This window comes from Dromiciops gliroides, chromosome 1 (genome assembly GCF_019393635.1).
Source record: "Dromiciops gliroides isolate mDroGli1 chromosome 1, mDroGli1.pri, whole genome shotgun sequence".
NCBI lineage: Eukaryota > Metazoa > Chordata > Mammalia > Microbiotheria > Microbiotheriidae > Dromiciops > Dromiciops gliroides.
Genome location: NC_057861.1, coordinates 355,911,148 through 356,055,326, shown reverse-complemented (window position 1 = coordinate 356,055,326; position 144,179 = coordinate 355,911,148).

Genomic DNA, 144,179 nt, shown 5'->3' with positions numbered 1-144,179 from the left:
GTGACGTGGGCTAGTGGGAGGAGGAAGGAAGAGACTGGCACTCTGGCTCACGCTCTTTCCTTTGGACTCTGGTGGAGAGCGGAGCTAGAAATGTGCTCTCCCTTTAATAGATAGGAATCTAGGCCTTTCTCTCTCTTTACCAAATTCTTATTCTCCTTAATAAATGCTTAAAAGTCTAACTCTTGCTAAAGCTTATAATTTATTGGCGACCACTCATTAGATATTTTAGACAGTTTAGCTAGAATTTTAGCCCTTAACAATATATATATATATATATATATATATATATATATATATATATATATATATATATACACACACACACACACACACACACACACACACAGACATACCTCCTCCTCTATGGTGAGTTAGCCTCAGGCCAAAGACCTGCTGGACTCCCCCAGCTTTGCTACAGAGATTTATGCAGGCAAGACTTGAGGGGTCTGGGAATAGACACTGGCAGCTGGGAGATGGCCAAGGACCGCACCCGATGGAGTTCAGTACTCAGGAGCAGCTTGCGGGCAGCTGAGATGGGCCTCCAAGCTCTGGAGGAAGAAAAACGAATGAGACACAGGAACTGACGGGCAATAGAGCGCACAGTTTTCTGATGTCCTCTGCAGCAGGAGCTGTGGCTCCCATATCAGACTGCACAACCACACTGTGGCCTGTGGCTCTTCAAGGCACTGATCCATGGTCGTCTGCGACTGGTGGAAGCCTACCTACAGACACACACATACATGCAAACACACATATGTATGTTCATATGCATATGCTTGCTTATATGAAATACACATATTTCTACTTTAGTCCTTTAGGGTTTTTTTCCTTAATACTGTAAAAAATGGACAAATATTGTGATAAGTCCAGGAAGCATCACAGGATTATAAAGTTTCTGAATGTAAAGGGATGCCACAACCCTATTATTTCAGAAATGTATCTGATCAAGAATTCCAACTTTAAATATCCAACCTTCCTAGGCTGAAATCTCCCCTTTCTTTCCTAATATTGGGAAAAGAGCATGAGATTTGACAATTATAAGATAATTGATAACTGTAGAGAATAGTTTCAGTTGAACAATGCAGTCTGAAGGCACACTGCAGAGAGTTTTAGAAAGTAATTCAATGAGATGACATGGAGGGATTTGTTTAGATTGTTTTCTCAAGTAGTTTAATGATTAAGGGGAAGAAACTCATGATAGTTAACAAGGATACTGGAATAGTAGAAACAAGTGAAATTTTTTCTAAGGAAAGAGGGATACATAGGCATATGAGTAAACAGCAAGAATTAGTAAGATAGAGTTAAAAAAAGATATTGGATTAATTTGCTGTAGAAGTCATCTGCCCTTACATCAAGGGTACATATGGAAATATTTAACTCAGCTAGAAGAACCATTATGTCTGCATGATGTGAAATGAGGAGGAAAGAAGGGAAGCACTTGTGTAATTGCTTCAGCATTTTTGCTTTTGTTTTAATGTAAATGTCAAAATCATTCCCCCTTTTCCTATTGATGATCATGCCTTGCCAAACCACAGCCATAGATTACATGCTTCCTTCACTTCTTTGACTACTATTCATATTTTCCTAAATGGAACTAGAAGAAACCATGATTTTGACAATGGAACATTTGGTGTACTTGATTTGGTTTATTACAGGCTTGAAGCAGGGAATTATGGAGTGTTTAGTCATTACAGGGGTTATGGTCTAGAAAAAATACATATATAAATTTAGAGTATTCTAAAAAGGAAGATATATTGAGAGTTGGAATTAATTAGGATTGGATATTAGCAAAGAAATAATGGTTTTATCTCAAGCAAGTGAGGGAATCTAGGAAGGAGGTGAGTGTGTCATTTACATGCTGTTAAGATTTCATGATATAGATAGTATAATAGATTAAATAAAAATAAATTTGTAAAAGCTTTGAAAGGAACTGAGTTCATTATGAACACAGGGGACAAGTTTAGCAATATTGATGGAGCTGGTAAACAGAAAGGTCTGGAAAGTATGGTCAGAGAAGAGAATTTATTTTGGGATAGGAAAAAAATTGATGTGAAGTCTAAGGTGTGGCCATGGGAAAGGGCAGTTGAAGTTAAATGGGGATTAAAATGCATTGAGCTGAGAGTGGAAGAACTATAAGATCAGATATTGCAGTAAATATTAATATGGATCTTATACTTTCTGAATATGACATTGTATGCATATATATGAGAGTTCATGAAATATATACATATATGTACATATTATGCAATTTTTAATTTTAGAGGTTATTACTATTTTCATTTTTTCAGAATAATTAAGAAATATTCAATTATTTATATTAAAATGTTACGATCATAAAGATTCACAAAACAATGTTTGCTAAAATTGTCATTTGTTTTAATTTACTGTTATAATGAATCTGCACATGTGTTAATGAGCTTAAAGATCAGGTACAGATAGCTTTTTGGGGTTAGTAATTTTCATGCCATTAGCATTTTTATTTCATAATGAAAAATCAGATAAAACAGTCTCAACTCAAAGCAAGTTTGGGCATAAAATATTTCAAAAGTTATTATTCACAGATTTTCTCAATTATTTAAATTGAGGTTTTGATTCATCCCAAAGATAAAGAAGGAACAGACTCCAGGTCAGAAGACAATGGAAAACAACTGTATCACAAAATCTACTCTTTCTTACATAGAGAAATCCATTGTTGCCAAAGTAGATATACCTTAATGGAAGCACAAGGAATGCCAGCAAATAGGTAGCTTGAGATAATATAAAAAAAAGTCAGGGGCAGCTAGGTGGTACAGTGGATGAAGCACCTGCCCTGGATTCAGGAGTACTTGAGTTCAAATCCCGTCTCAGACACTTGACACTTAATAGCTGTGTGACCCTAGGCAAGTCACTTAACTCCCATTGCCTGCAAAAAAAAAAAAAGTAATTCTGACATCATCTATTGTGTTTAGCAACTACATCAATGGAAACTTCAAATGAGTGTGCATTTTTCCTTGTTGCCAAAGGCAGGAACATGAAAGATGAACCTTTCCATTATCTGAGCATTTGGAAGTAAAAAGTATAACTTTAACCACAATATCAAGGTGTACTTTTTTTCACACACATAATCTAAATGTAGCAATGGTATAAACAAAGTATTAAGAAAACTGCAAGAAAATCTCTATTATATTGGTTAAATGCTATCATGGAGAATATGATGAAGGCATGATAAAGAATCAGAAAGCAGATAAATGAACCTTTAGAAGTACCCTACTGATGAGATAGAGCATAGACACATTGGTAAGACAAGAGAAAACAAATTCTGAGATCCAATGAAAGCTGACAATATCTAAAGTTCAAAAACAACCTAAAAGTTTGATCCTGGTTGTTTCCTTGTAGTTAACCATAATTCAAATTCCATTATATATTGAAAAGTTCCATCTACATGTAGGAAATTTCACCACTTTTAACATATGTCAACTTTTAGAAGTCAATTCTACCTGGAAATGATACTTAAAGCCTAAATATAAGACATGAAAACATGGAAAATAGAAAAATAATTATTCTCAATTATTTTTAACAAAAAGCAATTAAAGATTTCTAAACCAATACAACATGTGAGCAGCAAAGGAAATTAATTATGGTAAAATGGTTCAGAAAGCATTAAGAACTAAAAATATGCAAATCATACTAGAAAAAAATCAGTTCCATCCTACATTTAAAATTAAATTATCTGAAAATATGCTAATTGTTTTAATGTACTAGAGTATCAGTTTGGGAGGGGGAATCTATATTTTCAACTAATGTTTTTGGTGGGTGTTCCAAGTTTATGAATTCTATCAAAATGCTTAACAGATTGAAATGTTACTAGCAAAAGAGAATAAAATTGAAGTAAATATAATTTACTTTTATATCAGAGGTTTTGTAGAAGTGGTGCTTTTCAGTCATTTATAATTACTGTATTCAAATGTCAGAGATGTAGGATACAAAGAAAGACAGGTATCAAATGTTACAGTCATAATATAGTGATAAACTTGGGACTAGGGCCAAGTTTTCCTCAAAAGACTTGTCATTAGCACAAACATGAAGAATGTAGATGGGTACAAACTAGAATTTATTTGGAAATTAAGGAGGTGGTTTGGCAGGTGGATCAACACAGAGTGCTTTTAAGGTTTTCTGGACTCCCAGAAAAGGTTATTGTAATAACTGCTATTTCTTTTATGTACAATGGAACACAGAGTTATAACAATTCTATTTCAAAATTAAATGATAAGGTGCAGCTAGGTGGTGCAGTGGATAGAGCACCGGCCCCAAGTCACTTAACCCCAGTTGCCTCACCAAAAAGAAAAAAAAAAAGATAAGCTCCTGGTATAAGCAATATTTATCTCCAAATTGGTTTAGATGGCACACAACCACTTTGTTGCTGAAAAAATCACACAAACTTATTGATACATAAATAATTGACTTTTGTAAGAGCAGCCAGAAGGCTCTGGATATGTGTCCATCATTCTAACATTATACAGATAGATACAGGGTAATTCTTGTCAATGTTTAACAAATAATTGTGGGGAAAATGTATATATGACACGTCTTAAGTTTAATCTGCAGTACTAACATTTTCACCATTGGTTTCTTAATTTGTAGACAAATAACAAAACAGAAAATCAAGCCCTGATTTGTACTGTTCTCCTTTTTTTGGGGGGGGGAGGGAGGGGTAGTTGCTCACATCAAGCATTCAACAATTGGTTCTCTCTAGACTGATAGAGCATGCTACAGCATATTCCTAGATTGATGTTTAATTTTCTTGGCACTGTGTTTAGAACAATAGTTCACTATTTGTATGGGTGTGTGTGATAATTTTATCTCATTCAATCAGCAGTTACAGTTTAAATCAGGGCTGAGGACTTCCAAATATCTGAATAAAGACAAAAGACCTCAAACTCAGTGACTCCCAAACAGAAAACATCACCTTTAATTCAAACTCTTATACATAATTGCCTTTTTCTGTTTATGGAATTCCTGTGACAGCCACACTTCAATATCCAAGATCATTCCACCAGCTCCTTCACACCTGCTACTTTATTCATTCCAGTGCCAAGAACTGTTCTTTCTACACTCATAATATCTCTTTCAGTCCCTCCTTTTAATTTTCCTACCACAACTTTACATTGGGTTTTTATTATATTAAGCCTAAAGTTCTACCTTAAATTTTTAACTGTAATCCTGACTGTAATTTCTGAATCATTTAATACATACAAATTAAACTGAAAAAATAATTTTCCTAAAACATGGGTGTCATTGTGTCACTTGTAGCTAAATAATCTTTTATAATCATCCGCTACCAAGTATATGAAATCCTGACTCCTTATCTTTAAATTTAAAACCTACAATCTTGTGCCAAACTTTTTCTGAAATCTATTCTTATTCTTCTCGTTTTTCATAAGGTTCAGCTGAAGTACTACTCTTACTTTTCCCTAAACATACATCATTTCATGTTTTCTCACTTATGCACTTTTGATCATTCTACTTTTTGTACCAGGAATAGCCTCCTTCTACATTCCATCTATTGAAATTCAAGCCATTCTTCCTAACCTAGTCCAAAAAGAGGGTAAGGGAGAGAATAATTACTTATATAAAGTCTTCCAGTACTATGCTTAGTGCTTTTTACAAATATTATCTCATAATAACCCTGTGAGGTAGGTGCTATTATTCCACCCATTTTATTATTGAGGAAACTGAGGCAAAGAGGTTTGGTGACTTACCCATTGTCACATAACTATTTCTTTTTAAATTATGTGGCAACAAACTGCTTTTTCTGGTAACCAAATTGTATTTTGTAAATTATTGAAGGATTAGGTTGGCTTTTCTAAATTATTGCTACTTATATATTAATTGCTATTTATATAATAATGGCTATTGTACCATGTTTCATAGGAAGCATTTATTATTAGCATTATAATTTTTTTTTTTTATTTTTTGTCTTTTGCGGGGCAATGAGGGTTAGGTGACTTGCCCAGAGTCACACAGCTAGTAAGTGTCAAGTGTCTGAGGCCATATTTGAACTCAGGTCCTCCTGAATCCAGGGTCAGTGCTTTATCCACTGTGCCACCTAGCTGCCCCAATTAACATTATATCTTATTAAATTATTGACCACTTGTATTTTACCACAAGCCGAAAACCCCCCAGCACCATATTTCTAAGAGAGAGAGAACACATTTTCTAACAGCCTACCCTGTCCTAAGAGGTGAGTGCTCACCACTCAACAGCAGGTCCAGACCATGTGAATGTTCAAAGATGGCACTGACCAGGAATCTCATGTTCTTTCCTTTTATCCTCTTTTGATAAAGGCATGTCACTATACACTGATCAAAGCTTATTGGCTAGTATCATTAAATTCCATTGGTTGACATGACTTGATGGTGATCCCTATTAAAATGAGCTGTACAATGATAACATCGGGGCCTAATGGGGAAGATCCCCTGAGAGACAAAGGACCATTCAAATAGGGGTGGTGTACTCCCATCAACTCTCTAAGCTAGTCAAAAGAGTCTATTCTCCACTTATATTGTACTCACCCTTAACAGGATTAAGCCCTGAAAGAGATTAGAATTTTCTCAAAGACAGAGTTTTCTAGAAATGAGGGGTAGAAAGGCTAAAACTGGATCTCTGGGTCCCCCCAGGAAATCCATTTCTGACAATTAGTTTCTCACACTAATAACTGTCTATGAATATAGAGATTTCGACTAAATGACCTTTCACAGACTCATTAGTTATGTTACTATAGGTAAGTCACTAAGCCTCTGTAAGTGATTTGTCCAAATTTACATAGGTACTAAATATCAGAGGTCAGGCTTAAACCTAGCTCCTCTCTCTCCAGAGTCATCACTCTTTAAATTATAGGACTATTTCTTGGTTTATACTGGGCTGAATTCAAATTGCTAAATATTAAAGATATGGTCTTTCATCTAGGATCATTTCTTTAATATCTCTTATATTTTAAAATATTTTGTGATATTTATTTCTCTAGCCTTTAAAAAGAATTTCAGATTTTGTTCTTAAATTAAAAAGAGAAGGTATCTGTGACCAGATTTTAATATATGTCTCCCTGAGTCCAGACCCAGAATTCTGTTCAATGTGCCATCAGATGTCAGAGGTCATCTTTGCCATGAGTCCTTTTAATGAGTTTTTTAATCTCTTTGAACATTCATAGAATGATGTCTATACATTTTTCATGTACTTCCCATAGTCTATGATAGTTTATAGTTATTTATATCTATGTTTTTTCATGTCTTTTCCTCCCAGACCTATAATATACATGATTATAAGCATTCTGAGAGCAGTTTTTGTCACTTATCATCTTTGCCATATCCTACAGGATCTTGTAAATACACCCAACTAATTAAGGAAAGTAACAAAGTCTATAAGCATTTATTAAATGCTTGTTATGGGTCAGGAGTGGTGTTAATCATTGAGGCTATGAATATGATCAAAATAAAGACAGGTCTGCCCCTTAAGAACACATTCTAATGCACTAAGAACATATATAAAAAAGAGTTGAAAAATAGGAGGTTGAAGAGAAAAAACTATAACTAAAGCATGGTGAAAATGTCTAGAAAGGGAAGTATCGTGATCTGATATTTTACTTTAAATGGAGGTAGCATTTAAAAAATGCCTACTGTGTATATTGATATGCATTGTGTTTAGAAAGGAAAAAGAGTCTAGTACTTAAGGAGCTTGTATTCTAAGAATGATAAAGCGATAGAACACATACAGATAAGTACAAGATAGCATGTTAAAAGGGTAGAGTGAAATCAGGTAAATTGCTCTATGAATATTTACAAAGAGCCATTCAGCCTTGAGGTTTCCTAGGGGAGAAAGTACCTGAATTGAGGCTGGAAAGATACTATAAGGCAGAAATTTTAAAAAAGAGATATGTTTCCAGCATGGTGACTGATCCATGTGAATGCATGGGAGTGAGAAAATGAATCTTGAGTTCTGAAAAGAGTTGAACAGTAGCTAATTTCATCTATAATGAAGGGGCAAATAGTAGAGTTGTGCGAAATAAGACTTGGAAGGTATATTGGAACTAGCTGATCCTTGAGATAGATTTTATCCTATTGGTAGTAGGATATTACTTTGTTGTAGAGTAGTGGTTTAATAAAATCTAAGTACCAGGCAGACTATTTTGGAAGCTGTATGAAGGATGAATTGGGGTATGGAGTGAATAAAGGTAGAGGGGCCAGGGGGCAGCTAGGTGGCACAGTGGATAAAGCACAGACCCTGGATTCAGGAGGAACTGAGTTCAAATCCAGCCTCAGACACTTGACACTTACTAGCTGTGTGACCCTGGGTAAGTCACTTAACCCCCATTGCCCCACAAAAACCAAAATCAACAACAACAAAAAAAAAGGTAAAGGGGCCAGTTAGAAGGACAAAACATTTTATGAGTTAGAGCTTGTGGCATTTGTATGCAAATGTGGAAGTTTAGAAAGCAAACAAAAGGAACTAGATGTCCCAAAGAAAGGAGGCAAATCTGACAGCTAAAGAATATATCACTGAGATTTTATAGGATGAAACTTGTAAAAGGACTATGTCTTTGAATACCTTAACCTGATTCTCAAGAAATAGCATAAATAAAAAATGCTAGGAATTTCATTGTGCATTCATAAGTTAAAATCATTTGAGGAAATCTAGGACCAAGAGGACACAGTCATGGTAAAGAATATTTAAGGGAAAGTCATCAATGGAAGAATATGCTACAGGCATGTTGGGATAAAAGATAAAATATTTGAGGAGTTTTGCAAATGGATCATGATCAGATAGTTGCCTGGATACAAAGTAATAGTTAATTGCTCAACATCAATATTGTAAGAGGTCTCTAGTAGAGTACCAATGGAATCTGTGATTGAACATGTCTTCTTTAATTTTTTTTTTAATAAATGACTTGAATGAAAGAATAGATAGGACTTTCATACTTCAATATTTTATTTTTCCCAATTACATGTATTTTTTTTGTAGGGCAATGAAAGTCAAGTGACTTGCCCAGGGTCACACTAAGTGTCAAGTGTCTGAAGCCAGCTTTGAACTCACATGCTCCTGAATCCAGGACTGGTTGCCTTATCCACTGCACCACCTAGCTGCCCTCTAAAAATATTTTTAACATTTGGTTTTGTTTGTTTGCTTGTTTTTTAATTTTGAATTCCAAATTCATTCCCTTCCATTTTCCTTCCCTCCCTCCTCCTTGAGAACACAAGCAATTATGTGCAGTCTTATAAAACATATGTCTATCTTAGTCATATTGTGAAAGAAAACACGGACCTAAATACACACACAAGAATAATAAAATTTAAAAAGTATGCTTAGATCTGCATTCAGACTCCATCAGTTCTTAATATAAAAATGGTCATCACACCTTATAGAAATTATTGATCTCATTTCTTGATGCAAAAAAGTACATCAATAAGTGGGAAAGGATATATAGGATTTTAATCAAGACAATGAAATGCCATTCACGTCATATGAGAGTCAGTGAAAGAATTGAGAATGTTTAGCCAAGATAAAAGACATGTGTTGAAAAAGCACCGGCCCTGGATTCAGGAAGACCTGTGTTCAAATCCAGCTTCAGACACTTGACACATACTAGCTTGGGCAAGTCACTTAACCCTCATTGCCCCGTACAAAAACCAAACAAATAAATAAATAAAAAGAGGAAGACATGTCATAGGGTGCGGGGGTGGGGGGCACTGGATATGGTATTTTCTTCAAGAATCTGCAGAGATTAAAAATAGAATAACTTTGTTCTTAGACTCAAAGAGAAGATCAAGAGGAAATGGTGATGCGTACATAGAAGTAAATTTATGTTTAGTATGAGAGAAAGATTCCTAACACCTAGATCCTGAAGTATAATAGGTTAATTTGGGGATAATAAGTTCTTCATTGGAGGGCTTCAAGCAAAGTAAAATCCTGATCACCAGTCATCAGATATGTGGCAGATGGAATTTTTTCCTTCATATGACTATACTGCATGAATTCTATAAAGTTCCTTTCAGATCTTATATTGTTGTATATTATGTGTGACTGGGATTCTGTGAAACCAAGCTTTGAACACTCAGAGTTTCTGAGTATCGATTACCAGGGAACATTTTTGTTTGTGTATTCCCATTGTTTCTAACGTGTTACCTTATTTTTTGCACAATAGCAAAAGAACCCAATTAGAACTACCCTCATATTTATATTGAGGTATAAAATGGGACATTTTTTTCAAGACCACATAGAGATAGATTTATATGATTGATTACTTTTTCTGTCAGCTAGGCCATATGAATGAGGGAGGCAAATATATATATATATATGTGCATATATGTATATATATCTTATCTCTGTATAAATTAGGTATAAGATGTGGATAATATTATCTTTGTCATAATGCTCGAAGGATAATCATGAAATGAAGAAATATTTATATATATATATATGTATATATATATATATATTCACATGCAAACATGTATATATCTGTGTACATGTGTGCACATTCATACACAAAATATATACACACATATATACATATCTTAAGAAAATTTTTTCACAATATTTCTAGGTTGAAGGAAACCAGAAAATATTTATCTAACTTGACTAGAAATTTATTCTCTAATATTCTTAATAAATTCCAGTAATAGGAATCTGACAATGTCCAAAGGCAGAACATTACATCCCTGATTAAGGCTAATTGTTAAGGTTTTTTTTCCCCTTATATCAAATATAAATCTGCCTCATTGCAGCTTTTCCAAGTTACTTTTAATTTAACCCCCCTTACCCACCTAAAGTAATGCTGAAAAAGTCTAATCCTTCTTCATGACAGCTCTTCAAAATACTTACTCAGCTATTATAAAGCAGTTGCATCTTATCTATTCGAAGCAAAACCTCCAGTCTTTTCATCTAATACTTCTAGGACTTGATTTATTGTCTTTTACCATGCTAGTCACCCAACAATATACCCTAAGTATTCAATGACTTTGATAAAATATGATTTGCTGAAATAAATAAAATTGGCAGATATTGGAATGGTTTGAAATTTCCTTCTCAAGTTAGATTTACTGATCAGGAAACTTAGGTAAACAGAGTTCAGTGTCTTGTCCGGGGTCCCACAGCTAGTAGGTGTCTGAGTCGAGATTTGAACTCAGCTCCTCCTGAATCTAGGGATAATTCTCTATCCACTATGCCACATAGATGCCTTGACATTAACATATTAATAGATACTAATAAATTGAATGAATAAATACATTGAGTACAAATGAAAATATGTGAGAACACTTACTCTTTACCCTGTTATAAATTTTTTGTATTTTCTTTAGGCCACATCTTGTGTATTACATTCAGCTCATTAAAGCTCATTTCAAGTAGGGATTATTTCACTCTTTTAATATTTCCAGACTTAACATAGTGCTTGACACATAGTAGGAATTTATTAATACTTTATTGATATACATTAAGGTTGCAGTTTTCTCTGTAATTTATGGATTTAGAGAGTTGAGTAGAACATTGAATGATTAAATGACTTGCCCAAAACAATATAGTCAGTGTGTCAGATTCAGAACTCGAAGCTATGACAGCTCTCTATCAATCCATCACATTCCTCCACACATGGATATATGGACCATAGATATCACAAAAAGAGTAAGTTATTAGCTACAAGTTAGGCAAGAAGAGAATTAATTACCTTTTTTGGAATCAGGAAGAGATTCCCATAAAAGCTGATGATTAAGTTAATTTGCTTAAAAAGTAAGATGAGTGGTGAGTTTATGAAAATAAATATGTATTTTCAAGATGTATACATTTAAAAATCAGATAATCTCTGACACTAGCCACTAACATTAAATACTAAGAAAATATTTCTTTTAGAATGGAGTATTTGTATTGAGACTTGACAGAAGCCAGGAGACAAGGTTGGAGGGAATCCCAGGCACATGGAAGCACCAGGGGGAAAGCACCAAGGGGAGAAATGTATTTTAGAGTTTGTGAAGGGGTGAAAAAATATTCTGAGAATACTTCGACAATAGAGAGAATTATATATTTTATCCTGGGCATAAAAGGGAGCAACTGGAGTTTAATAAACAGGGACATGTCATGTCACATTTATGCATTCTACCTCTCCTTTTCTCCTTTGCCCATGCATTATTCTTCTCCTCCCCACCCTTCATTTTATTTTTTTTAGATAATTATTCCATAATATTCAACTCACACCCATGCTTTCTGCATGTGTGTAAATACAGAAATACAAACAAATGCATACATATATACACATGTGTGTATATGCATGTGTGTATGTATTCATATTCTTTCTCACTGCCTTAGTAATTAAAAAAATTAGGAGATAGAAGTATCATTTTCCCAAATAGGAACATACACAGTTTATCTTTATTTTATTCCTTATGATTTCTCTTTTTTGTCTACCACTCTGTGTGCATTGTGAGTCTTTTATTTGTAAGTCAAATTTTCTATTCAGCTCTGATATCTTCTTTAGGAATGCTACAAAATTCTCGATTTCTTTGAATCTCTATATTTTCCTCCTGAAGGATTATGCTCAGTTCTGGTAGGTAGGTGATCCTTGGTTGTAATCCTAGTAATTCCCCCCTCTGGAATATCATATTCTAAGCTGACTAATGCTTTAATGTGGAAACTGATTAATCTTAGCTTATTCTGACTGTGGCTTCATAATATTTGAATTATTTATTTTTGACTTCTAGCAATATTTTTCTCCTAGACTTAGGAGCTCTGGAATTTACTATGTTATTTCTGGGAATTTTCATTTTGAAATCTCAAGATAACTGATGGATTCTTTCATTTTCTATTTCACCTTATAGTTCTAGAATATCAGGGCAGTTTTCTTTGATCATGTCTTGATAGATAATGTCTAGGCTCTTCCTTTGATCCTGGCTTTCAGTTAGTCCAAGAATTTTAAAATGATCTCTCCTGGATCTATTTTTTAGGTCTATTTCATTTGTTTCTTTGCTTTTAATGAGATAGTACATATTTTCTTCTACTTTTTCATTCATTTGATTTTTTTTAAATTTATTTTTGATGTCTCATAGAGTCATTAGCTTCCACTTGCTGGATTCTAATTTTAAGGAATTATTTTCTTCAGTCAACTCTTCTACCTTTTTTTCCCATTTGGCCAATTTTGCTTTCCAAGCTATTCTTCTCTTCATTGGAATTTTGTGCCTCTTTTACCATTTGGCTTATTCTGTTTTTTAAGGTCTTATTTTCTTTAGTATTTTTTGTGCCTCTTTTCCCAAGCTGTTTACTCAGGATTTTCTTGATCAAGATTTCCTGGTAACACTCTCATTCTCATCCCAATTCTTCCTCTACAATACTTACTTGAGTTTTAAAATTGTTTTTGCATTATTCCGTGGCCTAAGGCCACTTTGGATATAGGAATTTTGACTTTGCTGTCTCCTAAATTTGTATTTTTGTCTTCCTTGTCATCATAATTTCTTTCTCTAATAAAAATATTTTTCTTCTGTTTGCTCATTTCCCAGCCCATTTCTTGACTTCTAATTATATGCTACAGACAGGCTCTGCTTCTGGAGTGGAGGAGACAACATCCCAATCATCAGGGTGTTTTCTTTTGTTCTTTTTTCTTTTGGTAGCTCTTTTCAAAAGCAATCCTGAGAACTTGTAAGTTTTCAGTTCATACAAGGTAGTACTGCCTAAGGAGATGTATATGTAGTGATGTAGATATATAGATATGTAGAGGCCTATATAACTATACACACACATATACATATATGATATATATAGATATATGTGATATACATGGTTTATATTATATATGGTGTATATGTATATATGTTAATATGAACACACATATATACACATATATTCATTCAACCAATATATCATTCCCAGTTCTCTCTGTGGATGATACCTGGGTGAATGTGTATAGACTTATTCTTCTCCTTTCTAATTTAATTTTGTATCTTAATGTAAGTAATCAGGTAAATCTATATATGTATATACATATATATGTGTGTGTATGTGTATAAATGTATATGTATTTATATGTAGGTATATGTATATTTCTTTAAAATTAGTTTGTCTTTTATTTTAAATCTTCATGCAGAAATATAAATTCTACTCTCACACATTATTTTCATAACCAGTTGTTCATGTCTTAAAGTAACTTAATATTTCCCTTTGAAAATTTGGTTCTTTCTGTAGCTTCAGTAATGAAGGCAATATAAGAGGGGCTTTCTTTTCCATTCTAACCATTTGTATTTTCCAGCTAATCATCTGAGCTGTTCATCTATTATGTATTAAGTGAAAGGCTCACCTACTTTTCTGATCATGCATGTGTTCAATAATATTTTCTATTTTTTAATCATAGATCATCATTTTAGATATACTAAAGACTGCTTGCTCTCACTATGAGTGCCTTTGTTTTCTGAACCACTGGAAACTAAAATATGAAATACTAAAACACTAAAGTTATGTGAACTGAAAATTAATTTATGTGTGTAAGTTATCTTTCAGCTATTGTTAGCAGGGGAAGAAATAAATCTTACCCCCAAAACCACATACCTCCACCCCACAAAAAAGCTAATAAAAATAGTATGTGTTTTGTCATAACTTTGCTATTGATAGGTCAGATTACTTTAGGCAAGTTATTTCTCACTTCACATAGATTTCTGATCTAATCGAATTAGCTCTGCTTATCACTTAATTACTCAACAAAGATACAGTGGCAATGAATACACCAAGACTTTAAAAATACTGGAAACTTCTCACAATAAATCACCACATACATGCATAGACAGTAACTTGTACTGGTGATATATTCTCAAAGATAACTAATTCATAGGAAAGGATTTGGTTTTTGGGGGCAGCTAGGTGGCACAGGGGATAAAGCACTGGCCCTAGATTCAAGAGGACCTGAGTTCAAATCAGGCTTCAGACACTTGACACTTACTAGTTGTGTGACCGTGGGCAAGTCACTTAACCCTCATTGCCCCACAAAAAAAAAAAAGAGAGATTTTTTTTTCCCCTCAGGTGACTCATGTCTCAGGGGGTATAGATTAATATGATTATATCTAAGCAATCATTATATTATATTTTCTATAACTTTACACTAGTGGTATTTGGTAGTAAATGTGGCATGATGAATGACAGCAAAATTATTTGCATACACTTTTGTAGCTCTAATGGAATAACGTCTTTGGAGATATTATTGGGTTTTGTTTTGTTTTGTTTTTTTGACATTCTGATTAATTTTTTTTTCTAATGTGTTGACAACTTTATTTCAAAGTTCCCTGTTTGTATATGCCTTGTTCTATGTTGGGTTTTAATAAACTGAAATCACTGAAGTTCCAATTACTAGACATTTCAAAATAAAATATAATGAACTATTACATGTGCTTAAGTTTTTTAGTTTTTGTTGTTGTTATTGTTATTGTTGTTGTCGTTGTTGTTTTTAAGGTCAATTCCTTATTAGGCAGGGAAAGGAAGCTTCCAGAAGATCCTTACAAGCTTCTGAGAAATGTAGTTCAAATACATAGCATTGTCTTTTTTCTGACCTGGAGGAGTCTAACAATAATGGTTAACAGAAAGAGGATAGAGAGTTTAAAAAAAAATGAAATAAAAAACACCTTTGATGGGGAGGTGCTCTCTGTCTTAAGTAGCTTGGGAATTCCTCCTGTGGGGACAGGTTGTAGTTTGAGAGTGAGAACAAAGCAGAGGTGATGACTTTGGGGCCTTTAGTTCCTTTATCACCTGGGGAGAAATGAAAAGTCTCTAACTAGGGCATGAGGTATGTGTGATCAAAGGCTGCACTTTCCTGTAACTGAGAGTTTAGGTGGCTTGTGAATTGCCTTTACTGCTTCTTCAACCTTTACTATTTTTTTTTCTTCTAAAAGGACAAATGTTTAAATCTAGAGCTTACTGATCTTTTAAGTTGCTTAGTTGCTTGTTAAACAAGTACTTTACATTTGTTTTTTTCCTAGATAAAATTCAGACCAACATTAATTACTTTGAAATGTTGTATATACTTTTTATAGACATATACAGAAAATGATTGAGTTAGTGAATAGTTAGGATTGTCAACTAGTATTTATCAAGGGGAAAAAACCATACAGATATCTGACCATTATTTACTTGACTATTTTAACTTCCTGTTGTCTTTGTTATTGGTGACAGCATTATTTTCATAATTGTTGTTATTTCACCATGGATGAAAGGAATGAAGTAAGAAAGTATTTTCTATTTCAATTTTATCTATATATTTTGAATTTTTTTTTTCGGTAAGGCAATTGGGGTTAAGTGACTTGCCCAGGGTCACACAGCTAGTAAGTGTTAAGTGTCTGAGGCCGGATTTGAACTCAGGTACTCCTGAATCCAGGGCCGGTGCTTTATCCACTGCACCACCTAGCTGCCCCCTATTTTGAATTTTTTAATAAATTCCCAAATAGGGAAAATTTAAACTGAATACATGTTTTTTGTTTATATAAGATAAAATTAGTCAAGTTACCAATTGTTTTCTCCATGGGACAAAGTTGATATGTTGCCACTTTTTCTCTCTAATTCTTTTTCTTCTATGCACCATTTATAAAGAGACAATATCCCTAATTGTGGTAGAGTAAAGAACAGTGAAAATAAAATAGAAACCACAGAAATGACGTGGTTTATTCTGTCCAACCATATCCTTACTCCAAAAAGAAGAGCTCTTCAAGGATGTATTCCCTAACATTATGCCTCCATTTTCATATTCAGATAGGCACAGAAGTCTAATTATATCTGAGTCCATGGGTAGTCTATCTCACAGGGACAATCTGGTCTTTATCTGAATGTATACATGATAGGTTTTATAAACTGATGTAGTAATATATAAATATTACTTGTAATTAGCAAAATTAACATTCTTGCTCTCTATGTATTTTGCAAGTTTCTGGCAGTTAAAATAGAAGTGATAAGAAGTTCTATTATCCCTAGAAATGTTGTTATGAATGAGATTGATTTTTCTGACTCTACTGCCTGTATTACCCAGGTGAGGTCATTTAAATTCTTTTATTTTGTTGTTGTTGTTTTGTTATTTATTTTATTTAGAATTTTTATTTTCCCAAATTACATGAAAAAAACAAAGTTTGACATCATATTTTTAAACTTTGTGTTCCAAATTCTCTTCCTCCCTGCCTCCCCCTCTGCTCCCAAGAATTCAAGCAATTCAATACCAATTATACATGAGTCATCATACAAAACATTTCCATTAGCCAGCTTATGAAAGAAAAGAGACAAAAACAAAACTGAAGATAAAGGAACTAGCAAAAATGTGCTTCAATATGTATTCAGATACATCAGTTCTTTCAGTGTAGATGGACTGCAATTTTCATAAGTCCTTCAGACTTGTCTTGGGTCATCACACTGCTGAAAGTAACCAAGTCCTTACCAGCAGATCATCTTACAATATTGCTATTATTTTGTAAACATTTTACTCTCCATCAGCTCATGTTGGTCTTTCCAGGTTTTCTGATATTATCCTGCTCATCATTTTTTATAATAAACTTCATTTATATAATACTTTAAAAAGAGATTTCCTTATAATAAACCCATGAGGTTAATTACTGCAATAACAGTAATAGAACATTTATATAGTATCTTATACCTGACAAAGAATTTTATTCACAATAGACCAGCAAAATAATTACCATATTTTATCATCATTAAATAATCATTCCTCATTAATTAATCAATCAGTTCTCATCATCAATAAAACCTCATCACCATCAGTCCTCATCATCATCATCATCTATCAATCCTCATCAATCAATCATCATCTTCATCCAATCCTCTTCAATCAATCATTCAGTCAATCCATCAATCATTCAATTAATCAATTCTTGTGATCATCATCACCACCACCACCACCACTATCACCATCATATTACATTACTCTTCTCTGCTTCAAATTTTTTCAGTTACTATTGCTAACTTTGTTTCCCTCCATCCAATTACCTCCCCATGATATTTATTCTATTTTCTATCTTCTTTCAAAAGTGTTTTGCTTCTAACTGTCCCCTCCCCCAGTTGGCTCTCCCTTTTTTCACCCATTCCCCCTTATCCCCTTCCCTTCATACTTTCCTGCAGGGTCAGATAGATTACTCTACCAAATTTAATATGTATGTTATTCCCTCCCTGAGCCAATTCTGATGAGAGAAAGGCTCATTAACTCCCCTACACCTCTCCTATTTCCCTCTTTACACCATAAGCTTTTTTGCTTCTTTTATGTGATATCCTTAACCCCATTCCACCTCTCCCTTTCCTTTTCTCCCAGTGAATTTCTCTCTCACTCCTTAATTTTAATTTTTTAAGGATATCATCCCTTTACTTTCAACTCACATCTGTGCCTTCTGTCTAAATATACTCTATTAAGCTGTCCTAATAATGAGAAAGTTCTTATGAGTTATAGGTAGCATATTCTCATGTAAGAATGTAAACAGTTTCAACTTTTAAAATCACTTATGATTTGTTTTTCCCATTGACCTTTGTATGCTTCAATAGGGTTTTGGATTTGAAAGTCAGATTTTCTATTCAGCTCAGGTCTTTTCATCATGAATGCCTGAAATTCCTCTCTTTCACTGAATTCCCATTTATCCCCCTGAATAATTATACTCAGTTTTTCTGGGTAGGTGATTCTTGGTTGTAATACCAAATCTTTTGCCCTCTGATCCTTTAATATAGAAACTGCTAGATCTTGTATTATCCTGACTGTGGCTCCACCATATTTGAATTGTTTCCTTCTGGCTGGTTACAATATTTTTCTCCTTTTCCTGGGAGCTCTGGAATTTGGCTATAATATTTCTGGAGGTTTTAATTTTGGGATCTTTAAGGAGTTAATTAGTGGATTCTTTAGATTTTTATTTTACCTTTGGCTTCTAGAATATCGGGGCGATTTTCCCTGACAATTTCTTAGAAAATGATATCTAAGTTCCTTTTTTGATCAAGGAATTTAGGTTGTACAATAATTTTCAAATTATTTCTCCTGAATCTATTTTCCATGTCAGCTGTTTTTCCAAGGAGACATTTCACATTCCTTCTATTGTTTTTTCCCATTCATTTGGATTTGCTTTATTGTGTCTTGATTTCTCATAAAATCATTAGCTTCCATTTACTCAATTCTAATTTTTAAGCAATTATTTTCTTGAGTGCTTTTTTATCTCCTTTCTCATTTGGCTTTTCAAGCTGTAGACTTTTTTTCATGACCTTCCTGCATCACTCTCATTTCTCTCCATTTTTTCTTCTACTTCTCTTACCTTATCTTCCAAGTCCTTTTTGAGTGCTTCTTTGGCCTGGGAACAATTCATATTTTTCTTTGAAGTTTGGATGTAGGAGCTTTGACTTTGTTACCTTCTTCTAAAGGGTGTATTTTGATTTTCCTTGTCACAAAAGAAACTTTCTAGTGTCTGCCATTTTTTTCTGTCTGCTCATTTTGCAAGCCTATTTTTTTGACTTTTTTGACTTTTAAGTCTTTCTTACACTGAGGCACTTCTATCAGGGCACACTGTCCCAAGCATGAGGGGGTCTTAGGTGGTACATTTTAAGGAGAGGCATGTTCTACAATTCTCTGGCCTGTCATCTGGTCTGTAAGTAACCACAGACCTGCTTGCTCTTTAACCCAGGAACAGAATTCTGCTTCATTGTGGTTGCAAGCTCCAGCCCCTCCCCAATCTGAGCCACCACTCAATGCTGTTTCCTGGTTTGGAGCACAGGAAACATAACACAGATCTGACTCAGTGCTAGCAGAGACCCTTGCTTTCTACTCCTGGCAACTACTAGACCCTCTTACTGGTCTGTGAGCTGAGTTCAAGAAATAGCTGCTGCCTTAGCTGATTCCAAGGCTCCAGAGACCTGATTCTCTGGGTCTGGGCCTGGGTCTGTGTGGTGTGGCCTGGATCTGCACTCCACTCTCACCCTGGTACAAAATACCTTTCTTGCCAAGCTTCTTGGCCATCTTTGGCTGGAAAATGATCTCACGCCATCTTTTTGTGGGTTTTCTTGTGAGGTCATTTAAAAACTAGGTGTTCCCAAGACAATCCCCTAGATTAAAACAGGCAAAACAGCTGTTCATATTCATTGCTAGAGGGAATTAAAAAATCTCACTTACTCCTATACTATTGAAATTGTAGATTGAGAGAATAAACCAAGCACAAGTAAGAGATGAAGGAAGGGAGAAAGGTGTGGAGGTTGGAAAGGAGAGACAGAAAAAGAAAGAATAAGGAAAAGAAATAAATGAAAGAATATAGAAAGAAGGGAAATAAGGGAAAGAGGGAAAGAAGAGAAGTGAAGAAAAATAGGATGGGAGAGAGAGAGAAAGAGAGAGAGAGAGAGAGAGAGAGAGAGAGAGAGAGAGAGAGAGAGAGAGAGAGAGAGAGAGAGAGAGAGAGATGAAAAGATTCTCTCCAATGTTAAGCAAACAGTCTTCTAAGATTTTCAATGCACTGTATTTGACAGTGTCTGAAAGAGGAAGAGGGTATATAAGGGACACTGAGTATTTAGGAAATTATTAAAGTCAAATACATGAAAGCAATATCTTATCTGCTTTCCATCTTCCCCCATCAAAGGAATCAGTTTTGACATAAAAGTTTCCTTTTTCCACTGATAACTAGTTCATATAGCTTACTGACAATGACAATTTTGAACAAAAGAATTCTTATTCATTCATGAACTTAGAGTCATTCTTTTCAATTTTTGATTCTTTGTGTTCTATTTCTGTACTGACTAGAGCCAAACTTGGGAGAGTATGTACAGAATACATTTTCAGCTGTCTCTATTTTTTTCTTTAGCTATGGAAGTATGTGTGTGTGTTTACATATATGTATACAGACATATAGACATAGATCAATGAAAAGTGTACATGTGTGTGTATAAATGTGCATGTATTTTATGTGTGTATGTATATTCATCTACACACATAATATAACATAACATAACATAACATAACATAACATAACATAACATAACATAACATAACCTTCCGTATACTGACTGAAAGCCAGATGTTTCATTTCACCACTATTCCAGGGTCCTCCAGTACCTTTGAGAGGATAAGAAATAACTAACCTCTCTGTAAAAGATTGTAGCACACAATGGTCATGTTCACTGAAGTATAGGGGAAGATAGTGGATCTCCTGCATACCAGTTATTTTAATAGTTTGATTAGTGTTTAGAGTTGAAAACTTACTTCAAAGGTATATTCACAAATATGCAAACATTTTAACTCCACAAATGATTTTAATTCCCCTCCCAACTCTCACTACCTCAGTCTCCAGGAAGAAGAAAGGAATTAGATTTATGGTTTAGCTCAGTTCCTCTAGGGAGAAGTATTAAATTCCAAGTTCAAAACCCATCTCAGATGTAATCCTAGAAACCCTGTCTTCTCCAGGTTTCTTTGCTAGGCTGGTTGAAACATCCTGCCTCTAATTATGGCCCCATGGTCACTATGGCTCAAATTCCAATGACCAGTGAAGATTATTGCCAACATTTGAAACTGAAGACAAATGTAACAAAACAGAGATCCCAGATCAATTTCTCAAAGCAAAGTTAAAAGGAAAGGGCAGAGAGAAGATTTTCCATATTGATTTTGTTTATGGAGTTAGTTGGTGAGTGAACTGCATTCTTTACTTTGAAAGCTTGCAAGAAAAGAAATACAAATGACTGACCTCATTTGATAGCTTTTAACGACACAGCCTATTCTAGCTTTATAACCAATAAAAGGAAGTTTATCACCACCTATGTACTAGATGACATAGTTTTCTCCATGTTTAGAGATCTAAGCATGTGCAGGGTTATCCCCCTTAAAGGTATTTGTAAGAAGCTTGAGTTCTTTGATTTTGTTTTCTTTCAACAATACAGGGATGTGGAAGAGAGACACAATACTTTTCATTAATTGATAAAAATCAATTAAAAAATAGAAACCTAGAAAAGATAATATGCAGAAGGTCATTTATTTGCATAATTAAATTAAATTGTTGTTTTGAAGTGATATTTTGGAGAATTTCAATATATACTGTGTAATTCTATTTTATAACTCTTTTTAATACACATACTTCCTATTTGTATTTTGAAAGGTAATGGCCTTAGTTCATATATAATCTTATATTATACTTATCTACCCTCAACTCATTCATCATCTTTAATTTCCATATCCCTTTCTAGTATTCTAAGTCCTTAGGAAGAAGGAATCATTTGCCTCCTGTAACTTACACAGTGTCTTGCATATAACAAATAATCAATAACTAAGAATAAAATGAATGACCTCTCCTAGCTTAGCATCCATAGCACGATAATATTACTCCATTTCATTATTCACTGCAATGGAGTTGTAATGAAAATGCAAACCTAGTTATTCCTTTCAAATTGAAATCAAAGAAGTTATATCACTAAATCCTCTGACTGTCAAAAAACTGCATAACTTCTAGGTAATATAGATAAATATTTGCAGAAATGGGACCTAGAGTCAAGCATGGGTACAAGCAAAAGCTACCTGACAAACACTGTCAAAAACACTATAAAAATAAGAGATTAGGGGCAGCTAGGTGTTGCAGTAGATAGAGCAGTGGCCCTGGATTCAGGAGGACCTGAATTCAAATCCGGTCTCAGTTACTTACTAGCTGTGTTACCCTGGGCAAGTCACTTAACCCCAATTGCCTCAACCCCCCCCCAAAAAAAAAAAGAAATTAAATGTTCTATTCTTTAGTGTCAGTGACTCTTTAAGAATTTTTCAAATCATAAAATCTAAAGGGTGATTTCTCACATATCCTCCTTGAAGCTTTATCTGAATACTTGAGGATACTTTGTTTTCTTACCACCTATAACCTCCTTCAACATTTATTTTTGGTATCTTATACTTTTGAATTTAATTGATCACTTTTTTTCTTGATGATTTATGTGGTTTTTTTTTTTCCAATTCATTTTTGGAAACCTCTCTACCCAGAGAGAACTCCTATGTAACAAAGTCAAAAAAGGAAAACAAACTATAAAACATTTTAGCAAAAACGCAAAACAACAAAAACCCCACACATCAACCACAACTGATACTAACTGATATATGACATCATTGTCCCCCATGTTACCTCCAGTCATAATGATCTATATCATGCCATTGGACCCACATGGATCTGAAGTAAAGAGTGAGGCTGGTGACTTTATACAGCCCTTCGTCATTTAAATCCAATTCCCTTGAAAATCAAGACATTACCTTCCACATGTCATTGGTCCTCTTAGAGAAAGAAGGACAAAAACCAAGATACTCAATAAAGATTGATAGAAATATTTGAACAACTTGTAAACAAATGTAATTTTATTCATATAAGTACATAGTATCTAATATTGTTTTATGCTTTTAATGTTATTTCTATTTATTTTCAGTTATTGTGTACATTGCCCCCCCCCACTGCCTACCTGTCTCTACTAACTTCATGATAAATTGGTTCATATAAGTATTCTCACATTTCTCAGTATCATTCACAATGATGAACCCTGAGGAGTATTATCTCTGAATTTAAGGATATGAATATTATAGACTCTTTTACATGTAATTCCAAATTGTTTTCCAGAATAATTCAATTTGTTTCACTTGCCTATAGATTTTGACAGAGATGCTTGCTAGAGTTGATGCCATATAGATTGCTTTTAAATTTCCAAAAAAAAATTATTTTGTTTGGTGAATATGAATATTAAATAACTTGTACTTATACTTGACTTCATCATTATGAAGAATTGAAGTTCCTCCATGTTATTAAAAACCCATGTTTATCTTTGACAGTAAAATTTGATATTCTGGGATGGATTCTTTTGGAAGAAGACATTATTGTTCACTTTTCAGGATATCATAATCCAGTCCTTTATACTTGGCATATAAACCAATCTCTGTGTGTATATGTATGTATGTATATATATAGTACACACAAGCAATATAAAAATGACACATGCATATAAGTTTTGTGTACATACATGTACATATAAACATAGACATACATATATTTTCTTTCTCCAGCATTAGTATAGAAAGGTAATTTATTAATTTAATGAAAAGTATATATTAAATATTAAAAGATACCATTATTTACAAAGGTAAAACATTAGAATCTCAGCCAACAAACAGAAGCATAAAGCACAGGTACATATTTCCAGTATTTTTAATATTATTCTAGAAATCCTAGTGATAACAATAACATGGGGGGAGTACTTAATGTCAGCAGCATTGAGAAATAAGAGAAAAAAATTGTCCCTCTTTGCAGAAGAGAGGTTGGTTTACTTTGAAAACTCCAAAGAATCTACATGGAAATTAATTGGGGCAATAGCTTCATGAGAAGTTACAGAATTCCAAATAAAATGCAAAAACATTTTCAGCTTTTGAATAATAATATCCAAGAGTGGTTAACAGAGAAATCTCATCCAAACTAATTGCAAAATACTCCAAATATCTAGGAGTTCATCTATGAAAACATATGTAAGAGTTAAATAAATAAAATTAGAAGATACTCTTTAAATAAATAATGTCTTAAATTGAGGAATATGCTCATTGTTGGGACAGATTATTACATTAAAAATGACAACATAAGCTCTCCCAATAGGCTTATTTCATGACACTGGAGAAAATTATATCAGTTAAATTGGATTAGAGGTCAGATTGTATAGATCTGTAAGGGTAGGGAGAAGAGAGAATCAGGAAGTGACAAACCTAAATAGCTTTTTTGAGGAGTTAGGTTTATATGTTATTTCATATGTGATATAATGATTATACAATGCATTTTTTTCCATCATTTAGATATCATACTTCTTCATGTAGTTTATCATTTCACTATTTTAGTATCCATTCAACAGTGTTGGCTCATTAAATTTGCATATAAAAGTCCTTAGGTATTTTTTTTACTTGAATCAGTGTTGTCAATTATATCCCATATAGTATAGCTAAATAGAGGTATTAACATAGATTTTTTTTTAAAAATCATGTTTTTAGACTTTTCCAATTATCTTAATATATCAATAATTTGACTTGTTTAAAAAGAAAAATCATTTAAACTTAATAGAAAATAAAACAATTACTTTATGAAAACTCACTGATTTTTTGACACTGATAAGAAGGTGACATCATTCAAGTTATGGGAACTTAAAAAATGGGTGAACTATGATTCACTTCCATTAATAAGAGTGATATTTTACTATATTTCAATTCACATAATATTTTGTACCGGGGCTATCAAAAGTCTTATAATAGTTTTAAGTTATTAAAGTTTAAAACTATATTAAGATTTTGGAACACATTATATGTTATTTGTTACTTATTATATGTAGTACAGGACATGTAGGTGGGACAGTAAAATAGAACACTGGTCCTGGAGTAAGGAAGACTCTTCTTTCTGACTTCAAATCTGTTCCCAGATATTTACTAGCTGTGTGAACCTTGGGATAGTTACTTAAAAGTGTTTGCCTCAGTTTGTTATATGTAAAATGAACTTGAGAAGGAAACAACAAAGCACTCCAGTGTCTTGGTCAAAAAAACTCTAAATGGGCACATGAAGAGTTGGACATGACTGAAATGACTCAATAGCAACAACAAAAGATTAAATATATTTATAGTCAAGTTTTCTTTGGTTCACATTTCTGTATAGCCTGTCGGACAATAGTGAATGATACCTTATCACATCATTGGTAGCTCCCCTGAATCTATGCTTCTTCTTAAGCACCAGACTGATTCCATAACCCAAAAACCTGGGACAATAATCTGAATTGGATTTAGGACAATGAACATATCCCTAAGAGAAAAAGCTACCTGACAGTGACAAAGAATATGCTGAAAATGTCTGAGAATAAGCATTGCTGTTCAAATTTGCAGAGTCAGGCCCATTCCGGCAATAGCCTCATTTGGAGGTGAGCCAAATGAACAGTGGAAATATGTTTAACAGACTACATTAGCACATTCAGATATGCCCAGGCAGGCTTACATGCCAAGTATGCTTCCCAGAACACTTCTAGTCTCAAAAAGCTCTTTAATTTTCTGCTTCTGTGACTTCCCAACTTCCCAAGTTGTAAGTCAAAAAGCAGTTCATCTATGACATTAGTGGATATCTTTCCTCATTTGTATTGTCCCTCTTCTCTTTTCATGGAATCACCTAAGGGAGTGAAGAGATCATTTCAATAATTATCATTCAATGTTTAATTAATCTTCAAATTTTAAGCTACTACAGTTGATTCTCTTTCAATATCATTAGTATTAATAAGGAATCCAATCACAAGTGTTTATAAACCTGTGCTTTCTTTTATTATTATTTATATTTAATATAAAATGGAAAGGATGAATAGGGGAAGAAAGGTAAGGAAAGCTATTTTTTTTCAAATGGGCAAATAGTTTTAATAGAGCATCTTCCTTGGAACCGGGAAAACCTCTGTTCAAATAAGACCTAAGAAGCTAGCTGTGTCACCCTGGGCAGGTACTTTTAATCTCTGTTTACCTCACTTTTCTCATCTAGAAATAAGGGGAATAATGTCTCCTGACTCACAGGTTTATCTTGAAGATTAAAAGGGATAATATTTATAAGATACTTAATACAGTCCCTGGCACAGAGTAAGTGCTTATAAATGTTAACTGTTTTAACTGTATTATCATATATATATATATATATATATATATATATATATATATATATATATATATATATATATATATATATATATATATATATATATATATATATATATATATATATATATTTCAAGAAGGGCTTCAGTAACAAGCTTAGACAAGACAATCAATATGTATTGAATTATATGCATATGTGTATATAGAATAAATTGAGTATTGAATTAAAGGAGGAGGTATTCTTCAGTTGTATGGATCAATATCGCATAAATGGAGTTGTAATCAGAAAAATGAAGCATGTTAATTCATCTTTCCACTGGGGAGAAAAGGATATAGCATTTCACTGATTCTTAGGGAACATCTTTTGCGATGTGTCCTATAATCTCAGTCAGAGAGTGAAGGCCTACAAAAAGAAACAAATGACTAAAATAGTACCACCTGACATCCTTTAATATAATTCCTTTACGTGTTATACATAGCTCTAAGAATATTATCAAATATTTGGAAACCAGATTCTGAATATTTTTGGGAAACTCTGAAATTATCCTGAGATCACATCACTTTGCCTGTGTGATAATGCTTTGTTGATTATTTTTATTTATATCCATAAAAAAGATATCACCTTCATTTTCTGATCTCCCTCATCATAAAAATAACACATTAGCCAAATTTTATATTATATGCAATGTTCAACAATGGTATCAGTCTTTCATATCCAAAAAGAAGAAATATTAATTTCTGCTCTATTTTTTAGGGACAAGACTGATCAGTAAGTTTGGATTCATTTTTCTTGTTACTGTTATATTTTATTATGGCCATATAAATTATTGTTTTCCTGTTTTTTGCTTACTTCACTGCATAACTTAATTTCTTCCACTGTTTCCTTTAATTCTTTGTATTCATCCTTTGATATAGTAAAGTACTATTATATTATATTAATGTAATTGCATTATACTTGTTTAGCCATTACCCATGAGATGTCAACTTTATTTCTGTTTCATCGCTAATATAAAAATTATAGATAAAATCGTTTGGTGTATATAGAGCTGTTATTTTTTAAAATAAATGTCCTTTTAATTTATTTTCAGTAGTGTCAATTTGGTACTTTTCCTATTTATAAAATACTTCTAGGATGGTTGAATGCATTCATAACTCTCTGAACTTTATGTTAGTGTGCCTGTCTTTCAACAACCTCTCCAAACTTGACTTTGATGGATGTTATTTTACAAGAAAATTTTATAAAAGTACAGGTGTTTTGAACAGGTGTATATTCCAGGGAAGATGGAGAAGCAGATGGCTAAAGATTATGAAAAAATCCAACTCCTCAGGAAAATAATTTCAAGAATAGCTTTTTCTAAACATAATAAATAAATTCATAAATAAATATCTGAAAAAAGATAAATTGACTATATTTCCTTGCTTTTTGTTCAACAATAACAAAGAAGAAATCAGTATACAGATGAATTGAATGTCTCCATTATATGGTTACAGTAAAATATAATTTATACGCTGAAAACCCTATAAGTATAGAACAAAAATTTTAATGTATTAGGAACTAAAGACCTAGCATTGTCATTTATTACCAGGTTTGGGGGACAAAGAAAGATGGAGGAGAAAAGTCAGGGACTTGCCTGAGCACTCCCCAAAACCCCTCCAAATACCTTCAAATATTTCCATAAGACCATTTCTGGAGCAGGAGAACCCACAAAAGGACAGTCAAAGACAACTTAGAAGGTCAGCAGGAAAGGTCTCTTTTACCTGGGTGAGAGTGGAGGGAAGCACAGCACAGGCCATGCCAGAACAGCCCCAGCCCCAGCACAACCCCAGCCACAGAACCAGCAAACCAGGACAAGACCATAGAAACCTCTGAATCAGCAGCAGTGGCAACTACTTCTGGAACTCAGCCCACAGATTCTAAGGGCATTGAACAATTGGCCAGAAGGAGATTTCTGAGTCTTCTTGGATAGCATTGAGGCAGGACTCTGCTGTTTTACCCATACTCAGATCCAGGTAACAGTCTTGGGTGGCAGTTCCAGTAAGGGGAGGAGAAGAAAACACACGAGCTTGCAGGCACAGTGGACCAGTATTCCCTTCATAGTTCCAGGGCAGAAAAGCAGGCCTGTCATTGCTTTCTGACCAGAGTTCAGGTCAGGAGAGTAATAAACATACCTCTCCTTAAATCATACCACCTTGGAAGAAATTTTTTTAAAACCTTATAAATTCCTAGAAGTATCTCTGAAAACAGTTGCACAAACTCCTTGAAGCCTGAGACAGTGTCCCCTCCACCTTTGAAGCAATGCTCCATTTTAACAAAGAGTTAAAGGTCAAGAAATAGTCTTTCAAAATGATCAAACAGGAAAAAAATGATGACTCTAAAAAGTTTCTTTGGTGACAAGGAAGATCAAAATACACCCTCAGAAGAAGATAACAAAGTCAAAGCTCCTACATTCAAAGCTTGTAAGAAAAATATGAATTGGTCTCAGACCACAGAAGTGCTAAAAAGACATGTGAAATAAAATTAGAGAAAGAGTACTGAAGAAAATAACACCTTAAAAACAAAGTAAGCCAAATGATAAAAGAGTTACAAAATGCCAATGTGGAAAAGAATGCCTTGAAAAGATGAATTGGCCAAATAGAAAAGGATTTACAAAGCTCTATGAAGAAAATAACTCCTTAAAGATTTGGATTGAGCAAATGGAAGCTAATGACTTTATGAGAAATCAAGAAACTACAAAGTAAAACCAAGAGAATGAAAAAAATAGAAGGTAATGTGAAAAACCTCATTGGAAAAACAACCAACTTAGAAAAAAAAATCCAGGAGAGATAATATGAAAATTAATGAACTAGGGGCAGCCAGGTGGCACAGTGGATAGAGCTCCAGCCCTATAGTCAGGAGTACCTGAGTTCAAATCTGGCCTCAGACACTTAACACTTACTAGCTGTGTGACCCTGGCCAAGTCACTTAACCCCAATTGCCTCACTTAAGGGAAAAAGAAAAAGAAAATCAATGAACTACCTGAAATCCAAGATCAAAAAAAGTGCCTAGGAATCATCTTCCAAGAAATTGTTAGGGAAAATTGCCCTGATATTCTAGAACCAGAAAGTAAAATAGAAATCAAAAGAATCCACCCATCACCTCCTGAAAGAGATCACAAAATGAAAACTTCCAGGAATATTATAGCCAAATTCAAGAGCTCCCAGGCAAAATAGAAGAGATTGAAAGCAGCCAGAAAAAAACAATACAAATATTGTGTAGCCACAGTCAGGGTAACATAAGATCTAGCAGCTTCTACATTAAAGGATTACAGGGCAAAGGAACTGGGTTTGCAACAAGGAATCAACTACCCTGCAGAACTGATCATAATCCTTCAGGGGAAAAATGGGAATTCAAGGAAAGCAAGGACTTTCAGACATTCTTGATGAAAAGATCTGAGGCAAGTAGAAAATTTGCCTTTCAAATGCAAGACCATAGAGAAGCACAAAAAGGTAAACAGAAGAAGCAATCTTAAGGGATATTAAAATGTTAAACTGTTTACATTCCTACCTGGGAAAATGATACTTGTAACTCATAAGAACTTTATCATTATTAGGGCAACTGGATGGAGTATATTTAGATAGAGGACACACATATTACTTGATTATTAAAGGATAATATCTTTAAAAAATAAAATTAATGGATGAGAGAGTAACACACTGAGAGAAAGGGAAAGAGAGAGGCAGAATGGTGTAAGGTATCTCACACAAAACAAACAAGTAAAAGTTTATTCAGTGGAGGGGAAGACGGAGGAGGAGCTTGGGACTGAGTGAACATTACTCTCATAAGAATTGGCACAAAGACGAAATAACATACACACTCAAATGAGTATAGCAATCTATTATACCCTATAGGAAAGAAGTGGGGTAAAGGGACAGGGGTTGATAGAAGGGAAGGCACATTGTTGGGGGGACAGTCAGAAGTAAAACACTTTTGAGGAAATAAAGGGTGAAAGGAGATAGAGAATGGAATAAATGTCATGGGGAGGGAATAGCAGGGAGGGAGGAAAATACAGTTAGAAATAGTAACTGTGAAAAAATTTGTAAGCAACTTTGTCTGACAAAACCCTCATTTCTCAAACATATCAAGAAATGATTCAAATTTATTAAAATAAGAGCCATTACCCTAATGCTAAATGATCAAAAGGTATGAAGACTTTTCAGATTAAATAATCAAAGCTATCTATAGCCATATGGGGAAAAAAAAGCTCTAACTCATTATTAATTAGAAAGGTGTAAGTCAAAAATATTCTGGGGTACTACCTCATACCTTTTGGATTGGATAATAAGACAGCAGAGGAAAATGACAAATAGTTTAAGGCATAGGGGGAAAATTATGCATTAATGTACTATTGATGGAGTTGTAAACTGATTCAAACATTCTGTAAAGAAATTTGGACCTATGGCCAAAGGGCCATAAAACAATGTACACTCTTAAAACTTGTAGTACCACTACTAGGGTGGTATCCAAAAAGAGATAAAAACAGAAAGTTGAATTTATAATTGAGTATATGCCCATGGCTGAACAAATGGTGTGATGAGGTTATGATGGAACACTATTGTGTTATGAGAAATGATGAGCAGGAAAACTTACATGAACTGACGCAAAGAGAAATGTAGTGTATACAAAGTAAGAGAAATATTGTAAGATGATCAGCTGTGAATGACAGCTAGTTTCAGCAATCAAATGATCCAAGACAACTCTGAAGGATTTATGAAAAATGTAATCCATCTCCAGACAAAGAACTGATGGTGTCTATATACAGATTGAAACATAATGTTTTTAGTTACTTTTTCTTAACTCTTTTTCCCCTGATTTCTTTCACAATCTGACTAATATGGAAATGTTTTGCATACACATGTATAACATGATGAATTGCTTGCATTATTAAGGGTGAAGTGGGGAGAGGGGTAGCAATATAATTTGGAACACAAAATTTTTAAAATGGATGTTAAAATTTGTTTTTACATGTAATTGGGGAAAAGTTCTAAATAATAAAAATAATTATTGCATTACCTGAAAGCCATGATCCAAAAAAGATCCTGGGCAGCATAATTCATAAAATTATCAAGGAGAACTGCTCTGATCTTCTAGAACCAGAAAGTAAAATAATTATTGAAATAATCCACTGATCACCTCCTAAAAGTGACGCCAAATCAAAACTCTAAGGAATATTATAGTCAAATTCCAGAATTAAAAGGTAAAGCAGAAAATACTGCAGGCAGCTGGGAAGAAACAATTTAAATATCAAGGAGCCACAGTCAGTTTTGCACAAGACCTAGCAGCTTCAAAAATAAAGAATTGAGGAGCCTTGAAATAGGATGTTCCAGTAGTCAAAAGAGTTTGTATTGCAACCAAGAGTCAACTACTTACACAAATTGAGCATAATTGTTTAAGGGAAAAGATAGACATTAAATGAAATACAGTAGGGGGCAGTTAGATGGCACAGTGCATAGAGCACTGGCCCTGGATTCAGGAGTACCTGAGTTCAAATCTGACCTCAGACACTTAATACTTACTAGGTATGTGACCATGGCCAAGTCACTTAACCCCAATTGCCTCACCAAAAAAAAAAAAAAAAAAAAAAAAAAAAAAAGAAAAAGAAAGAAATACAGTAATTTCACACTTCCTGGTATAAATAACAGAACTGAACAGAAAATCCAATTTTCAAATATAAGACTTAAGAGGAGAATAAAAAGGTAACACAGGAAATATCTATCTATCTCTCTATCTATCTATATTCAATAAAATTAAAATGTTTATATCCATCCATGAGAAGATGATACTTGTAGGTCTTGAGAAATATATATTAGGGTAGAGAGAAGGAGTATACAAAGACAGAGGAGGTGGGTATAAGTTGTTTTTAATGTTATGATATAAAAAATCTTAAGTGGGGGAAAGGGTTATACTGTGAGAAGAGGAAAGGGGAGTAAGAATGGTGCCTTTTTGGTTGGACTAATCTAAGCCAAGCTCAAATTAATCATGCCCTCCACTGGTTGCTTAAACTACAAAGGACTTCTGAGGAAACTGAGCTTATAAAGATAAAAACACTTTCCTAGAGAGAGTGGCTGAATGAAAATTTTGACCTAGACCTTCTCAGTATCAAGTTTAAATTTTAGCATGCTTGCTATTCGCTATAATGTGCTGCCTCCCGTTTGTCATTTGTTTTGACCAAAGCTAAATCATTTTAACTACAATTGAATTTGTATTTAACTTTAATTTTCTCATATATAAAATTGAAGAGTTTGACCAGAAGAAAAGTCTAACACTCCAACATACTCCATATTTTTTACTCTTTTGCTCTTATTTGCAGTTTCCATGTGGCACAGTGAAAAACTAATGAAATTTGGAGTCAAAGAACATGATTCAAAGCCTGACCCTGCTACAAACTTTGTCTATGGTCTTGAAACAAATCACTTCATATTTTTAGGCCTTTTCTTTACTTTTCTTTCTTTCTTTTTTTTTTGGTGAGGCAATTGGGGTTAAGTAACTTGCCCAGGGTCACACAGCTAGTAAGTGTCAAATGTCTGAGGCCAAATTTGAACTCAGGTTCTCCTGACTCCAGGGCCAGTGCTCTGTCCACTGTCAGGGATTCTGTTAGGATGAAGTTATTTTAATAACAATATCAAAACATTTAAATTTCTAATATGAGCAAAAGTCTTCAATAAATTTTAAGACAATAAGGAGGTTCTGAGATTTTTAAATGGAAATTAGTTGATTTAAATAAAACAAACACCCTTAGAATTAAAAAAAAAAAACTTTACAACTTCACATACCAAGTTTTCAGATATCCCTCAAAAACTTCACTTAAAATATGTTAAACAATTTTTCTTCCCTTGAGGTTGTGTGCATCATGTTGCTACCTGGAGCAAATTTTAATCAATGAACTTTAAATTCATAAAATGAAAAGCTTTTATGGATAGTGCTAGGATAATCTCAAGAGCACCAATGTTAAAATTGTTGCAGTAATTAAAACTTCATCTGCTTGATTGCAATCTATCACTCATTGAAATAAAAGAGTACAAAACTGTAGAGTCTATTTCTCATTTGTAAGGTGTAATGTTGTAACAAAAAAATAATTAAGGGGAAATAATACTTAAAAACAGGAAAATGTCAATGTCTATATAAACCTATAAAAGGGAACAGAAAAGAAATGAAAATAAAAGTGGAATAATTGTATCCTCTTAGTAGGGTAGACTTCTAATCATTGATTTTATGATAGTCAAGGACTCAATTTTATCAACTGTTAATAAAAAAATCTAAAATTCAAATCTCTGGTCAGATAAAGTATTTTTTTCTAAAAGAATTAGATTTTTATCCCCATGTATTTGAAAGCAATGGAAATAGATGTGAATTATCCTAAACATTTTTAGGCTACATGTTTTGAAATCTATTTTTGCATGGAAAAACTTGAAAATGATTCACACTTGGAAATGCTGAATTTCAGAAAAAGGCTTTTTTTTAGTTTTGAACATTTGTTTTTATAAGATTTTAAGTTCCAAATTTTTCTCCCTCCATCCCTCCCCTCCATCCCCTTTCCCCAAGACAGAAAGCAATCTGATATAAGTTTTATATGCACAATTGCATTAAATGTATTTCTGCATTAGTCATGTTGTGAAAGAAGAATCAGAACAAAAGGAAAAACCTCAAAAAATATATAAAAATGTAGAAACAGTATGGTTCAGGGCAGCTAGGTAGCACAGAGGATAAAGCACTGGCCCTGGATTCAGGAGGTCCTGAGTTCAAATCCGGCCTCAGACACTTGACACTAACTGTGTGACCTTGGGCAAGTCACTTAACCCTCATTGCCCTGCCAATGAAAGAAAAGAAAGAAAGAAACAGTATGGTTCAATCTGCATCCAGATTCCACAGTTCTCTTTTCTGGATATGGAGAGCATTTTCCATCATGAGTGCTTTGGAATTGTCTTGGATCATTGTATTGCTAAGAGCTAATTCTATCACAGTTGATCATCAACAGCAATAGTGTTGCTATTACTGTGTACAATGTTCTCCTGGTTTTGCTCACTTCACTTAGCATCACTCCACTTAAGCCTTTCCAATATTTTTAAAATCTACCTGCTCATCATTTCTTATAGAAAAATAGTATTCCATTACATTCATATTCCACAGCTTATTCAGCCATTTCCCAATTGATGGACATTCCCCAAATTTCCAATTCTTTCTCACCACAAAGAGAGCTGCTATAAATGTTTGTGTACATGTGAGTTCTACTAAAAGGTCATAAAAATGGGAAATAAACATTACTATAATACTTATAGATTTAAACACTTTTCTTTATAATTAATAAAAAATCTTATTATTTTCTTCCTACTTTGTGCCAAGTACTATGCTAAGAATTTTATAAGTATTATTTAATTTGAGATCACAACTACCCTGGAAGATAGGTAATATTAAGACCCTCATTGTAAAATTGAGGAAAATGATGAAAATAGAGGTTAAATTATTTTCCCTGGATTATTTACACACTAGAAGTAAGTTTCAGATGTTGGATTTGCACTCTGGTTGTCCTGATTCTAGGCACATTACTCTATCCACTGATCCATGTACCTATATCTCCAAGGCCAGAAATATTTTAATAACAAAGATCAAAATGACTTTAATAAGTCAATATGAGTGTTGTTACAATAAAATATCCTAATCATCTTTTGGATCCCATAGGGTTTTAATTCTGTGTTCAGGACTTTTGAAATTATCTACCTCATGAAAATTATAGATCACAGGATAAAAGAATGTGAGATTTTAGAACCAGAACAGACTCTTATTTTACACATGAAAAGATTGAGGTCCGGAAATGTTTGGTATCTTGTTCAAAATCATGCAGCTCACAAGTAACTGAGGCTTCTTTCTAAGTAGTCTAAGGGAACAGGGGAGTAATTAAATCTTTTTCAAAACCATTAATGACTATCTTAGAGCAGAATCAGATTTTAGGCATACTTTGTTTTATCGTGCTTAGTTTTGTTGCCCTTGGCAGATATTGGAGCATAGATTGAGGTTGTTGAACTTTCACAGCCATTTCTTACTTAAATCCAATTCACTGCAAGTGATGACATCATTTTCCCAATGTCATGATCATCTTTGAGAATGAATAATAAACAACAACCAATCATTACTATTCCATCAAATTCTTATAAAATAACTAGTAAAGCTGTTTCACAATTGAGGGACAGCATATCAATATCCAATTCTTTGTAACTAGAAAAAGACATGCTACAATTATTTCTGCACTTATGAATCCTTTACCTTTTTCTTCAATCTTGCCAGTGTATAGATGAAGTAGCAAAATTGCTGCATCAAAGAATGTTCACAGTTTAATATTCTATTTACCTTAGTTTCAAAATGTTCTCCAAAATAGTTGGATTGTCAAATTAACCAAATTTTTTTTTTCAAAAAACCAGCTTCTAGTTTTATTTATTAATTTAACGGTTTTTTATTTTAAATTTTACTAATCTCTCCTTTGATTTTTGGGATTTCCAATTTGTTGTTTAGTTAGGGATTTTTAATTTGTTCATTTTCTAGTTTATTTTTTAATTGCTTCCAATTTAGGAAAAGAAATTGAAAAAAGACATCAATGAACTCCCTAAGAAAAAATTTCCAGGACCAGATGAATTCAAAAGTGAATTCTACCAAGCTTTTAAAGAATAATTAATTCCAATACTATATAAATTATTTGAAAAAAAATAAGTGAAGGAGTCCTACCAAATACCTTTTATGAGATAAATATGGTGCTGATACCCAAACCAGGAAGAGTCAAAACAGAGAAAGAAAATTATAGACCAATCTCAATGAATATTGATTCAAAAATTTTAAATAAAATACTGGCAAAAATTTTACAGAAATATATCACAAGGATCATACACCATGACCAGGTGGGATTTATACCAGGACTACAGTGTTGTTTCAATATTAGGAAAACTATCCGCATAATCAACTACATCAATAAGAAAAGCCACAGAAATCACATGGTTATCTCAATAGATGCAGAAAAAGCCTTCGAGAAAATACAGCCCCCAATCCTATTAAAAAAAAAAAAACCAAAACTAGAAAGCACAGGAATAAAAGGAGCTTACCTTAAAATGATAACGTACTCTTTTTCTAAAATCATCAGCAAGCAATATATGTAATGTGGACACCTAAAAGCCTTCCCAATACAATCAGGGGTGAAGTAAGGATACCAATTACCACCTCTATTATTTAATATTGCATTAGAAATGTTAGCTATAGCAATAAGAGAAGAAAAACAAATTAAAGTAATTGGAATAGGTAATGAGGAAACAAACTATCACTCTTGGCAGATGATATGATGTTATGCTTAGAAAATCCTAGAGAATCAACTACAAAGCTACTTGAAATTATAACCAACTTTATCAAAGTTGCAGAATACAAAATAAACCCACATGAATCATCAGAATTTCTATATATTACCAATAAAGTCCATCAACAAAAGATAGAAAGAGAAATTCCATTTAAAACAACTGTGGTGGGGCAGATAGGTGGCACAGTGGATAGAGCACTCACCCTGGATTCAGGAGTACCTGAGTTCAAATCTGACCTCAGACAATTGGCATTTACTAGCTGTGTGACCCTGGGCAAGTCACTTAACCCTCATTGCCCTGCAAAAAAAAATAAATAAATAAAATAATTTTGGCCAATATAAAATACTTGGAAATCTACCTCCCAAGATAAATTCAGCAACTATATGACCAGAAGTACAAAACACTTCTCACAGAAATAAAGTCACATTTAACATTTGGACAAACATTATTTGCTCATGGGCAGGCAGAGCCAATATAATAAAAATGATAATCTCACCTAAATTAATTCATTTATTTAGTGATATACCAATCAAACTATGAAAACCTTTTTAGAGCTATTAAAAATAATAAACAAAATTCATCTGGATAAACAAAAGTTCAAGGACACCATTGTAATCAATGAAAAAAATTTGAAAGAAAGTGGTCTGGCATTACCATATTGGAAACTGTATTATAAAGCCATAATCATCAAAACAATCTGGTACTGGCTAAGAAATAAAGAAGTGGATCATTCGAATAGAATAGATAGAAACTACACTATAGTAAATACCTATAGTAATCTAGTATATGATAAACCCAAAGATCCAAGCTTTTGGAACAAATCTCATTATTTGACAAAGACTTCTGTGAAAACTGGAAAACAGTATGGCAGAAACTAGGTATAGACCAATATCTCACACCGTATACAAAAATAATGTCTAAATGGGCACATGATTCACACATAAAGGATGATACCATAAGCAAATTAAAGCAGTATGGAATCCTTTATTGGTCAGATTTACGGGCAGGGGTAGAATTTAGGACCAAATAAGATATAGAGAGTAAAATTAAATGTAAAATAGATCATTCTTATTATATAAAATTAAAAAGCTTTTGCATAAACAAAACTACTGTAACCAAGATTACAAGGGAAGTAGAAAACTGGGAAATAATTTTTGATTTTCATTTTTTGGTTTTGTTTTGTTTTGTTCTGTTTTTTGGTGGAGAAATGAGGGTTAAGTTACTTGCCCGGGGTTACATAGCTCATAAGTGTCAAGTGTCTGAGACTGGATTTGAACTCAGATCCTCCTGAATCCATGGCCAGTGTTTTATCCACTGCACCACCTAGCTGCCCTGGGAAATAATTTTGAAACAAATATCTCTGATAAAGGCTTCATTTTTCAAATATATGGAGAACCGTGTCAAATTTATAAAAATACAAGTCATTCCCCAATTGATAAATCGCCAATGATATGAACAGGCAGTTATAAGACAAAGAAATCAGTTATCTATAATCATATAAAGAAATTCTCTAGATCATTATTGATCAGAGAAATGCAAATTAAAACAACTCTGAAGTATCACCTCACACTTATCAGAATGGCAAATATAAGAAAAACTAAAAATATTGGATGTTGGAGGGGATGTGGGATAGCTGGAACACTAATCCACTCTGGGTGGAGTTGTGAAAAGGTCCAACCATTCAGGAGAGCAATTTGGGCTCTGGAACTGTACATACCCTTTGATCCAGCTATACCACTGCTAATTTTATATCCCAAAGATATTGCCAAAAAGATAAAAAGACCTATTTTCACAAAAATATTTATAGCAGCTCTTTGTTGTGGTGGCAAAGAGTTGGAAATCAAAGGAATGCCCATCAGTTGGGGAATGGCTGTAATGATTGGAATGACACCACCTGCTGGAGACTTACTGTAGCAAAACTCCACCATGAGGAGAAGACGTCTGAAGGCAAGACATGTGGCTCTTTGGCATCAGGAAGTGTCGTTTGCTTGTGGAAGGAAGAGGGGGAGAGGCTGTCTCTCTCAATCTCTTTCTTCAGGACTCTGGTGGAGAGTGGAGTGTGAAATGCTCTTTCCCTTTAATAGATAGATGAATCTAGGCCTTTCTCACTCTCTTTACCAAATTCTTTTTCTCCTTAATAAATGATTAAAAGTCTAACTCTTGCAAAAGCTTATAATTTATTGCTGTCCACTCATTAGATATTTTAGACAGTATAGCTAGAATTTTAGCCCCTTACAGATGGCTGACCATGAAGAGGAAAGCTGAAACCTCCATCTTCTAATCTTCCGATTGGGTAAGAAATTTCCCCTACCCTGTCCCTTTAAATCCAAAGTACTGCTAATGTACTGGTTGTTTTCGCTTTAAATGTTCAAATGGACTTTTTCAACTCCCTAAGTACCCTATTTCTGATTTTAGTCTGTTTAACCAGACAAATGGGGGATAAGAGCACATTAGTGCTTTGTTTTTGTGGCTATTCTGTTTTTATTTTTATTTTTGTTAGAAGAGCCAGCAAGGTGCTCACAGAAGGGAATATAAATATCCCCTCTTCTCCCAACCATGCTTTTTCAGAGAAACCTTTGACTCCTGCATTTTTTTTCAAATTATAATGCTAAGAGGTTCTCTAATTTTGCATTCCTGGAGGCAACAACCCAGCCTCTAGAAGCCTTTAATCCCTAGCAGAGGGGGAAGGGGAAATCAGGCCTGAGTTCAATTCCCAGGCTGTGCACCAAATGGGAGAGGTGGTCCCTTTCCCTCCTCTCGGGACCCCACCTTCTCCCCTGACAGCTTCAGTCCTACCCTAGCTAAGCTGCGATTCTGACTCTACCTGCTGTGGTTCTCCCAAACCAACCTTGGAAAACCCTTTAAATCCCAGATATGTTCGTTTTGTTCATAACTTTGTTAATCTGCTTTTATCTTTAATTAGTAACCTTATAAAGCATATGTATTATGAAAGGACTGACAGAGAAAATAGAGGGGTTAAAGAAGACAAACTTAAGCTGAATAAAAATTACAATCATCATATTTCAAGAAGACATTTTTATAGAAATGTAGAAGGTATTGATATGAGTATTGGGGATTTTAGATATTGGAATCAAAACTGTTTTAAATTCACTCAGAGTAATAATGTCAGTTCAGAGGTTACATAAAGATTTCTGTGCTATTACATCTACATTTTAAAATTAAGAGTATGCGTTTATTTCCATAGAGATTTTCTTGCTTTTGAGATTGCGTTTTATATTTAGCTTTTTTAAAAAAAGGGAGAATATTTATAAAAGCTTTTTATAGTCATATGATCAAGTTTATATTTTGTAATACTCTTATTAATGGCATCAGGGAGTGGCATTTACTTGTGGGAGGAAGAGGGGAGAGGCTGGCTCTCTCTCTCTCTCTCTTTCATCAGGACTCTGGTGGAGAGCAGACCTAGGAATGCTCTCTCCCTTTAATAGATAGATGAATCTAGGCCTTTCTGTCTCTTTACCAAATTCTTATTCTCCTTAAGAAATGCTTAAAAATCTAAATCTTGCTAAAACTTATAATTTATTGGTGACCACTCATTAGATATTTTAGACAGTAAAGCTAGAATTTTAGCCCCTTACACGGCTAAACTGTAGTATATGATGGTGATGGAATATTATTCTGCTATAAGAAATGACAAGCAGGATGACTTCAGAAAGGCCTGGAAAAACATGTATGAAATGATGCATTGTGAAGTGAGCAGAACCAGGAGAACATTGTACCCAGAGACAGAAATATTGTTTGATGAATAATGTACAATGATTTGATGATTATCAACAGTGCAATGATCCTAGGCAATCCCAAAGGACTGTTGATGAAACATACTATCCACCTTCAAAAAAAGTACTCATATTGATGGAACAGACTGAAGCATGCTATTTTTCAATCTTTTTCATTTTTTTTCTTCTAATCAAGTTTTCTTGTAGAAAATGATAAAAAGGGTAATCTTTAACATAACCATAATAGTATAATCCTTATCTAATTGTTTGCCACCTCAATCATGGGAGGAAAGGAAAGAGGGATAAAATTTGGAAAGCAAACCTATAAACAATTTTTTTTATATTAGGAAAACGAAAAGAAATAGTTGGATTAGTTCACAACTCCAACAAAAGTGAATTAATGTACGTATCTTAACCATATCTTCTCTAGCATTTGCCATTTTCCTTTTCTAACTTCTTAGTCAATCTTATATGTATGAAATTTTAACTCAGGGGTATTTTGATTTGAATGTCTCTATTTTTTATTTAGAGAATTTCTTTAAAAAGGATTATTGGTAGCTATGGTTTCTTCCTCTAGAAACTGCTCATTCATATTCTTTGACAATTTATCAATTGTGGAATAATGGCTCCTATTTTTTTTTATAAATGTGGTACAATTATCTGTACACTTTAGAAATAAGACTTTTGTAACACAAATTTGCTGCAGACATTTTTTCCACTTTCCTAATTGTTCTATTTTTCACTGAATTATTTGTGTATATGTGCAAAATGTATTTTTTTTAATTTTGTGTATTCAAAATTATATACTTTACATCCAGTGATCTTCTTTATATCTTATTTGGTCATGAATGTTTCCCTGTCCATAAATATGACACGTAAATTATTTCATGTTCCCATAATCAGCTTATGTTTTCATAATTTTTATCTAAATTCTGTGTCATTTTGAGGTTATTTTCATATAAGGTATGAAACACTGGTCTATGCCAAGTGTCTGCCAGACTGCTTTCCAGTTTCTGAGGCAATTTTTGTCAAATTATTCATTATTGTCCCCTGATAGCTATAATCTTTAATTCTATCAAAAACTATAATGCCAAGCTCATTTACTTCCATGTATTGTGGATCTAATCTTTTCCACTGATTTACAATAGTAATTTTTAAAGAATTTTTCTTTTTTTTTTCCTTTTTTTTTTTTGTTTTGCGGGGCAATGGGGGTTAAGTGACTTGCCCAGGGTCACACAGCTAGTAAGTGTCAAGTGTCTGAGGCTGGATTTGAACTCAGGTACTCCTGTATCTAGGGCCGGTGCTTTATCTACTGTGCCACCTAGCTGCCCCTAAAAGCATTTTTGATTATCATAACATAAAACAGAATTTTTACTTTAAAATTATTTATCAATTTTGCATTTAAAAAAAATTTGAGTTTGTAATTCTCTTCTTCCCTCTGAAACTTCTCCCACTAACCAATAAGGGAAGCAGTGTGATATAAAGCATAGATGTGAAATCATACAAAATATATTCCCAAATCAATCATATTAGGGGAAAAGGAAGAAAAATAAAATGAGAAAATCATACTTCATTTTGCAATCAGATTGTATTTCTTTTTTAATTAACTTGGGTAATTGTATTGATCAGAGTAGTCCAGTTTTTTCATGGTTGATTATTATGACAACATTGCTGATACTGTGCAGTGATACCCTGGTTCTTCTCACTTCACTTTGAATCATTTGATATAGGCCTTGCAATGTTTCATTTTTTTCTGAAACAACCCCCCCCTCAAATTATTGCTTGTAGCACAATAGTACTTCAATACAATTATATGCCACAACTTGTTTAGCTATTCCCCAGTTGATTAGCATTACATCAATACCCAATTCTTAGATACCTCAAAAAGAACTATCATACAGATTTTTCTGAATAAAGTTTTTTTTTTTAATTCCTTTTGTTCTTTGATTTCTTTGGGCTATAGACTTAATAGTGATATTTGTGGGCCAAAGGGTATGCACAGTATTATAACCCTTTAGGCATAGTTCCAAATTGGTTGGGCAAGTTTATAACTCCACCAATAATTTATTATTGTACTGTTTTTATTTATTCTCTCCAATATTTCTCATTCCTGATAGATATGAGATGATACATCAGAGTTGTTTTAATTTGCTTTTTTCTAATCAGTAATAATTTGGATCATTTTTATATTACTATAGATAGCTTTGGTTTCCTTTTCTGAAAAGTGCTTGTTTATAACCATTGACTACTTAGTGACTGGTAAATGGCTTGTATTTTTACAAATTTGACTAAATTATCTACATATTTGAGTAGTGACAACATTATAGAAATACTTGCTGTACAAAGTTTTGATATTTCATTGTTAATGGTACCTTTAAGCAAAAATGTAGTTTGCCTGATTATTTCTTTTAATTAGATTTATTTTTGCTTTTCTTTGTCTGGGATCATGATTGCTACCCCAGTCTGTTTTTTACTTAAGCTAAAAAAAGCAAAATAGATTTTGCTCCAGGCCTTGATTTTAACTCTGCATATGTCTTTCGGTTTTTAGTATATCTCTTGTAAACAACATATAGTTGGACTCTAATTTCTAATCCATTCTGCTCTCTGCTTCAGTCTTATGAGTGGACATATCCCATTCACATATACAGTTATGTTTACTGTGTTCTTTACTCTATCACATTTTCTGCTGTTTATCCTTCTCTATCGTTTTATCCTGTCCATCCTCAAAATTCTGTTTTGCTTTTGACCACTGCATCCCTTAATATTCACTTCCTTTTATCATACCCCCTTTTACTTAAGTCCTTTCTCTCTTCTTTTTCTATTAGGTAAGATAGATTTCTATATGAAACTTACTGTATACATATATTTTTCTCTCTCTGAACCAATTCAAATAAGAGTGCATTTTAAGAATTGCCTGCTACACACCCATAACCTCTGTCTGTGTCAAGACCTAACTGCCCTAAAACTAATAAAATTCTTAGGAATTATACATATCATCTTCCCATATAGGATGGTAAACAGTTTAAATGTATTGAGTCCTTTATAGTTACTCTTTCACATTTACCTTTTTTTATGCTTATCCTTAATCTTCTCTTTGAATGCCATTTTTGAAGCTCTGATATTTTCATCAAGAATGCTTAAAATTCCTCTATTTCATTAAATATCCATTTTTCATTCCCTGCAAGTTTATACTCAATTTTACTGGGTAGATTATTTTTGGTTGTAAACCTAGCCCCATTTGCTCTCCAAAATATCATATTACAAGCCTTTATGTCCTTTGATATGGAAGTTGCTAAATCTTCTTTTGTTCTTGACTGTAGGTCCACTGCATTTTTTTTTCTATTTTCAGCATTTTTTCCTGGACCTAAGAGCTGGGAGTCTTCAATTTGGTATCTCTTTTAGGAGGTGATTGGTGGATATTTTCAGTTACTAATTACTCTCTGAATGTAAGATATTGAGGCAGCTTTCCTTTAGAATCTTGAAATATGATGTCTAAATGTTTTTATTTTTATCCAAGCTTTAAGGTAGTCCAATAATTCTTAGATAATCTCTTTTCTATTTATTTGGAACTCAAAAAAGAATGTTTATTTTCTCTCTTATAATTACTTAAGATGTTAGAAAAAAGACAAATAAATAAATGAGACCCTTCTAATTCATGGATACTTATATAAAACAAGTTCTCTCATTTATTGTGACTACATCTCTCAACCAATTTGAATACGCTTCCTGTTACACATAAAGAGGTTTTAGTATCAAGGTTTATCATATTTGCATTACTTAATTCCTGTGAGATAATGTATTATGAAGCCTGACCCCTCACATAAAAATAAGCCATATCATCATATTTCTAAAATCTTACACAAATGGAAATTACGCATCTCTTCTTAGTTTTTTTTTCATTCTATTATATAGAAAGACTTTTGTTTCTTTTAATTAACTCGTTAGTATTGCAATTCCACTGCCTTTTAGTGCCCACAGCAAGAACTACTCATTTATAATTTTTCAGGCTTAACTGTTCTATAAATGGTTGAAAGGAGTCTAGTTTCTCCACACTGGAGATATGGCACCTTAGTTTTTTTTTTTACATCTTCTTTATATACCTCAGCACAGGTGGCTATACATTAATTCAACCTTGTAGTAGATCCTGTTTTGTTTAATAAGTTGGATGTACCTTCAGCAAAGTAAATTAACTCTCAATTTGTACTGAAGTATAAGTACTGAGACTGGAACTGTGTCTGTCACTGCCTTGATTTCATTACCAGCACTGTGCTTTCTTTCTATTATTATTCTTCATATGTGACTTGTTCATTCTTATTCATAAGCTATAACTTGTTATATGTCCCAAATACATTCAGAATGGGATTTTATTATCCCATAGTTTCACAAAGTTAGAAAGAAACACAGAGAATATAATTCAATCACATTCTGAATGACAATACACTTTTTAATAAAGATCCTTTAAGAAGTGGTTATCAAGTGGCAAAGAATTGGAAATTGAAGGGATGCTCATCAACTGGGGAATGCCAGAACACATTGTGGTATATGAATGTAAGGGAATACTATTGTGGTGTAAAAAATGATAAGCAGGGACTTGTACAATCTGATGCTGAGTGAAGTCAACAAAAAAAGCATTGTACACAATAACAGCAACATTGTGCTAAGATCAACAATGATGGACTTAACTCTTCTCTGCACTATAATTATCCAAGATAATTGCAAAGGAATCAAGAAGGAAAACTGCTATTCACATGAAGAGAGATAACTACAAAGTCTGAATGAAGATTGAGGCATACTATTTTCACTTTTTTGTTTCTTTTGTTTTTTCTTTCTTCTGTTTTCCCTTTTGTTCTTATTTTTTTCACATAACTAATGTAGAACATTAACATTAACAATCATTAACATGATTGTATTGTATAAACAATAACAGAATGCTTGCTGTCTTTGGTGGGGGAAAAGTGGGAGAAAATATTGCAACTCAAAATCTCACAAAATTTAATGTTGAAATTTATATTTGCATGTAATTGGGGAAAATAAAGTGTTAAGGGCTAAAATTCTAGCTAAACAGTCAAAAATATCTAATGAGTGGTCGACAATAAATTATAAGCTTTAGCAAGAGTTAGACTTTTAAGCATTTATTAAGGAGAATAAGAATTTGATAAAGAGAGAGAGAAAAGGCCTAGATTCCTATCTATTGAAGGAGAGTGCATTTCTAGCTCCCTTCTCCACTGGAGTCCTCAGGAAAAAGCGCAAGACAGAGCGCTAGTCTCTTCCCTCTTCCTCCCACTAGCCAATGTCACTTCCTGACACCAAAGAAAAGACTCCTGATCTTACCCTCAAAGACCTTTGCTTCATGGGTTGAATGCTTCTACAGTAAGTCTCCAGCAGGTGGCGTCATTCCAATCATTACAGTTCCCCACTTTGTTTCCTCAAGAAATGGGACGCTTCCTTGATGAAACAGTCAAAAATAACAGAATGTAATAACCTATGCTAACTAACAATATGTTAATAACAATATAGAAAAGGAAGAGAGGAAAGTTTTGTCCAGAGGGACAATTTTTTGTACTCATGAACCAACGCTTTGACATCGGTCTTGCAAAGGCAGGGCCTCTGCAGAGAGTACATGTTACAGATGGTGTATATTATAACAGAAAGAGAAAAAGAAAAAAAAAACAACAAAAAGAAAAAAACAACAAAAACAAACAAACAAACAAACCTGTTCATTTAAAGTCTCTGAAAGGCTTTTCTCAGATGTCCTCTAGGTGTAGTCCTGGAATGGAAGTCTTCTCAGGGGTTGATGTGTGGATACTGGTAATCAGCCAGGAAAATTTCCTACAAAATTGAGCTTAACACAACTTTAAAATAGCTTTGACAATAATCAAACCAAATAATGAGAGTTCTCAAAAACATGTCTAAGGGAATTCAGAATCTTAGTTGTTACACATGAAACATATAATAAAACAAAAATGAAACATTTTTAAAATTAATATTACTAAAGCACCCCTTGTGGAGGGTAAAATGAGAAGACAATTGCTGTGATATTAATTTCTAAAAATGATTTTTATCTTTGTTTCATCACTTTTTGCATCATCTGCCTAATTATCCTCATGCCAGTATGAGAAATTTTAAAATCTAATATAATTGGTAACATGTCAAACCCAAATTCAACACTCTATTTATCATGACACCTGAGATAATTATGGGGGTTACCATAAAAGAACAGAAAAATGATGGGATATGAGCATTCCCACACTTGAGCAATATATACTGCCCATGCCATATGCCAGGCTTAAAATAGGTGGGTGGAATATATGTCCATGCCACTGAACATATTGGAGGAAACTGAGTCAGACTTAATCAGATGCATGGGATTGAGATGTCCATGGCATCAGGCATATAGGAGGGGGCATAGAAGCCAGGTGAAGAATAAGATGGGTGGGATCAAAACTTCCAGCCATCAGTACAATATTATGGGGAAAAAGAAAATAAAATATTAAACGAAGAGAATCCAACCTCAACATTTGTCAAAAGCCATTCCCTCGGCCATACCTTGACTTCATGCATGCCTCCCCTCATGTGACAGTTCAGTGTATGCTCTTACATGTATTCCTCTTGTGATTGGATGGCATCTGGGCCAACTGGCATCTGATAACTCAGAATAAAGGCAATTGATGTCTTAAATGATAAGTTCCCATAATCTAAGTCTCATATGGATTTAAAAATTGAGGATAATAAATGATTACAAAAAATGTGAATGTAGCTTGACTCAGAATATAATATACAATTATGCCACAATTTCAAATAATACCCCCCCTTTTTTAACTTAGTATACAATTACTTTTGTGAAAAATCAGAACATATTTAAATACAAGTTAAAGCACAACAAAATCTCAAAGAAAACCTTTCTTTTTGAAAAAAGAAAACTTTTACAAATGTTCCCCTCTTTTTTTTTTTGGAATATGCTTATCAAAAATAATACTTCTAGAATCAATTTACACTTGCCATGGCAATTTGCCAGGGAAATGCTTTAAAGAGTTTGATCAAATAATCAGTTGAGAAAAAATAACAAAAAACAAACAACTCAGAATATGGGAGCACAATACTCCTAGAATTAACATTGTATTATGAAATCAAAACCATCTTGCAATGTTTCAAAACTAGATAGATGAATAAATAGAAGAAAATACACATGGAACAATAAAAGACAATGGAATTCAAACTAGGGAATTCTAAATGCATATGATCTTAATATTAATAAGAGTATTATAAAATATAAACTTGATCACATGACTATAAAAAGCTTTTACAAATATTCTCATTGCTTTAAAAACTAAGTATAAAACACAATCTCAAAAGCATGAAAATCTCTATGAAAATAAACCCATACCATTAATTTCAAAATGTATATATAATAGCATGGAAATCCTATGTAACCTCTGAACTGACATTAATAATCTGAGTGAATTTAGAACACTTTTGATTCCGGTATGTAAAATCCCCAATATTCATATCAATACCTTGCTGCTTACTTCTACATTTCTGTAAAATATATACCATCTGTACCATGTACTCTCTGTAGAGGCCCTCCCTTTGCAAGACCAATGTCAAAGCATCAGTTCATGAGGACAAAAAATTGCCCCTCTGGACAAAATTTTCCTCCCACTAGCCAACGTCACTTCCTGACGCCAAAGAAAAGACTCCTGGTCTTGTCCTCAAAGACCTTCGCTTTATGGGCGGAACTCTTCTACAGTAAGTCTCGAGCAGGTGGCATCATTCCAATCGTTACAAAAGTAATATTAAGTGAAATATCAAGTCTCTAATTGTGTACCTCTATAGAGGACTCTATCTTTTAAAACATCTATTCTACTTCTAATCATTATTATGTTTACTTGAGTTTGAATTTAACACTATTTTGCAACCTCTTTTTTGTTTTAGTTAAATTATCTGTGGTTAAGGTGAAAAATTTAACCCTACTCCTACAAGAAAGGTACTGAGATTCATGAAAAGATGTATCATTTTGTGCTTTGATCACCAGTGATTCTCCAGATTATACATTCCTGACTCTTTCATTCTATCTCCATATTACACTGATTATATTGTCTATATCATCCTGCTTGTCACATACTTTGTATATGATACATTTTGTTAATATTACTAAATTGTAGCATCAAAACTTAGCACAATACCTGAGATATAAGCAATACTAAATATATGGTAATGCATCAAATTTTGTTTTAGACACTGTCTTTCATAATGTAGCAGATGCTTATATATGTTTTCCCCTCTCCTGTTATATTATAGACATATTCTAACCTGGAAATAAAATAAAATCTTCTCCAAATTATGAAGGGATACATATCTATTTATGTCTCCCTAGTCCTGTACTTCTGGAATTCAAGACATATATAAGATTTAGATTTAGATTAATTCCTGTTCATTTTATCTTTTTCCCCCACTGCAGTAATATCTACATTGCATATCTCAGATTTATGCAGGTATCAGACTATAAATTCAAGCTGATAATATTCAGCCAAAGAGTCTCATCTGGCTAGATCAATGGAGATTTGGATTCTGGCATTCCACTTCTTAAATATCCTCCAATATTTCTATTATTTGATAGGTATGAAAGATTTTCCTTTATCCATGTCAATAATAAATATATAGAAATATGAACAATATAAAATAATAAATAATAAAATATAATCAATAACAACCAATGTAATATATGATGCAATGATATAAATATAATAAAATATATAAATACATTGCATTCATGAATGTTTGTATGTATGTGTGTATGTATATATACACACAAATTTTTATCAATGAATTTTCAAAGAGAATCCTGGGCCACTACAGTAAAGTTCTAACTGCTGCTGATAATAGGCAAGTATGCATTGAGTTGTCTGTTCATTAAAATAACCCTAAGAAACACCTCTGAGTTAATATATTTGTACTACAACTTTGGCTTCTTTCCATAAAAACATCTCATGAAACACCTAGTCAAGTCATTATTACAGGTGATGTAGGAAGGAGGAAGACTAATAAATTTTGAGAAAAATACTCCAGTTTAGCTAATCAACCCATATTCTTTCTGATACTTCAGAATCATATGTTTGCCTTTTTTGCTTTGTTTTACTATTTTTTTAATTTCGGGGATGAAAAGGAAGCTTAAATTAAGAAACAAAAAAGATAAAAATAAAAACAGCATAATTCACATCAACTCTTTTTTTTGTTTTGTTTTTTTTGTTGTTGTTTTTTTTGCGGGGCAATGGGGGTTAAGTGGCTTGCCCAGGGTCACACAGCTAGTGTCAAGTGTCTGAGGAGGCCGGATTTGAACTCAGGTACTCCTGAATCCAGGGCCGGTGCTTTATCCACTGCGCCACCTAGCCACCCCCTCACATCAACTCTTTTAAAAATCTTTACAATGTTTATTTTTTCCCAATAGTTCCTTCTCTTAAAGTGACTGTTCCATTGTTTTCTACTCATCATCTACATAAATGAAACAAATATTTTAAAATAAGGCATGTTTTATTTACAAGTAGTCTTATTATTCTCATAAATTTTGTGTCTTTTTACTATATTTCTCTACTTTAAAACTGCTGAGTAAAGTCTTGCAAATTGACAAAGATTCTTTGTTATTGAAAGATGAAAAGCTAAGGTCACAGTACATTATACAATATTCATTTGCTATGAGTGAACAAGAAAATAAATTATATTATTTTAGGAAGCTTTGGTCAAAGAAACAGTAATGGATTTTTGAATAATAATTCCCTAGTATAAATAGAAATGAAAACAACATTGTAGAAATGTATAAAGTAGAAATGATTATTATTGAAGGTGAATGAGATACACTAAGTAGTGGTGACAACTGTTGGGATTATTTTCCTAAATAGATATTAGTATAATTTCCTAATGTCAAAACTAGTGGAATATAGAAAAAAATGAGGTGACCAAGGAATCAAATTATACTTTAAAATACTTATAAGGGAAGATAGCATTTTATGTATATTTGCAAATAAATATTACCTTATACATGTAAAAATTACGTGGTGAGTTAGAGCCAGACATTTATGCAGCATGTGACTTTCTGGTTATATTTTTAAAATTTAGAAACATTGTAATAGTTCTTATTACACATATATGTGTAATCTAAACATGTGTATATGATATGCATAACAGCATATATACATACATCAATTTCAAGAGTACAAGAGTCTATAATGACATTTTCTAGGATATCCCTTTCACTATGACAGATCACAATCCCTTCATAACTTTGTACATGATCTTCTTAGAATTCTGGACTTGTTCATCACACCTTGGAGAACTTGGAAGAAGACTTCATTGAATTTAGCTAAGCTGTTCCTCCTTAGATTATCTAAATATCTATCTATCTATATATTATAAACATACATGCATGTTGTGTATATATATATATATATAGAGAGAGAGAGAGAGAGAGATACACACACCATATATATAATATATATTTAAATATACAATATATGTGAATTACTATGCTGTATACCAGTTTGTCATTTTATACTTTAAAAATTAGTTTAATTGGTTGTAATCAGCATGTCTTAGTAATTTCAGTCAGAGGTAGAACCACAGTTGATGGGGGAAGTTGGAGGGGTGAAAGGAAGAATAAATAAAATGTAAGAAGCTTCAAAATTAAAATAATTTAAGAATTGAGCTAAAGTTCAAAACTGAGTAAGATTGAAAATGGAGAGCAAAGAAATGAGTCTGACCATTATTTTAACTGAGAAATCTTTCTTGTGTTGATTCCATCTTCCTTATCTAGAAATAGCAGTTTAGTAAGATCTAGTTAACCACATTGAAAGCAATAAAGAGGGAAATAGATCACTGATTTTGAAACCTACTCATTAGGGTAGAAATGACACGGTGGATAATCACAGACAAAAGGACTTAGCAAGTGATTAATAAGTGGGTGAAAGGTATATGTCCACACACAGAAGATTGTCTACAAAACTGCTGCCCCAGGAATAAATTAAGAAATATCAGGCCTAAAAAGAAGAATGTCAATTGAATCAAGGATTATTTGGTAGAAAATTTTAAAAAATGTTCTACTCAGTGAATTCAGGGAAACACCAGAAATTCCTGTGAGGAATTAATAAAGGTTTTTGTTTCAAGTATACATTAAGCCTGAGGAAACAGCATCTCATGGTACAGTATTTAGACCTGCACACATTCACACAATTCAGGAGTAGGTCACATGGGTGTTGCTTCCAAATGTGGGGACAACAGAAAGTTTGCAACTTTAAATTTTGTTAAGTGCTATAGCTTTTAATAGGAGTATAGTGTGATGGCAAAGAAATGAAAACTAAGGGGATACTTATCATTTGAGGGATGGCTAAACAAATTGTGGTATATGCGTGTAATGGAATATCATTGTGTTATAGGAAATGACAAAAAGGACACTTTAAAAAAAACTGTGAATACTTATATGAACTGATACAGAGGGAAATGAGTAGAACCAGAAGAACATTTTACATTGCAGTCCTAGTACTGTAATGATGATCAACTGTGAAAGATGTAGCTTCTCTGATCAATACAATGATCCAAGACATGATGAAAAAATGCTTTCCATATTTAGAAAGAAAACTGATAAAATATAAGTGCAGATTAAATGATGCTTATTTACTTCCTTTATCTCCCATGCTTTTTTTCCAGCACAGCTAGTGTGAAAATATATTTTACAGGGTTTCAAATGTATAATTGATATTGCTTACATTTTCAGTGGGTGGGGGAGGAGTAGAAGGGAGGGAGATAATTTGAAGCTCAATTTCTTAAACAATTTAAAACATTTTTTAAAAGAATATATTTGAATAAATGAATGAATGAACATAATAAACATAATGGATATTCAGAGAGTAGCTAACAAGTCAAAGAAAAGGGCTTAAATGGTAGGAGGATCTTTAGTCTGAAAAGGACATAGGAAAAGTTGGATATTTTTCATGTGAGGAGACTGAGATATCATGGAAAAAATATCTTCCCAGGTTAGAATGTTAATGCAACATAATGAAGAAAGAAGCTCAGCAATCAGTATCAAAGGATGGAAATGAATGAAGGAATAATAAACATGGCAAGCCTGAGACCTTCCTTAAAATGGAGTTTCTGGGAAAGAACTGACCTATCAGATGAAGGGGCACTCAGATAAGATGGTAAAGACAAAATACCTTCAGTATAGCAAAATGCCACCCTAAATGTTTATTTTCATTATTTTTATGCCATTCTTATTTCAAATCTATTCCTTAAATTATTGACCAAGGAATAAACTATTTTAGCAATTTTCTGATTGATTAATATTAAATGAGGCCAAAACAGAAGATGTATATTTTTTAAATGTTCTTTCCATTGTCCTGGAAAAGAGCTAGTTCGGAATCCAAATAAAGGAAAGGTGTTCTACATATATTGAGTACTTCCATATGTTCCTGGGTATGGATATAATTTTTCTAATTGTATCAAAACCTTGAATAGTTCAGGTCTTCTAAATAATCTATTATGATGGAAAGGCATGATTCTCTTCATGGGAAAAAAGTACAAAATTAATCACTACTGAAAAATTATAATATTCAGTTGAATTTTCAATGCTTAGAGCTTTTCTATCAACATGTGTATATGTGTCTTTATTCAGCAAAAATTGAAACAAATAACTACCCAAAGGGAAATGGAGAGATTCATGGTTGGTGTAAGCCCTGAAAAATAAGTAAATTAGATAAACAGTTGTGAATTAAGTCAAAAAAGAAATTATTTGTAGGGTAGATGATGCATTAAATATGTGACAAAATAAAGCAAGAATAGATGAATATATTTTGTGTGTGGCATTGTTATTCTCATCATGTCAAAAGAAAATGAGGAAGGCTTCTTGCATGAGTGCAACCTCTTGAATGAATCTACAAGAGAGCACTGGCTGTCATGTGTATTATTAGAGGAAGTATCCACATCGGTGAAATCACAGATCCATCTTTCATCTCAAAGAGGAAATCTCAATCATATTAATTTTACTAATATTTATGTGCATTTTTATGGGAGGAAGACAAAATATTAAGTAAAGTAGTAGGGTTCAATCATAATGAAAAGCTCCTAGATTATAAATTTCCACTTCTAGTTACAGCTCTGCTCATAATAAGCTGTTTTATCCTGGGCAAACCATTTCATATTATTGGTCCTAATTTTCTTGATCTTTATAAGGAAGTAAATGAAGGCATATATTGTTTTGTTCTTTTTCACCACTAGCATTTTAGGAGTTTAAGTTTCTCAATGCCAATCATATAGAAAGAAAGAAAACAGTTCTAGACTATTTAATCCTAGCACATTGACATTTGCAACTTTGAATGAGGACTTAGAATTTCAGGCATGGGGTCTTGGTAAAACTGATCATCATCAGAGTATGTATTTAGGAAAATCACCATTGTTTCGAGGTTCTATTGTTAAATAAATGACTTTGGAATGCAGTGGAAAAAAAGAGTAGAAATAACAGATTTTAAATCCAAAATTAAAGAACAAAATAGAAATTCTGATGAGCAGAAATTAATTTTAATATTTATAATTTATTTTTAAAACAAAAATATTGAACTAAATTAAAAAAAAAACAACTAGGTTCTAGTTTTAAAAATGAAACAATAAAAGAGATAAACCAGTGCTTAATTTTAGTTCACAAAAAAGAAAAAAAAATCATCACAAAATGTAAAAGGATTTATGAACAACCAAGGAAGATACAATTAAAGCAGTCTTCAGGATATATTTTCCCCTAATAATGTGCCAATGAAACTAGCCTTCTAAATAAAATGTATGTATCACTCTGTGTGTATACATACATAGCCACTCTGTCGGGAAAATTTTTTAAGTCTAACAGAAGAATGAAAATAACAAAGTTTCCAGGCTGAAGCAAATATGTTTATTGAGAGAGGGTTAGTCCCCCAACAAAACCAGTCATCCAGGCGTTGGACCTGAAAGACCCAGAATTACAAAATCCATGGATTTATATACCCTTCCAAAGTTACACTTGTACGGTATTATATCATTAGTTACACTTCTAAAATTAAAATATATTCTTAGGAAATATAAGGAACTACCTAAATGACTATAAATGACAGCATTATGATAAGAATAGGGTGGATCATTGTTAGGCCACTGGTCAACAGCGTGAACTCTTATAGGCACTCGTGATTATTAAAATATAGTATTGCTGACTACTAGATCTTGTGATATTACCTATTGCTTGTCATTGGAAAATTAAGAAATATGGGAAAAGACTTAACCTTTTAACCTTATGCAATCTATATGAAATAGAATAAATCACAATTTTTTAGCTAATATATTGATTATTATCTTAATCAAATCACTTATAACTATAGTAAATCTCTTATAACTAAGGGATGGGGAAAAATCTCACTCACAACACATATATACATTCATTTGTATGTGTATATATGTGTGAATATATATATATGTATATATATATATATATATATATATGAGAGAGAGAAAGAAGATTGACAGGAGAAGAAATGGTTTTCTTAAATAAGTCCATATTTTGAAGAAATTGAAAAATAAATGAGTTTCTTAAGAAAAAAAATCCACAGAAGCAAAAGGATTTAAAATATTTCTATCAAACAAGGATATCCATTATCACCATTACCTTTTAATGATATACTTGAAATGCTAGCTACATAAATAATAGAGAGAAAAATTGAAGGAATAAGATACAATGAGGAAATGAAGCTATCACTCTTTGCAAATGATGTGATGGTACATTTAGAGAGAACCCTAGAAAATCTACTTAAACACACCTAGTCCAATTAATAATTTTAGAAATGTTTCATGATGTAAAATAAATCCACAGAAATCATCAGTATTTCTATATATTACCAACAAAACCCAGAATGAAGGGAGAGAGAGAAAGAGAGACACAGAGAGAGACAGAGACAGAGAGAGACAGAGAGACAGAGAGATAGAGACAGAGATGAGGGAGACATACACAGAGAGACAGTCAAGCAGAGGCAGACAGAGATAGAGACAGAGAGAGATTCAAATAAAAGAAAATTACAAACAGTATAAACTAAGTTGTAGTTTACTGGCCAAGTTACACACAAGTACAGAATTACCAAATAATTCTCACACAAAGACAGATTGGAAAACATTGGGAAAATATTAATTGTTCATAAGTAGAATGAGATAATATTATAAACATGATAAAACTAGCTAAATCAATTTACTTATTCAGTATCATTAATCAATAGATCAACATTTTTAAAGAGCTAGATTTTTTTTTAAAGCAGACAAAAAACCCACAATGTACGTGTAAAAATAAAGTCTAGAAGAGCAAGGGAATCAATAAAAAGAAAGGAAAGAAAGGAAACTATATTAGCAGGCCATAGTCATCAAAACAATCAGGTACTAGATAAAAGATTGGTTGATCAATGGGACAGATTAATTACATAGGATAAATAATATAAGTATATATAGCATATATGTATACATATTATAAAGAAGTAAATAATCACATTAACTTAATTTCTGAAAAATGCAAAAATCTAAGGTAATGGGGAAAGAATGAACATTGTGTATGGGCCAAATTCCATATGGGGAGAGTTAATTGGGTGGCTTGCTGTAATATTGGGGTTCAGGAAATAATGGGAGGCCTCTCTTCCAAACTGCCTTTTTAAAAATTATTTCACTAAGACTTATAAAAAAAACAAAATTATCAGCTTCTTTTCCACAAACAAATCAGGTTTTATTAATGGGAACAAATCTACAACACAGGTGAAGTTACTAGAGCCAGGGAAAATGAGAAAGGGAATAGGGGAAGAGAAAGATACAACCCACTTCGCAGATGATTAGAATCTAAATCTCTAGGGTAAAAAGGCCCCCAGGCACCTGAACAAGCTCTGCCTCCTTAGCTACCCCAAACAGCCAGCCTCGCTTTAATAACACAAACTCACCACCACCTGGAATCTGTAGTTCCAAGGAGACTCAGCTGTGCAGTGTCTCCTGGTTTGGTCCGAAGGTAAACCACCAGTAGCTTCTCTCTCTCTCTCTCTCTCTCTCTCTCTCTCTCTCTCTCTCTCTCTCTCTCTCTCTCTCTCTCTCTCTCTCTCTCTCTCCCTCTCTCCCTTTGTCCCCTGTTCCTCCTAGTGTTCTCTCTTCCCCTTCCTTTCTTCCTTTCCTAACTGGAATGATTGGAATGATGCCACCTGCCAGAGACTTAATGTAGAAACTAGGTGAACATCTCTGAGGGTAAAACCATGCATCTTTTTTTTGGTGTCAGGAAGTGACATTTGCTGGTGGGAGGAAGAAGAGGGGAGCCTGGTGCGCTTTCTCTCGCTCTCTTCCTGAGGACGCTGGTGGAGAAGGGATCCAGAAATGCGCTCTCTCTTTAATAGATAGATGAATGTAGGCCTTCCTCTCTCTCTTTACCAAATTCTTATTCTCCTTAATAAATGCTTAAAAGCCTAACTCTTGCTAAAGCTTATAATTTATTGGTGACCACTCATTAGATATTTTAGACAGACTAGCTAGAATATTAGCCCTTAACACACCATAAGGAGAGGTTCTAAGCCATGATGAGTCTCCAATTAGTTCAACATACCTCCTGGGCTGTCCGCATTATAGTATGGCCAGGCCCATGTGGGCGTGGGGGAACTCCTAGATGAGGGTTTTTCAAGGTTACATCTTTTCAGCCTGACCATGATGAAACAAAGATGGGGTCATGGAAACCCCAAAGCACAATTAATTCCTTACAATTGGTAAGCAGTTTGGGGGCAGCTAGGTGGCGCAGTGGATAGAGCACCGGCCCTGGATTCAGGAGTACCTGAGTTCAAATCCGACCTCAGATACTTAACACTTACTAGCTGTGGGACCCTGGGCAAGTCACTTAACCCCAATTGCCTCACAAAAAAAAAAAATAAATTAAAAAAAAAAAACAATTGGTAAGCAGTTTGGAAGAAACTAGACATGGACCAGCATCTCACATCACGTACCAAGAAAAGCTCAAAATTGGTTTATGATTTAAACATAAATGGTGATATCATAAGCAAATTATGGGAGCAAAGAAAAAGAACTTTTTATACAAATGAATAAAGAAATATTTTGACTAAGCAAGAGATAGAGATGATTATAGTAGATAAAATATATTATTTTGATTGCAGTAAATTCAAAAGGTTTTGTACAAGCAAAACTAATGCAACCAAAATTAGAAGGAAAGCAGGAAGCTAGTTGGGAAAAAACCTATTACAGCAAAATTTTTGATTAAATGAAATCATCGATAATTTTATAAAATTATTTTCTTATACTCTAGGTGCAGAGTTGCCCCCTAATTATGTCTGTGCTGTTTTACAATTCACTTAACCTCTTTAAGGTAGCTTCTTCATCTATAAATTGAGGCATATTGAATAAGATGACCTATAAAATAACTTAAAACTCACAATTTATTGATGCAATGTATAGTAAAACATAGAAAAGTAGATAGAGCTGGTGGGGTTTGGTAGGGAAAGACAGATGTAACTCTGAGTAACTGAATAAAGTTTTTGGATTTCGATGGCAAAACTATTGTGATTCGCTGATTAATTTTTGAGTAAGGAAGTTATTCAAACAAGGTAGCATATAAAGATAATTATTTTGGCTATCCCATGTAGTATAGATTGAATAGAGCCCAGAGATTGCTAGGAAGGTACTAAAAATATCTATGTGAAAATTCATTATCTTTCTTGAGAGGTAATAAAGTGATGATATGGAATAGTAATAATTAGGGTTTAAATGAAAGGATATATTTGTAAGGCTGAATAGACTTGACTAGTTTTTGATGACTTTTGATGGAAAGATAGCAATTTGAATTTGAAGCTATATATTATAAAAATAAGGAAATAAAGTATTAAAACATATGTTTTTTTGTTTTATTTCATTTTTAGGGGGGATCATAAAGTTTTATTTCTATTTTATTGAATATAAAGTAGTAGAAGGATATCTTTGGATGAAATAGAGCAGGAGTGTGATAGGAACTTGTGACAGTGCTGGACATGGTAGTGAAAGACACCAAAGTGTCTAATGCCACAATATAAGAAAGTAAAGAAAAGAATACCTCTGACATAATCCTTGAGTATCTCCCTTTTTTAATGGTGGGAAAAATAATTTAACAAGAGTGGAGAAAAATATGGTGTTTGACACGTGGTAGAAGTACGAGAGTATTTCAATGGTAACAGAAACCAAATTAGAAAAAAATTTCAAGAAAAAAGAAACTGATATAGTGTTCATTGGTCAGGGTCCTAGAAGAATCCATTAGAGTCAGCAATTTAGAGTCCATTTCTGATCATTTAAGGTCCAGTAGTAAAAGTGTAAGGTAAATTACGAAGGTTTAAGGAATAAATTGTTGATGAGCAGGTGGATTCAGATAGTATATATTATTCTTTTGAACTAGATGAAGATGAAAGGAAAATGAAGAGCTAGTAGAATAGCTTTAATGATGACCAAAAGGTAAATGAGTTTAGAGGAAACAATGAATGAAGTTTGAGGGAAGAACTTGCCAATTAAAGAATGACTGAATAAATTGTTACATTAATATGGTGGAATATCTCTGCACTTTTGGAAATTAAGAAATACATAACTTTATAGACATAAGGAAAGAATAAATTATATGAACTGAAACATTTTAAGTGAGTAGCACCATATGAATAATTCATACAATAATATCAATATTAAAAATGTATATTCTTGAAGAATTTTATACATTCTTAAGAAAGAAGCAAACAGAACCAGGAGAGCAATTTATACAATAACAACAAAACTGAAAAGAAAAATATTTTGAAAACTTCTAGAAATATGATGAATATTGAGATGCTAAATGATTCTAGTGAACTCATGATAAAAGACTGAGTGATAATAGACTTAGGAAGTGGTATAAAGCATGCATTTTTGAACACAGTTACTGAGGAAATTTTTTCTGCTGTATTATGTATATTTGTTACAAATACCTCCCCCCACACACACACACACACGCTAGGTGAGAAAGAGAAAACAGCGTCATAATAACTAAAAATAAAAAAAAGTGTCTTTAGGACACTTTTGTTTAATTGTTTGAGTTTGTTATAAGACATTTCATGAAATGGGGTAATCTGAAAATGTATATGCTCCAGGGACCAATCCCATCAATGATTTTTTTCAATAAATCAATAAACATTTATTAAGCACATACTATGTACCTTGAAGTGTGCTAAATTCTTTTTTTTTTACAAAGCAAGATAATGAAAGGATGTAGGAGAGGAAGAGTGAAGGAAGAGGTAGTTATTGAGACCATTCAGTTGCAATAATAAAAAAGTTTAAAGTCAAATGCTATGAACTAAAATCCTATGAAAACAAATGTTGAAAACTACCCTTATATGTAACCGGAAAATAACAAAATACTTTTATATTAAAAAAATATCCCAATCCTCTGATGCTCAGATTTCTGATCAACCTTCAAGATTGCAACTGGATATCATCTACTCTGTGAAACTTTTTCTGATCTGCCAAATCTCTACTAGCTGTTGATGTATATTTTTATTTAAGATTGCATTGTGGATAACATATATGAGCTTGTCCCAGTGGAATATTATCTTTATAAAGAAAATAATAGTTTTTTTTTTTTTGCTTTCTCATCTTTTATATCTCTAGGACTTAGCCAAATGTTTTGCAAATAGTTCTCACTTAATAATTATTTAATTATGCCATACATGCATGCATGCATGCATGCATGATTCAATTTACTTTAAAAATTGATTTATTTCTTTGGATTTTTTCCAAATTACATACAAAAAAAACAAATTTCAAAATCAATTTTTTTAAAACTCTGAGTCCCAAATTTTCTTCCTACCTCCCTCCCCACTTTTCCTTAAGGAGGCCAGCAATTCAATATAAGTTATACATGTGTAGTTAGGCAAAACATTTCCATATTAGTCAGGTTGTGAAAGAAAATAGACAAAAATTTGAGAAAAAGGAACTAACAAAAAATATGATTGTCTGTATTCAGATACTATCATTTCTTTCTCTGTAAATGTATTGCAATTTTTGTAAATCTTTCATACTTGTCTTGGATAATTGTATTGCTGAAAATTACCAAGTCATTTACAGCAGATACTTTTACAATATTATTCTTATTTTGTATATACTACATTTGACATTGCATCACCTCATGTAGGTCTTTCCGGGTTTTTCAGATAGCATCCTGCTCATTATATTTTTCACAGAAAACTAATTTATATAGTACTTTTAATAGAGATTTTGTTACAATAAACCCATGAACTTCATTACTGGAACAATAGTAATAGATAACAGTTATATAGTACCTTACACCTGACAAATAATTTTCTTCACAATAGCCCAGCAAAGTAGGTAGCATACGTTCTATCAGCATTATTATCAATAAAGCAATCATCATCACTCAATCATTATCAATATCATCAATAAATCCTCCTCATCATCATTCCATTCAGTTTTGTAAAGAATGTTCTAGACATGTAACCCTTTGGATATGAAATGAATCTATATTACAACCCCAGACTTGCAAATAATTTGTTTGCTCTATCTAATACACACCACTCGAATTAACATTTTTAGAGGATAAGAAGAAACATGACTATATATGCTTTGTCAGGGGAAGAATAATATTATTCAATTGAAATAACAAAACATTACACAACTTGAAGTGGAAGTTATGTATTTCCCCTTTAATAAGGCCTATTTGACTCAGGAACCAGATGGAATAATTTTCATAACACTTTCCTGGACTTATTTTTTTTTCCATCATCACAAGCAAATTTCATGGATATACGTCTATCATGGTAGATCAGTATAATTCCAGAAGTGCACTGTATCTAAGCCATAGAGAAATTGGTGAGAAGAGCTACTTATTTCACAGAAGTTAAGTCAGAAGGAGGGGATCGTAGAAAGACTGAGGAATGTAGAAAGGGATGTAGAAAGGAAAAGAGGGAGTTAGAGAGGAAAGGAAAAAGGAAGAAAAATCCCTAAGATAATCCAATAACTTCTTGTAATCATTTACTTCCCTAGCTGGAACAGGGAAGGGGTTGTGGTGGTGGTGAGCTGATTTGTTATGAAAAATCAATCCAAGTAAGAAAATGTATGTTGTCTGTCAAGGATATATGATAATACATAAAACAAAATTATAGTGTACAAATTATATATCTTTATAAAAATATCCAAAGATATAAATGTAGGTGTATGAGTAAGAAAATTTATTTTACCTTAGAGATTTCTTTTAAATTGGTCTTATTTTAGTCAAATTTCAAGAAGTATGAGGTGGCTTATAAAATTCTCTAAAATATTCCAAATTCATTTTATCTTAGTATGTTAAGTATACATAATATTGAACTCTTAATTCAAGGAAAATAAATGAATTTCATTGCATTTCAGTTGGAGCTCTACAGCCCCTGAACTAGGAAACTTGGCATGCATCAATAAGACAAAAGAAAGTTATAAAAAGATCACATTCAATTCCTTAGAAATAGTAACTAAATCAGGGAGCTAGGTGGTGCAATGGATAAAGCACTGGCCCTGGATTCAGGAGGATATGAGTGCAAATTCGACCTCAGACATTTGATACTTACTAGCTGTGTGACCTTGGGCAAGTCACTTACCCTTCATTGCCCTGTGAAAAAAATAGTAACTAAAAATACATAAAGTAATAAAGAACAAAAAATAGCTAAATAAACCCAACAATTTGGAAGCTTTCATTCACATAAAATCCTAAGCTTATCTTTTGCATCTTAAAATTATTTTTTTTTACTTCATTGTATTTGGAAGCAGCAACAAATGTGTTTATAGGGCACCAATTTGAAAATGAGCAGCTCCAGCTGCCATTTATAGCTCGTGCTGACACTGTCCATAAATGCTATAGTAATCCTACTTCAACTATATGTCAAATAAGCAGAATCAAACGCATTATCCACAATATATTCAGAGACGGGGCAGCTAGATGGCGCAGTGGATAGAGCACCGTTCCTGGAGTCAGGAGGACCTGAGTTCAAATCCGGCCTCAGACACTTAACACTTACTAGCTGTGTGACCCTAGGCAAGTCACTTAACCCCAATTGCCTCACTAAAAAAACCAAAAAAACCAAAAACAAAACAAAACAAAACAAAAAAAAAATATATATATATATATATATATATTCAGAGACAATTAAGTTATCCTTTGTAGTTTACTTAAATTAATTGAAAAGTCTAACTTAAAGCTAGAAAGTATACTCAAGTAAAAACAGTAAGAACTTTTTTCTATCAGCACCCAAAATAAATAGCAATTTCAAAAGCAAATTCCTCTTACATAAGAAAGATATAAAAGTTTTCCACTGGCCAAAATGTAGCACTGAAGCCAGGAAATTTTACTGCTTCCTTGTATACATTAGAAAGCCAGAAAGGTAGATAAAGAAATAATTACTTTATACCTCTTATCTTTTGGGAAGGTTGATTTTTTTGCATGTTGAGACTAAGAAGGTTTTGTTTATTTTTCACTCTAAGTCAGAGAAATGGCAGGGATAAAAGGAAACATAGATTATTCCTAGAAAGATAGGGTTAATAGAAAATATTTATTTTTAACGTGGGGATAGTTTGATTTTTGTTAGCCAGATATGGTGGCTTATAATTTCTGGCTATGATTAAATAGATGTCAATCTGCACTTATCAGAAATATGATTTCTAGTCATCACATTCTGAGTGAAGTTAAGGTTAATGGCAGGTGGCACTGAAAAGACAAAACCTGGAAATTAGATGATGGGGACACTGATTATTAGAGATTATGAGACCAGCAGAGTGCCTTTAAATATATTGCCATGGGGGAAATGTCCAGAGTAGAGAAAAAGAGATAAATAGCATCTGAGACAAAACCAATAACATAGCAGCAGAGGGATCATGCAATTTTAGGCTATAGACACAGTGAATTTTTCCAACAGAGAGTAGACCAAGAAAGAATAGTATGGTGGCATTATAAAAAAATCTACATAGATATAAACTCTTTTCATATACCTTGGCCATAAATGTGAGTCTTCTGGTGTCAAGATGGTGGAATGAGGAAGGAACCCTCTGAAATCCTCTAAATTTACTCTCTGAACAACTTGGAAACCACTTCAGAACACATCTAGGAGCAAGGAAACGGCTTATCAACAAAGCAGGAAAGGATTGTCTCACTGGGATGGGAGGGGATCAGGGTCCCAGAAAGGCAGCAGCCAGCCTCACAGCAGGGCTCCAAGCCAGGGGTAATCCATTAGTAAGGCAAAAACCTCCTGACAATCAGCAGTCACCTATAAAAGTGAGCAGTCTATTTACCTCATCAGCCCCCAAGCACAAGCACAAGCCACCAGCAAGACCTTGAATCCATTGCTAACCAGTAATGAGATCTCTTCCTACAGCTGGAAAACAGTGAGACCCATCCTCTTGGGCCTATCAGCAGAGAGACCTTGTTTCCATAGTAACCTTTAGCAGGACCCCAAATCTGGGCCAAATTAGCAACTAAATTCCACACCCAGGAGAAGTCAACTGTGAAGCCCCAGCCACCTGTACAATCCAGAAGGGAAGCCTACACTACATTGAAAGCTATCAGTAGGACCCTGAGCCATAGCACAAAAATCTTGGGATGGTGCAGGACCAGATTCCAACTCTCACATAAAAACACCAAGTCACAAAATAGGCAGGAAAAAAAAATTAATAACAACAAAAAAGAACATGACTATAGAAAGTTACTATGGTGACAAGGAGAATCATGGAACAAAAAGAACCAAAAATAATTCCTGGAAAAGCTTCAAAAATATGGTAAAAAAGTAAATTAGAGAAGTAGAAGAAAAAATGGAAAAAGAAATAAGAATAATGCAAGAAAATCATGGGGAAAAGACAATAGCATGGAATAGATGTGAATGAGATTTTCCCCGTCCCTTAGTTATAACTTAGTTATAAGAGATTTACTATAGTTTTAAGTGCTTTAATTAAAATAATATTCAATATATTAACAAAAAATAATTGTGCTTCATATAGATTGCATAAGGTTAGTAGGTCAAGTCCTTTTTCCATGTTTCTCAATTTTCCTATGACATAGTGTAGTAGATCTTGTGATATCCACCCTAGGAAATGTCACAGGGTCTGTAGGTGGTCAGTAATACTGTTCACGCCGCTTTACACTGGCCTACTGTTCATGCCACTTTACACTGGCCTAACAATGATCCACCCTATTGATATCATAGTGCTGATCCCTTGTTATTACTCAAGACTATGTCCTAATTTTAGATAATGCCCCCCCGGGGTATATAAACCTATGTAGTTTGTATTTCTGGGTCTTTCAGGCCCAAAGCCTGGATGACCGGTTTTGTTGAGGGATGAGCTCTCTCTCAATAAACCCATTTGCTTCAGCCTGGAAACTTTGTTATTTTCATTTTTCCGCCAGACTTAAAATTTTTTCGCGACAAAGATACAGAAATTTACAAAATAAAATATTACTTAAAAATAGAATTGGCAAAATGTTAAAGGAAGCACAAAAACTCACTGAAGAAAATAATTGGTTATAAATTAGAATTGTGCAAGTAGAAGCTAATAATTCATGATATATCAAGAAACAATAAAACAAAACCAAAAAAGAAGAAAAAAATAATGTGAAATTTCTCATTGGACAAGGAACTGGCCTAGAAAACAGATCCAGGAGAGACAATATGAGAATTATCCGACTACCTCAAAGCCATGATTTAAAAAATAAAGGCTGGACAACAACTTTAAATAAATTATCAAGAAAAACTGTCCTGATATACTAGAAACAGAGGGCAAAAAAAAAAAATTGAAATATTCAACTGATCTTCAGCTATATATGTATATGTATATGTATATGTATATGTATATGTGTGTGTATATATATATAATAAAAACTTTCAATGTCATCATAGCCAAATTCCAGAGCTCAAAGATCAAGGAGAAAGTGCTGCAAGCAGTTGAAAAGAAACAATTAAAATAGCATTAGCTACAGTCAGGATTGCATAGGATTTGACAGCTTCCATATTAAAGAACTAGATGGCTTGGAATATGATAAATTGGAAAGCAAACTGGTTAAGACTACAACCAACAATCAGTCAGCAAAATTGAACTTAATCAATCAGGAGGAAAATGGATATTTAATGAAATAAAGAATGTTCAAGCATTCCTAATTACAGACCAGATATGATTTTTTAAAAATTGACCTCCAGGGGCAGCTAGATGGCGCAGTGGTTAAAACACCAGCCCTGGGTTCAGGAGTACCTGAGTTCAAATCCGGCTCCATACACTTGACACTTAATAGCTGTGTGACCCTGGGCAAGTCACTTAACCCCCATTGCCTGCAAAAAAAAAAAAATTGACCTCCAAATACAAGTATCAAGGAATACACAAAAAGGTTAGAAAGAAAGAAGTAAAGAAGATAGAAGAAATTATATGTAAAGAATTAATTAAAGAAAATTACAACAATGAGACAATATTCCAAAATGTGTGGTACACAATATTTAGGGGAAATATTGCTTATATAGAATAGAGAAGGAGCAGATAAATCAATGGACATGCAACTAAAAAAAGCAAGAAAAGGACAAATTAAAAATTCCAATAAAATACTAAAGTAGAAATTCTGAAAATCAAACGAGAGATTTTTTAAACATGAACATAAGAAACAATTGAACTAATCAATAAAACTAGCTGATTTTATGAAAAAAACAATAAAATAGATAAACCACGGATAAATTTGATTTTAAAAAGAAAAAAGAAAAACAAATTACTAATATAAAAAATAAAAGTAGTGGGGCAGCTAGGTGGCACAGTGGATAGAGCACAGGCCCTGGATTCAGGAGGACCTGAGTTCAAATCTGACCTCAGACACTTAACACTTACTAGCTGTGTGACCCTGGGCAAGTCACTTAACCCCAATGCCTCACCAAATAATAATAATAATATTAATAATAATATTTTAAAAAATAAAAGTAGTGAATTTAATGCCAAAGAAGAGGAAATTAAGAACATTGTTAGGGATAGTCTTGTCCAATATATGCAAATAAATTTGATCATCTAATTAAATTATAGATATCTATACAGATGTAAATTACCCAAATTAACAAAAGAAAAAAAAAACCTTAAACAGCCTAATCTTGAAAAGAAATTGAACAAGTCATCAATGAACTTCCTAAATACAACTCCCTAGGGCCAAATGGATTCACAAGAAATTCTACCAAACACCTGAAAAGCAAGTAATCCTAATACTACATAAACTATTTGGAAAAAACAGGTGAAGTTGTCCCAACAAATTCCTCTTATGATAAAAATATTGTGCTGGTACCTAAACCAAGATGAGCCAAAAGAGAGAAAGAAAATTATGGACCAATTTACCTAACGAATATTGATGCAAAAATTTTAAATAAGTTTCTAGCAAAGAGATTACAGTAATATATCATAAAGATCATACACTATGACCAGGGGGGATTTATACCAGGAATGCAGAGCTGATTTGTTTTTCCTTTGATTAATAAGTGAAAGGAAACAAATAGGGAAATAAAAACAATAATTTTGAGTAGATAAAGATACACAGCATTTTGGACCTAAGGCATCATTTTAGGGGTCCTGTCTCAAAGAGGGGCTTGGCATAGAGTCATAAGAAACCATACTGTTCAGAGTAGACACTGACAAATATTAAGGGATTTTTTCCAAGTTAAATAGAGAAAAATGATGAATATTATACACATTTATGTGTGTATATATAAATATATGTGTGTCTGTCTATATATATTATATATACACATACACAAATACACATGCATATGTACATATGTGTATGTATATAATTGTGTATGTGTATAAATATATTCCAAATAACAACCTATAACTTTTAATTAGTGTAATGTCAGACAAGTAATATTGGTAAATATAAAATATATGATCAGAACTGGACAGAACACTATCAAGTTAGAAGAACTATGGCACATGACCTATTCTCTTAAGTAACTTTCTGAATAAAGATGACCTATTTCTTAATTCACATTCATTTATATATGGAGAAAGATGAAGTATCCCTTCTTAGTTATATCTCTCCATTTAATTTTTTGAATGTCTGTGTGCCTAGACTCAGATGCTATACCTGCCTCTGATCTTACATTCTTCACCAATTCTCTGATTTATACTTGGAATATATTTTTTTTATTTAATTCAACTCAATAAGCACTTATTTGGGGCCAAATAAAAAGGTATTGAAAATAATGACAAGAAATCAAGATAGGTCATTCTATGTAAAATGAATGAATAATAAAAGATATTTACCAAGCATGACATATAGGTATATGCCTAATCTCAAACTCCATAAATGTTATCAAAAAAAATTCACACTGGAATAGAAAGAGGGGAGAAAATCTACCTATTAATATCCAAGAGAAAATAGTGTAACATTTTAGAAAATCATAAAATCCAAACAATGAGAGTACAGTCATGATATGTCTGAAAACATGGATATTCAATGTTTCCTGAATATAATATAAACTTCAATATTGTAACACAATGTTTTCTCTAATCTTTCATCATTCTTCATCATTATTATAAAAAAATCTGTTTCCAGATTGAAGTATTATATAACTCTCATCCATTTCTTGAAAGATAAAAGAGTTAGAAAAAAAGATTTTGCCATTAGAATGTATGTCAGAAAACCAACAAATAAAGAATAAATAGCTCATAAGTTTGGGAAATACCACAAACCTGGCAGAAAAGCATTATATAGTGCTGATATTAATTTTCTCATCGGGTGCCATGATCAGAACTTTATTTCAGAAGAAATAGGGAAAAGCCAATATATTTTTGAGATAATCAAAAGATGAATATTAGGAAATGTGGTCTGTGTAAAGTAATAGTTCTATCATGGACATTTGTTAAAAAGACCATGTGGAATCATCAGAATTTTTATATATTGCCAACAAAGTTGAGGAGCAAGAGATATAAAGAGAAATTTCATTTAAAATAACTGTAGATAATGTTAAATAGTTGGGAATCTTCCTACCAAGACAAACCCAGGAATTATATGAACACAACTAAAGAAAACTTCTCACAAAAGATTTAAACATTTCAGATCTAAACAAATGGGAAAATATTAACTGTTCAGAGGTAGCCCAAGTCAATAAAATAAAAATGATAATCCTTCCTAAATTAATCTATATATTCAGTGGCATACCAATCAAACTATAAAAATTTCTTCATAGGGTGAAAGAATTAATAACAAAATTCATCTGTAAGAGCTAAAATATTATAACAAAATTCATCTAGAAGAAAAAAAGCTCAAAGTCATCAAGAGAATAAATGAAAAAATGCAAAAGAAGGTAGTCTAGCTATACCAGATCTCAAACTATATTATCAAGTGGTAATTGTCAAAACAATATGGTACTGGTTCCAAAATAAAGTGATGGATCAGTGGAATATATTGGGTATAAATTACATCAAAGTAAATGACCATAGTAATATAATATTAGATAAACCCAAAGATCCAAGCTTTTCAAACAAAAATTCATCATTTGACAAAAATGACTGAGAATACTGAAAACAGCATGGCAGAAATTAGGTATAGACCAACATCTCACACCATATACCAAAATAAGGCAAAAATGTGTGCATGATTTACACATAAATGAGGATAGCATAAATAAATTAGGAGAGTATGAAATAGTTTATCTGTCAGATTAATTGACAGGGGAAAAATTTTGGATTAAAGAAGATAGAGTATTACAAAATGTGAAATAGATAATGTTGATTGTATAAAATTAAAAAAGCTTTTGCACAAAAAAATCCATTAAAACCAAAATTATAAATAAAGCTGAAAACAGGAAGAATTTTATAAAATGTATCTCTGCTATAGGCCTCATTTCTCAAATCCATAGATAACCGAGTCAAATTTATAAAAATAAAAGTCATTCCCCAAGTGATAAATGGTCAAAAATATTCCACAACAAAATATTCCACAACAAAAACAAAACTATCTACAGCCATATGAAAAAAGCAATTTCTCTAAATCACAGTTGATCAGAGAAATGCAAATTAAAACAACTTTGAAGTATTACCTCACACCTATCAGAAAGGCTAATATGACAAAAAATAAGGAAAATATTGGATGTTGGAGAGGACATGAGCATACTGGGACATTATTCCACTTTTGACAGAGTTGTGAACTTATCCAACCTTGCTGGAGAGTAATTTGGAACTATGCCCAAAGGGCTATTAAACTGTGCATACCCTTTGATTAAAAAGGTTTTTTTTTTTTTTTGTACAAACAGAAGCAATGAAGCCAAAATTAGAAGGGAGTCAGAAAACTGGGAAATAATTTTTACAGCCAGCATTTCTGATAAAGGCCACATTTTTTAAATATATAGGGAACTAAATCAAATTTATAAGAATCCAAGTCATTCCCCAATTTAGAAATGGTCAAAGGATATGAACAGGCAGTTTTCTGATGACAAAGTCAAAGGTTTCTATTGTCATATAAAAAAAATGGTCTAAATAACTATTGACCACATAAATGCAAATTAAAACAATTCTGAGGTACTGACACCTTTCAGATTGGCTAATATGACAAAAAAGGAAAATAATAAATATTGGAGATGCTTTGGAAAAATTGGAAGACTAATGCATTATTGATGGAGCTGTGAACTGATCCAACCATTCTGGGGAACTGTTTGGAACTATGCCCAAAAGGCTATAAATCTGTGCATACCCCTTGACCCAGTAATACCACAGCTAAGTCTGTATCCCAAAGAGACTATAGAAAGAGGAAAAGGACCCACATGTACAAAAATATTTATAGCAGCTCTCTTTGTAGTGGCAAAGCATTGGAAATTGAGGGAATGCCCATTAATAGGGGAATGACTAAACAAGTTGTGGTATAAAAATGTAATGGAATACTATTGTGCTGTAAGAAACAATGAGCAGGAGGAGTTCAGAGAAACCTGGATGGACTTACATGAATTGTTGCTGAGAGAAGCAGAACTAGGAGAACATTGTACAAAGTAACAGCACCATTGTGTGATGAACAATAGTGATAGACTTGGCTCTTCTCAGCAATGCAATGATCCAAAACAGTTTCAAAGAACTCATGATAGAAAATGTGCTCACCATCCAGAAAAAAGAACTGTGAATTATGAATGCAGATTGAACCATACTCTTTCTACTTTTGGACTTTTTTCTGCTTTTTTTTTTAGTTTTTCCCTTGTGCTCTTACTCTTATTTCACAAGATGACTAATGTAGAAATATATTTACTGTGATTGTATGTATCCAATGTATATCAGACTGCTTTCCATCTTTGGAAGGATAGAGGGAAGGGATGATGGGAGAAAAAAATTGGAACTTAAAATCCTGTAAAAACAAATGTTGAAAATCATCCTTAAATGTAACTGGAAAATAATAAAATTCTTTAAAAAAATAATAATATAGTCCTCATAAAAACAAAAAAAGAGATGTATGACCTCTTTTCCTATGACCTTCATCCTGACATCTGGTTAAAAGTCATTAAATTGACTACTTTGTTGAAAACAGAGATACCTTTCTATGCATTGTCATGACTAGAGTCATGGATTTGTAAGGAATTGATTTTGATTTGGGGTTTCTATGACCCCATTTTGACCAGGATTGGAGGCCACAGCATGCACCCATGTGTGCTGGCCTCACACCAGACACCTGTGCACCTGCATGGGCCTGGGCAAATTATAATGTGGAAAATCCTGCCATAACTAGAAGCCAGTGAGGACAGGTCAGGTGATTTTTGGCATTTGAAAGCTGAGAGGTAGCATTTGTATAGACACTTGTTAGTTCTGTTAATCAGGGCTGCCAGCCAATTAGCTTAGGGCTGTGTGAGTGGTTGGCTCTGTTTCCTGTGGGAGAGGGTGCTTCTGGGACAGAGAAGGGAGGAGAGAGCTCTGTGCCATGAGTGGAAGTTGGGGTGAGACGCTGAGCAGCTGGACCTCTTTGGAACTGCTGATTGCCAGGTGCTGGTGAGTTTTGGATTGTATTTTTTTTTCTTTCCCCTATTCCTTTTTTTATTTGATCCTAGTTCTATTAACCTTACTTGTGTTTTAAATTTGTTTCCATTAACAAATCCTGTTTTTTTTTTAAAGAGGCTGTTAATCTCCTTTCTTACCTCAATATTATAGTGAGACACACAATTAACTCTCCTCATATTAAATTTGGCCCTTAAAAATTCTTGGACTCATCCTCAATTCTGACACTCTTACCTACTAAATCTTTAATGCATTTGTAAAACTGTTGCTCACAGTAGAAATTTCTTTTTGTTAAGAAAATCACAGATCCTATGACACATAGGCATAGAGAAATGTATATGTATTGCAGATATGGTTATGAAAAACAATAAAGCTCTTAAACTCAGGCAGTTTGTAGCTGAATAGTGAGGACATAACATATACATGAGGAAGTATGTCAGAATGAGTTAAGAACAAAAAAGTATTGATGAAATGCTATAATTTTTTTTTGTAATTATGGTGAAATTGCAGTGGGAGGATGATCATGCAGATTTCTAAGGTATGAAGTACTAGAAAAACCTTCAAAAGATAAAAAACACAAAGCACATTAAGAGAAACAGAACAAAATTAATTCAGAAACATGTTCTGAAACCTCTAGTAGAGATCTAGACTAAAATGTTTTAAATGAATAGTGAATCACAAAAAGCTTTTAAAGAATTGAATGAGATTGTCACATGAACCTTTATATTAGAAAGATTATTTGGGCAGTTATAAAAAAGAGGGAGCACTGAGGACAGGATGAAGAGTTAAGAGACTATTGTAGTAAACCAATAAATGATATTACAGTTTAAATTGTATTACCTGCCTATGTAGAAAATAAAGTCATATAAAAGAGATATTTTGTACATAGAACTAACAGGATTTGTCAATCAATTTGAGGAAGGAGTTAAGAGAAGAAAGGAAATCAAAGTTGACTAAATATTTTAATCTGTGATTAGGATCAAGGATGGAATCACAATATTAATTAGAAAAAAATTAGAAAATGGGGGCAGCTAGATGGCGCAGTGGATAGAGTACTGGCCCTGGATTCAGGAGTACCTGAGTTCAAAGCTGGCCTCAGACACTTAACACTTACTAGCTGTGTGACCCTGGGCAAGTCACTTAACCCCAATTGCCCCGCAAAAAAAAAAAAAAAAAAAGAAAAAAAAAGAAAAAAGAAAAAATCATGGAACAACAAGGTTTTAAGAAGATTAGTTAAGTTTTATATTAAACTTTGGATTTAAGCTACCTCTTGCATGTATAAAGGGAGAATTTGATTCATTGAAGGAGACTGCATAGGAGTGATCTGGCAGCTTGGATATCCAATAGAGGACTATCAGATATACCAAGCTGAATATACCAATTATTAACATACAATACCAAGAGAATACTCAGAATGAAGAGAAAGTCAACAGTATTAAAAAGTCCACAAAGGTCAAATAATATATAGAGATACATAAATTGGCTTTGTAAGCCCATTATGTCTTAGAGAATTGCACAGTGCTTATCATTTCACATGCGAAGCAGAAAATTTTCTCAAAAAAGACAGAAACATGATAAAAAAAAGACACTATATAATTCTGTAATGTTTTTAAAATCTCTTCCCATTTAGGAAGAATTATGCACACATATTTTTCTGAAAAAATGCTTTTTGATTGTCATAGTAAGTTGTTCTATAAGCATTTTAATTGCTTAATACTTACAAAGAAATTGTTGAACATGTTATTAAACATGTGTGTCATTATTTGAACCTAACTCAGGGTCTTGTGGGAAGCAAATGAGATAATGTATGTACTTTAGTTTGTAAGCTTTGATGTTATGGTATGAATGTAAGCTGTTGTTAATAATTTGATTTTTTAGTTTCACTAAATGCTCTCATAATTAACTTTTCTTTATGCTAAATATGTATGGCAATGTTCTTGTTTGTGCTATTTTAAGAGGACCAATGACATAACAGAATGATATCTTGACATGTGAATTGGATTTAAATGAGGTAGATTTGCCCAAATTTGCCTGCCTCACTCTCTCTTCTAGAGTCATCAAAGCTCCAGGACAAGAAAAAAAATCAGGATGACAGTGAAAGGTAGACATCAAAGGTGAATAAACAGCCCTGAAAAGAGTTCAGCAAGCCCCCACACAAGAGGCAAGACCTTACACCAGAAATGCTAGCCTTTCCTGAAGACCCCATAAAGAAAGGTGGAATTCAGGGAATAGAAATACCCTATTTTAGGCATTATTATTCCATTTTATAGAGAAGAGAACTGAGACCCAACAGCAATAGCAACAATTATTCTAAGTGCTTACTATAAGCTAGCCACTATGTGACAAGTATTCCCCTCAAGAAGCACAGGATCACATATCTTTTTAAAAACTGGATGAGATTTAGAGGCCATACCATTTCATTCCTTCATTTTGTAGATGAGGAAATTTAGGTATAGAAAGACTAAATGACTTGCCAAGGACATATATGTGTATGTAACAAAGGCATGATTTGAATTCAGGTTCTCTTATTCAAAAGCCAGTGTTCTCTCCTCTGTATCATGTTGCTTCTGAGTTAATACAGAAGATAAAGCCAAAAATCAAATTTGATTGGTTTCTAGGCATGCAATGATTAAATGATCCCATTTCACTCTGGAGTGTGTGTGTATGTATATGTATATGTATTTGTATATGTATACACAAACATATCTACACATGGGTGTATGAGTTTACATATGCATATATGTACATATGCAGACCTGTGTGTACATGTGTGTGCCCACATATATGCATATGTGTGTATAAACATATATTCTTAGCTCCTATACATACATATATGTCCATATATTATTCATGCGTGAATATACATGCACGTATATGCATATGTATATACCTGTATTGTGGTAAAAAGTTTTAATAGTCAGTTAGCGATAATGGAGAGATGCCAGTTTTTTTAAGAACCACCCTTTCGGGGAGGAGACCAATGGCATGAGCTATGCACGCCAGTCCGCCTGCTATGCAAGCCAGACTGCCTGCTAAGCACTCGACTTCCGGGGTGCGAGCTTAAAAGGCAAGGAGAGAATGGAAGTGGGAGCTCTTTTTCTTGCTCTGCTGGTCTCCTGACTGCGCTGCACAGACAGATGCTGACTGGAGTTCAACTCATCCTGGCTCGTGGTTAGCAGCACGCACTTGACTCGGTCTCTCTCTCTCTCTCCCCAAAGGTGGCCTTGGGCTTTTGGTGAGTTTTATACGGAATATAGACTAAGCTTAGACTTAAGACGATTTGTATTATACTTCTACTTTCCTATCCCTCTAATCAACATCACCTGGTAACTACCACACGATAAAAGTTCTAACTAGAAGACCAGAAGCTTCTTCCATTTACTAGTCTGGGAGATAAATTAAGGGAAAGGTTAAAGAGGGGAGATTAATGATCTAATATCCAATTTTAAATCTCACAGTTTGGCAACCCCTGAGGGGACCTTAAGGACCCTCCCACCCTCCCTAGTTTGGCCACAAGCCAGCTAATTCAGTGGATTTTCCAAATACCCCCTCCCCTCCCATGGACTTTCCCTTTGCCTAATCTCCCTTAAAGACTTTAAGCCTCTAAAAGCCTTGTTTTAAAGGAAAAAGCCAGTTCAGTTTAAAATATGATTGAGTTTTTCATTTTCCCTTTGGTTTTTTCGTTTTTTACATTGGAGCGTGTTGCAGTACCATACTGTCCAAACTTAGACATCTAGTTTGCTCGGTATTCCTTCATTGTGTTATTGGTCTCCTCCTTACTCACATAGCAAAATCTTTTTGGTATAATGGTATGAGTGTAACTGTCTCCACTGAAAATGTGTTTAATATAGTAGGAATTTTATGCCTGCAGTTGAAATAAATTGTACTTCCATACTCACAATAGTTAACATGACTATAACTCTTATTATGGGTATTTTCATATTTGTGAAGTGGAAGGAACCACGTGGCGAGAGAGAAGCCAAGATGGCTCCCTCTGCTGAAGGTAACCCAGCCTTACCATGTGGCAAGGGAGATGCTAAGATAGCTCCCCCTACTGGAGGTAACCCAGTTACAGAAACAGATATTGGCCAGTCTTTAGAATCAAATCACCTGAAACTACTTCCCTTGCAGGAAGATATAGAACTTAATAAAAAGGGAGTGTCACTTCAGGTTAGAAAATATCACCCCTTTACACCAACTGACTTGAGCTCATGGAAAGCAATCTTCCCTAGTTTTGAGAAACATCCAAACGGTGTAGTTTCACAGTTAAGGACTATATTTAATATATATATCAACCCACTTGGGCTGATGTTACTTGCCTTATGGAAACTTTACTGTGCCCAACTGAGATTACAGATATTATCTCAGCAGGAAATGCCCTTGTTGCTATGGGTAAGGCCGATGTGGAATGGCCTCTAAAGGATCCAGAGTGAAATTATAATGATGACAGAGATTTCCAAAGATTAAAAGATGCTAGGGAAACACTTCTGAAGGGAATGGAATTATGCTCTAGAAAACCCAAAAACTGGACGAAATTTATGAGCACATTTCAGGAGGCTAATGAAACACCAAGCAGATTTTACGATAGGCTTTGTGAGACCACCAGGCAATATACCAGATTGGATCCAACTGATTTAAAAGATTCTTATATTATTCTCAACATGTTTATTTGTAATTCACTGCCAGAAGTACGCAAATATTTTCTGACTCAATGTCCAGATTGGAGGAGCTTAACAGCTGATAGACTTAAGGACCTTGCAAATTATGTCTTTGACTCACATGAGGAAGGTCCAGATCACCCTAAACAGAGCATTTTGGCACCGGCGATTCCTAGTCAGCCATGTGAACACCAGAACAAGGGCACTAAGGTGTGTTGTTCCTGTCAGCCATGTGAACACCAGAACAAGGACACTAAGGTGTGTTGTTACTGTCCTAAGCAGGGGCATGAATTGAGGGAATGTAGGACTTGGAGAAGAAATTCTAATTCTAATTACAGGAAAAATCAAAATAGAAATAGATCTTTTCGGAGGAATACAGAAAGGCAGTACCAGAATAATGGTAACCAAGTTCCCTCTCAGAGGAGGGTACAGGAATGATGGGGTCATGGGGAGGAATGGAACATAGATAATGAAAGCCATATATTCCCAGATCCAGATTTTTTGAATGCCCTTGAACCAGTCCATTCACCTCCCCAGAGTAAAGAACCACATGTCACCCTAAAAGTGGGGGAGACTTATTATGATTGTCTGCTAGACACAGGAGCCTCTAAATCAGTATTAGTAAGCAAACCAGATGCTGGGTGTAGACCTGTAGGATTTTTGAATGTAGTAGGAGTCTCAGGAAAGAGCCAGAGAGTGGCAAAATTGAATCCTCGCATGGTAGCTATGGGGCCCTTAACAGTGGAACATTTGTTCTTACCCATGCCTGATGCCCCTGTAAATTTATTAGGTCGTGATCTCCTTTGCAAGCTTAGAGCAACCATATCTTGTGCTCCAGATGGGGCTGTCTCCCTACAATTGCCAGAGGATACTGTTCATTTATTACCAATTTTACTTACAGAAGCTCAAGGAACAGCAGGGGAGGTATCCAAAATCCCCTCTGACATTCCTGAGCCTTTATGGGCCTCATCCCCTAATGAGGTGGGGCTCCTTAAGTCTGCCATGCCTGTTACCTTTAAAGTTAAGGGGGGACCACCCCCCTCCATTCCACAGTATCCATTGTCTAGGGAAGCAATAGAAGGGATCACCCCTATAATTGAGGCTTTGAAAAGCCAGGGTACTATTATTCCATGTCATCACTCTCCATGCAATACTCCCATTTTGCCAGTTAAAAAACCCAAGCCTGGGCCAGATGGTAAACCTGTTTATCGTTTTGTGCAAGATCTTAGAGCAATTAATAATTATGTTATTCCTAGACATGCTATAGTTGCAAACCCGGCTACGATAATTTCATCCATTCCCTATGAATCTACATGGTTCACAGTGGTAGACCTCTGCTCTGCCTTTTTCTCCATACCAGTACATGAGGACTTCCAATATTTATTTGCTTTTATCTGGAAAAATAGACAGTGGACCTGGACTAGACTCCCACAGGGATTTGTAGACAGTCCCACATTATTTTCCCAAATTTTACAGCAGGATCTGGCCTCCATTACCTTTAAAGACTCCACACTAATACAATATGTTGATGACTTACTTTTGGCCTCTCCTAATGCTGAAATTTGTCAGGAAGATAGCCGTCACTTACTGCTGGAGCTGCACAAGAGAGGACACAAGGTTTCCAAGTCAAAGGTACAATGGTGCTTGCCCCAGGTAGAATATTTAGGATTTATTTTGGCTGCTGGGACTCGCTCTGTCTCTTCTAAGTGAGTCCAGGCCATTCAACAACTCTCTGCCCCCACTACTAAGAGGCAGTTGAGAGCCATTCTGGGAGCAGCCAGGGAATGTAGACAATGGATACCCTCTTTTGGTGAAATTACTAAACCTCTCATAGCTCTAACAAAACGTTCTGTCCCAGACATTTTACAATTGGATCCCCAGCATCTCTCAGGCATAAAAGAATTAAAACAGGCCTTGTTATCAGCACCTGACCTAGGACTACCAGATTATAGTAAGCCTTTCACTCTCTTTGTGCATGAACAAAGGGGGGTGGCTTCTGGAGTTCTGACTCAATCACTGGGGCCTAAGCAATGCCCTATAGCCTACTATTCAACTCAGCTGGACCCTGTAGTGGCTGGAGTGCCACCTTGCCTTAGAGCAGTGGTGGCCACAGCCCTTTTGGTAGAAAAAGCCTCTGATTTGGTCCCAGGTAACCCTCTAACTGTGCAATGCCCTCAAGAAGTGGAGGCTCTCTTACTACATCACAGGACACAAGTCTTTTTAGATCAAAGGCTGGCTAAGTATGAAATAACCCTGTTAGGTAATGAGAATATCACTTTAAAACGCTGCATTGTTCTCAATCCAGCAACACTACTCCCTAACTTATCATTCTCAGGGGAACCTTTGCATGACTGTGCTTCTTTAGTTGATATGGCTGAAAAACCCCGTGATGATCTTTTTGATACACCTTTAGAAAACCCTGATCTTGTCCTCTATACAGATGGTTCCTCATTTATGAGAGAGGGAACCTGTTTTACAGGAGCTGCTGTAGTTTCTGACTATGACACCCTCTGGGCAGCTTCTCTGACTTCCCCTTTTAGTGCACAGGCTGCTGAACTTGTGGCTCTTACACAGGCCTGTAATATAGCCAAAGGTAAGAGTGCCACTATTTTTACTGACTCGAAATATGGCTTTGGCATATGCCACTTTATTGGTATGATTTGGCTTCAACGAGGCTTCCTAACATCCTCAGGCAAGGCTATTGCCAATGGGGACCTTATCAAGGATCTCTTAGATGCCCTGAAACTGCCTTCTTCCCTAGCCGTTGTACATTGCCCTGCCCACACAGGGAATAGTGATCCTGTTTCAAAGGGAAATGCACGAGCTGACTCTGCAGCCAAGCTTGCTGCATTAGAAGCTCCTGAACATGTATTTAAACTTTCAGCTTCTGAGGATATTCCTTCCAACCTAACCTATGACAATTCTGAAGTAGAAAAGTGGAAAAAGAAATTTAAGGCGAAACAGATCAACGGCGTCTGGGTGTCTCCAGAAGGTAAGCCATTTCTTCCTCAGAAATTCTACCACCAGGTATGCCTCTCTGTTCACAGAAAAGGCCATTTTGGTACACAAGGCATTGTAGACTCTATTAAGAGAACCTGGATAGCACCAGGTGTGACTAATACAGCATCTCAAATCTGCTTGGGCTGCTCCACATGTCAATCTTATAATCAGTATGCCTTTAAAGTCAAAGCTTATGGAGGGCGTCCCCTAACATATACACCTTTTGAGCACTTACACATTTATTATATTACTATGCCAAAAGCAGGACATTATAAATTTTGCCTTATTATAGTTGATCAGCTCACTCGGTGGGTGGAGGCCTTTCCCAGCCCCTGAGCCACAGCTGCCTTTGTTGCCAAAATTCTTCTTAAAGAGATAGTACCTCGTTTTGGCCCACCAGCCCGCATCGATTCTGACAAAGGCACACATTTCACTGATTTGATTTTATACCAAATCTACTCTTTCTTGGGAGTGACTCCAAAATTCCACATGCCCTACCATCCACAATGTTCAGGCCAAGTTGAACGTATGAATAAAGAGCTTAAGAGTATGATTGGCAAATTATGTACTGAAACCCATTTGAAATGGCCTGATGTTCTACCATTGGCATTATTCTATCTACTCAGTAGACCAAGAGGAGAACTTCATATATTTCCTTATGAAATGCTTTTTGGTCACCCTCCTATCCAAGCTAAAACTTTTTCCCCAGTTTATACATCACTGGTGGGAGGCGATACTTCTGTTGCCTCCTATATACAGGAATTACAAACCAGGCTACATGAACTCCATGAGGCAGGAGCTGTGGTCCAGGCAGGCCCATTAGACTTTTCATTGCACAGCCTCAACCCAGGAGATAAAAAATGTAAAGAATTTTCAGAGAACCAGTGGAACCCAACCTGCCTGGCAAGGACCTTTTCAGGTATTATTGACAACTCCTACTGCCATTAAAATTGGTGAAAAAGACTCATGGATTCATTGCTCTCATGTAAAGCATGCACCATTCATAGGTGAAGAGATTTCAGATGGACCTGAGGTAGACACTAAAGAGCTAAAAACCCTAACGACAGCAACTGTTAAAGAGCAAAGAGAGTTCAGAGGAAATAGGCAGTTCCCATTTGATAATCCCACTGATTAGTTAAATGCTTTGGGACTCAGTCTTCGTAAAGTATCAGGAGATGGAAATTGTCTTTTTAGGTCTTTAGCAGATCAGCTAGAAGGTCACTGTAGGAATCATCTCAGACATAGACAAAAAGCTGCTTCTTATATGATTAACCATAGACAAGAGTTTGAGTCTTTTAGAGTAAATGACTCCCCTTTTGAAGAATATGTTGACGAATTAAAGAAATTTGGAAAGTGGGGAGGAAATGATACAATTGTAGCATTTGCTAAGCAGCATCAGCTGAATGTGGTAGTTCATCAGTTAAATCAGCCCTTATTGAAAATCAGTGGTACAGACAAAACTGATGCTAGAGAACTCCACATTTTCTACCAGAAAGAACATTATGAGAGCATTAGAAAGATCAATGACAATTCAGAAACCCCTGCCACTTTGGCATGCAGAGAATTGGGGAACCAGTTAAAACAATGTGGCATACCCCAAATTCTAGCAGCTTAAATACCTTAAAATTTAACAAGCATTTCCTTCTACAGGCAAAGCACTGAAGCACATGGCCTGGTTTTCTGGCCCACCTCAATTTCCCCCCTTTCCCTACCCTATACCTATTTTTTTTAATCCTTTTTGTTTTGTTTTGTTTTGTTTTCACTTTTGAAAGGCACTGAAAAGACCTGGAATTCAACACGCCTTTAAGTTCTTTAAGAGCACAAAAGGGAGCTTATCGAATCTTTTGCTTTTTATTTTTGGTTTTTGGTTTTGCTTTGTTTTTTGACTTTTGTTTCTTTTGCTTTTCTTTAAAACCCGATTTTGTAAACTAAGTGACTTTTCAAAGACATTTTAAGTATATGCTGTTGGTGAGGCCATTGAGCCTCAGAAGCTACCAGAATTCTTTTTTTTACTCTTTCTTTTTGAGAGAACCATGAGTTCTAATGAGTTTTATTTTATTTTATTTTATTTTTTCTTCTCTTTTCTCTTTTGTGGTATTCTGTTTTACTAAAAAAGACCAGAAAGGGTTATTTAACCCTATTGCTTGATACCTCACTGAAAACATTGAATATTGAATCTTGTTAATTGAAGTCTTATTTCTTTTTGATAAATTAATCACCACTTTAAGTATCTGCTACTATTATACTAGAGAATTCATGTATAAGATGATGTGGTTTACTTGCTAAAAGAAGATTATGTAATAATGTCTAAAAGAAGATTATGTAATAATGTCTAATATAATCAGCTATTTACATTCATTTATTATTTATATGTCATTATACTCTGGGTATGGTTTGGAATTATTGTATATATCACTAATATATTCTCAGTTATGCGGCATAGCACGCATTTTTACCATCATACTGTCTTTGGTGAAACTAATGAGATTTTGGAAGTATGGAAACTTATCATTTCAGAGACTAACTTGCTGTGAACTCTGATGCAGACCCTGGAGAGAATATATGTGCAACAAAAGGAGAGACAGGAATATGTAAGTCCATGGTTCAGTTATGATGGTGACTATGTAGAGCACAATTACTAGGCACAGTCCAGTATTCATCCTCTCTCCCTCCTAATTTAACTGAACTTATTTTTCTTTTTATCTCACTCAGTTGAACTCACCTGTGGCCTAGCACTATCACTGGATGTCTCAGAACCATGAGATATGGTATGATAACCTTTCTATAATATTTTCAGGTGTCATGAACACATACTAAATTTGGCTTTGATCCAGACACATGGTGGTAAAAAGTGTTACAGATTGCATAACTACCTCAACCCTCTATTAGAAGTCTAAGGATATAAAGGAGGGAATGTAATGGAATTTATTAATTTGATCATTGACAATGCTATGCTGAGGTTTAGTAAAAATACAGCAATTCAAACAGTTAAAGAAGAGAATCCAGCTTTCCAGACCAGAGTCCAGAATCCAGTTTTTCAAGACCAGAATCCAGACCAGAGTCCAGAATCCAGTTTTCCAGACCAGAATCCAGTTTCCTCCTGATGACATCTTACCACTTCAAGAAGACAAGAGAACTCAGAGACTTTATATGAACTGTTTTGTTTTGTTAGTTTTTACTATCTCCTTTCTGTTATAATATACACTATCTGTAACATAGACTCTCTGCAGAGGCTCTCCCTTTGCAAGACTAATGTTAAAGCGTTGGTTCATGAGGACAAAAAATATCGCCCCTCTGAACAAAACTTTCCTCTCTTCCTTTTCTATATTGTTGTTCACATATTATTAGTTAGCAATAGTAATTATATTCTTTTTACTGTTCCGTCAAGGAAATATTTTGTTTCTTGAGGAACAAAAGGGGGGAATGTGGTAAAAAGTTTTAACAGTTATTAGTGATAATGGAGATACACCAGTTTTTTTAAGGACCAACCTTTCGGGGAGGAGACCAATGGCATGAGCTATGCATGCCAGTCTGCCTGCTATGCACACCAGACTGCCTGCTAAGCACTTGACTTCCGGGGTGCGAGCTTAAAAGTCAAGGAGAGAACAGAAGTGGCTCTTTTTCCTGCTCTGCTGGTCAACTGACTGCGCTACACAGACAGATGCTGACTGGAGTTTGACTAGGCCCGGCTCGTGGTTAGCAGCATGTGCTTGACTCGGTCTCTCTCTTTCTCCCCAAAGGTGGCCTTGGACTTTTGGTGAGTTTTATACAGAATATAGACTAAGCTTAGACTTAAGACTGTTTTGTATTTCTACTTTCCTATCCCTCTAATCAACATCACCTGGTAACTACCACACAATAAAAGTTCTAACTAGAAAACCAGAAGCTTCTTCCATTTACTAGTCTGGGAAATAAATTAAGGGAAAGGTTAAAGAGGGCAGATTTATGATCTAATATCCAATTTTAAATCTCACAGTATATAATGTATACAAGAATACACAATGATACACATATACTGATGTAACACATATAAAATGTATATATCACAGACATGTAACACATGTATATATGTATTCTTTATATGTCTGGGTATGCATGTTTGTATGTATGTATTATGTAAAATCATTCTTAGTTTTCAGGCCATACAAAGGCAGGTAGCCAGCCAAATTTAGCCTATGGGTGGTAATTGAATGACCCTTGTACTATCTCAAAGCTTTCTGCTGCTACTTTGTCACCTGAGCTTATAGGCAGCATTGGTCACCTGTACTTTGGGAGGCATGGTGCTTCTCTGTACCATATTTCATGCTTTTTACTATTTATCCAAAGGTCAATTCTTATGGCTGTAAGGCAATTTGGGGACACCCATTTACTTGGGAGAAAACATCTTATAGTGTTAAAGGGAGGCAGTGAGTCATAATAAAGATATAGTCTCTGAGTCAAAAAGACCAGAATTCAACTCCAGTTTCAGACAATAAGAGCTTTGTTGTTCTTTGGCAGTATTAGAAAATACTACAAATGTATGTCTGCACCTTATTATGACTGCCACAAAATAACAAAGCAAATACACACACAGAGATACACACACAAACACACACACATATACTACACTTATTTTTAAAAAAAATGAATAAATATGGTATCTGGACTCAGATGTTTCTTGTAACAAGTATTGCCCTCTACCATATGTGAATAGTACTATTTGGGAGTCAAAAGTTCTAATTTCAGGTCAGCTAGGTGGTGGAGTAGATAGAGAACTGGCCCTGGATTCAGGAGGACCTGAGTTCAAATCTGACCTCAGACACTTGACACTTATTTGCTGTGTGACCCTGGGCAAGTCATTTAACCCTCATTAACCTGCCAAAAAAAAAAAAAAACAAGGTGGAAAAGTTGTAATTTCAGATCCTGACTTCAATGGGCAATTCACAAAATCAATCTATATCATAGATTCTGAATCTGTAATTGAAGTAGAAGGTACAAATTGTACTTAATGGATTATAAGTTTCCTTCCAAGTCTATGATTCTTTGACTCCTAGTCTCTTTCTGATTATGTTGAAATTAACTCTTTCGTTTCAATGTCAATCTTAATATATCTCTGCATAGTGGTTTCATGGGAGTTGGCAAAAGACTGATAAATGACAACTCATAAAAAGGGGTTCTCACTTTTTGTTCACATAGATATTTATAAATAAGACTGTTTTCATATGATAAGTATTTGTAACTAGACTCATTCCTCCTCAAGGTGCTTCGCAAATTTATATCACTCTCATTATTTAACTTGTACATATCCGAGCTTCATATTTTACTCTCCTTGCCAAAATTTTTATTGAGTGCTTTTTATGACCAGAATCTCTGTGGTGATTGAGGAAACACAAATGTCCCATTCTAATAATTATTGTCATCCAAATGGAAGTAGTATTCATTTGGATTGCATATATGACACCAAAAAGAAAATGAAAGTTTTAAGAAAATGTATAGTTGTCTAAAATGACTGGATATTGGAATAAGCTAAGGAAACTTCAAAATAATTGAGTTTTAACTTTTTAATTCATATTAATTTATCATCTTAAAAAAACAACCTTAAACTGGTTTAGACAGATGACATAAATCAAATCATTTCGTAATTGAGTACTTATCCTACTATAAATTCCTCTTGAGAAAGAATCCTCCAAAGGAACTTGTAACATATCTCAATGTTTATCAAACCTTAATGTAACAAGTTCTTTTTTACATATAATTAACATGCTGAGTTTAAAACAAGTTGTATTTTTCACTAGTGAAAACAATTTAAATCACCATGTCAATATCAAGATAAAATTGAGTATTAGAAGATTCAACTTTTTCTCATAATTCTCTTCTGTGATAAAATAATGGGATTTGTCAGATGTCCAGGAGCCCTATCTGAAGACCATCAAAAACATCAAGACCACACCTGGCTGTCCCTGAGTGGGATGTTGTTCTCAGAGGTGGTGTAGTACTGAAATCAGCAAGAGACCACTCTCAACCAATCAGCTTGAAGGACCTTCCCTTTTGGGGAGGGAGACAGGAAGTAGGAAGGTGAGGCTGACTTGCCAGGATTTTGTCATGGTGGCATCAGGGGGAGAACAGAGTAGAAAAAGCTACTCCACATATTTTCTATAGAAGCGTTGATAGCTAAATAAAGGTGGCTTTCTCAACTTCTCTCTCTTCACTAATTTCTAATATACTTTAATAAATCCTTAAAAACCTAAACGTTTGCTGAATTTATCAGTAAATCTTAGCCAGTTTCCCCCAAAACTGGGTGGGGGGTCATGTTAGGACCCACATTTAGATTGTAAACAACACACTCCTATATTTTTAAATGTCATGGCTTTACTCCAAATGATCTACATATTTTTCTTTCCTTCTGTATTTAATTAAATATTTTATAAAGTATGACCAAAATTTTATAATAGTGAGAAATATGAACTATTATTAGTTGTGAAAATTTCATTGTCTCTCAAAAGTTGTTTCCATACAAAATTCATTATTTAGTTTATAGAATAATGTTTTGGCCAAAAAAAAAAAACAACAACAATTTTTTTTAAAAGATCAACACAGTTATTGTTCACCTTCTAGACACTACTTGTGTCTACAGGTAAGAAAAAGCATATTCTTCATTTATTTTAACAATGTTTTTCAATGTATAACTTGATGGACTTTTGTATTTTGAGTTTCCTGATAGTCTTCCTTCATTCTCTGTAGGTCAATGAAGCCATAAACTAGATATAGAATAGAATAGAATAGCAACCAATTATCTACAGAATTTGAAAAATTGATAGCAGACCAACTTAGGACATAAAAAATAAATGAGACACAAAAATATGATACTGCATTCATATGACAAAGATTATAATGAGTGGAGAAAATAGCTCAGCATTTATCCATTCTTTTGACAAAGCATACCAGAAATCAGTAAAATAGTATAAGCCTAACCTCATCCTTTTTAGCTGGAAAATAACAATCTCATGGACATTCTCATATGTTCCTCTAAGGAACTTCAGAATTAGAGAAAGAATGAATAGTTCATTTTAATTTTTCATTAATTAAAGAAAAAATTATGTGCATATACACACATATAGGTAAATACATATATGTGTATATGTGGATATATGTATGTATTTATGCATGCATGTATGCATATATTGGGTGAGAGATACACAGATGGAGACAGGGAGACCTCTTTTTGAGAAATGATATATTAAGATGGAAAGAACTTTAAAGATATCATTAACCTCCTTCATTTTACAGACAAGAAACAACCAAAAGAAAAAACAGAGATTGGGTGAGTCATAAAAATTCAGATAAAGAATAATTGTCAAAGTTGTATTTTGACCCAAGTCCTCAGAATCAGTATCCAACACAGTTTTTATTGAATCACTACATTTAATCTAAATTTCATATCTCCCCTATATCTTGATTGCTTAATTTGAGATCAATGTTTTTAATTATATTAAGTACATTTCCTCTTAATTCTAAACATTTAAGCGTTTTTATTGTTGATTAGTGATACGCTTTGTTGTTGGTAGTACAAGAGGGAACAATGGAACCATAAACTAGACATCAAGAGATTGAAAAGTTATGGGGATGGGGGCAGCTAGGTGGTGCAGTGGATAGAGCACCGGCCCGGCCCGGGAGTCAGGAGTATCTGAGTTCAAATCTGGCCTCAGACACTTAACACTTACTAGCTCTGTGACCCTGGGCAAGTCACTTAACCCCAATTGCTCATTAAAAAAAAAAGGAAAGAAAAGGTATGGGTTATGGGGAGGTGAGAAATACAGTGACTTATTCTAGGAGTTTTCTATAATTGAGAAGAGATATAGGTTGACAATGGTGAATTCAACAGGATCTTTTTTATATAATTATTTAAGAACATTTATTTGTTTGATTTAAAGATAGACATACCTGTATATGTTGTAAGTAGGAGAGAGGATTCATTGGATAAAATGATTGAAAAGGAAAAAGACAGAATCAAACTGTAAAGCTACCATTCTGGTTTCCTCTAGATAAAGAATGTATGTGAAAAGTTTGCTCTGCATAAGGAGATTGATAATATCTGAAAAATGAACAAACAAGAAAAACAATGATGTGACACTTTACTACTGGGGAGAGAAGAGATGATTTAGAAGGATTAAAGAAAAAGGAGATTTGGAATAGTTATGGTGGAAATATTATAGGTAACTACTCATGGAAAAAGAAAAAAAATGCTGAGGTGGGGACAAGATGACAGAGAAAAGGCCGAGGCTCACCTAATCTTTCTCCACAAGCCCTTCCAAATACCTTAAATAATGTCCCCAAACAAACTCTGGGATGGAAGAACTGACAGAAGCATGGAGTGGAACAATTTTCCAGCCAAAGACAACTTAGAAGTTCAGCAGGAAAGGATATCTATAGCATCAGGGTGAGAGTGTAGTACATAACAATGCAAACTATGCCAGTGCAGAACAGTTCCCAGCAAACAGGCAGGCATTGTGTGATGTTTAAAATCTAATGTGTGTGTCCTTACCTGCTCCCCCAGAATGGGGGGAGAATTAACAAAGGTTTACTCATAAATTCAGCAACAGTTTAGGATTTTAAAGATTTATTAAAAATATATTAGGGGTTAGCAAAGAGAGAGAAAGAGAAAGCTGCCTTCACCTCACTATCCACACTTCCAAAGAGAGTGAGTTCTAGCCTCTTCACCTGCAAGCTCCCTATAGAACAGGAAGTAGGGCAGTCACCACACACAGATCCAAGCTCATTGGCTGGCCCATGGATTGACATGACTTATAAGCGGTCTATGAATAGAGGTAACTTCCAGATGCCAGGCAGTTTCTTGATGCTAGTCACATGCTTTCTCATCGGGGGGCATCACCCTGGTTCTCACAATGTCTTTCTCAGCAGGGGCTGGCACCCTGATTTTCACAATAGGGACTTAAAGCAGCAGCTTATTCCAGAGCTCTTAGCCCACAGATGGTAAAGGGGTCAAACAACTCATCAGAAAGAGATTACTGGGGTCTCTTTTCTGGCACTGGGGGAAGGATTCTGCTGCTTTGACCATACTTGGAACTGTGTCTAAATCCTGAAAGGCCATCGCGGGGCAAGGAGGAGCAGTAAAACACCAGAGTTGTGGTCACAGTGGAACAGGGACCACTGTCACAGTTTCAGGGCAGAAAAGAAGACTTGTGATCTCTCACAACAAAGGCCAGCAGAGTAATTAAAACAACAACAACAACAACAAAAATAAAACCTCTCCTTGGATTATACAACCTTTGAGGAACTGAAAACTTACTGGTTCCTAGAAGCATTTCTGACAACAGATGCAAAAAATACCTGAAAATTGGGACAGTGCATTTTCTACACTAGAATCAGAGTCCTTCTTTACCAAGGAGTTAAAAGTTTAAAAATAGGCTAGAATAATTTTACACACACAAACACACGTACATATGTACATGTATATGCATATACATATATGTAAAATTATTTCAGTCTATTTCTTGACTATTTATATACACATCCATATAAGGAGATACGGATATATTAGGTATATATCCAAAAATTTGGATAGGCATATGTATGTACATGTATATCAATATTTTTGATAGATATGGATGTGTGGATTTGTAAATATACATATAAACATGCACATACACATACACATTATGTGTACATAACATACATGTACATATATGCATACACATATATACACACATATGAATGTGTGTGTTAATAGTCAAGGAATATGCTGGAATAATGTTACATATACATATGTATGCATATTCATACAAACTCATAAATGTAGATAGATGATAGATGGATAGATAGATAGATAGATAGATAGATAGATGGATGGATAGATAGATAGATGATGTGTAATGGTAGCCATCTCTATGGTGGGGGGAAGAGGAAAAGAAAAAAAAAGAAATTTACATGATAATTTTATGATATATTTTAAATAAATTTCAAGATATGCATAGTAGATTGCCAGTTTCATGTTCAATTATTTTTATTGCACTATGTTATAGAAATGCTTGTTTTATTCTTTAAATTAAAAATAAAATTAAAAAAAGTACTAGGACAGAAGATGAGAAAACAGAAAAAAGTCAAGTATAGAAAGTTATTATGATGAAAAGGAAGATGAAAACATACGCTTAAAAGTACAGAACAAAGTTAAAAATCCTACTTCCAAATTCTCAAAGGAAAAAACATGAATTGGTATCAGACCATGGAAGAGCTCAAAAAGATCAAATCAGAGGAGTAGAGGAAAAATTAGGAAGAGAAATGAAGGTGATACAAGAAAATCATGAACAAAAGAGTCAACAGCTTAGTAAAGGAGGAATACATACACACAGAAAAAAAAAAAACCACACTGAGGAAAATAAAACCTTAAAAAACAGAATGGGGGGGGGGCGATGAGGATTAATGAGCATCTTGTGTCCGAGGCCAAATTTGGGCTCAGGTCCTCCTGGGTCCAGGGAGGATACTTTGTCTACTGTGTCACTTAACTGTACCGTGATGATATCTTTGGGGTAAAATTGAGGGGGAAGAGGAATACACTGGGGGAGGGGATAAGGGAGTGGCAGATTGGGATTAAATCTCACATGAAAGAAATAGGAAAGGTAATATGGAGTGGGGGGAGAGATGCGGGAGGTGTGGGGAAGTGAAGGATCCTTATATATATCAGAATTAGCTCACATACCTTAATCTCATCAGATGGAGAAAATTTGAAACACAAAACTTTTAAAATGAATGCAAAAAATTGTTTTAACTGTAATTGGTGAAAAATAAAATACTAACAAATTCTCAGAAAAAAAGAAGAAAGGATTATACAAATTTCTGGTGAAACTAGTGGGGAATTGGAATACATTTTTTCATGTAACATTTAAGTAAAATAAGAGAGACTAGATATTTAGATTAACCAAATACATCTTTTTTTTTCTTTTTTTTATCCTTTAGCAAAGCATTACTCACAGTATGACAAGTCACGGAATTTATGAGTAACTATGATTACAGGGTTAAATAACCTGCAAATATATACCTTTTCTTACAATTTTGAATGTTTATTCATTTAAATTATTTGTGTATTCATTCATTAACTTTAAATTTAATTTCCATTATTTATTAGATATTAGGCATTTTCTCTTTTTCTTACTTATCTTTGCCTAGTATAGCTTTAAAAAATTGTAATAAAATAATGTTAGATGTTTTCACTCATTTTAAAAGAAAAATTAAGTAATATAGAAATTACTTCTATTATAAAATCTGTTATAAGTATTTTGGTGAATTTTATGAATAAGGAGTTTCACTCATTCACAGATTCAGAGATAAATTTAGCTTTTTGATTCACTGTTTATTGCAGTTGATTATTTAGGGTTTCAATTTTCTATTTTATTTTTCAAGATAGTATTGTTTTTGTATAATATTCTTTTGATTTTCAGTTTTCCTAGTATAAAATGGAATGTCATATTTCTGTCTGAAAGAACAAATGAAGGTATTATATCGTTTGATTTTTAAAACAATAGAAAAAGGAAAACCAAAATTATAATTTAAATATTTTTAATAAAACAAAGATTAGAAAAAATAACATGATTACCCAAGCTACCTTTTTTGTTTTTTAGTGATTTTTTTTCAAATCTTACTTTTATTTGCAAGTTCTTATTTTTGATTGGTTTGGATTGATTGTGCAGTGTGTTTGTGTGTGTGCATTTTTAAAATTTTAATTAAAATTTTTCATTTTAAGCAAGCTTATTTGTTTTAGAAAATAATTTATATTTCATATTTTGAGTAACATATTTTTTTCACATTGCTGCCCCTTCCCAATGATTCTTATCCACATACTATAAACTTTTTTTTAATTTGTGACAAAATAACACAATTGAGGAAAAGAGATGATGGTTAAAATGGTGGATGTTTATTTGACTTGCCTGGCACATCCTGTCTCCTGTTTTTCCCCTTCGGTGATTTGCTATTTACAAGTGATAGCTTAAGAGAGGGACTTCTTATTTGAAAGGAACAGGAATAGTGAATGGGATCATGTAAGAGTGGACTGACCTCTCATCCAAGAACAATAGCAGAATTAATATGATTGTAGTTCTAGACCCTGGAACAAAAAGTATATGCAATTTGACAAAAAGTATATGCAATTTGATATGGCTGATGAGACTCTTGGAAGGGATGCTCAGAAAGGAAGAAGAAAAATGAAGCATGATTAGGGCTTTCTTGAAATAGTGGACTGAAGAACAATCAACAGAGTAAAGAGAAAAGTTCCATAGGTAGAAGGATGGAAACCTCCAGAGCAAAGTTTCTAAAAGTAAGGTCTGTGGACCTCTGGGTGTGATTGAGACCATTTGGGATATTCAATGAGGTCCAAATATTTGTCATAATAATTACGAGACCTTACTTGCCTTTTAAATTACTCTCTTAGGGTGGGGCCAGATTTTCACCAAAACATCTCATCACATTAGATTGAATGCAAAAGTAGATATGATTATCTTTTATTATTAGACACTGAATAAATTTGTAAAAATATATAAAAAACACTACTCTTCTTGTGACATTTTAATAATGTAATTATTTTTCATGAAAAATTATTAAAATGTTTATATAATAAAAACATGTAATAGATTAACATATAGGATTATGCAATAAATTTGCTTTTATTTTTAATGAATTGATATATATATTCTATTTTATTAGTTTTAAATTTTAATATGATAAATATGGATACAGAAATATAGAGATAATCCACATATTCAGAAGCTCTTTGGGATTTTCAATAATCCTTAAGAATGTAAATGGGTCATCAATATTTTAAGAATATAAAGAAATCTGGAGACCAAATGAAATTTAGTACTCCATTTTAAATATATTTCTTTTACATTCTATTTTCTTCAATTATATGTAAATACAATATTAATGATTGCTTTTTTTCTAAATATAGTTTTAAATTATTCCCCTCTTTAGTTCCCACCCCAATTGAGAAGGACAGTGATTTGATGTACATTAAACATGTGCAATCATGAAAACACATTTACATATTAATCATGTTGCAAAAGAAAACACAGACCAAACAACAACACCAAAAATAAAGTTAAAAAAGTATACTTTGACTTGCAATCAAACTCCATCAGTTTTTTTCTCTGGAAATAGATGGGATTTTTCATCATAAGTCCTACAGTGTTGTCCCAGATAATTGTATTGCTGATAATATTTAAGTAATTCATACTTCATGATATTACAATATTGCTGTTACTGCGTACAATGCTTTCCTGGTTCTGCTCATTTCACTCTTCATCAATTAATGTAAATCTTTCCAGATGCTTTTTAATATTTTTTTTTCTGAGAGCATTTTCATCATAATTTTGTAAAACACAATAATATTCCATCACAATCCTATGGAAAAACTTGTTAACTCATTCCCCAATTGATGGACATCCCCTCAATTTCCAATTCTTTACCACCACAAAAAGAACTGCTATAAATATTTATACTTATCCGTACATATATGCATGTTATAAATATGTACATGCACATGTATGTTTATGTGTATACATACACAAATGCATAGACATATACTTTATAATATACATACACATATTTATTACATGCATACACACATATATTTTTTTCTATTTTCTTTCTTTGGGATACAGATCCAGTAGTGTTATTGCTGGGTCAAAGGGCATGCATGGTTTTATAGTCCTTTGGGCATAACTCCAAAGTGTGCTATTGAAAATTTGAGTAAGTTCACAACTCCACCAGGAGTACATTAGTATCTCAGTTTCCTATCTCTTCTCCCATATTTGTCATTTCCCTTTTTTGTCATATTACTAAATCTGATAGGTGTGGGGTGGCAACTCAGAGTTGTTTCAATTTGCATTTCTCTAATCAATGGTGATTTAGAGTATTTTTTCATATTATGATATATAGTCATTTGATTACTAAGCCTTCAAATTGGCTATTTTTGTTTTTTTTTTTTTTTTTGCTTTTGCTTTTGTTCAGGGAAATGAGGGTTAAGTGACTTGCCCAGGGTCACACAGCTAGTTTCATGTGTCTGAGGTCATATTTGAACTCAGGTCCTTCTGAATCCTGGGCCAGTGCTTTATCCACTGTGCCACCTAGCTGAACTCAAATTGACTATTTATATCCTTTGACCATTTATCAATTGGGGAATGGCTCTTATTTTTATAAATTTGTCTAAGTTCTCTATACATTTGGAAACTAAGACCTTTATTAAAGGAACTTCCTATATTTTTTCATAGTTATTATTACTAACTCTATTTCTTCCCACACAATTTCCCCATTTATCCTACTCTCTCTCCTTTTATCCTATCAATTTTCAAAAATATCTTGCTTCTGACTACCAACTTTTCTTATCCACCCTCCATTCAATTAGTCTTCTCCTTCCCCTCTCACTTCCTGTAGGCTAATATAGATGTCTAGGCCCAAGTGAGTGTGTATATTATTCGCTTTTTGAACCAATGCTGATGAGATCAGGCATTCCCCTCCCATCTCTTTCATCATCCCCTCCACTGTAAAAAATATCTTTTTTGCTTCTTTTATATGAAATAATTTATCCCATTATACTTTTTCTTTTCCCCTTCTCCCATTACATTCTTCTTTCTCATCTATTATTTTTGTAGATATCATCTCATCATATTCAACTAACTTCCAAGCCCTTTATATATACTCTTTCTAATTGCCTTAATGAGAAAGTTCTTAGGAGTTACAAATATCTTTCCAAGAAGGAATATAAACATTTTAACATTATTTAATCCCTTATGATTTCTCTTTCTTATTTACATTTTTTTGTCCTTCTTTTGAGCCTTGTGTTTGAAAGTCAACTTTTTTTTTTCTATTTAATTCTGGTAATTTTATCAGGAATACTTGAAAGTCCACTATGTCATTAAATATCCATTTCCTTCCCAGCAGAATTATACTCAGTTTTGCTAGGCAGGAGCTTCTAGGTCTTTTGGATTCCAGAATATCATATTCCAAGCCCTCTGATCATTTAATATAGAAGCTCCCAAATCTTATGTTTGGTTGACTGTGAATCCATGACAATAGAATTGTTTCTTTTTGGCTGCTTTCAACATTTTCACCCTGACCTTTAAGGTCTGTAATTTAGCTATAATGTTCCTGTAAGTTTTCATTTTGAGCTCTCTTTCTGGATTTGACCAGTGCAATCTTCCATTTTCTATTTTACCCTCTGATTCTGTCGCGGAAAAAATTTTAAGTCCGACGGAAAAATGAAAATAACAAAGTTTCCAGGCTGAAGCAAATAGGTTTATTGAGAGAGGGCCAGTCCCTCAACAAAACCGGTCATCCAGGCTTTGGGCCTGAAAGACCCAGAAGTACAAACTACATGGGTTTATATACCCCGGGGGGGTATTATCTAAAATTAGGACATAGTCTTGAGTAATAACAAGGGATCAGCACTATGATATCAATAGGGTGGATCATTGTTAGGCCAGTGTAAAGTGGCATGAACAGTAGGCCAGTGTAAAGCGGCGTGAACAGTATTACTGACCACCTACAGACCCTGTGACATTTCCTAGGGTGGATATCACAAGATCTACTACACTATGTCATAGGAAAATTGAGAAACATGGAAAAAGACTTGACCTACTAACCTTATGCAATCTATATGAATCACAATTATTTTTTGTTAATATATTGAATATTATTTTAATTAAAGCACTTAAAACTATAGTAAATCTCTTATAACTAAGTTATAACTAAGGGACGGGGAAAATCTCACTCACAATTCAAGAAGATCAGGTCAGTGTCCCTTGATAATTTATTGAAAGATAATGTCTTAACTCTTTTTTATTATGTCTTTTAGGTAATCTAATAATTCTAAAAATATTTCTCCTGGATCTATTTCCAAGTTAGTTGCTTTTTTGATGAGATGTTTCACATTTTCTTCTATTTCTTTTTCATTTTTCATAAATTTTCTTTCAATTTTCAATGTAACGAATTCTGATTTTTCAATGATTTCTTTTCTTTCCACCTCCTTTACCATTGGGCCAATTCTGCTTTTTAAGACATTCTTCTTCCCATTTAAACTATTCTCCTTTTTAAGGTGTTATTTTCTTTAGGTTTTTTTTTTGTATTTCCTTTACCCAGCTGTTGACTTTTTCATGTTTTTCTTGAATAACTCATTATGTTTACCAATTTTGTTCATTGATTTTTTGTTGGCAGCACAATGAGGGTTAAGTGACTTGCCCAGGATCACACAGCTGGTAAGTGTCAAATGTCTGAGGCTGGATTTCAACTCAGGTTCTCTTGAATTCAGGGTCAGTGCTTTATCCACTGTGCCGCCTAGCTGAACCCTCTTCATTGATTTTAAAAATCCTTTTTGAGGTCTTCCATGGCCTGAGACCATTCCACATTGTTTTTGAGGCTTTTGACTTTGCTGTCTTCTTCTGAGCTTGTGTTTTTGTGTTCCTTGACCCTATAACAACTTTCTACAATTACTTTCGTTCTTGTTGTTGTTTGCTCATTTTGCCAGTGTATTTCTTTTTTTCTTTTTTTTGCAGGGCAATGGGGCTTAAGTGACTTGCCCAAGGTCACACAGCTAGTAAGTGTCAAGTGTCTGAGGCCGGATTTGAACTCAGGAACTCCTGAATCCAGGACCGGTGCTTTATCCACTGCGCCACCTAGCCACCCTGCCAGTGTATTTCTTGACTTTTATGTTTAAATGTTAAATTTGTACTCTGCTCCCAAAGTGGAAGGAACACTGTTCCATACATCAGTTTTTTGTTTGTTTGTTTTGGGGTGTGTGTGTGTGTGTGTGTATGTGTGTGTGTGTGTGTGTGTGTGTGTGTGTGTGTGTGTGTGTGTAGCTTTTCCAGAGCTAAATGTAGGAATCTGTTAAGTTTCCAGTTCTTCCAAGGTTCTATGATCTAAGGAGAGTGTATTTACTACTTTCTTGGATTGTGCTCTTATCTGTGTACAGTCACAAACCCTATTTTCTATCCTAGAATTCTGACCATGGACATCACTCCATTCCATTGCACATGCTAGTGTGTTAGTACTACTCCTTGCTTTGGGATTGTGACCTAGAATTCCACTATGAATCAGTATGTGGGTGATGCAACAGAATTCTGCACCCAGTGCCATAAAATGGACCAATGAAACCTCATTCTGACCATTTGTCTACTCCCATTATGATTCATGGGTTAAGATATCTGGAAATGTCCAGTAAAGTCACTGATTCAATTGTCATTAAGGTCTCTTGCTAGTTTGCTGGGCCAACAGTCCTTTATTGCTCTCCTAGGCTTTCTTGGATTAGAAAATAGTTTCAATCTGTCCTTTTGTTCATTGTGATGCTCTAGAATTCATTTGGAAAGGGCTTTGGGAGATTCAAGCAAGTAATTGTAATCCTGCTGTTTCTCTGTCATCTTGGTTCTGAAGAAAATAAAGATGATAAAAAGCAGTTGTAGTAAGCTGATTATATTCATAGTTCTAGATTCCGAGTGACACAGCTTTGACACGGCTGGCTTTTCCACTTACATAGCTATATTTACCTAATTCTTAGCAGAAATGTGAATGCTGCCCTTGGTCCCCCAGCTCTGACATTTTATATTTATCTTATAACCTTATCCTGCCAGGGACAAGGCCTCCATGGATCTTCCACATTGTATCTTAGCCATTTGTCTCAAGTCTCCATTTATGTATTCACTTTCCTGAGGAGAACACAAGATCACAAAAGACAGATAATGTATTTCTTGCTTAGATTTTTATCTCTAGGGCAGTGAGGTGGTCAGTAGATAAAGTATTGGCCCTGGATTCAAGAGAACCTCAGTTCAAATCTGCCCTCAGGCATTTGGCACTTAATTAACTGTTTAACCCTGGGCAACTCATTTAATGCTCATTGCCCCACCAAAAAAAAATTAAATTAAAAATATTTTTTATCTGCAGCATATTATATGGAATATAGTGGGTCCCTAATATAGCTGACTTATCTGTAATCTATCTATCTATCTATATATATATATCATCTATACACACTTATCTATTGTTTTTTAACTTCTTGAGTCAGTGATTCCCAAAGTAACTAAAACATGAAACTGCATCAAATATTAGGAGAAAATGTCAAAACCTTATTATTACCCCTAAAAACACAATGAAAACAGACTCATTAGTTACCAATTCAGATTCCTGTTTTTCCATATAAATATAATTTTAATGGCATACCATATAGTGAATAAGGATATAATGAATCTGAATTTTAGGAAAATGAGGTCATATATATAGGGCCTGAAATCATCTTAAAATCCATTTATTCTAGTCCTTAACTCTAAAGATGAGAAATTAAGTCACAGAGAATGTAGCAGGGAATAGACAAGCTTTTAAATGTCACACATCACCTTATAAAATAACTTCATTATATTTGACTAAAAGACATAAAGATGCCTATTGTTAATTGATTAATTGTTAAAGCATTTGATTTATAAGTCAAAGACACTTCCTTAGAGACTGTGATCCAACAATTTCAGAATTGTAGGTTGTTTCTTGAAAGATAAGCTTATTTGATAATTCTCTGATTATTAATGAGTAAATATATATTACAAAAAGAACTTTACAAAATTTTTTGCTATTCTCATAAATGATGATTGAGTTTACAACCCATATTAAAAATGGACTCCCTCTAAATAATGAGGTCTTTCAGATAATTCTGTTTATTGATGACATCGAACTCCTGGTGCAAAGCCTTTGAAAACTGTATGCATTCTAAATGAAATCCATAATGATGCAAATAAATTCAGCCAAATTATTCACATACGGAAAAATAAAGTGAAAAAAGACTATTGATTGCCCAGATCTTGATATACAGCTAAAAGGGCAACCTATAGAGTTTCTAAACCATTCTAGAATTTCAAGTGATTGTCCCATGATCATTTCTCTAGTTTTGTATTTGTAATTATAACCTTTTTATTTTCAAATTGCTTTCTATATCTAAAGTAAAATTTCATTGTATTGGTGTCCTTTTTCCATATTAAAAAACAAACAAAAAAAACCATTTTTGGCTTGATTCTCTGTGTTTTCCTTACAATTAGGATATCTATAGAGCTTTAAGATTTGTAAACAGCTTTTCACATTTTAATATTTGATCAAAACACAAAATGATGTGATATTAGTGTTATATGAAATATTATCTCATTTGCAGTAGATACTTAAGTTCAAAAAAATTATGTTACTTGCCCGTGGTGATAGCTAGTAAGTTCTAGCATTCATATTCAATTATCTTCTGAATTCAAGTACAGAGCTCTTCAAGTTATGCTGTACATGGTCACATTTTTTTCCAATTCATTCAGTATCATTGGATTCAATGTGTCTCACCTGGATGACTTTAAAAGAACCAGTATTTTTTTTCTGATTTCTGCTGAACAACAATCTTGTATTTTCTTGATTCTTTGTTTGATCCCAACATAGCTGTGGATTAAAGAAAGATGAGGATTAGGTAACATTTTGGAAGATATTAACTATTATTCATTGTATGCTTAAATTATTTTAAGGTATAATTCTTTTAATACCTTTTTTATAGAAGCATGGTATTCTTTTTTATGCCTTCCATTTCCCATGTATATGTAATTGTTACTTTACCATGTTTATCCTGTCACATTCTTCACATAAATTTTTGAATAGCTATGTTTATGTTATTTCATATTTACATATGGAAAAATCTTCCTATGTTGAATATATTTCCATACATTTTATAAGATACCATGAGATAATATGTAATTAGGTCATAATCATAAAATATTTTAGCATAATATCCTATATCTATAGCTTAAAGTAACCTCATTGGACATCTAGTCCACTGTGACCCCTTTTAACATAAGAGAAAACTAAAATCCTAAATATTTCAAATATATGTGCTTTATTTGGTGAGTTATATGATTAACAACTCCTCTAAACATTTTAGATATTTTCTTTTGAAGTTACTGTGGTTGAAAAGTATATTGCTCTTAACTCAACCTTTTTATGATCCTATCTGAATTTATGTTTGATATTCTGGTTGGACATAAGAAGGCTCACCCTCCACTGGAATATTCTTCAAGACGTCAGATCCCTTATGCATGAAAATGAACAAGACTTAAGTGAGGGTAATTATTTTATATATTATGAACTTATGCTCCGAAAGATTATTTCTTATTCATATAAATACTTCTGATGAGTTTCAACGTCAGAACTCAAACATATGTCCTCTGATTCTGAGTAGTACTCTTGATTGAGAAGAGCAAATGAAGTAATTTCAAATACTTTAACTTATATTTTCATAGTTTAGTTTGACAACATTTAAAGAAGAACATTGAAAGACATTTAATACATCTAATTTCCATCTTGAGTAAATGTGGAAAATAACCCAGAGGGATATTATAATGAATAATTACAAAATAATTGAATATTAAAGAGGGAAACAATGATAGTTAGAGTCATAGAAACTCTCAACTTCTGCCACTAATATTATTAAAGTAAAGGAGTTTTGGTTTATTTTGTCCCACTCAACAAAAAATAAACATTTGAAGACCAAGGATTTTTTTTTCATATTTGTGTATCCCCAGTACCTTGTATATTGCCTGGAATATAGTAAACATTTAATAAAAGCTTATTGATTGCATAATGAAACCTAGTATTATATTGGACAAGAGTAATAAAACTATGAAAAATAACAATATCACTTAAACAAAATATTAAAGTGGATTTATGCACCCTATTAACAACTAGCTATGGTTAATGTAGTCTATTTTCCACTCAGTTGCAAAAGTGATATTCCAAAAGCAACTGTCTGCCTGTGTCACCTCACCATTCAATAAATTCTGACTATTATTTCCAAGATCAAATATAAAACCCTCCATTTGGCTTGTAAAGCTCTTCAATGCTTTTTTTTTTCTTTGCTATTTTTCCTGTTTACTTTCAGCATACTCCTTTTGAGAGACTCTGTGATCCAGAGATACTGACATCTTTGCTGTTACTTCTATAAGATCCTCCATCTCCTGATTCACAGGTATTTTTAATGACTTTCTTTTATACTCAGTAATCTCTTTCTCATGATTTCTTTAAAGTCTCTAGGTCCTTGAAAGCAAGGATTGGTTTGTTTGTTTTTTTTCTATTTTCCATTCACGACATCCCCAGCACTTTCCATAGTTTCTGTCATGTATAAGGTGTATAATAAATGCTTGTTGAGTTGACATATCATTTTCTTCTATATTCATTCAAACAAAATACACTTTTTGGAAAAGTTCTTTACTGCCCTACAACCTATAAAACATCATAAATTCTCATCAACCTGAGTTACTGAGTTCTCTAGTCAGAAGGCTTTTAAACTATACTTTTAGAAAGCATTCTTCTCTTTAATCTTGTCATTGATATCAAAGTGTTTATGCATTTCTTTCTTCAAAATAGTACCAAAATAGATATGCTTATTTCATCAAAGCTGTTCTGAATAAAGAGGGAAAACTCAGTCAGTGTTGAATATGCTACTTTGTGGCCTTAAAATAACTCATGATTTTGTCAGAAAAGATATGTTTGCATATATCACCTTCAGATAGAGAATATGCATTCAGAAAAGACATTGCTTTCTGAACAGTTGTGTCCTAACTTTGACTTAGTTGTTATCTAAAAGGCAAATGTACCAAATATATTAGTAACAAGTAAACCAACAAACTTTTATCAAGTGTATAATATATGCCAGAATGAAACAAACACTTCTTTCAGAGAGATTACCTTGTAACGAGATAAAGGAGCACTAACTTGTAGTCACAAAACCAGAATTTGAATCATCTTTCCTCTTACAAACTGTTTGACCTTGGACAAACCGCTATCTTTCTGGGCCTTAGTTTATCAATTTACAAAGTGCCAGTTCTGGACAAGAAAACCTTGCGTCTTTCTACTTCAGGACCAATGAATGTTCAATACTCTAAACATTTTAGCACATATAAGTCATTGTCCTGGGTACTGGAGATACAAAAAAGGTCATATTTTATCATATGGACATATCCCTTTAAGCTGTATTTAACATAGGAGTGAAATGAAGATAAACACTGAACAAGTTGCTCTTCAGGAAAGTGATAGGAAGAGCTATAACTGTCAAGGTTTTTTTCTTTTTTATGATCAAACATCTATGGATAATTATTTCATAATAGATCAGGTTGACATTAATTTTTCCTGTCCAAGAACAATATTGGTCCATTAAATAACCTAAATTACCCAGAGAGGTCATATTCCTCAAGGAATAAATATCTATCGTCTCTGTTAAATATACGTATTTAAGGTTGTTGCATAAAGATGTAACTTGGTGGGAGGGTGACATGAAAGCTATCTTTAAATACCAGATGAGTTGCTATGTGGAAAAGGGGATATATTTATATAATGTTATATATTACAAAATATAACATAGCATAGCATAACATAACATAACACAACATAACAAAATTGTAGACTGATAATTTGTGTATGGAAGTTAGAAGTTAGACCTCATGCATTTGTTGAAAAACACGGGAATGATAACTAACTTGATGCTAATCCATTATTGTTTTTACCACAATGTTAGAAATTACCAGTGAAAGAAAAGAAAGAAGATAGTCTGGTTAAAATGCAACATATCTGGGGCAGCTAGGTGACACAGTAGATAAAGCACCAGCCCTGGATTCAGGAGGACCTGAGTTCAAATTCGGCCTCAGACACTTGACATTTGATATCTGACAATACATTCTCTATTCTTGATGGAGAAGGTGAAAGGAGGTGAATGGTAATGTTTGTAAGGGCCCATTTTGCAGTACTTATCTACTACCTTCTATCCAATGTTTTGTATGACGTAAATAGGAGAACCAGGGGATTTCCATTTCGCTTCAATGTTTTTGAGGAAGTGTGTGCACTTTCTGCCTGACTTCAATTAGTTAACAACTGACCTGCTTGTACTAAACTTTTTCAGTGATTCTGAGCATCTGTAGGTCCTAATTTATCATCTAACTTTCTTAAATTTTCCATGGCTCTCCATGACACTCTCTCAACTGAAAATATTATCTTATATTTTGCTGAAAACTTAGAAGCCATTTGATGAAAACTCCCTCTTTTCTCCTTCACATCTGATATAACTCATGTACATTTTACTATCTCTACCAACAGTTTCTCACATGATTTTCCTTACCAGGGCAAAACTTTTTAACCATGTAAACAATCCCATTACATTTTGTCTCTTCTATCAGATTGCTCTTTTATCATCCCCACTCTCTCATTTATCTTCACTTGCTCATAATATAATTTTTGTTTTTTTTGTTTTTTTGGCAGAGGGGCAATGATGGTTAAGTGACTTGCCAAGGGTCACACAGCTAGTAATTGTCAAGAGTCTGAGATAAAATTTGAACTCAGGTCCTCCTGAATTCTTATGAGTTCAAAGTATTATCTTCCCATGTAGAAATAAAAACAGTTTTATCATTTAATATCCCTCATTATTTGTTTTTCCTGTTTCCTTTTATATGCTTCTCTAGGGTCTTGTGTTTGAAACTCAAATTTTCTATTCAGTTCAGGTCTGTTCATCACAAATGCCTGAAAGTCCTTTTTTATTGAAGTCACATTTTTTTCTCTGAAAGATTATATATAGTTTTTCTGGGTATGTGATTCTTGTCTGTAGTCCCAGTTCCTTTACCCTCTCGAATATCATATTCCATGCCCTCCAGTCCTTTAATATAGGAGCTGCTAGATCTTGTTTGATGCTTATTATTGCTCCACAGTATTTGATTTTCTTTTTTTCAAGCTGAAATATTTTCTCCTTGACCTGGGAGCTCTGGAATTTTGTTCTAATATTCCATGAGGTTTTCTTTTTGTGATCTCTTTCAGGAGGTTATTGGTGGATTCGTTCAATTTCTATTTTACCTTCTTCTTCTAGAATATCAGAGGAATTTCAATTTCTTGGAAGAAGTTGTCTAAACCCTTATTTTGGTCATGGCTTTCAGGTAGTCTAAATATTTTTAAATTATCTCTTCTGGATCTATTTTCCAGGTCAGCTGTTTTTGCAAAGATATATTTCATATTGCTCTCTATTGTTTTATTCATTTGGATTTGCTTTAATGTGTCTTAGTTTCTCATAAAGTCACTAGCTTCCATTCCTTCAATACTAATTCTTAGGCAATAATTTTCTTCAGAGAGCTTTTGTATTTCCTTTTCCATTTGGCTTTTCAAGCTGTTGACTTTTTTTTCATGACTCTGCTGCATTGCTTTCATTTCTCTTTCCATTTTTTCCCTCCACCTCTCTAAATCTTCCTTCTATCTCTCCTACTTTCTCTTCCAAGTCACTTTTGAGGGCTTCCCTGGACTGAGACCAATTCATAATTTTCTTAGAAGCCTTGAATTTAGGGGCCCTGACATTTCTATACTCTTCTGAAAGTGTACCTCAATCTTCTTTTTCCTAAAGAAACTTTCTATGGTTCTCAACTTTCTTTGCTTGCTCATCTTGCCATATTTTACTTTTCTTTTAAGTCTCTCTTACAGTAGGGCCCTACTTCCAAGCTACAAAGAGTCACAGGTGTTTTGGTTCGAGTGAGGGCAGGATTTTCTCTTGCCTGGCTTGTTCTCTGGTCTGAAGATAACTTCAAGCCAACTTGCTAATTAACCAACCAGCAGAATTTTGCATGCTGTGGTTCTTAGCTTTGATGAGCCTGTGCCCCTCTCTGACCTTGGCCTCCTGCTGCTCATGATTTCTTCCTAATTCCCCACTGGGGTGGGATAGCTGAATTCCTCCTTAGTTTCCACAGACACCCCTATATTCTCCCTCCCCCAGTCACCCATTCAGCCCTCTCAGCTCATCATAATCTGAGTTCAAGTAGATGCTGGTGCTGTACCTGATTCAGAGGCTCAGGTGTAAGTTCCTCTGGCACAGCATGCCTGGGGTCTGTTTCGGCATGATCGTGCAGTTGGACTCTACTCACAGCCCAGCATAGCCCCCTTATTCTGCCTTTGTCTGGAAAATAATCTCAGCCATGTTTTTGTGGGTTTTGATGCTCCAGGGATTTTTTTATTGCTGTTTTGTGGATCTCAACATTTCTTTTTATAAGATTTCTAGTTCCAGATTTTTCTCCCCTTTCCCCAAGACAGCAAGCAATCTGATATAGGTTACATATGTACAATCACATTAAACATATGTCTGCATTAGTCATGTTGTGAAAGAAGATTCAGAAAAAAATTTGAGGAAAAACCTCCAAAGTGAAAAAAGAAAACCAAAAAAAGTAGAAACACTATGGTTCAATCTGCATCCAGATTACACAGTTCTTTTTTTTTTTTTCTGGGTGTGAAGAGCATTTTCTGTTATGATAATTCCATTGGAATTATCTTGGATCATTGTATTTCTGAAAAGAGTGAAGTCTAACACAGTTGATCGTCACACAATATTGTTGAGACTCTGTACAGTGCAGTGGTCCCCTGGTTCTTCTCATTTCACTCAGCATCAGTTCATGTAATTCTTTCCAGGTTTTTCTGCTCATTATTTCTTTCAGTACATTAGTATTACACTGCATTCATATACCACAACATTTTTAGCTACTCCCCAATTGATGGTCATCCCCTCAATTTCCAATTCTTTGCTACCACAAAAAGAACAGCTATAAATATTTTGTACATATCAGTCCTTTTCCCTTTTTTAATGAAATTTTTGTGATAAAGACCTAATAGCAAACAACCTTGTCTTTCCAGTATGAATAAAGCCTGGTCATACTGTATGGTCTTTGTGATATATTGCTGCAATATCCTTGCTAATGTTTTATTTAAATTTTTTTTCATTGATAATCATTTAGGAAATTGGTCAATAATTTTCCACTTTTATTTCTGCTCTCCATGGTTTAAGTCAAGAAAATCATATTTTTGTCATAGCAATTCTTTTAGTATGCTTTCATTACTTATTTTTTCCAAATGTTTATATATTATTGGGATTAATTTTTCTTAAAATGTTTGGTAGACTCACTTATAATCCATCTACTCCTGGTGATTTTCTTAAGAACCTCATTTATAATAAGTTCAATTTCTTTTTCTATGATAGGGTTATTTGAGTATTTCATTTCCTCTTCTTTTGAAATAGGCAAATTATATTTTCTATAACCATTTATTTCACTTAAATTGTCCTTTTGATGGGCACATAATTAAGCAAAATTCCTTCAATTTCATCTAAATCAATAATGGATTCTCCCTTTTATTTTTTAATACTGATATATAATTTGTTAAATATAATATACTTTAATATAATAAAATTATTTATTTATTAGTCCATTGTTATTTCAATTTAATTTCATTAATTTCTTTCTTGGTTTTCAAGATTTCTGTTTTGGAGTTTAATTGATGACTTTTTTTTTCTAGTTTTCTTTTTTCCTTGCACTCTCAGTTCATTGATATGCTTATTCTCTTTTTTTTGGTGAAGCAAGTATTTAGAGATGAGGATATCCCCCTAATTACTGCTTGTGCTGCATCCCACAAATTTTGTATGCTGCTTCATTGTTGTCATAAACTTGAATTAAATTTTAGATTTTTATGATTTGTTATTTGACCCAGTCATTTTTTTAATTATATTATTTTGTTTTCAATTAGTTGTAAAGCCTAAAATTCTAGCTGTGATGTTTAAATTCTAATTTGTGCTCTCCTGACCTGATGTCAGTGTGGGGATGAAACTAGCTAAAATTTACTGATCAATTCAGTAAGAGTTTAGGCTGTTAAGTATTTATTAAAGTGTATTAGAAGTTAGTGCAGAGAAAGAGATTGGGAACAGATTTCTTATAGAATGGAAAACCCTAACTTAGATCTATTTGGGATAGCCAGAGATAAAACCTTTCCTTTCTCTAACAGCCCACGTGAAGTTCTCTGTCTGCTACCAAACCTAAGTCCTGAACTAAAAGAGGCCTTTTCTCAGTGGTTTCTCCCAGAGCCCTCTCTGAAACAGGAAGCAGGGCCATCCACACATGCAGCTCCAAGCTAATTGGCTAGTAGCACTTGACACAACTAACAGGCATTAACTTCTGCATGCAAGGCCACTTCTGGATGCTAAGTCACATGTTTTCTTTTCAGGCCTGGTTCTCACAATGCCCCTCTCATCAGGGGGTGGCATTCCAATTTTCACATAGTTATAATCTATTCTTGCAAAGTTTTTATTCCATCAATTTTTATAGAATTATGTTCTAAAATGTCCCATTTGCTGATTCATTATATTTATTTTTGTTTCAAAAATAGTATATGTTAAAGTGTTTTTCTAATTAAAAGTAACAATAAATTTTGAATAAAAAATAGTTTCCAACTCCCTCCCAGCTTTCCTTTCTCACCCATTGAGAAAATACACAATTTGATATAGGTTTGATGTGTGCAGTTTGCAAAATATATTTTCATATCATTCATGGTGTGAAAGAAAAGACCAAATAAAGAATGAAAAGTTAAAAAAAAAGTTATGTTTTGATCTGCTTTCAGAATCCATTGATCCATTTCCCCCCACAGCCTGGAAGTGGGCATTTTTCAGAGAATTGTCTTAGATCACTGCATTGCTAAGGACATCTGATCCATTAACTATTGATCATCATACAATATTGCTATTAGAATATTCAATATTCTGCAGGTTCTTCTCACTTCAATTTGCAGCAGATCATGTAAGTTTTTCTGTTTTTTTTTTTCCTGAAAGCATCTTGCATATCATTTCTTATAACACAATAGTATTACACCACAATTATATACCACAACATTTTTTAGACTTTCCCCAATTAATAGGCATTGCCTAAATTTCAACTTCTTTGACCACAAAAAGCTATAATAAATATTTTGTATATATAGATCCTTTTCCTTTAATCCCTTTGGGTTACAGAATTAGTAGTTGTATTCCTGGAATAGAGAACAAGCACAGTTTTATCACCTTTTAAGGATGGTTTCAAATTATTTTCCAGAAGGAATGGAAAACTTTGCAACTCCACCAACAGTTTGTGTCTCCTGCATTTCCACATTCCTGTCATTTTTTTTCTTTTCTGGCATATTAGCCAATCTAATAGATTTGAGGGGATACCTCTGAGTTGTTTTCATCTGCATTTCTCTAATCAATATTGATTTAGAGCATTTAAAAATTATTTTATGTTTATTTTTCAGTACCATTTTATTCACTTAATAGTTTTCTTTTTCCCAGTTACATGGAAAGGTAGTTTCCAACATTCATTTTGTCAGATTTTGTGTTCTACATTTTTCTGGAATAGCTAGACCACCTTCCTTCACATTTTTTTCACATTAATTCCTTAGTTTTGGCTGATGTTTTCTTTTTCCATGTTATTTTTTCAATTTTTTTTCTGATTTTATAAAATATTTTTGGTACCTTGATTAGTATGGCACAAAATAAATAAATTTATTTAGGTAGAAATGTCATTTTTAGTGTATCATCTTGATCTACCCTGGAGCCTCTGTTGTGTTTTTTTTTTCTAATTATTTAGATCTGATTTTATTTATGTGAAAAGTGTTTGGTGAATATTCTTATAGTTACTGGGTTTGTTTTGGCAGATGGGTGGTTTCATTTGTTTTTCTAATATAGGCTTATAGGGTTATTTGGACATCCTGTTTCCTTTTCTGTTAATCTAGCAGTATTTTCTGTCAAATATTAAAATATAGCTTTTGAATCTGCTTGTCTCCTATAAACAGAATCAATAAACAGATCAGGGAAATTATAATATCTTATAATATCTCCTACAATTTGTTTTCATAGCTGTCCTCCTACAAAATATAATAACAGATCAGAGAATATGGTTAAGAACCAGATCAGAGAATTTAATATCTCCTTTGAGACAAAATGTGATTAGAGACAGAAAAAATCATATCAATTTAATGTTTTGTTTGTCCCAAGAAGAAACAAATAACACATGATCATGTGTGGAGTTTTCCCTAAGAGAGTAGCTCAAAGCTCCTCTTCTTTCTAAGGGTTTTAAAGTTCCTAGGCTCACAGGTTACAGAATAACTTCATTGGCATGATACAGATCAACCCGTTACAAATGTAAATCAGTTAAACAATACAAACTTATTAGGGGAGCTATTTTATTCTTATTATTTTTTCATAAAACCATCTTTGAGTTTTATTTCTCATATCAATACTTTTCTTAGTTTCGATGTTACTAATATATATTTTTTTTAATTTTTAAGATTTCCATTTTGGTGTTTAATTGGGATTTTAAATTATTTCCCCCCTAGTTGTTTTTGCATGCTCAGTTGATAGATGGCATTTTGTTTACTTTATTGTTCTGACTATTTAGTTACATAAATTTTCCTCCTGGATTTCTTTGGTTGCATCTCATAACTTTTCATATGTTGTCTCATGTTCTTATTCTTTCTTAGTGAAAGTATTGAGAGTTTCTGTTTATTTATTTTTTGAAAATTCCTCCTTAAGAAGGTAAGAAGAACAAAAAGGGAAAGAAAGGTAACAAAAGGAAAGGAAAAGGTAAAAAAAAAGAAAGGAAAGAGAGAAAGAAAAGAAGAGGGGAATTAATTAAATAGTAAAATGGTTCCAGATAACATTTCTTTTATAGCTTTGAAGAAGATATTAACCATTCCCCTACCTACTCTCCCCCTCATTCATGATCTCCCACTAACAAAACTTAAGTAGGCAACACAATAGCAACATATTGCAGAATAATTTGGAGCACAAATTCAATTCTTCCGGACAAAGTGCTGCTCTTTATGTACTATGCTAATTAAGATAGCCATTTGTATTTGATTTGATACAATTTTGATTGTAGTTGTTTTTTTCCCCTTTTATTGAGCTGAAACCAGGTTCCCTGTAATCAAAATTCATTCATTATACTTTCTTCTACCTCTTACTGCCTGGTACAACATTTTTTACAAGATTTTTCTTACTGGAGACCATTCTATAAAATATTTGAATACAGATGCTGTCACATCTATTTTATGTCTTCTCTACTCTGTGTAAAATATTTTAAAGTCCCTCAATTAATCTTTGAATAAAATTGTTTCCAGTCTCAATTTTATCCTAGTCAACCCCTTCTGGATATAATTTGTTTTTCCAGTATCCTGCTATCCTTTATTATTCAGCCCATAGAAGACAAAGTAATACCAGAGGATATATTTCTTTTGGTGGGGGTGGAACACAAGACAAATAGCAAGGTCATTTAATATTTAAAATAATAATAGTCATTTGTTTTGTTGACTGCTATATAACACCACAAGAAATGCATTTTTTTTAAAGTGATTGGGGTGTTGTGGAATCAGTTCATAACTGCTCATTTTCATGGTGACCATTTATACTTCAGAAATTATCAAATTTGATAAATCTTCATTTGGTTTATTATTTTGTTGGTTTACTAAAATTTAAAAAGTTTTGGGGAAAATAACAAACATGCACCTTAATCTTACATATGTACTTACATGTTTTGTCAGAGAGGGGAGTGATAACATTTAGTAGTACATCCTTGCATACACACATCTTTAAAACTATTAGGATTTGTTTTGTTTTGGTTTGGTTTTCCAAAACATTTTTTATGTGCCTCTATTCCATTTTGGACTTTTTAGCATTCACATATGCAATTTTTTTTGGACATACTTGTTTTAGGTCAGATGACAGTTACTTAGATTGAGAGTAAATTGGTGTGGTATTAATATCTAAAAGTTTATTTTTTTTAATTTAATGCCCTATTAACTGTGTCTATTCTATTTTTCAAATATTTATAATATTCTGTTCATGAAAAAGAGTAAAAAATGAGAGAGGACATAAAACAATATGAGAATTATTGTGATCAACAACATGGAGCTCCAGATATTTTCTCTTATTGTCATGGACTCAAGAAATTAATCAACGCAATAATTATGCACAAAAGATAAACTAATTGCCTGCCTTTACAAGCCAAGACAACAACAATAACAACAAAAGACAAAAAAAAGACATTAAAGAAAGCTAATTTCTAACCTGCTTCCTCAGGACCCCTTCCCCCATCATCTACTTCCCTCAAGTAGGGAGGTACATTGTGACTTACTGGCTTAGTCTCTAGGATCTACTCAGCAATTTCCTCACTGAAGTTTAAGTCTCTCCAATTGAACCCTGTCCCACTATTTATGGCACCAAACAGCATTCCCCAAGTATACCCTACTTCTAGTGGGGAAAGGGCAGCTAGAGGAAGGTAAAGCATGCTCAGCCTTGAAGAACATCATGCTGTAGCAGTGCTTAACCACAGAGTCAATGAAGAGAGAGAAGTGGGACTGATTCGATCTTTTTTTTTCTTTTTTCTTTTTTTTGTGAGGCAATTGGGGTTAAGTAACTTGCCCAGAGTCACACAGCTAGTAAGTGTTAAGTGTCTGAGGTCGGATTTGAACTCATGTCCTCCTGAATCCAGGGCCAGTGCTCTATCCACTGTGCCATCTAGCTGCCCCGGTGAATCAATCTTGAAGGAAAAGGATATAGAATCTGTCCAGGGTCAGTTATGTTCCCCCACAATTCACATGGGTCTGGGACTAAGGCAAGAAAAAGACTCTGAAAAAGATTTGAAGTTGTCTTTCGGAGACCCACTTCCAAAGTGAGATAAGTCAGACATTGAGAAAAAGGGGAATAAAGACGGGAAAAGTCTAAAATTATTAGATAAAAAAGGAAGCAGAAACCCAGGGGTTGAGGGGGTGGAATTTGGCAGAACCAAATAATCAATATTGGAAAAATTAAAACAAATGAGAATATGGTCAGCAAGACATTAAAATGAATCAAAATGTCTCTCTAAATAAGTATTGCAAGGCAGAATCCCTTCAAATACTTTTAAATAACGCATAAAACAATTCATAGAACAGCAGAACCTACAAAAGGATGGGGTGAAATAATTTTCCATCTAAAGAAAACTTAGGTAAGCAAGAAAGATCTGTCACATCAGAGTGAGAGTGGAACACAGTTCTGTATATAGCTCCAACCAAGCCCCAGCAAACCAGAAGCAGGCCTTGGGAGCCACTGAATTAGCAGCTGCTTCTGGAGCTCTTAGATCACAGACATTAAGAGGGTTGAACAAATGGTCTGAAGGAGATTAAATCAGTCTTTTTGCTAGCACTGAGGCAGGACTCTTTCTTTGTCCATAATTGGATCCATAAAGCAATCCTCAAGACCAGTCCCAGGGCAAGGAGGAGCACTAGCAAAGGATAGTTGATGCTGAAATGGAATGGCGATTCTCATCATAATTCCAGGGCAGAAAAAAGTGCTTGTGGTCACTCAGACCAAACCAAACACCAGAAGAATAGTAAACATATAGTTCCTGAGATCATACCACCCTGGAAAAACTGAAAACTTACATGCCTCCAGATGCATCTTTGAAAATAATACATAAAGCCCTTTAAGGTTTGGGATAGTGGGTCATCCACCCTCGAAGCAGAGTCCTACTTTTAAAAAAGAGTTAATAGGGGGACAGCTAGATGGCACAGTGGATAGAGCACTGGCCTTGATTGAGGAGTACCTGAGTTCAAATCCAGCCTCACATACTTGACACTTACTAGCTGTGTGACCCTGGGCAAGTCACTTAACCCCAGTTGCCTCACAAAAAAAAAGAGTTAATAGTAAAGAAATAAGCAGGGATGGGCAGCTAGGTAGCACAGCAGATAAAGCACCAGCTCTGGATTCAGGAGCACCTCAGTTCAAATCTGTCCTCAAACACTTGACACTTAGTAGCTGTGTGACCCTCAGCAAGTTACTTAGCCCTCATTACCCCACAAAAAGAAAGAAACAAAGAAAGAAAAAGAACAAAAAGAAATATGCAGGGAAAATGAGCAAAGAACAGAAAAAAATCTGACAACTGAAAGTATAAACAAAGGCAAATATTCTTACTGGAATTTAGATCTCTCTTTCTTCAAAGGGGAAGACCAGAGAAAATAAAAGCCAGTTCTCTATATTTAAATCCTCTTCTTCCTAAAAGGGAAAGAAAGCAAAGAAAGATCCTGTGTACAAAAAAAGGGGGGGGGGAACAAGGTTATTAAGCAGGGAAAAAAAAATCTAACATGATCATAGGCACTATCCAGCCTATTGCTGAACAGGACATCATGAAATAGATTGCAAGGGTTTATATACACATTAAATAAAGGCAGGTAAGGAATTTGGAGGACAAGGTGGGCTTTAGAAATACCTGCTCCCAAAGGGAATGTGTGTGTGTGTGTGTGAGGAATTCCAGAGGTTGAGGATGTGGTCTTTGATACACAAATAAGCTGATGATAGTCATTTCAGTTCAAGGCTTCATTAGGATGTGTCTTGATAAGAAGATCTCTTAAAAAAACAAAAACAAAAAACAGGATTATTCCAAGGTTAGAGAATCTCTGAATATAAGATCCATATGCACAGTCCCATATCCTGAACACAGATAAGTCTTTGGTCTGCTTCAGAGTTACTGATTCCCTGCAGGTCAAGCTACCTTTACTCTCAGTCATATAAAGGATTGTTGGAGTTTTAGCCAATTAATCAAGTCCTCATACAGTTATTTTGGTTACCTGGATAATTGTGGGGCTCATGGAAATCAAGTTAACCATTCTCACAAAACATACTGTTGTGAAATGAAGGATCAAAATTAACACTCAGAAGATGACAAAGTCAAATCTCCTACATTCAAAGCTACCAAGAAAAGTATGAATTGGTCTCAGGCCATGGAACAGCTCAAAATGAATTTTGAAAATCAAATAAGAGAGGGAGAAGAGAGATTGGGAAGATAAATGTGAGTGAGGCCAAATAGAAAAAAAATTCACAAAAATCCAGTAAAGAAAAAAAAATAAGAATCGTTAAAAACTAGAATTGGCCAAATGGAAAAAGACCATAGAAAAGTTCATTGAAGAAAATAGTACCTTAAAAATTAGAATTGAGTAAATATTAGCTACTGACTTGTTGAGAAATTAAGAAACAAGAAAACATAATGAAAAGGATGGAAATATAGAAGGCAATGTGAAATATATTATTGGGAAAAACAACTGACCTAGAAAATAGATGCAAGGGAGACAATTTTAACATTATTGGACCACCTGAAGCCATGGGGTTGGGGGGTGGGAGGGAACACATAGATATCACTTTTCAAGAAATTATCAAGGAAAATGGCCCTAATATTGTAAAACCAGAAGATAAAGTAGAAATTAAAAGAATTCACCACTAACCTTCTGACAGTGATAACAAAATTATAATTCTCAGGAATATCATAGCCAAATTCCAGAGCTCCCAGGTGAAGGAGAAAATATCACAACCAGTCAGAAGGAAAAAAAAAAAAAACATCAAGTATCATAGAGTTATAGTATAATAGAACAATTCTTGCAAGAACTCATTAATTTCAACTCAGCTGGATTTATATGATAGTTTGGAAGATGGTTGAACATTAGGAAAATAAAATATAATCAATAAAATTAATCGATATTTAATCAACACAAGATAATGATCATGTTTTAAATCAAGAAAATCCACTTAGTTATCAAAATAGATGCAGAAAAGGCTTTTGATAAAGTATCACATTAATTTATACTAATGTCTATAGGATAATTTTTTAAAAAATATACAAAATATCTTTTAAAAACCAAAATCATATACATTAAACAGTGGGAGTATACTAGGTATTTTTGAATAAATATAGGAATAAATAACGATGACTAATCTACCCATTATTTCAGATCATTGTAAAAATTCTGGAACTTGAAATGAGAGAGAAGAAATAAAATAAAGTGTAATGATAGGATAAGTAGAGATAACACTATTCCCTATGTAATAATAACTAGTATTTACAAGATTATTTAAAGTTTATGCCATCCTGTGCAGTTGATACTATTATTATCTCGACTATGAAGTTGAGGAAATTGATATTGACAAAGCTAAAGTGGTTTCACCAAAGTCACACCGTTAGTATCTGAAGAATTCAATTTCATATCATCCTGTTTCCAACCCAAAATTCTATCCACTCTGCCATATTTTAGTATTTTATTTTTGCACAATTGTATGTAAAAAATAATTTTAACAGTTTAAAAATTTTGAGTTCTATATTCTGTCCCTCCCTTCTTACTCCTTCATTGAGAAATCAAACAATTTGATATAGACTATACATATATAGTCATGTAAAGTGTATTTCCATATTAATCATGCTATAACCCCCCAAATAAAAACCCAAAGAAAATAAAAGTAAATAGTATGTTTTGATCTCTATTCAGACTCCCATCAGTTCTTTCTCTGAAGATAGATGGCATTTTTCATCATAAGTCCTTCAGACCTGACTTAGATCATTGTATGACTGAGAATAGCTAACTCATTCACAGGAATTTATAACATAATATTGATGTTAGTGTGTACAATGTTTTCTGGGTTCTAGTCATTTTGCTTTGCATCAGTTCATATAAGTCTTCACAAAATTTTATGAGAGTATCTTCCTCATCATTTCCCACAGCACAATAATATCCCATCACAATCATATACAATAACTTGTTCAGGCAATGCCCAATTGATGGACATGCTCTCAGTCTCTAATTCTTTACCACCAGTAATGAATGTGCTGCTCTAAATATTTTCATACATATAGGTCCTTTTCTTCTTTGTTAATTTTTTAAAATATATTTTTGTGTGATGCAAACCTAGTAATGGTATTTCATTGTATTCATAGGATGCATAGTATAACATGGTTTTATAGGCCTTTGGGAATAGGTCCAAATTGCTCTACATAGTTCACAACTCCACCAACACTGAATTAATGTGTCAATTTTCTCATACCCCTCCAACAGCTGTCATTTTCCTTTTCTGTTTTTATTAGTTAATCTAATAGGTGCAAGGCTGTACCTCAGAAATGTTTTGCTTTACATTTCTTCACTCAATAGTGAATTAGAAATATACGTGTATATATATATATATATATATATATATATATATATATATATATATATATATATGTGTGTGTGTGTGTGTGTGTGTGTGTGTGTTTGTGTGTGTGTGTTTATAGCAATGGATATCTCTGATCACTTCATCTGAAAACCACACAACTTTTGATTATCTATTGGGGAAAGCTTTTTTTATTATTATTAATTTCACTCAGTTTTCTACATATTTGAAAAAAATGAGGCCTTTATCACACAAACTTGCTTTAATTATTTTCCACAGTTATGATTAATTGTATCTCCTTCCATCCTATTCCCCACCATGTTCATTCTATTATTTCTCTCCTTTCACCCTGTCCCTCACCAAAAGTGATTGGCTTCTGGCTACCACCTCCCTCATTGTTCCCTATCTTTTATGAACACCCTCCCCTTTTGTTATCACCTTCCCCTCCTAATTTCCTGTAGGGTTAGATAGATTTCCATACTCAATTGAGTGTGTATGTTATTGTCTCTTAGCCAATTCAAATGAGAGTGAGCTTTAATCATTCCTTGACATTTCCTCTGTATTCCCTTCTACTGTAAAAGCTCTTTCTTGCTTCTTTTATGTTTGATGATTTATCTCATTCTGCCTCTTCCTTCCCCTTTTTCCCCACTACATTCATCTTTCCTCTCCCCTTACTTTTATTTTTTAGATATCATCCCATCATAGTCAACTCACAGTTATGCCCTCTGTCTATATATGCTCCTTCTTCTTTTTTGGTGAGGCAATTGGGGTTAAGTGACTTGCCCAGGGTCACACAGCTAGTGTCAGTTGTCTGAAGCCAGATTTGAACTCAGGTACTCCTGACTCCAGGGCTAGTGCTCTATCCACTGTGCCACCTAGCTGCCCCTTATATGCTTTTTTCTAACTGCCCTAAAAATGAGAACGTTCTGCTTTACAAGTATCATTTTTCCCATAGATAAATGTAAACAGTTTAACTTTATCAAATTCCTTATGATTTCCCTTTCCTGTTTACTCTTGAACCTTGTATTTGAAAGTCAAATTTTCTAGATCTGGTCTTCATGAATGCTTCAAGGTCTCCTATTTCTTTGAATATCCATATTGCTCATGAAAGATTATATTGAATTTTTATGTATAGGTGATTCTTGGTTGTAATCCTAGCTCCTTTGCTCTTTTTAATATCATATTCCAAATCCTGTGATCCTTTAATATAGCAGGTGCTAAATCTTGTGTCATCCTGACTGTAGCTCCATAATATGTGATTATTTTTCTTGCTGTTTGCTTGTGCTATTTTGTTCTTGACCAGGAGCTCTGGAATTTAGCTATAATATTCCTGGGAGTTATTATTTTGGGATCACTTTCAGGAGATGAGTAGTAGATTTTTTCCATTTCTACTTTATCCTCTGCTTCTAGAATATCAACACAGTTTTCCTTAAAAATTTCCTGAAAGATGGTGTCTGGTTTCTTTTTATATCATGGCTTTTAGACGGTCCAGTAACTTTTAAATAATCTCTCCTGGATCTATTTTCTAGGTCTGTTGTTTTTTTTTTTTTTCCAATAAGATATTTTAGTCTTTTTTTTATTATTTTGCATTTGTTTTATTATTTCTTTGTCTTATAAAGCCATAGACTTCTATTTGCTCAATTAAATTTGTAAGGGATTATTTTCTTAAGTGAATTTTTTTACCTCTTCTTTTAAATTTGGACAATTCATCTTTTCAAGGCATTCTTCTCATTGGATTTTTGTGCCCCTTTTGCCATTTTGCCTATTCTGTTTTTAATGTGTTATTTTCTGTGGTCATTTTTTGGTGCCTCCTTTACTAAGCTGTTAACTCTTTTTTCATGTTTTTCTTGTATTTCTCCCATTAATCTTACCAATTTTTCCTCTACTTCTCTTACTTGATTTCTAAAATCCTTTTTTTGCTCTTCCATGGCCTGAGAGTAATTTATATGATATTTTCCCTTGAGACTTTGGATGCAGGGGTTTTGACTTTGCTATCTTCTCCTGAATATGTGTTTTGATCTTCCTTGTCACTGTAGTAACTTTCTATAGTTAATTTTTTTTGTTTTATGCCCATTTTTCCAGATTATTTCTTGACTTTTAACTCTTTGCTAAAGAACAGCTCTGCTTCCCATGTGGAGGGAGCACTGCTCCATAATTCAAGGGTTTTGTGCAGCTGTTTTCAGAGATACTTCTAGGGTGGTATAAATTTTCAGATTTTCCAAGATGGTAGGACACAGGGAGAGGCATGTTTATTACTCTTTTAGCCTGTGTTCTGGCCTGGGAGTGACCACTAGCACTCTTTTCTGCCTTTGAACTTGACCAGTGTACCTGATCCACTGTGAATTCAAGCTGTGGTATGCTTGTGGTCCTTCTGGTTGTAGGACTGCCACTGAGGACTGCCATGCACAAAGTTATAGTGTCCTGCCTCCCACCCCAAATCAGCAAGGAGACATCTATAATCTACTTCTGAACTTCAACCCCCTTATCTTCTTTAGGCTGAGAGTTCTGGAAGCTGCTACTGATTGTACTGATTAAATTGCTTCCAAGGCCTATTCCTAATTTGCTGGGGCCTGATCTGGGCTGGTGTGGCCTGTATATATGCTTGACTCTAACTCTGGTGGAATAAACCTTTCCTGCTAACCTTATGAGTTGCCTTGAGATGGAAAATTCTTTCACCTAGTCCTTTTGTGGATTCTACCACTCCTGTATTTGTTTGTGGCATTATTTAAAGGTGTTCTGGATGTTTGGGGGAAAGTTCAAGTGACTTCCTGACTTTTCTCCTCCACCTTGGCTTCACCCTCCTACTTTGCCATTTTTTCCAGAAAATAGAATTAATAGTCAGCAGATAGATTTCACAGAGAGAGCTGAGCTTACAGTCAGGGAGACCTAAGTTTAAATTTGATTTCAGACACTTGTTACCTATGTGACCTTTGGTAATTCATTTACATTCTGTTTTCCTCAATGGGTATAACAATAGTACCTGTCTACCAGATGGGTGTGAAGGATCAAATAAGGTAATGTATTTTCAAAACACTTATCAAATTAACTAGAACATAGTAGACACTTAATAAATATTTTTTCCCGTCCCTACTTAGAAAATCTTACAGAACTAAGAACTAATTCAATAACTAATACAAAAGGTTCAGTCAAACTACAGACAACAAAATAAACACACAGACAACATGTCTATATAGCAATAAGAAAATTCAAGGAGAAGATATGAAATGGGGAATATAATTCAAAATAAATATAAGACATGCCTGAAACATTTGTGGACAAAATTATCAAACTACCAAAAAATCTTAAATAAATTAATTTATAAAAATGTTAATTAAGGAAATAAAGAAGCACTCAAATTGGTGAAAGAACATGTAGTATTTATGACTGGATTATATCAATATAATAAAAATTATAATTCTAAAATTAATTTCAAATTTTACTACTTTAGGAAATCTAACAATTAATATGCATTTGAAGGAAGAAATATATGATATATTTGGGAAAGGTGAAAAAAAGGAAGTGTGAATAAGGAGGTAATAGGATGTCCAGTTATAAAATTATTTCATAAATCAACAGTCATCAAAATGACTTAGAAGTCATTAAAGCATTAAAGTAAATTAGTGGAACAGAACAGGAAAGAGAATAAGAAACAAAAAACTCATAAACCAATTGTTTGATAAATTAAAAAAAATTACTTAAGAAATAATTTCATATTTGAAAAATATGTGGAAACTGGAAAGATTCATGATAGAAATTAGCCAGAGAGAAAGCAATATCTTAAGCTATATTCTCCAGAAATTCAAAATGGATATGACATTAATATTAAATGACCCGTTAAATTGAGAATAGAACATAACATAAACTTTCACAGCTATAGACAGATGATGTACAAAACAAAGGACAGACCATCTAAAAGATAAAATATGTAATTTAAGGACAGGACATTTTAAAAATTCTACCAAAATAAGATGAATGTATTTTGATGAAAAGTGAAAATGTTAAAGAGTAGGAAATTTTTTTTAGCGAATTTCTAAAATCACAGTTTAGTACATATTACATAGATAAGTGACACATGATGCTTATATACATATTTGTATATACTTAGAAATGCACAGATACATATAAATATAATGCATTTTATAAATGTGATGCTTATAACTATACTTTTTAGCACTGCTAATAAAATATATTTGCATGTGTGACCATATATTTACATATTTACACATTTTTGCCTGCTTCTATATGACATACATATGACAGAAGATTGATGTTATCAATAGTAGAGGGATTCTGGGAATGCATGCTACTTCTCTGCTGTTGCATTTGTGGTCAGTATGACTCCAAAGCAAAGCAATATGGACTTAATCAAGTAAAGTTAATAAATGTTCATATTCTTTAATACAGAGATTCGACTCAGTCATATAGCCGCATTTGAAGTAATTGATAAAAGCAAAACTTCTCTCTCTCTCTCTCTCTCTCTCTCTCTCTCTCTCTCTCTCTCCTGTGTGTGTGTGTGTGTGTGTGTGTGCATGTGTATGTGTATGTGTAGTATCAAAAAGCAGGAATCAAGGCAGTTGCCCATGAATTTAATGAAAAATTCAATGCTTTAAGAAATTATGGGGGGCAGCTAGGTGGAGCAATGGATAAGGCACTGGCTCTGGATTCAGGAGGAACTGAGTTCAAATGTGACCTCAGATACTTGACAGTTACTAGCTATGTGACCCTGGGCAAGTCAATTAACCCACATTGCCTCACGAAAGAAAGAAAGAAAGAAAGAAAGAAAGAAAGAAAGAAAGAAAGAAAGAAAGAAAGAAAGAAAGAAAGAAAGAAAGAAAGAAAGAAATTATGGATGCAAAAACACAAACAAAAAAAGAAAGAAAGAAAGATTTACCTGAATTGATTCAGAGGTAAGTAAGCAGGGTCAATACTGAAATATATAAAACCTATAACAAAGTAAGTAAAAAGAACAACTATAAAATCAAAATTGAATGTTTCATAATTGTAAAGAATAGGCATGAACAAAAATTAATGATATGCATATATGACTCCCCAATGCCTTTTCCTTTTTTCTTTTTTTCTTTTTTCTTTTTTTTTTTTTTTTGGTGAGGCAATTGGGGTTAAGTGACTTGCCCAGAGTCACACAGTTAGTGTTAAGTGTCTGAGGTCGGATTTGAACTCAGGTCCTCCTGAATCCAGGGCCAGTGTTTTATCTACTGTGCCACCTAACTGCACCCCCCCCAAGCCTTTTCAATATTTTTTATCTATAAATTTGTTTTGATGAATTATATCATCTATATTTTTCCCCTTTTTTCCCCTTAAAACATTCTTCTTTGTTAAATGTAATGGCTATAATGGAAGACAAGGAGGAGAAATACTGGGAGAAATTCTAGTAATGAAAAAAGCAAAAAAAAACAAAAATCAATTAAATGTAGTTAGAAAATAATAAATAATATGTTAAAAGATAAGGGTCTTTAAATTACCTTTGATTTATAGGGAGTTTTTGTTTTTAATACTGGCATAATGAAGGTAATTGAATACCAAAATAAATCACTATGAATTATAATATAAAGTAAAAAGAAATGAACATATTTTGTTAGATATAAAGATTGTAATTTCTCCATTTATATAAACCTCTCTATGTATAGTTCATTTCCATGAGCTCTTCATAAAACAGCTAACCAGAAAATGTCAAATCATACATCTGATTTAAAATATTCACAGGTGTACAGTATAAGCATCCCCACTGGTTCATCATCAGAGCATGGAACATGACAGCTGCTTTACATAGGAAGAGGGGAGAGATATATTAGGGAGAAAATCCCTTTGTAATTGCTGAGGGAGGGAAAAAGTACTGTTGTTATTGTTTTTTATCTCTTTGTTCTAATTCTCTTTTCTTTTTTTACTCTTGACTCTCAGATGACAAGCTCACCTAGCTAATCTGCAAAATGCTACCAAATAAAAAAGATATCTACAACACAATTTACAACAAAGCCTCAAATTCAAAACAACTGTTAGTGAATACTAATAGTTTTCTATTCAATAATTTCAATCTATCATGTCTAAAATATTAGCATTTTAGCATGAAATATTTCATTACTTGGTCATTAGTAAAAGTTTAAGTTTATTTAGTGCTTTAAATTTTGTAATACACTTTACACAAATTTTTTTATTTTTTCTAGTACCAGCCATATGAAGAATGTGGTATTGTTATAGTCATTTTACAGATGAGAAAACTGAGGCTGACAGAAATTTAGTAACTTACCTAAGGTCACACAACTAGTCAGATTTTTATGTAAATTTCAAACTTTATAGTTCCTGATTCCAAGTCCAATATTTTTTTCCACTGGTGCACTTTGTTTCTCCACTTGCTTATTTCCTAGATATGAAATGAGAATGATAGAATTAGTAAGTATCATGCTTACCATTTTTTTTTACTGGGCAATTTGGGTTAAGTGACTTGCCCAGGGTCACACAGCTAGTAAGTGTCAAGTGTATGAGGTTGGATTTTGAACTCAGGTCTTCCTGAATCCAAGACCAATGCTTTATTCACTGTGCTACCTAGCTGCCCCCATGCTTACTCTTAATACTCTTCATTTTGTATATAGGGAATGTAAAACTGTTAGGAATCAAGTGACATTTCCACAGTCACAATGATAGTTATATTCTTCTAGAAATAATTGCCTTACCTTCTACTCTTTTCATTATACATTCTTGATTTTTTATTCTGTTAATGTGGAACTTTTTAGATCATTCAATCATATATTATTATCAAGTTAAAAATTTAAATCTAATATGTAACACAAATATGAAAATATTAATACAGAAAAATTATGTTTTACATTGATATTTCCAGTGCCAAATAAGAACTGATAGCAGAAGTAAAAGATAATTTGTGGATATTGTTAATATGAATATATGGATCACCTTGATTTGATGAAGGTACCTTATAATCCAAAAGGAGTTTTATGAAACTGCATTAATAGGATGAATAGGAGCAAAATGTCCTTCAATTGAACTCCAAACTTAACCCAGTTAGGTAGCATATAAAAGACCCTACCTAGTGACTTCTTTTCCCTCAGGATAGTAAGTCCCTATCTTATGGTAATATCTGGGTGTCCTCATCCTTGCCAAGCTATTTTGGAATCCTGTAGTCTTATCATGATGCTTCTGTATTTCCTCCATACTTGTTATAACTTGTTAAACTCCTTTTTGCTTCTGGGTTGATTTCTGTGCCATACTACTGAAAGTGACAATGTCCTGTAATCAGTGGATTAAAACCATATATACTCTCAGAAATGGGGAGTTCTCTGAGCTTCTCTCTTAGGAGGGAAGGCTCCACATGATTGTGTTTTGTTAACTTTCTTCTTGGACAATAAAATATTAAATTGATATTATTTCTTTTTCTTTCTGTCTCTGAACTGTTTTCATAGGAGGAGAGGTATGTTTTTTCTGTCTGTCTCTGATTTGTAGAAGAAATTAAACATTATTTCTCTGATCCGGTTCATTAGAGGAGACAGGCAGTTATAGCATGTCCTCTTTCTAGTTAGTAGGAGATATAATATTATAATTTCTCTGATCTATTTATTAATTTGTAGGAGAAATTAAACATTATTTCTCTGATCTGTTTGTAGGAGACAGGCAGATACAAAAGCTATATTTTAATATTCTACAATATTCACACCAAATCCTTTCATTTCCTAAAGGATAAAACTGAGTCCTAGCTTATTTTTTTTGTGGGGATATGGGGGGTTAAGTGACTTGCCCAGGGTCACACAGCTAGTAAGGGTCAAGCGTCTGAGGTTGGATTTGAACTCAGGTACTACTGAATCCAGGGCTGGTGCTTTATCCACTGTGCCACCTAGCTGCCCCAAATACCTTTTTTTTTTTTTTTTTTGCAGGTCAATGGGTTTTAAGTGACTTGCCCAGCGTCAGACAGCTAGTAAGTGTCAAGTGTCTGAGGTTGGATTTGAACTCAGGTACTCAAGAATCCAGGGCTGGTGCTTTATCCACTGCGCCACCTAGCCACCCAGAGTCCTAGCTTATTGAAGGGACCTGTCCAAGACCATAAAATTTGAAAGAAGTAGAGGAATGATTTGACCCCAAATTCCCCAACTTAGAAGGCAGATCATTTCCCACAATATTAAGCTAAAGTGCATTCCTATTTTGTCTAATAATATACCAACAAATCTGATAATTTAAGTGAAATGGATGATTATTGTGAGGAATTGGGGGATTTATTTTTTGTTTCCTTTCAGTATGAATCAATTTAAAAGCTAATTAGGATTGTCTGGAAGAGAGTATGCCCTGGTCAGGGTTAGCCTGGGAAAGCGTATTCATATTGTGTATTCAGATTGAGAAAACTTCTCCTGGGAGAATAGAAGCAAACACTCAAAAGCTAATATTCACAGATAGAAAAATTTCCCCTGGGAAAGTCAATGTGGAGGGGCAGGAACACTGCCTCTGGATTAGCTAGTTCTTGTCCATGGATTGTAACCCTTGAGTAATTGAAATAATGGTGAAAAAGGGGAGAGGCCAAGGAGAAAAAAGGAGGTCTGTGAGCCTCCATTTTTAGTCACCCACCAGATGGACAAGGGGTGACTCATCCTTGCGAGAATGACAAGAAATGAGCCTTTGACATATCACCAACGCCGAGTTCCAGAAGTTACTGGAGTGATATTTCTCATAATTATTAACAATATATATATATATAATATATGTATATTATATTATTTATATATATATATATATAATTTACAGATTATCTTAAGAAAAAAGAAATATTTAGATAACTCTATCTTAGAACACCAAATTCAACAAGCCATTGATAACCACAAATTTACTGAGAACTGATTGATTCCTACCTACTCTCCATTCCTAGGCCAATGAATTGACTGGGGCTAACCAAACTTTGTCAGTTCCAGACCCTTGATTGACTTATGGATCTCCCCCTAGAAAAATATCACCTCCCAATGATTCCCCACTTTACTCCTTGGACTTTATGCTATTATGTAAAAGGGTCCACCTACATTAAGTAGTTTCTATTTAGAGTTAAGTAGCAACCTATACTTAACTCAGGAGCAGTTCTATGGTTTCTTTGGTCAAAGGTTAATTTACATTAAGTAGCTGTACTTGACTCTGGAGAAATCTTTTGGTTTCCTTTTCTTCTGTTACTCCATAAAAACCCTGTCCTTGGTTCCCATCTTTGGGTATTCCTAGCTTCTTGCTTTGCTATACCATGAGCTATAGTTCCACTGTCCTGATTACAGACCTTATTTTCTCCTATATAAATTGTTTCCTTAATTTACAGGTTAACACCATCAAGGAGCTTTCTAAGAAAAAAGTCCTCAGGATCAGACAGATTTACAAGTGAATTCTACCAAACATTTAAAGAATTAATTCAAATACTACATAAACTATTTGGAAAAATAGGTAAAAAAAGAACTCCTAACAAATTCCTTTTCATATGGCACAAATGTTGTTCTGATGACTAAACTATGAAAAGCAAAAAACAGAAAAAGAAAACTATAGACTAATTCCCTAATGGATATTGATGTAAAATTTTATATAATATACTAGCAAGTATATTACAGCATTATATCACAAAGATGTGTACACTCTGATCAGCTGGGACTTATATAAGGAATGCAAATCTGGTTTAATGTTAGGTGAATTACCAGCAGAATTTACCATAATAATAACAAAAACAACAACAACAAAACAAATATAATTTCAATTGATACTGGTAATACTTTTGACAAAACCAAAAATTAATTTCTTTTAAAAATACTAGAAAGCATCACTTCATCTCCAAGTGGAATCTAAATAGTAAATTGTTAGGATTGTTAGAGAAAAATGGAAAGTTTCAGTTCTGAGTTGAACAAGATGGTATCTAACATCGTTTGAATTCTAGAATTCAAATGTTTGTGATTAAATTACACACATATACATATACAAATTTACATGCATACATATAATCATGCAAACAAACTTTCATTTTTACCATGCGGCAAGATAATATTAATAGTAATATGATTAATCTCTCTTTAGATTTTAAGATTTTTAATTTAGTATTTTATTGGGGATTTTAATTAATCCTTTTAAAATCTTTTTTAGTTTGTCTAATTAATTGATCTCTTTCACTATTTTATTGATGTAAGCATTTAGAGTTACCAGTTTAAGGTGAAGTACTGCTTTGCCTGCATCCCACAAATTATGGTATGTTGTCTCGTTTTCATTCTCTTTAATGAAATTATTGATTGTTTATATGACTTGTTTTTCTTAATCCACTTATTCTTTAAGATTGAATTAGTTTCCAATTAATTTTATCCGTATTTTAATGATTCTTTATTCAATGTGATTTTTATTGCTTTATGTTCTAGAACGGATGAATTTAATACTTTTGCTTTTCTTCACTTGGTTATGATACATGGTTAATTTTTGTGAAGGTGCCATGTACAGTTGAGGAATATATATATATATATTCCTTTTTAATTTCATTCAATTTTGTCCAGAGATCTATTTTATCAAACTTTGCTGAAATTCTATTAATTTCCTTGAATTCTTTGTTATTTATTTTATTAAGTTTATATGCTTCTGAGAGAAAAATGATTGAAGATCCATATCCCCCAATATAGTTGTCTGTTTATTGCCTCTTCTTACATTAAACTTTTTCTTTAAAAATTTTGATACTATGCCATTTAATGGGTATATATCTAGTATTAATATTACTATTATCTATGGTTCCTTTTAGCAAGATGTAATTTCACTGCTTATATATTTAATTGGGCATGTTTTTGTTTTTGCTTTATCTGTGATCACAATTAACCCTGCATTTAAGCTGATACATAAAAGATTCTTCTCCAGTACCTTATTTTTACTATGTGTCTCTTTGTTACAAGTGTGTTTCATTTAAACAACATATAGTTGGATTCTGGTATGGAATCCATTCTGCTATCTGCCTCTGTTTTATGTGTGATTTTATCCCAATCACATTTGGACTTATGATTACTATGTATTTCACTCCATCCTCTCTCTCTCTCTCTCTCTCTCTCTCTCTCTCTCTCTCTCTCTCTCTCGTTCTCTCGCTCTCTCGCTCTCTCGCTCTCTCACTCTCTCGCTCTCTTGCTCTCACTCTCAACATGACCCTACTCTCTTGTGAGCAAACATAATTACTCTTCTCTTGAATGGGAACTGTGATGAGGGTTTCTGTTCCCTTGTGGCTACAAGCACTTTTGCTCCTCTATCTTCTGGCAACTGTGACCAGAAAGTGGAATTCTCCTTGAGATACTTCATCAAATCTCATCTAGGACAAACCCAAGTGAACAAAAGGAATGGAGATAGATTCTTTTGTCTAGATTGCTAAAGGACTGATTGAATTAAAGGACACCTAGATAATGGACTTTCCCTTGAGAAGATTGAGTGAAGGGGTTTGCATTTCATTCCCTGATGTCATCCCTAGAGGTAATTTTAATATCAACCACCTTCAAGTCATGTCAATTGATTTTGATTTGAGTAATGCTAAACAATTAAAATTGTTAGATGTTTAATGACCCAATGTATAATGACCTGCCTCTAACAAAAGAGGATAAAAAGCCTTTGGAAGTTGCCATGTAAGGCCTTTTTGGGCATCTTCTGGGGCTCCCTTGGCTCTCTGAGACCACATGGTCTCTATCTTGCTTTTACTCTCTCTCTTGGCTTTCTGGGACCATATGGTATCTGCCTCTCTTGGATTTCCTTGAGACCACATTCTGTCCCTCTGGAAGACCACATGCATCTCTTTGGGGCTTTTATTCGGCTTGTGCTAACTAGCATGCTGAAACTCTCTCCTTCAGTCCATTATCATGTGGTCTGTCACCATGAGAAATTAGGGAGACATGTGATCAATTTTCTATTGGTAAAATATTGAAAAATTAATAATATGCCTACTCCAAACTAGTGTCTCTACTAATTAATTTTCAAATGTCATAGCAATCAAAAAACAAAAACAATAACAACAACAAAAAAGGGGGCAGCTAGGTGGTGCAGTGGATAGAGCACAAGCCATGGAGTCAAGAGGACCTGAGTTCAAATCCAGCCTAAGACACTTGACACTTATTAGCTGTGTGACCTTGGACAAGTCACTTAACCCTCATTGCCAAACCAAAAAAACAAAAAAACAAAACAAAGAAAAAAAACAAATGTCATAGCAATGTAAAAGGTTCAGAAGCCAGCAGTAGGAAATTTTTTTGTAATTTCTTTCTCACCAGATGACTGACCCACTTACTTTCTGTATACTAGAAGTTCCCAATGCTGCTGCTGCTGTTGTTGGGGCCACTTAGAGGAAGCCCTGCTACTGGTGTTGTAGAAAACTGAATTGTGATCTAGGCTGACTAATTGCCAAGATTTTACTGATTTTTCCTATCAACTACCTAAATTGTCTTGGGCTAGGAAAAAAAAAAGTCTCACCTTATCTTTTGTTGAATAGGGAAGTCACATTAAATTGCAAGCATGAAGTTTTCCTAATATGCTTATGAATACACACATACACACACACACACATACACACGCACAAATTTTTAACCTATTTTGGAGAAATCATTAAATTGTTTTACATGAGCCTCTGTCAAGGTGAAATATAAAATAATGCATAATATGTTTTAACTACAGTATTTACTAAATGTGTACTATGATCTTCTAAAAGAAATTAGTTCCAAATTTTCTTGGTGACTTTTCACTTCATAGTAATTCATATTAGATTTCCTCTGTCTACATATTACCTATACATATTTCACACAATATTTATTTGCATTTTATATAAACTATACATGGTATTTACATTATACACATTTTTTCTATGTATAAATATATGTTAAAATTGTGACTGATTTGTTGGAATTAAAGGTCCCATTTCATTCTGTGTTTTCACTTTTTTTCAACCACACAAACTTGTAATATGAGGCAATTAAATCCTTCCAATATTTAAATTCAAAGAAGATAGTGATCAAAATAAAGAAAGTTCTAGTACTCTAAATTTTATGGATATAAAGGAACTTGTTTTATTTTTTTAATAAAGGAATTCTATCAACAACAATGAATGTTAAGATAGGTTATGCAATATAAGGTACCATATAATTCTGTTTCTAATTATTTGCAAAATACTCATTAAGTAAACCTCTATTTTTAGTTCTGTGCTGTTTACCCTAACCCTGTTGCTTCAAGTAAAACTATTTCCTGTATGAAAAAAGAGCATATATTATAATGTGCTTAATCCATAAGTGTTTTAAGAATTCTTTAAAAGATAGCATTAACAGAAATATGTATAATGTGATTGTACATATATAACCTATATCAGATTGCTTGCTGTGTTGGGGAGGGAGAGGGAAGGAAGGAAGGAAGAAAAAATTGGAACTAGGAATCTTATGAAAACAAATGCTAAAATCCTATCTCTACATGAAACTATAAAAAATAGAATCATTTTATGGTAAATAAAATAAAATGGAAAGAATGGAAAAAATGATTAAAACATCCCTCTCTCTCCCTTAAAAAAAAAAGATAGCATTAAGTTTATGACCCAAACAGTTTTGTTTTTATTTTTTAAATGAATGACTTTACTAGTCAATGAAGCAAGACCACTTCAAAGGCCATTGCTAATTAAAGGTAAGACAGGATGAGGACAGTAACATATTCCAAGTAAATTTAAAATCTGTCAAACAGATTTAAGGTTTCTTTTACATATAAAGGAAAGATGAATTCTCATCTAGGTTATAGGAGGGAGAGGTTCTATTTTTATTGTATTCTATTTCACTTTATAGAGACTTTTCAGAGTAATTCTTCTTAAGTGAATCTGTTAGTCCCTGTTAATTACAACATATTTTGTTTTTTTGGTGAGGCAATTGGGGTTAAGCGACTTGCCCAAGGTCACACAGCTACTAAGCGTTAAGTGTCTGAAGCCCAGATTTGAACTCAGGTACCCCTGAATCCAGAGCCGGTACTCTATCCACTGCACCACCTAGCTGCCCCAATGACATTTAAAAAAAATAAATTTCGGATACTGCTGATGAAAAGCTTAAACAAATTTTATGTCTTTTCTTTCTTACATTAAAAGGACACTAGATTTGAAATAAGGAATTATGCATTGAGTCTTGTTCTGTAGCATATTGGGCATATTGCTTTGAGCACCTAACTTCTCCTCTCTGGATGTAGATTACTGATATAAAATAAAATGTTGGAATTAATGACCCCTGAGGTCTTTCAAAACTCTCACCTTTTTATGATTCTGTCATAAAAAACACAGGGCTTATAAATTGAAAATATTATATAAATGTAAATATTAACTTTCTTGGTGGTTCAGTGAAACTCTCAGGGATAATTGAAGCACATAAGGTGTTTGTCCCTCTACGAAATGTCTTTAGAACAGGGGTTCTTAACCAAAAACTTTATGCAATATAGTAAAACTTATGGAATGATTCTCAGAATAATATTTTCAAATGCACAAAATAAAATACATAGAATTACAAATCAGACCTTATACTGAAATAGTCATCAAAATATTTTTAAGTTGGGGCAGCTAGGTGGCGCAGTGGATGGAGCACCAGCACTGGATTCAGGAGGACTTGAGTTCAAATCCAGCCTCAGACACTTAACACTTATTAGCTGTGTGACCCTGGGCAAGTCACTTAACCCCAATTGTCTCACCAAAAAAAAAAAAGTTAATTTAAGGATTCCAGGCTAAAAACCTTTATATTAAAGTGCTATATATTTTTTGGATATTCAATTATATTTTTTCATCATTTTCTCCATCTTATACATGCCTGTTAAGCATCATGAGGCATATTTTCCTACTGTCATTATATATATAATGACAGTAGGAAAATACATATATGTATATATGTATATATACATATATATATACATACACATATATACATATATATATATATACACATACACATATATGTATATATATATATCCCATCTTCTAATTTCCTAGATAATGAAACATAATAAATAATGAAGCATAATAGAAGTAGATCAAAAATAAATAAAAGAAAGAAAGGAAGAAATAATGTGACAAAGTAAAGAAATTGAAAGAGTAGAAAAGGAAGGAAATGGAAAGGAAGCAGTAGATAGAAACGGAAAGGAAGAAAAATATAACAAAAAATAAAGGAAGAATAGAAGAGAGGATGAGAAAAATTAAAACAACTCTGAGATTAAATTCAATTTACACCTATCTGTTTTTGTGGTGGCAAAAAATTGGAAATGATGGGAATTATTTTCTATAAAGGTTGGAAAAATTCAGTGTTCAACAATGCAGTAGTTTACCTATTTTTCCACATAACCTCACCCATTTTTCATTTTGCTTTTTACTCAGGTTTTTCTTAAAACTGCCTATTTTATAATTGGAGGAATGTGTATTATTTTTAAATAAATGTGGCACTCTGAATATTTGAGAATTGTGATGTTTATCAGAGAAAATTGATGCAATTCCCGCCCTCCTCCCCCCCCGGCAGTTTCCCCTTTCTCTTCTAATTATGATACTAATAGAGTTTTTTGGTCCATTTCTAAAAAATATAATGGCATCAACATTATTCAGTATGCCTCCAGTGATTTTTTTTCTATCTCTTGTTTGGCATAAAGTCATCAGTTATGCATACGTATGACAGGTATTGTATACCTAATCTATTCTACCGACAACTACTCCACATGGGATTTATACCAGCAAGGTAGTGATGGTTCAATTTGGGGAATATCATAAGCATAAGTCATCATATAATTGACAAAGATAATACATATATTAGTACATTAGTAAATGATGAAAAACCTTCTGAAAATGGATCTATGTCTATTAAAATTACAAAACATAGAAATAAGTGTTGCTTGGCTTAAGATAATAAGGAACATCTCTCTAAAACCAAGATCAAGTAGTTTTTCCAGTGTAGATAAACTAGAAGTCTTTCCAATAAGTTCAGGGGTAAAATGAGAACGAACATTATCATCGTTTTAATGTGACCTTGTGTTAGAAAGGAAAAATATAGTATTAGAGAAGAAAAACCACATTGAGGGAATAATAATATGGAACAAGGAAACAAAACTATTTCTTTGCAGATGATATGATTGTAGACTTAGGGTATGTGAGAGAATCAACTAAAAAAGAGTCAAAACAATTTACAACTTTAGGAAGTGTTCAGGATATAAAATATATTTACAGAAATCATCACTATCTCTGTATATTGCTAGCAGAACCTAGCAGGAAGAGATGGAAAGAAAAATATCATTTAAAATAACTTCAAAAAATAAAAGATGGGGGTGGGGCAAAGATGGCAGAGAGGAAGCAGCAAGCTGCCTGAGCTCTCCTTCTGTTCCCTCAAAAAGAACATTAAATCAAGCCTCTGGACAGATTCTGAAACTACAAAACCTGCAAAGAGACAGAGAGACACATTCCTCCAACCAGACATAATTTAGAAGACTTCAGGAAGAGGTCGGTCTGACTCGGGCAAAAGGGAGGCCCAGCACAGGGCAGCAACCCAGCACTGAGGGGGTCGTGGTAAGTCAGCAGGAGCTGCGGGCCACACCTGAAAAACTGAGGCCCCCGGAACCTGGTTCAAAAATCTGGTGGCCAAGAAGGACAGTGGAAAAACCTACCTGCACCGGCTGGGAGGGCCACGAATGGGTCAGGCGGGATCAGGCTCCAGGATCGGGAGCCTGGCTGGCCAAGCGCACTCAGACAGGAAGTGCAGGGCGGGGGATCTCCACACACCATAAAGACCTCAGAGTAAAAAGTCAGTCACACAGCACCTATACCCCTGAACAAGAAGCCCAAAACAGGGACCCTGGTGCCCCCAGAGCATACCTCATCTTAAAAAATAAATAAATAAGCTGCAATAATGAGTAAGAAGCAAAAAAGATCCCTCTCCATTGAGAGTTTCTGTATCAATAGGGAAGAAGCCAACACAAACTCAGATGAGGACAATAGCCTCAAATTGCCTACATGTGAAGCCTCATGAGGGAAGGTGAATTGGTCTCAAGAACAAAAAGCCTTCCTGGAAGAGCTCAAAAAGGATTTTAAAAATCAATTGAGAGAGGTAGAAGAAAAAATGGGGAGAGAAATGAAAGCTAAACAAGAAAACTATGAAAAAAGAATCAGCAGCTTAGAAAAGGAAGCACATAATTTCACTGAAGAAAACAATGCCTTAAAAAATTCATTTGGCCAAATGGAAAAAAAGGTGCATAATCTCATTGAAGAAAACATTGCCTTAAAAAATTCACTTGGCCAAATGGAAAAAAAAGTGCATAATCTCATTGAAGAAAACAATACCTTAAAAAATTCATATGGCCAAATGGAAAAAAAAAGTTGCATAATCTCATTGACGAAAACACTGCCTTAAAAAATTCACTTGGCCAAAGGAAAAAAAAAAGGTGCACAATCTCACAGAAGAAAACAATGCCTTAAAAATTAAAATGGGACAGTTGGAAGATAAGGAATCCATGAGACACCAGGAATCAGTCAAGCAAAATCAAAAGAATGAAAAAATAGAAGAAAATGTGAAATACCTCATTGGAAAGACAACTGATCTGGAAAACAGATCCAGGAGAGACAATTTGAGAATCACTGCACTGCCTGAAAGCCATAACAAGAAAAAGAATCTAGACACCATATTCCAGGAACTTATTAAGGAGAACTGCCCTGATATCATAGAATCAGAGGATAAAATCATCATTGAACGAATCCACTGCTCACCTCCTGAAAGAGACCCCAAAAGGAAAACTCCAAGGAATATTGTAGCCAAATTCCAGAATTATCAGGTGAAGGAGAAAATACTCCAAGCAGCCAGAAAGAAGCAATTTAAATATCATGGAGCCACAGTCAGGATTGCTCAGGACCTGGCAGCTTCAACATTAAAGGACCGCAAGGCTTGGAATATGATATTCCGGAAGGCAAAGGAGATTGGATTGCAGCCGAGAATCTATTACCCAGCAAAAATGTGCATTTTCTTTCAGGGGAAAAGATGGACATTTAATGACATTGGGGACTTTCAATATTTCCTGGTGAAAAGACCAGAACTGAATAGAAAATTTGATCTCAACATACAAGACTCAAGAGAAATTTAAAAAGGTAAACAGAGGGGGAAAAAAAAAGGTTACCCTATTAGGTTAAACTCTTTATATCCCTACATAGGAAGATAATACACATAACTCTTAAGAACTGTAAATGTATTTGGGCAGAGAGAAGGACTTTACACAGAGGGTACAAATATAAATTGTCTTTCATGTGATGATACAAAAAAAATTAAGGGGTTAAAAAGGGAGTCTATGAGGAGGAGAGGAAAGGGGAGGTGGAATGGAATGAATTATATCATATGAATAGGTGGAAAAAAAAACCTATTCCAATAGAAGGAAAGAAAGGAGGGGGGAACGTTGTTTCAACCCTATTCTCATTAGATTTGATTCAAAGAGGGAATAACATATATGTTCATTGGGATAAAGAAACTTAACTCATTCTTTAGGGAAGCAAAAGGGGAAGGGAAAGGGGGGACTGATAGAAGGGAGGACAAAAGCAACGGAGAAAAGGGTAAAGAAAAGAGAGGGGGAGTGATAAAAAGGGAAGGCAGATTGGGGGAGGCAGGGGTAAGAAGTAAAACGTCAGTGAGGAGGAATAGGGTGAAAGAAGAGGGGAAAAGTACAAAGAGGGTAAATAGAATGGAGGGGAATATACAGTCAGTAATAATAACTGTGAATGTGAATGGGATGAACTCTGCTATAAAACAGAAGCGAATTGCAGAGTGGATTAAAAACCAGAATCCTACAATATGCTGTTTACAAGAAACACATTTGAAGCAGAGAGATACACACAGCATAAAGGTAAAAGGCTGCAGCAGAATATATTATGCCTCAGCTACAGTAAAAAAGGCAGGGGTAGCAATCCTTATCTCAGACAAAGCACAGGCAAAAACAGAACTCATTAAAAGAGATAGGGAAGGAAATTACATCTTGCTTAAAGATACTATAGATAATGAAGTAATATCAATATTAAATATGTATGTGCCAACTGGTATAGGATCCAAGTTCTTAGAGGAGAAGTTAAATGAGTTACAAGAGGAATTCGACAGTAATACTATACTAGTGGGGGATCTGAATTTTCCCCTCTCAGAATTAGATAAATCTAACCAAAAAATAAATAAGAAAGAAGTGAAAGAGGTGAATAGATTACTAGAAAAGTTAGACATGATAGATGTCTGGAGAAAATTGAATGGGGACAGAAAGGAATATACCTTTTTCTCAGCAGTACATGGCACATTTTCAAAAATTGACCATGTAATAGGGCACAAAAACATCATAGTCAAATGTAGAAAGGCAGAAATAGTAAATGCATCTTTCTCAAATCATGATGCAATAAAAATGACATGTAAGAAAGAGTCAGAGAAAAGTAGAATGAAAATAAATTGGAAACTAAATAATTTCATTCTAAAGAATGAATGGGCCAAACAACAAATCATAGAAACAATCAATAACTTTATCCAAGAGAATGACAATAATGAGACAACATACCAAAATCTATGGGATGCAGCCAAAGCAGTGCTAAGGGAAAAATTTATAGCTCTAAATTCTTACATGAATAAAAAAGAGAAAGAGGAGGTTAATGAATTGGGCATGCAACTTAAAAAGCTAGAAAAAGAACAAATTAGAAATCCCCAATTAGATACTAAATTAGAGATCCTGAAAATCAAAGGAGAAATTAATAATATTGAAAGCAAAAAAGCTATAGAATTAATCAATAAAACTAAGAACTGGTTTTATGAAAAAACCAATAGAATAGATAAAATATTGGTTAATTTGATTAAAAAAAAGAAAGAAGAAAAACAAATTACCAGTATCAAAAATGAAAAAGGTGATGTTACCACCAATGAAGTGGAAATTAAATCAATAATTAGGAATTATTTTGCCCAACTGTACGCCAATAAATTTGACAATCTCAATGAAATGGATGAATATTTACAAAAACACAAACTGCCCAGGTTAACTGAAGAGGAAATAAAATCCTTAAATAAACTCATATTAGAAAAAAAAATTGAACAAGGCATTAATGAACTCCCTACAAAAAAATTCCCAGGGCCAGATGGGTTTACAGGTGAATTTTACCAAACATTTAAAGAACAATTAATTCCAATATTATACAAATTATTTGGAAAAGTAGGTGAAGAAGGAGTTCTACCAAATTCGTTTTATGACAAAAATACAGTGGTGATACCAAAACCAGGCAAAGCAAAAAGACAGAAAGAAAATTATAGACCAATTTCCCTAATGAATATTGATGCTAAAATCTTAAATAAGATATTATCAAGGAGATTACAGCAAGTGATCACCAGGTAATACACTATGACCAGGTGGGATTTATACCAGGAATGCAGGGCTGGTTCAACATTAGGAAAACTATTAATATAATCAACCACATCAATAAGAAAACCAACCAAAATCATATGATTATCTCAATAGATGCAGAGAAAGCTTTTGACAAAATACAACACCCATTCCTAATAAAAACACTGAAGAGTTTAGGAATAGGTGGAGCTTTCCTTAAAATAATAAACAGTATCTACCTAAAGCCATCAGCAAGTATTATATGCAATGGAGATAAATTAGAGGCCTTCCCAATAAGATCAGGGGTTAAACAGGGATGTGCATTATCACCCCTATTATTTAATATTGTCCTAGAAATGTAAGCTTTAGCAATCAGAGAAGAGAAAGGAATTAAAGGAATTAGAATAGGCAAGGAGGAAACAAAATTATCACTCTTTGCAGACGATATGATTGTATACTTAAAGAATCCTAGAGAATCAACTCAAAAATTACTTGAAACAATTAACAACTTTAGTAAAGTAGCAAGATATAAAATAAATCCACATAAATCATCAGCATTTCTATACATGACCAACAAAGCCAAGCAGCAAGAGATAGAAAGAGAAATCCCATTTAAAGTAACAGTAGATAAAATAAAATACTTGGGAGTCTACTTGCCAAGACAAACCCAGGAACGCTATGAACACAACTACCAAACGCTCTTCTCACAAATCAAATCAGATCTAAATAATTGGAAAGATATCAATTGCTCATGGATAGGCAGAGCTAATATAGTAAAAATGACAATACTGCCTAAATTAATTTACTTATTCAGTGCCATACCAATCAGACTACCTAAAAATTATTTTATACAGCTAGAAAAAATAATAACAAAATTCATCTGGAAAAACAAAAAATCAAGAATATCCAGGGAAATAATGAAAAAAATTCACAGGAAGGTGGGTTAGCGGTACCAAACATGGAGCTTTACTATAAAGCCACAGTCATCAAAACTATCTTGTACTGGCTAAAAAATAGGGTGGTAGATCAATGGAATAGGCTAGGCTCAGGAAATGCAGTAGTAAATGACACTAGTAATGTAGTGTTTGATAAACCCAAAGACTCCAGCTTCTTGGATAGGAACTCAGTATTTGACAAAAACTACTGGGAAAACTGGAAGATAGTATGGCAGAAATTAGGCATAGACCAACATCTTACACCTTATATTAATTTGTACATTTTTTTTTGAATTTTTTTTTTTGGTGAGGCAATTGGGGTTAAGTGACTTTCCCAAGGTCACACAGCTAGTAAGTGTTAAGTGTCTGAGGCCGGATTTGAACTCAGGTACTCCTGACTCCAGGGCCGGTGCTCTATCCACTGCGCCATCTAGCTGCCCCCTTACACCTTATATTAAAATAAGGTCAAAATGTATACATGATTTAGACATAAGAGGTGATACCAGAGGTAAACTAGGAGAGAAAGGAATAGTGTACCTATCAGATCTTTGGAAAGGAAAACAGTTTATGACCAAACAAGAGATAGAGTATATTATAAAATGCAAAATGGATGATTTTGATTACATTAAATTAAAAATATATTATACAAACAGAAGCAATGCATCTAAAATTAGAAGGGAGGCAGAAAGCTGGGAAACAATTTTTGTGGCCAGTACTTCTTATAAAGGCCTCATCTCTAAAATATATAGGGAACTACATCAAATTTATAAGAATCCAAGTCATTCCCCAATTGAGAAATGGTCAAAGGATATGAACAGGCAGTTTTCTGATGAAGAAACCAAAGCTATCTATTCCCATATGAAAAAATGCTCTAAATCTCTAATGATTAGAGAGATGCAAATTAAAGCAACTCTGAGGTACCCCCTGATACCTATCAGATTGGCTAAAATGACAAAAAAGGAAAATAATAAATGTTGCAGAAGTTGTGGGAAAATTGGAACACTAATTCATTGTTGGTGGAGCTGTGAATTGATCCAACCATCCTGGAGAGCAATTTGGAATTATGCCCAAAGGCTGATAAAGCTGTGCATACCCTTTGACCCAGTAATACCACTTTTAGGTCTTTCTCCCAAAGAAATCATGGAAAGGGACCCCCATGTACAAAAATATTTATAGCTGCTCTTTATGTGGTGCAAGGAATTGGAAGTTGAGGGGATGCCCATCAATTGGGGAATTGCTGGACAAGTTGTGGTATATGAATACAATGGAATACTATTGTGCTGTAAGAAATGATGAGTAGGAGGAGTTCAGAGAAACCTGGAGGGTCTTGCATGAGCTGATGATGAGTGAGATGAGCAGAACCAGAAGAACATTGTACACAGTATCATCAACATTGAGTGTTGATCTACTGTGATGAACTATATTCTTCTCACCAATGCAATGGTACAGATGAGTTCCAGGGAACTCATGATAGAAGAGGATCTCCAAATCCAAGAAAAAAAAAAAAGACCTGTGGAGTATAGATGCAGAATGAACCAAACTATTTCTTTTGTTTTTGGTGCTGTTGTTTTTTTTTTCTATTTTGAGGATTTTCATCATTGCTCTGATTTTTTTCTCTTATAACAGGACTAATGCAGAAATAGGATTAATGTTATTATGTGTATAGATATCTATATCTATGTATATGTATATAGATATATAGATATATAGATATAACCTATATTAGATTACCTGCTGTCTAGGGGAGGGGGGAGGGAGGGAGAAAAATCTGAAATTGTAAAACTTGTATAAACAAAAGTTGAGAACTGTCTTTACATGTAACGGAAAAAAATAAAATACCTTATATGTAAAAAAAAAATAAAATGAAAAAATAAAAGATAATTGGGAGTCTCCTTGACAGACTCAACCCAGAAACTATATGATCACAATAAAAAAGTACTTTTCAATAAAGATAAATTTAAGCAGCAAGAGAAATGCTAACTGCTTATGGGTAGGTGGAGTAAATGACAATTAAATATAAATTAACTTACTTATTCAGCACTATGCAAATCCATTTAACAAAGAAGCATTTTATGTTTCTTTAAAAATAATGACAAAATTAATCTAGAACAAAAGATCAAGAATTTCAAGAGAATGAATGAAAAATAAATGAAGGAAGTTAGCTTAGCAGCACCATATCTCAAGATTTCACATGGGACCTTGAAAGCTTTTTAGCCATTTTTAGGGCTAAAAAATATACATATACAATATATACATATTTTGGGGCTAAATATATATGTGTTTGTGTGTGTATATATATATATGTGTGTGTGTGTATATATATATATATATATATATATATAAATATATATATTCTGATTTCTACCTCTTATCCATCCTGCTATGCAGTTTCATTTTATAGGTGAGTTTATGACATTCACATTCATACTTATAATTTCTGCATATTTTCTTTGATTCTATTCCCTTCTATCTGTTTGTTTGACCAACGCCTTCTTCAAAGTCTCTAAATGTCTCTGTTAATCTGCTCTCCCTCTCAACTCCGTATTGCTCTTAGCCCCTTTCCCTCCTGTTTCCCGGTTGAATAAGATGGATTTCCACACTCAACTAAATATGTGTGTGTACATATATACAAACATATTCTCTTTCCTCTTTGAACAAGTTCAGATGAGAGAGGTTCATGTTGTATACTTACACTCCTTTTCCTTTCCATTGTATAAATTCTTCCTTACACATCTTTTTATGTGAAATAATTTTGCTTATTCTTTCTTTCCCTTTACCCTCATCCCAGTACTTCTTAATTTCTCAGTCTTCCATTTTTCTTTTGAGATCATCCCTATATTATTATTCATACACATGCTATCTTTCTAAGTAGATTTTTTTTAACTGCCCTAATAGTAATAAAGTTCTTAAGTGTTACATGCATCATTTTGCCCTTTGGTAGTTTATACAGTTTAACCATATTATGTTTTGATTGTTTATCACTCACACTTAACTTTTTATATCTCTCTTAAATTTTGTTGCAAATTGTCTAGTTGTTTCAATCACGAATGCCGGTAAGTCCTGTATTTCATTAAATATGAATTTTTCTGCTGGAGGATTGTTCTCTGCTTTTTTTTTTTCTGGGTAGATTATTTTTGTTATCAATCCTAACCTTTTGACTACTTGAATTCAATATTCTAGTACCTGCGCTCCTTTGTAAGGATAGCTGCTAAAACATGTGTTACTGTGATTCCATGGCATTTTAATTGTTTCTTTCTGAATGTTTCCAATATTTTCTTCTGGACCTGAAAACTGCAATTTGACTATGATATTACTGGATATATATATTTTGGGATCTCTTATAAGAGATTATTGATGAATCTTTTCAAATTCTTTTTTTACTTTTTGATTCTAAGATATCCAAGTAGATTTCCTTAATTATTTCTTAAAATAGGATGTATAGCCTCTTTTTTATGATGACTTTTAGGTAGTCCAATAATTCTTAAATAATTTTTTCCTGTTAGTTGTATCTCTGAACTTCATTTTTCTCTCATTACCTTGACTTTGTTTTATTGTTTCCTGATGTCTCATGGAGTCATCAGCTTCTACTTGTGGAATTTTAATTTTAGTAGTAATGAATTTAGTTCATTTTTTTTCTTTTTCTCTCCTCCCCTCTTCCTAAAAATTTAAAATTCCTAAAATCTCTTTAAAATGTTAAATTGTTATATAGCTTGTATATGTGTAATCCTATAAAGCATATTTCCATATCAGTCATATTGTTAAAGAAGAAACATCAAGAGTGAAAAAACATGAAAAATATAGAATGTAAAAATAGTATCCTTCAGTCTGCTTTCTAAGTGCATCAGTTTGTTGTTGTTGTTGTTGTTTTCTTTTGATGTAGATAGCATTTTCCACCATGAGTCCCTTCTAATTGTCTTGTATCAATATATTGCTGAGAAGAGCTTAATCATTCCTAGTTAATTATCACCCAATGTTACTGTTATTGTGCATAGTGTCCTCCTGCTTCTGCTCACTTCACTTTGCATCAGTTCATAGAAGTATTTTCATCTTTTTCTGAAATATGCCTGCTCATCATTTCTTATTTCACAATAGTATTCAATTGTATTCATATACCACAGCTCATTTAACCATTCCCCAGTTAATGGGTATCTCCTCAATTTCTAACTTCTCCCACCACAAAAAGAACTGCTATACATACTGTTGTGCATGTAGGTCCTTTTTCCTTTTATTTCTTTTTTTAATTGTTTTAGGATACAAACCTAGTACTCATATTTCTGGAACAAAGGGTATATCCAATTTTATTGCTCTTTAGGCATAGTTCCAGATTGTTCTACAGAAGTATTGGACTAGTTTACAAGTCTGCCAACAGTGCATTAGTACCCCAATTTTCTCACACCCAATCAAACATTTATCATTTCCCTTTTTCCAATTCCAATTCTCAAATAATAATTTTCTTTAGCAAAGTTTTGTAATTTTATTATAGTGATTTATTTGTCAAGGAGTTTATTTACTTCTTTTTTTCCTTTTTACAAAGCTTTCCTTTGCAAAATTTTCTTGAATTGCTCTCATTTTTTCCCTATTTTCCTTTACCACGTTTATGTGATTTTAATTTTTTTAATCTCTTTCTTTAGTGTTTCCTAGAATTTTTTTTTCTGAACTTGTCTTCAACATGTATTTTTTAAAGAATTTGCTTGTAGATGTATTCATATCATTGTCTCCTAAGTTTGTGTCCTGGACTTCCCTGTTACCATAGCAGCTATTTTGTTGTTCGGTTCTTTTTTTTTTTTTTGTCTTTTTATTTTTTCAGCCTTTTTCTTGGCTTTTGTCCTTTATGTTAAAGTTGAACCCTTTTCACTTGGGCATTAGGGTGTGGCTAGGCTGATTATCATGCACTTTCATCCTCCTGTTTTCCCAAATGATTCTCAGTTTCTGTAAATTTTCCTTGTTTCCAAGGTGGTGGAAAACAGGGAGAGTTATGATTACTGCTTTCCCATTATGAGCTTTTTTTTTTTCAATTAAGCTAATTCCTCTCTGGTAATCACAACTCTTCTCCTTCTTGAATTGTGGCCCTTATTCAGTTAATGTACCTGCTTCCTTGCAACTTATAAATTGATTTTTTTTTCAGGGCAATGAGGGTTAAATGACTTCCCCAGGATCACACCGCTAGTAAATGTCAAGTGTCTGAGGCTAGATTTGAACTCAGGTCCTCCTGAATCCAGGGCTGGTGCTTTATCCACTGTGCCACCTAGCTGCCCCCTTCCTTGCAACTTACCACAAGCATTTCTTTCCTCCATGGAACTGGGATGCAGAAATGTGTAATGGACAGAAGGGGTATCAAATAGCACCTGGCCCTGTATCCAGTTCTAGCACAGGGTTCCCTTGTAGTCTCTGACCAGAAATTCAATCTCCTTATCTCTGAATGGAAAGTTCTCTTGTTATGGTTGTTATTGTTGCTGCCACTGCCTCCACATCTCACAGCCAATCCTTCTTTGTACTCCTACATAGCATTACCCTTGCACCTCAGTTCTCTCCTTCAAACATCCTAAATTGTCCTGAGCTGGAAAAAGTGTCTCATTTGTATCCTATTTCTTTACACTTCTTTAGAATTTGATTTCACACATTCTTTTATAGTTCTTTAGAGGGAAATTTTGGAAGACATTGAAAAGAATATTTTCCTTATTCTACCATTTTGGCTCTGAATTTCTGTAGAGAATATCAAAGGCCATCCTGCCCAAAGTATAAATGTACAGTAATAGTTTTTACAACATCTATCAAAGACAATCACCCTATTTGTTTTTATTTTTTCTTGAAGACTCCTAGGAAATGCAATACGTTACCTCCCAAGGCAAATGCTCTGGTATTGGCTTGAATCAGGAAATTTTTTGAACAAAATGATACATTTGAAAGTCATTCAATGGCTAACAAAAAGAGAGTTACTCAGTAATAGCTGAAGGGTATTTGAAAAGGATTGTTATTGAGGAAAGCTTTAGTGGATTTTGCTGAAGCAAGGTCCTTTGCTCAAGTTATCTTTCATTATTTACCAGCCAAGCATCTGGAGTTCCCTCATTCTGCTCATAACTGCTTGGTACTCATGAAATAAGGAAATTATCTGAAAGGTCAAAGTCATTCTGTGAGCCAACCATGTCCTGAAGAAAGTTGTAGTATCTTTTAAGATAACAAAATAAAACAAAGCAAAGCAAAACAAAACAAAACCAAAAAAAACTTAAATTGAGAAAAAGTTAGGATATTGGTCCTACCCTAGTAGCTGATTTCAAAATCGGGATAGGTCTAAGAGAAAGATTTATGAAATCATTGTCATGGTCATTGTTGTTTATGAGTTGTTTTTTTCTCCAACTCCGACCCAAATGCCCTAATTAAAAATCCTATGAAGTGCTCCTATTTGTCTCTTTTGAGACCAAGCAAAAGAGATCTAAGCTCTTTTCCACATAAAAGTCTTTTAAATACTTTAAGACATCTTACTCCTGAAATCTTCTCTTTCCTTAATTTTCAAATTGTCAAATAGTTTACAGGTCTAGAAATGTATACCTTGCTTTTAAGTACTGTGCATATTGTTTGATCTTAATAAATAATGTTTGAAATGTAAATCTAATTCTTAAGTTTTTTGTTATCAATGAATTCATCCATCATCAAACATTTATTTATTGCCTCCTATGTCTGAGAGTTCTAGGAGTTAGGTATCCAAATTCAAAGGTAACACACTACCTACCCTCAAATAATTTACGATCTACTTTAGAAAGCAACACATACTAATGTAAATATGCACAAAATAAATGTAAAATAGCATTTGAAGAACAGGGAATTGGGAAAGGGAATTTGAACTGAATTATAAATAAAACTATAGTTTTTGAACAGTAAAAGTGACAAAGGGAGCTCCTTTTTTACACATGAAAATAATATCTACAAAAGTCCCATTATGGGTGAGCATGCCAAGCATAAGGATAAATGGCATTTTGACAAGAGTGTAGTATATGGATGGGATTAATAAGCCTGTATTGGATTCAGTCTATGAATGACATTAAGTGGAAAAATAAGGATGTTTTGTTTGTTTCTATAGATAAATATGGTGAACAGAATTAATTGAACAGGAGAGTGACATAGTCAGACTTATCCTTTATAAAACATTATTTTGACATATCTATAAAGGCTTGATTAGAGAGGGGAGAGACAAAATTGAGAGCACAATTAGGATATAATTGCAACAGTCCATTGAAGAGATGATACAGATTGAGATTAGCAAGGTAGCTAGACAAGTGAATTCAAGGTGACAGATGTGCTTTTATTACACATGTGCCAGACATTGTTAACCATGTTACAATTATTATTTCAAATAACAGTTATAACAGCCTTGGGAGACAAGTACTGTTATTATCTCTGTGTTACAGATGAAGAAACACTATGCCAAGCAGAGGTTAGGTGACTTGCTCAGGGTCACATAGCTAGTAAGTATCTGAGGCAAGACTTGAACGCAGGTGTTCCTGACTCCAGGCCCATCACTCTATCCACTTTGCCACCTATTACCCAAGAAAGTAGAATTAATACGAGATAACTTCACAAACACCTCTCACACACTAATATTGACTAATTTACAAACAGTTTAATCACATTAAATTCAATTGCACAAATAATTATTGTGTCTGTTATTTGAAAAGCAATTTCCTAGGTATTAGGGAGGTTAGATAAAACAAAATCCATGTATTATTGGAA